At 46.0% G+C, this 144,179-nt stretch overlaps 1 protein-coding gene across 2 annotated transcripts; it reads right to left on the bottom strand.

The window, feature by feature from the left end:
• Window positions 1-3,145: 3,145 nt before the first annotated feature.
• Window positions 3,146-63,402, bottom strand: LOC148501793 (ligand-dependent corepressor-like). Of its 2 annotated transcripts, XM_088449969.1 has the most exons (9): window positions 63,382-63,402; window positions 61,915-62,054; window positions 38,680-38,720; window positions 32,423-32,488; window positions 30,336-30,415; window positions 28,820-28,952; window positions 27,578-27,871; window positions 5,946-6,042; window positions 3,146-4,168 (listed from the first exon to the last, which is right to left on the bottom strand). In XM_088449969.1, the coding sequence occupies exons 1-9, from the start codon at window positions 63,400-63,402 to the stop codon at window positions 3,193-3,195; spliced, it is 1,848 nt and encodes a 615-aa protein (XP_088306095.1). In that variant the 3' UTR covers window positions 3,146-3,192. The 2 variants fall into 2 exon arrangements, with proteins under 2 accessions (XP_088306095.1, XP_088306096.1); XM_088449970.1 differs by lacking the exons at window positions 38,680-38,720; window positions 63,382-63,402 and having other exon boundaries at window positions 5,946-6,039; window positions 61,911-62,008.
• Window positions 63,403-144,179: the final 80,777 nt, after the last annotated feature.

Raw genomic sequence — 144,179 nt, forward strand, 5'->3', positions numbered from 1 at the left:
TTGAGTGGATGGTGCCATAATATGGATTACAACAGTAGTCAAATAGTGGTGTCCACTGTGTACTAACCCTACCTCTGCACAACACAACTGATGGTCTCAAACACATGAAGAAGGCAAGTAATTCCACAGATTGACTCTTGACAAGGCACACCTGTTAATTCAAAACCATTCCAGGAGACTACCTCATGAAGCTGATTGAGAGAATGCCAAGAATGTGAAAAGCTGTCGTCCAAGCAAAAGGGGGCTACTTTAAGGAATCTACAATATAAAACATATTTTGATTTGTTTAACACTTGTTTACAACATAATTCCATATGTGTTCTTTCTTACTTTTGATGTCTTCAGTATTAATCTACTATGTTGAAAATAATTTAAATAAACAAAAACCATTGAATGAGAAGGTGTGTCCAAAGTTTCTGACTGGCAATGTATGTATGTATGTATGTATGTATATATATATATATATATATATATATATAACATCATGTATATATAGAAAAGCAGAACAAGATGATGTTAATGCATTAGAAAAAACCTGAAATTATTTGGAACAGCATAATTTTCTGAGACATCTCTGCAAAGTTAAGAGTTGTACATCTGTGGTTGCAATTCACTTAGGTACTAGCGTTCTGACCATTTCTCCGGCACCACGTGGCCACCAACATTGCAATTTTTTTCTTTGTTACCCCATAGGGGCGTTGTACAAAAATTCTTGGAGATAAAATCAGCTGAATATCCCCAGGAATTAAATACAGGCCTATATGTTGTATGCAGTACTATCTCAATTGTGAACCAAGCTGCGATTCTCAAGTTCTCAAATTGGTAGCCATGATCAATTCAGACTGTAGAGTTTTTACCTATATAAAACCACAAATCACTAACTTGTTGGTCACTTCGACACAGAGTAAAAAACCTGGCCTGTGTGACAACTGAATAAGGCTACTGGTGACAGCCTGTCCATGCAATACACAATTCAGCTGCACTGAAATGCTCATTGGTTTATCACAAGTGTAATATCTGGCCTTGATTTAACAGCAGGGCTTACGACAAACAATTGTTGTTATGCCAGCCAAGTATATGGTTTGTGTCTCTACTTTACAAAGATATCCTGAAAATTGTTTACACACATGCATATGTCAGTATGCACAAAATGTTTGATGCACATAACAAAACACAACTATAAAATCCTACCCTCTTTAATCCAGTGTGAATTCATACCTTAAATGGACAGCAACAGCATTATGCAGAATGTGTGCCTACCCTTTAATGTATTAAAATAATTACACTATTATACACCTAAAAAAAATTCTACACAATATAAAAAAGCTAGCAAAGAATTCATCTACGTTAACACAGCAGTGCAGTGATAGCGGCAAGCTCAGCTGCCTCTCTCTGTCTCTTTTTTTTTTTTGAAACAAGTATAACCTTATTATACAGTTAGCACTGCATACAAAGTGTAAAGCATTTAATGGAGAACAAAAATAGTGTAATTCATTATTTCAAGAGGTTTTACAAATGGTGCAAGTCTTGTTAAAGCAGGTTTGCTGCGAGACCAAACAAGCTTGTTGCGGACTGCCCAACATATATAAAAATGTACAAAAACTGTGTGGTTCGTGGAGTGCTTATAAAAAGAACAGTTACCTGAAGACAGTAGACAATGCTTTTTTTTTTTTTGTATAGTGTCACTCAATGCATTCTACACTATACAATGAGTATAATTGTTATGCAATCACTATTATACAGTATAATCTAATCTAGCAGACCTGCTAGACCCAGGGAGTGTCCCTCATTCCTGAAAACTGAAAAAATTTGTGAGGTTGTACTGTTTAAACAAAGTATGCACCAGATAATAATCACAGTAAAGTGTTAGTGACCCCTGATCTCTGAAACCAACAATGTAATAACCACACAGTTCAGTAACTCACAAATCAAGTAAAATTTACATATATATTTTGTTTTTCTCTATAAATGTGGCATTTCCTTACAGCAGAGTTCTGCTTGTGACTAACTTCTCCTGGACGCACTAGTGCTGTGATAAGGCTACTTCCTCTAAAGTGAACAGAAAAAAAAAAAAACCCTACTGGTTATTCATCACCCAAGTTTAGTGTTGATATATTGAATGTATAGTTTGAAGGTAGTGTGTACGGATTTGCTCCCTGTAACCACAATGGCAGGTAAGAGCCAAACTTGCCAAAACAAAGCAGTGCAGTGTAATGGCAACTAACCACTAACAATACAGAAGTCCATTATCTTTAGTTACATGAAAAGGTTTTGCATGGTCCTTGCTGGAGTGTTATGGGGGATATATACGTAATGTATATATCTCTTCCCCACATCTAACAAAACCAAAATAAACAAAAAACACAAAACTTACAAATGCTTCCAACACTTCTTGCCTTAACAGGGCAAACATTGCCCTGGTCGGGAGATTCTTTGAGTATAGAAATGTAAAGCTCCAGCTTAATACTCTCATTTGTAGGCTATCAACGAACTGCCTCCAGGCCCAGCCCCCCCCCCCACCCCCCAACCTTACCACCACAGCAATGTGTTGTGCTCTTTGCACATTTCCCCTCTGAACTAAAGCCTTTTTCATTTGCAGTCTCCGAAAAAAAGCAACACCTCTGTTACGTGTTTTGTGAGGTACATTCAATTTTTTTCGAGAAGTTATTTTGGCATAAACACTTAAAAAAAAAGAAAAAGAAAAAAAAAAAAATAGACTTGGAGGAATTGAATTGATTAAACTATCTTTAGAAGTTTTTCTCTTTGTCCCTAGACATTGGTTGTATCTACTTAAGTGACTCCTGAAATAGTTTTTTTTTTTTTTTTAAAGTGGACTTGTGTTCAAAGGTTTAAAATATACATAAAGAACACAATACATGTAGGCTTCAAAAGCAACGAGTCCATAGTTACATGTAGAGGTTCTCTTGTTGAGGTAACAATTCTCTATTGAAAATAAAAGCATGCGTAAAGGCCAAACAAAGTATTCAAGGGTTGTGTACTGGGGCGTGAGGAATTTACAGATCTGCCTGATGTTGAGCACACAAATTTCACCTGTATAGAGGTCTGTTAGGAAACTGCCAGAGAGTTTCACAATAAGTTAAAGCAGGTGACAAGTATGCTCGCTCAGAAAGCAGAAGTGCTCGCCCAGTTTGGTTACAACTCGTTTACTAGACTTAGGACTTTACAGCATGCCTATTCATCTTTAGATTCGTTTGCACTTGGCGATGCCGCCACCTCGTCCTGAGCATCCAGTTCACTTTTTACTACAACATCTGGTTCTTCCAACCTCATTAGTTTTAGCTTTTTCTTTGGAGGGTTTTTTAGTGTGCCTAGCCGCTCTTTGACTTTGTACTCCAGTGTGCTGTGAGGAATCCCATAGATGCTTTGCGCTTTGGAGACGCTCATTTTTCCGTTCATGACGACAGCAATCGCTTCCTCCAGTATTTCGCTGTTATACTGTCTGTATCTCCCTCGTTTTTTCCTTGGTTGCTTCGAGCCGTTGTCGCCTTCTTGATCTGAGGTCGAATATGGCTGTCCAGAGGTAGACTGCTCAACATCTGAGCTCCAGGAATCAGCGCTAGTCTCCAGTAAGTTTCTCCGATTTTGCTTTGGAAGGATAGTCCGTAATTTTTTGCTAAGTGCGCTCTCGGTTTGTGAACCCATTACCAAAGAGTTGTAATTGTACAATTCCCCGCTCCGGGATTCCCAAGACAGATCCATGCCGCGGACCTGTGGAATTTTTAAATCAACTGGAGAAGAAAGGCCCATTTCCTTCTTAATTTCATGTTTGTTTTGAATGTTTTTATGAAAAGTATTTGCATTTTCTGTGAGAAAAGGCAGGTCACTGATGTTGCTGAGTGCGCCATTACCCCTATATTTCACACGGCCAAAATTTAGTTCGTAGTGTGGCTTTGCCCAAGAGGCTTCCCTGGATAATATCAAATGCTGTCCTTGATTCTGCAGTCCGGACGAACCATGGCTGGCAGCTGTAGAGATCTTTCTGCTATGCAATTCCTCGCTAATCTGCAAGGAGCGAGCCAATGGCACTTTTAGGGGCGTGGAGTGGCCATATGTTTCCCTGGTTGCATCCAGCAAATTTCTTGGAGGCACCCCATCACCACTGCATGGAAGTCCATCTGGACGGTGCTGGCTGGGTCTCCCAGGTCGCCTAATTGGATGGAAGGAAACTGATGTGAGCAGAACTTGCACAGGAAGGGAGGGATGGGTGAAGGGGCCACTCCTTTATTAGAAGGCCTTGCTTGGGTAACATCACTTTTTGTATTATAATTTTATCTCAGCATCAGTGTCAAGTTTAAAAAGAAAAAGAAAAAAAAAAAAATGAAAAAAAATTCACAGAAAAAGAAAAGAAATATTGTGGGCAACAAAAAATAATATAAAGGTGTCAGTTGGTCTTTGGCTGGGTTCACAAATTCTTGTAGCAAAAAAAAATTATATTATATATAAAAAAAAAAAAAAAAAAAAAGCTTGCGTGACAGTCTTTAATTAGCACCTTAGTAATAAAATAGGACAGTCGTCAATCCCGTTCGGTGTTTTACACAATTTATTAATGTGACGTTACCACTAAACAAGTACAGTAATAAAAGAGTATGCCACTTAGTACATAATGCAACCTACTTTAAAGCTAAACCAAGTCTGCTGCTCACATCATAAATCGAGATGGTAGTGATATAAGAGCCCTTGTTCGTAAACAATGAGGCCCACAATACAGTATACTAAGGGAACGTAAAGCAACATTTTACGAACATAAAAGAAAAAAAATGGCCTTTAAGTCAAAGTAGAAGTCTGCAGCAACTGTGCTTTTGAACTGATAGTTCAAAGTTTACATTTAGGGAAGAATCAGTAATAAAGAGTCAGATATTTTGGTAGAGGATGAATCAGGACATGTCAAAATGAGGCCAGGTTTTTTTTTTGTTTTTTTTAACAGACTTCAGTTACAAAGCGCTCAGACCATTTTTTCCCCTTAAAAGAATAAATTTGACAGGTGACAGAAGGAATGATTTAGATGGTGATTGGTTTATAGATTATTCAGATTATGATTAAATATGTTCAAATGTAAAACTTATACATTTTAAAAGGCCACAACAGTAAAAATAAATAAAAAAAATATAGCTGGACGCATTCAACTACCACTTTAAAACTCAAGTCTAATGCCAGAAAGTGCTGCATTTTTGTGTGAATCCAAAACCTCAGCCAGATTGCCACTGTTTTACTAACTAATGAATATAATGTGCAATTGCCAAATAAACTTTATACAAAACTACCAGGTCTGCAAAATGCACATGTAAAACTGATAAGGGATGACATAACAGTCACAGTAAGCTATAATATAATATGCCAGAACAATATGTTGGATTTATAGCTGTCAAAGTCGCAAATTTAAATAAAATAAATTAAAAATAACAGAAGGAAAAAAGAAAAAAAACCCACACAAAAATAAAACAAACTAAAAAACAATTATGAATAGACATACTATACAAAACCTTGAAACGTAGCTACACAATGAATGAGAGCGTCAACACGGATGCCAGATTCCTATACATCAACCTATATTACTAAAGCATGTGAAGCGCATATATGCTTCCATACGATCACCTTCATTAGAATACTATGAAATGTTCTCTGGACGTAACCTATAAAAACATGTAAGCGTTCAATCTAAATATTCATACAACAGCCCCACCTAAATTGAAGACAATGAATGAGATATATGATAGAGCTAATAGAATATGATTTCATGGACACATTACTACAAATTTGACTTTATTGAAGAATGGCAAGTCATGAATTGTAGTGAACTCATTACTCTAAATAGGGTGGAAGGCATAATCACTTTAGCTGTGAAACAAATCAAGATTTAGCAGATGTAATTAAAAGGGGAAAAAAAAAAAGGCAAAAAAAAAAAAGTAGGTGAGGACAATTCTTACCCATTCCCTATAGAGTTTGAGGTACTTGGAGAAATGCTTGCATGCGTGCTACTGGAACACGGACTCTTCTTAGTGGACAGATCGAGCACTCCATCTGCTGAAGTAAAACAAACCGATAAGCACTACATATGCAAAGATATAATCTATTTTGCACCAGTCATGAAACTCAGACAGCTTTATACTGTATCCCCCAGTTGCCCGCTGCCACCATTTTGGAGTTTGTTCAGGTCATTCCAGCTTCTAAGAATATACTGCCTCTTCTTTAGTGAGAGACTATGGGATCTATTTACTATGCCTTGGATGGAGATAAAGTGAACGGAGATAAATTACCAGCCAACCAGCTTCTAACTGCCATGTCACAGGCTTTGTTTGAAAAATGACAGCTAGAAGCTGGTTGGCTGGTACTTTATCTCCGTCCAAGGCATCATATGGCACTTTGTATACAAATTCAGACTGAGCCGCACATAGATGTACACAATTGATCAGTGTAATCTAGCAGAGTAGTTTGGTCACTTCCAGTTGTTTTATTTATGCAAGTGAGATGCACATTTTTAGATGCTTGGTGAGGACGAGATGCCCGGGATCTGGAGCCAATAGTGGCTGTTTGGTGTGACTGAAGCCACAACGTATGAGGCAGGGCTCGACAAATCACGGGTGCCAGGCCACCATGGCGACTAAGATTTTAGTCCTGGCGACCGGGATTTCCAAGCCCCCACCAGCGTCGCAGGGAAGCCCCTGCCGGGCGCACGCTGAAATGTTACCGGCGGACGCCCGACTCCCTGAAGCGGCAGCCGGAGTTCACTCCTGATCTCCGGCGTATGGCTCCCCCATGGGCATTATGGGAGAGACGTCATGACGTCTCTCCCATAGTTCCGAAGAGCGGCAGACGGCAGCGGATGCAGGATCGTGGCCTAAGGTAAGTATTCTGTTTTTTGTGTGTGTGCACGGCACACTTAGAGGGGGCTTAGTACTGGGGGCACTATTAGTTATACTGTCACACACACCGTGACAGTATAACTTTATTACACACACCTACCCATTCACACATACTTACCTATACAGATGTGTCTGTCCCCTTGTCCAGTAGAATATCCTTAATCAATGGCTCTGCAAAGAAAAAAATCATACTCACCTATATCCTGGTGCTGGTCTCCGCAGTAATCCAGGTACTTGGCAAAACAAAAAAACAGTTCCCACGTGGGCGAGTCACACCACGTGGGAACTGTCAGTAGCTGGAGCCAATCAGCGGCTGCTCTACAGTCAGTGCGGCTGTTAATTGGCTCTCGGGACTGCTAGCTCCATGCATGTTCCGTCAGCTGGCATTCGGGAGCTATCAGTATGTGTGGCAACACATACTGATAGATGTTGCGTGGGTCGTGTAAACTCGTTTTTTTGTTTTGTCAAGTACCTGAATTACTGCGGAGACCAGCGCCAGGATATAGGAGAGTATGAATTTTTCTTTGCAGAGCCATTGATTAAGGATATTCTACTGGACAAGGGGACAGACACATCTGGTATAGGTAAGTATGTGTGAATGGGTAGGTGTGTGTAATAAAGTTATACTGTCACGGTGTGTGTGTTTTGTCTTTTTTTAACTATTTATTTTACAGTGAAGTTACAGGTGCCGCATGGCTGCTGGCACTTGTTGTTCCACAAGTGCAAAATGGCAGGCATGCTGGCACTTGTAGTTCCACTGTAAAACACAATAGTTTTACATTGTTTGGCCCCCCCGTTACCTCCATACCCACCAAACCAGGGGTATGGGGCAGAGCCCCAGGCTTCAGCATAAGCCTGTGGTGCTCGGGACCCTTCTTTGGGGGGTCCCCGACTCCCCTGAGATCACCGGCTTGCGCTGACCGATTTGGGGTGCTAATGCTTTGGACCTGGAGTCCCGGTGATTGGGTCTCCGGGCTGTGGCATTACACCCCAGTCGGTTGGGTCTGGTGCTGGTCTTAAATATAAGGGGATCCCCAAGGTTTTTTCTACACCTATATCTAAAACCAGAACTGGTCCCTGCAGGTGCAGCCTTGGGTTGGTTTCTAAAATACGGTGGAACCCTACACATTTTGTTCCCCATATTTTTAGAAACCACCACTGGCTGGCAAGCCTGGGACTGGTTTGTCTTTTTTTTGTAAATTTTAAACAAAACGGGAATTTTCGGGAAATAATCTAGGGACCACCCCAAAGATGTGTAGACATAAGGGAGGAGAAAGGGTACCCCCATTTTTAACTCCTGAAGGAAGTTGGGGTTTCTAATAGCCGCGAGCAGGTGCATAAATGCGGCTTGGAATAAGGTGATGCAGAAGAGCATTTAAGTTTTTTTTTAGGGCAAAACAACTATGACCATCAAATTTGGGGTACTTGAAAATGGGGTTCAACATATTTTAAACTTGCTAAAGTGACTTAAAAAAATCGTGCAAAATCCACCTGCCGCAAAAACCTGCAATCAAAAAAACAGTCAAGTTCGCTAGTTTTTAAGTTTGTACCCCAATTTTTTTTTTATCGCCCCCTTTTTCAAAGTAAATTTTTGGGGTGTCCTTAAGTTTTTCTAAAACCTCAATTCTGCACTTTTTACCGCCTGCCATTCATAGGTGATACTTTACTGCCTATTACATTGCATTGACTTTCCGCCTAGGCGGAAAGTCTTTGAAATTGAATACAGGGTAAAACCAAAACAGGCGATATTGACGTCATCGGTGGGAAATTACCGCGGATCCGGACTTATCGCCTCAAATTGAATACGGCCCTTAGACAGTAAAGGCCCCAATTACAAAGGCAGCTTAGGGTTTAGTGCCAGTGTCACAGTCATACAAAATCAGAGTAAAATGGCAGAAGGAGAGTTCCAGTACTGTGTTCTTCCCTAAATTTTAAATTAATCTAATCATCTTTTAATCAAAGTTCTATAACCGGCAGTGTCCTGGGCCATGTAATCACGCACACATTTTCAATCTGCTGCTTCAACATGTAAGCGGTGGAAATTTCCACATAGGGCACAGATCTGGTTACCACATGTACAAGTGTCCATGATGTCTTTGCAACAACCTCACACCCCCCCCCCCTCTTTATGTATATGCATGAGGCTGATCCTCTGGATGAAAAATAACTAGGGGAAGTGCAATGCTGCCTGTGCCACACAATGTCCCTACTTCCTCTGCAAACCCTGGACTGAGCGACAAGGCAACTAGGAGGTCTGAGGGACTATATAGTCAGCAACACACACACGCATCAGATCTGATACTTAGGACATTTGGAAGCCAATCACAGAAGCTCTGACTTCTGCCCTAAATTTGATTTTAGTGAGAGAAGCACCACCTTCCAAGGAAACATCAGTTTTCCCCACACAAAGATATAATATGCTGGACAGATTTTCTGAAATATAAATCACAAGGGGGTAAAATTTACTACGCAGCACGTTTTAAAACTGCGGTGTCTTCTGTGGTCCAGGAGACTGCATATTAAGGGGCAATGATATCAAATACAAAACCAGACGTATTTTGTATTCAATATTATTGCCCCATTAAAAGCAGCAAGCAAAACCACAAAAGATGCGGTGGCTTTGAAAAATGCTACACAGTAAATTTAAAGTTCTTCAGAAATGTTTAGCTGAGTAATGCTTTGTTATACAGAATTTACTTGCTAGCTGGAAACTATAAGGGAGAAGGGGGACACTAGAGCCTACATAACACCAGCTTGTTCAAGACTATGGCCCTCATTCAGAGGTGCTTGCACGAAGCGAGCGCTCGTTCTGAATGAGGGCGGTTGCTTCTATTTTTAAGTGCGGCTTCCTGGTCGCTACCTAAGCTGTGGGTTACCACCCACAGCTTAGCGACTGACTAGGGTGATGGTCGTGAAGGTCAAGGCCTTCGGGTCTTGCGACGAGACCCTAAGGTTGGGTCTCGGCAACCGCAAGCCCCAGGGAGCTTCCTGCTCTGATCGAGCAGGAAGCTCCCCACTGACATCACTGATGATGTCAGTGCGGCCGCCCACAAAACGGTAGGCATTCCTCAAGGAACGCCTCAGTTTGTGAAAACACCCCGCCTACAAACGGGCCGAGCTGTCGATCAACATCAACAGCCGGCCCTTTTGTAGTGAACTCTGGAGCGAGAGTTTCGCTCTCTCTCGCTCCGGGGCTTGCGCACGCGCAGTGCGGCCGTTGCATGTGCGCAGGACCAAAACATCGACCCGGTTGCGAGCGCTCAGCGCTTGCGACCGCGTCTGAATGAGGTCCTATATGTATTACAGAAAACCAAGGAACAGAGTTAGCGTTCTCGCTAGGCTGTTTTAGCGGGGCGCAGCGCCCTGCCCTCCAGGAGGAGGGCAAAAAGCGCCCTGCCCTCACAGCCTGCAGGTGCCGTCTTCACCCGCGGGTCGCAGTGTCCCGGGGGTGGAGAAATGTGCGGCGACCCGGTCAACACTGGAGATCTATTCTCCCTATCTGAAGCGCTTGGGGGCTGCCCGGCGTGTCCATAAGTGCCGGGCACGCTCCCAAGAGTGACGAAAAGGGGACGCGTCTTATAGACACGTCCCCTTTTCAATGGCCACGCCCCCTTTTCGGGCGTGCTCACAAAAGGTGCCCTCTCTAGCTCCGGCGCCCTGCCTTCCGCCGGAGCTAGAGTAAACACTAAGAGTAACCCTTTCAGATTGACATTTTTCCCCATATAAGCACATCAAATCTAACACGTTCATTTCAAGTTGCTTTCACTGAGAATAACACATTTTTATAGGCTATATGAGTTCATTTGGTCTTATTTCTTTTCTAGGACAAATTTACTTTCTTTCAGTAGTAAACTACAGTAAAGGAACATTATTCGTCTGAACATGGGACCCTACCTAAATTGTTAGGGGGCGATTCAGTGTTAGCGTGGCTGCAGCTCCTGTTGCACTATTCAATTGCTCCTGCGGAAAGATATTTCTGCATTCACTGTCCTGAGGTGGCAAGCAGAAATCGGCAAAAACTGTGTTTTGGGCACTCAAACGGTAGTTAGGGTGCTCTAATCAGGACTTTAGACTGGTTTAGCTGCTTTACGCGGTGCATTAGACGAGACATGAATGAAAAGTAATGGGCAGCTGTCCCTCCCGATTGGAGCAGCAATTGATTTGCTCCATCAGGCGCCCAAACAAACATTTGTATTCCCCAATTAAAATGACATATGGGGACATTCAATTAGCCACAGGATTTACCGCTTCCGCAAGTGTTACCGGACAACATCGCCTTCGCCAAGTGGACCCAGATTGTTTTATGATCCCACTGGATCTTGGGGTATTAGGGATTCACTCTTACCGCCAGTTAACGACTCTGCCCACTGCGCTGTGGATATGTAACATAGCTGCCACCACAAGTTCCTTCACCGGCACTTGGAACTGCTTATTTCCACCTGGGCTCCTACACTGGCACCTAGAACCTCTTCTCCCAGGCTCCTACGTCGGCACCTGGAACCGCCTCTGCTGCATATGAGTAGACAAGCTACAGCCACATCTCCTGATGTCAACTAGTTCTTCCTGGTCCCTCAACACAGACCAGGCCCTGCACGGTAGCTAGCAGAGGACTTGAGCTTGGAGACACTGAGCTCAATCCAGAACAGCCGGAGAACGAAATAGTATCTGGCGCAATTCTGTTGTCGCAGGATACAGATGCAATCGTCTTAAAGGCAAGATGTTTATTGCTCAGTCTTCAAAAAGACTCCTTTCCTTTGCAAGTGTTTAGGGAGGACAACATACAGATGTTACAGCCGTTGAAACCTTCTAAAGTCAAAAAAGATACACACATACAGAGCACGCAGACTCTTCTTTTATCTTTCTCCAAAACACATCACCAAGGCGGGTGAGGCCGCCTTCTGGCTTTTACCCAATCAAGTTAAGTGCATGCGCCTAGCATGCACAAGGTATGGTCACCTTTAACATTGTCCCTAATGGACAGTGGAGAGTGGATTCTGTTGAGGGGGACTTGGCTACCTCCTTTACCCGAATCTGGGCTCCAGGACAAGGCAGTCAAGATCCCTAGCCAGCAGTCTCCTGGTCACGTAGTGTGAGCTCTATTTAGCTGTCTGTATTGGCCAGCTCCTCATGCACCTCCTCATACCTCTTTCAGGCATGAGGCTGCAAAGGAGGGCAATTTGTTTCTCTGAAAGGGACTGGAGGATCCAGCAGCCGACAGAGCGCTCTCTTTCAGAGAAAGCAAGGCAAGTGCATTTTTACTTTTAAATCATACATTTAAAAATACATTCATGTACATTTTAAATACATCATGATAAAATATATATACAGCAAGCATGTGCCCTGCAACAGGCTTCCACAGACAGCAGCTCAGGACTGCTCTCTTGGCTCAGTGCTGCACACACCTTTGAAAATATATTTCTATAATATTATTTAACACTGTATTTTACATACTTTGTGTCCAGCACTCAGCAGGGGGGGCTTTAACTATTTTACTGCTGACGGTACTGGGAGCTACTCTCTTGACCCCCAGAGCACTTGCAGTAGCCAGGCTCCCCTTCCTGCAGCCTGGGTAACTATCCTAGTACTGGCAGCACTGGGAGCTACTCCCCCAGTCCTCAGCGCTGGTCTCCCCATGCTGCCATCTGAGCACATCCTCTCTGGTGCAGCACACGGGGGTTAAACCTCCACAGCCATAGGATTCACTTTTGATCGAGTGCTCTGTACTGCCCCCTCTCAGTGCCGGGACTACAGGGAGCAGACTCTCCCTGTCCCGCCTCAATGGGGCCACTCTGCCCTTCAGTGCTGCACTGTAGTGCTGGGGCGCTGGGAGCTAGGCTCCTGATCCCCAGCGTGGAGCACTTAGCGGCTCTTTACACCTAGTCCCCTGATGTAGTGCACCAGGGGTTAAACCTCCTGAATTGCCACATTGGGGTACAGGGAGTTGGCGTTCCCTAGATCCGAGCATGAGGCCACATGCAGTACTGGCTGCAGCGGCTCGGTCACCTAGTACCGCCGATGCAGGGGTGGTTAAAACCCACCATTGCCATGGCTGCCGGAGAGAGGGGCCGGGGGAGAGGAGACATATTTAAAATACATTATTAAAACACCAAGCACCTAGCCCCTATCAGTGCTTTTAAAGAAGGCGCCGCACCACAGGTTTAACGCCTTCAGTGCTGTGGCGGCCATTTTCCCCACAAGCTATTAAATTATATTCCGCAGTGAGGCCAGAGGCTGACAGGCGGTGAGTCACAGATTACGGGACTAGTTCCTGAAACAAAGCTATTACCGTTTGCGGAAATCCCTGAGGGTGCACTTATTGCATATTTCTATTTGCACCCTCATGAGGTGCATACAGAAAGCAGAGTTAAGTGCACTCTTGATGCTTACCGCAGACAGTAATTCTATAGCGCCAGGCTCTTAACACGGGAGTTAAAAGCCTGCATTAAGAGCCTGATTCAGTACAGATCGCAACTGCGATTACAATAGCAATTTACGAAAGCAGTCTTACTGCGAAGATAAGCTAGTCCTCTGCAATCGCTAGGCTGTCGCAGCACAACATAACGATGCCCACCTTAACTTACACACACCCAAAATAAATAGCAAGACTGCGAAACCATCTTTAACATCGAGTACCATCGGAGCCTCACACACACTTGCACAAGGTCAGACATTACCCAGGAATTGCTAACCTCATTGCATGCAGTGAAAGCCCAAGCGGCGTAGGGCATCGCAGTGACTAATTTATGTGGTTTCGTTTTGGGGGCTAAGAAAAAAAAAAAAAGTTGGGGAACAAACTTAAAAACTAGCGAAATAGCCTCAGGGGGGAGATTCCCATGTATACGGCAGGTGTTTTCTAGAATGCGGTTGGTTGCGGTAGTTGGTTTTTTGAAGAATTTTAAAAAATAACTTTAGGGACTTATAAATATTCTTGCACCCATTATCATGTACCCCAAATTTAATGGGACTAGTTTGCTTTATTTAAAAAAAAAAAAAAAAAAAGTGCTATTCTTCACCACTTCTTTATAGCCGCATTAAAGCACCTGTCGCGGCCATTTAACAACCCCAAATACTTTTAGCAGTCCAAATCGGGGGTACCCATAGTGATCCCCATGTCAGACCATCTTTTGGGGGGTGACAGGCTGATTTCCCCAAAAGTGACAGGACTTTGATACTTACCTTTCCGCCGGGTCCTGTTTTCGCCGATTCCTAACTGAATACGGGCATAAGCGGGCACGGGTCCGACACTTTATCCCCTGTAAAAACGGCAATGATAGCGAAAAGTCCGACCTCTGACTTTTCGCCGCCAATTGAATATGGCCCTTAATGATAACTATGCTGGTATACTACTGTGGTCTCTATGTGATCTTGCAAAACTCATTTAAAAATCTATTATCAGAGCAGATCTTTTTAGCTAAAACAGCAGATCTGCTATCTAAATCCCGTTATATCCAACATACACACCTGAGAGCTTGTGTGTTGTTTTACCTAAGGGCAACAAAAAGGAAATAATTTGCCTTCAACGCCTCCAAGACAATTTCCAGTTTAAACTCCTGGGGTCGGAGACTAGTTTTTAGAGGATGTACATATGCATATATACCAAAACCATGTTTTAACACCGAAATAAAGACCAAACCTGTGATCTCACTAGTGATTAGTGGTAGAAAACCTGAGCAACTTTCATTATTCCCTACACCACAACTTGCCCATTAAATGGCCCAATTACTATGACTGTGAATAAGTATTAAAATTGGCATAGATTGAATGCAATCTGGTTATGAAGAATTATGCTCCACATATTCCCAATATTACAAATTAGTGCAGTCAAAAAGGTGAAAGTCAATAGCAAAACAACGCACCAAAATTCTCTCTTGGCTTCACCTGTACTAAGTACCGGCGAGGCCCAATTCTAGTGTGGGGTGTGGACGAAAATGTATAGAACAGTTGAGCGTGGGAACACATGCGATAAGGAGAGTTATGGTACAACTTACCCTTGTTAACTCTCTTTCTTCGAAGTCCATAGGGTCCACAGGGGAGACAATAGGGTGTAGGTGGGACCTGGAGGACCAGACACCAACAGCAAAGCTTTTCAATCCCTGTATGCACCGGTCTGAGGGCAACTCAGTTTTGTTAACAAGCCCAAGGCAGGAGCAGGATTGGAGAGAAGGAAGACTAAAGAATCACACTCTCACACAGAGAAGGAAGCAAGTGACCAAGAGAAGAAACCCATAGAAGACAGGTGCGTCAGAGCGGGTGCCCTGTGGACCCTATGGACTTCGAAGAAAGAGTTAACAAGGGTAAGTTTTACCATAACTCACCTTTTCTTCTTCAGGGTTCATAGAGCTCCACAGGGGAGACAATGGGGATGTCCCAAAGCAGTTATTCAAGGGTGGGAACGCTCCTGAGCTGAGATAAGAACCCTACGCACGAAGGAAGCATTCTGAGAGGCAAATGTATCAAAGGCAAAAAAACTAAGAAAGGTGTGGACAGAAGACCACGTGACTGCTTTGCATAGCTGTTCAGCATAGGTGCCACACCAGGCTGCCCACGAGGGACCCACAGAGCGAGTAGAATGAGCAGATACTGTAGCCGGCACAGGAAGGCCAGTCTGCGTGGAAGCCTTTGAGATAGTCATGCGAATCCATCTGGCCAGAGTCTGTTTGTTAGCCATCCCTTCTTGTGGAATCCATATAGGACAAAGAGGGAGTTCGATTTCTTGATGGAAGTAGTATGGTCCACGCAGATCTTCAGAGCACGGACCACATCCAAAGAGGCCTCACCTGTCAAGAGGTCTGGTGATTGAAAGGATGGGACCACAATTTTCTCATTTAGGTGGAAACGAGAAACCACCATGGGAAGGAAGCACGGGCGTGTTCTAAGAACAGCCCTGTCGTGATGAAAGATTAAAAAAGGGGAGCGACACAAAAGCGCCCCTAAATCAGATATCCTACGGGCAGATGCTATAGCCAGAATGAACAGAGGGCCTGATTCAGACCTACTCGCGAGCGGCTGTCCGCCCGCAAGTGGGTCGATGTTCTGGACTGAGCATGCGCACGACGGAGGGAGCTCCGTCGTGCGCATGCGCCAGACGCGACGAGCGAAGGAAAGTCCTTCGCTCGTTGTGTCTGATCAAAGGGGGCGTGCTGTCGATGTTGATTGACAGCACGCCCCCTTTGGTAGGCGTGCCGGGGGCGTGCCTCCCTGACGGGGGCGTTCCCACGGGAACGCCTCCCGTCAGAAGCCGGCCCACTGACATCACTAGTGATGTCAGTGGGAGTGATTTTGGCTCTGATAGAGCCAAAATCACTCCGGAGCTTGCGGTTGAAAACCTCAACCGCAGGCTCCGGCTCGCAGTTTCGATGGTCATGATGGTCAAGACCATCGCGGCCATCAAACTGCACGCTCGTATAGGCTGTGGGTGGTGACCCACAGCTATACGAGCGTCCAGGAGGACGCTCCATTTTCATGGAGGCCGGCCCTCATTCAGAGCGTGCGCTCTGCTCAGAGCGTACGGCTCTGAATGAGGGCCAGAGTCTTCGCAGTGAGCACTTGACATCCACCGATTCCAGGGGTTCGAATGGGAGGTTCCCGAAGTGCGTGGAGCATCACTGACAAATCCTATAGAGCCACAGGAGGGGTAAAGGGATGTTGCATACGTAGAACACCTTGCAGGAAGGTGTTAACATCCAGTAGAGGAGCAATTCTGCACTGGAACCAGATGGACAAAGCAGAGACCTGCACTTTCAGAGATGCTAGGCGGAGGCCTAGATCTAATCCAGCCTGAAGAATGGCAAGTATTCTAGAAACTTTAAAAACTTGAGGGTCATAGTATCTCGGAGCACAGCATTGGAAATACGTATGCCATATTCAGTGATAAATTCTGGCGGAGGCCGGTTTACATGCTCTGAGCATGGTCCGGAAAATCCCATAGCCGTTAGGAGGGACATCTCAAGAGCCAAACCGTTAGACAGATGGGCTAGGTCTGGCTGTAGACATGGACCCTGAGACAACAGGTCTACTCGCAAAGGAAGTTGAAGAGGAACGTCTATGGAGAGACTTTGAAGATCGGAGTACCAATGGCGTCAATGGCGCCAAGCAGGAGCTATCAACAGATCTGTGCCCCCTTCATGCTTGAACTTTCGAAGAACTAGAGGAAACAGGGATATTGGAAGGAAAAGATACGCCAAATGGAAAGTCCACTTCACTGATTATGCGTCCACGAAGGCTGCATCGGGGTCCTTTGTCCTGGCTCCATATACTGGAAGTTTGTGGTTGTGTCTTGAGGCCATGAGATCAACATCCGGTAGACCCCATTTATCCACCAGGAGCTGAAAGACGTCTGGATGTAGAGACCACTTTCCTGCATGCATGTCATGACAGCTGAGGAAAATCACTTCCCAATTGAGAACTCCTGGGATGAATACTGCGGAGATGGGCGGGAGATGGCATTCGGTCCATGTGAGAATGTGGGACACTTCTGCCATTGCTGTCCGACTTAGAGTGCCTCCTTGGTGATTGAGGTAGGCTACTGCCGTGGCGTTGTCAGACTGTACTTGTACTGGCCTGTCCTGAAGAATATCCTGAGCCAGAGTGAGAGCTCTGTAGATGGCTCGAAGTTCCAGGACGTTGATTGGTAACACTGCCTCGACTGGGGTCCAGCGGCCCTGGAAGGAGTGCTGGCCGGTCACTGTGCCCCACCCTTGGAGGCTTTCTTCTGTGGTGAGGAAAGCCCAGTCCGGGATCCAAAAAGAACGACCCTTGAATGGGATGTCCGTAGACGCCAGGCTAGGGACAGGCGAACCTCCAGGGAGAGGCCCATCATCTGTGATCTGAGCAGATGGGGTAGCCCGTTCAACCTGAAGAGGATTAGTGTTGTAGGGAGTTAAACTGAGCAAATGACACATTGATCCCAAGGTCTGCATTGCAGAGTGAATTGACACTTGGCGACTGCGGAGCAGTCTGCGCACACAGTGCTGTATTATGAAGATCTTGTCTGGTGTTCGCAAACTTCTCTGAACCTGTGAGTCCAGGAGGGCTCCCAAATGTACCATTCTCTGAAAAGGTGTCAGGGAAGACTTTTTCCAGTTGATCAGCCAACCGTGTGTTTGTAGAAAGGCAATAGTTTCCTGCAGATGGTGGTGGAGAATCTCTGGGGAGCTGGCCAACAGCAAGAGGTCGTCCAAATATGGGAGTAGTCTGATCCCTTGACGACGAAGAGAGGCCACCATAACTGCCATGATTTTGGTAAAGACCCGAGGGGCCGTTGAGAGGCCAAAGGGCAGAGCCTGAAATTGGTAATGCTGCTGTATTATAGCAAACCGGAGATATTGTTGATGAGAAGGTCTAAAGGTACATGTAAGAGTCTTGAATGTCCAGAGACGCCATAAAATCCCCAGGCTCCATAGCTAGGATAACAGAGCAGAGGATTTCCATACGAAACCTGAGCACCCTGATAAACTTGTTCAGAGGATTTGAGGATAGGCCGATGAGGCCAGTTTGGTTTCTGAACTAAGAAAAGGGTAGAATAATAGCCCTTGCCTCGCTGTGAGGAGGGGACTGGAATTATTACTCCTGAGAGCAGTAAGGACTGAATGGCTTGATTCCGTTGGAGGTCCTGTGCAAAAGAACTGATGGGGAAGGGGGGTCGACTCAGGAAGGATAGGGCATATATCCGTGAAAGACTACGTCTCTTACCCAGCAGTCTGATGTGGTCTAATGCCAAAACTGAAGGCTTGTCCTCTGATTTGGTAGGTGGACATCTAGTAGCCCAGGTCTGTTTGGTCCTAGGCTTGGAGGCCTTAGTTGATGCCTGATGCCTTGGAAAGGACTGACCTTTAGCTTTTCCTTGTAGACGAAAGGACCAAAAGGATGACGTCCGAGGCTTTGCATTATACGCAGAGGGCAGGAACGCAGTCTTAGAAGCTGCCAAGATAGTCACAATTTAATCCTATTCTGGGCCAAACAAGATATTCCCAGAAAAAGGCAGAGACTCCAGAGCCATTTTAGAGTCCGAATCTGCGTTCCAGGAGCGGAGCCAAACAATACGGCGGGCCACTACAGAAGTGGCAGATATCCTGGAGGCTAGGAGAGCTGTTTCACCTAAGAAAGAGGCTGCTTCTCTAATGTGAGATATGTAGGACAGCTGTTCCCTCGAAGCATCAGGGGGCAATGTCTCTTCTAGGACCTCTGCCAAACGCTCAATGGCTCTTGACACCCAGGTCGTAGCTCTAGCAGGACGAGTAATAGCTCCTGTAAGAGAGTATATATAGATTTTTGACAATCTTCTATCCGTAGTTTCCTTCAAGGAGGTTGCTGTATGGATAGGTAAGGTAGCATTCTTGACCAGACGTGTTATGTGGAAATCCACTGCTGGGGGAACTTCCCATTTAGTGCAATCAGTGGCGAGAAGAGGGTATAAGGAACTTAAACGCTTAGGCAGCAGAAATATTTTACTGGGAATATTCCATGCCTCGCTCATGTGATCACATAGCTGGTCAGAGTGAGGAAACTCTGGTAAAACTACCTTTTGTCGTTTAAAAAGTGGCCGTTTTGCCAGCGGGTTCTTTCTCCGATTTGTAGAATAGATTTGACAGCTCTTACCAGTGCAGGTATATTTAATTTAGAAGAGGGCTCCTCGTCTCACTAGAGGGAATCAGATTGAGAGGTCTGCGTCTTCTGCCTCCCCAGATGATACATCAGAATCTGATAGCTGGGTGGACTGGGAAGATAACACAACACACTTAGTAGGTTTACTAGGAAAAGGCCTCTCACTTTGCATCATTTGCTGAAAAGCTGTAGAGGTATCCGCCAAACTCTGTACTGAGGTAGAAAGTACGTCTACCCATGGGGGGAGGCAAAGGATGTGCAGTGAGCACCTGTTGTGGCCATCCCATAGGAGATCCTACCACGGGGACCGCTAGGTGGTGTGCAATTTTTGCCAGCACCTGTGAAAAGGTAGCCGAGGGTTGGTCCTGAGGAGAAGATACCGGGGGCTGATGGGCAAGGGACAGTATAACAAGTTGTACAAAGACCATCCTGAATGAGGTCCTCTGGTGCTAAGGGCCTGATTCAGACCTGCTCGCGAGCGCTGAGTGCTGGCAAGCGGGTCGATGTTGGCCCAGTGCGCATGTGCACGACGGAGGCAGCTCCGTCGTGCGCGAGACCCGGATAGCGACGTTGAGTGACAGCATGCCTCCTTTGGTGGGTGTGCCGGGGGCGTGGCTGTCCAGACGGAGGCGTTCCCATCACAAGTGATTTCAGTAGGAATGCTCTCGGCTCTGATAGAGCCGAAAGCACTCCAGGGCTTGCGGCAAAGAGACCCTACCACAAGGGTCTCGTCGCAAGCCCGATGGTCGCGATGGTCTTGACCATCGCAACCATCTTCCTGGCCGCTCGCTATAGCTGTGGGTGGTCACCCACAGCTATACGAGCGGCCAGGAGGCTACTCTAAAAATGAAGGACGGCCCTGATTCAGAGCGAGCGCTCTGTCAGAGTGTCCGGCTCTGAATCAGGGCCTAAGACAGCTGAGCAGGACTGACAAGACACCAGAGTAGGAGTAGCAGCATCAGCCTTCGTGTTATTCTTTCCTCTGCAAGACACAGCCACAAGAATAATAAAAATATGAGATATGGTAAGAACTTACCCTTGTTATCTCTATTTCTACGAAGTCCATAGGGTTCCACAGGATACCTTGGGGTATAGGTGTGACGTCAGTCGCAGGGCACCAAAGAGTTAAGCTTTCAGCCTCCCAGGATGCACTAGGTCCCCCTCCTATACCCCGCCCCCGGGCCAAGGCACCTCAGTTAGTTACCAAGCCATAGGCCGGAGGAGGAGAAGGAAGAGAGAGAACAAAGATCTGGACACATACAAGAATCACATTCTCACCAGAGGGAGACGGAAAACCGGTGACCAGAGCAAAGCCCATCTGCAGCACAGGTGCGACAGGGCGGGAGTCCTGTGGAACCCTATGGACTTCGTAGAAATAGAGATAACAAGGGTAAGTTCTTACCATATCTCATATTTTCTACTTCAGGGTCCATAGGGTATCCACAGGATACCTTGGGGATGTCCCAAAGCAGTATCCTTTAAGGGTGGGGACGCTCCTGTGCAGAAAGGAGAATCCGCCGCCCGAAGGAAGCATCCTGAGAGGCGAAGGTGTCAAACCTGTAATACCTCACGAAGGTATGGACAGAAGACCACGTAGCAGCCTTGCAGATCTGAACTGCCGAGGCACCACGTCGAGCTGCCCACGAAGGACCCACAGACCTAGTGGAATGAGCCTTCAGAGAAGGAGGGACCGGTAGGCCTTCATGAAGATAAGCTTCAGAAATAGCCATACGGATCCAGGCTGCCAAAGTTTGCTTTGAAGCAGGCCAACCCTTTTTACGGAAGCCAAAGAGGACAAACAAAGCGTCCGACTTCCTAAACGAAGAAGTGCGGTCAACATAAGTCCTTAAGGCCCGCACAACATCCAATGAGGCCTCACCCACGGAAAGACCCGGTCAGTTAAAGGCCGGAACAACTATTTCCTCGTTAATATGAAACTGGGAAATAACTTTGGGAAGAAACTCGGGCCGAGTGCGGAGCACTGCCCTGTTCCCATAAAAAACCAAGAAAGGGGGTCTACAAGAAAGAGCCCCTAACTCAGAAACACGTCTGGCCGAAGCAATAGCCAGAAGGAAAACAGTCTTAGCTGTTAGCCATTTAAGATCCACTGAGCCCAGTGGTTCAAACGGCGGTCCTTGGAGAGCCCTCAGGACCACAGCCAAATCCCAAGGCGCCACAGGTGGAACAAAGGGCGGCTGAATGCGGAGAACACCCTGCATAAAGGTGCGCACATCCGGGATTGTAGCAATCCTACGGTGAAACCAGACAGATAGGGCCGAAACCTGTACCTTCAAAGAAGCAAGGCGAAGCCCATGATCTAGTCCCGCTTGCAGGAAGGCGAGAATCCGAGACAGACGAAACTCCCGCGGTGCATAACCTCTCGGTCGACACCACTGGAAGAACGTATGCCACACGCGATGGTATATCCTCGCGGAAGACGGTTTCCGAGCTCGTAACATGGTACGCACCACAGAGCTGGAAAACCCCCGGGACCTCAGCATGGCCGTCTCAACAGCCACGCCGTCAAAGACAGCCGAGTCAGGTCCGGGTGAAGGCAAGGACCCTGAGACAGAAGGTCCGGTCGTAGCGGCAACCGCAGAGGAATGTCCACGGACAGACCCTGAAGGTCTGAGAACCAGTGCCGTCTGGGCCACGCGGGAGCTATCAACAGGAGCGTCCCTCCTTCCTGTTTGAATTTCCGGATTACCCGTGGAAGAAGGGAGACCGGAGGGAACAGGTATGCGAACCGGAACGTCCACCGGACGGACAGAGCATCCACCAGAGACGCCCCTTTGTCTCTTGTGCGAGACCCGTACACCGGCAACTTGTTGTTGTGCCGGGACGCCATGAGGTCGATTTCTGGAAGACCCCACCTGTCCACCAGTAGTTGAAAAACGTCCGGGTGCAGGGACCATTCCCCCGGATGAACGTCCTGGCGACTTAGAAAGTCCGCCTCCCAATTGAGCACTCCCGGGATGAAGACCGCTGATATGGCCGGAAGATTGCGCTCCGCCCAAACCAGGATCCGAGAGACCTCTACGAGAGCCGCCCGACTGCGAGTTCCTCCTTGCCTGTTTATGTAGGCCACGGTGGTAGCGTTGTCCGACTGGACCTGCACCGGGCGACCCTGGAGAAACCGCTGTGCCTGCTGGAGAGCATTGAAGACCGCACGGAGTTCCAAGATATTTATTGGAAGCTCCGCTTCTGTCGGCGTCCACCTGCCCTGGAACAAGTGTGGACCCGAAACTGCTCCCCAGCCCCGAAGACTGGCGTCCGTTGTCAACAGGACCCAATTTGGAACCCAGAACGGACGTCCCTTGTTGAGGTGGGTCGTCTGTAACCACCACGTAAGGGACAGGCGAACCTCCTGGGTGAGCACAATCGTCTGGGACTTCAGAGACTGAGTCAGCCCGTTCCACTTGGACAGGATCAGGTGCTGCAGAGGTCTGGAGTGAAACTGGGCGTATTCCACCATGTCGAACACCGACACCATGGAGCCCAGTAACCTCATCGCCGAGTGTAAGGACACCCGGCGGCTGTGCAGACAACTGCGCACCCTTGACTGTAAAGCAGAGATCTTGTCCTCCGTCACGAAGATCCTTTGCTGTCCCGAGTCCAATAAGGCTCCAAGATGCAGAATCCTCCGAGACGGGATTAGAGTGGACTTCTGCCAGTTGATTAGCCAGCCGTGCCGTTGCAGCAGTGCAATGGTCAGGTCCAAGTGGCGTAACAGGAGCTCTGGAGATCCTGCCACCAATAACAGGTCGTCCAAATACGGCAACATGCGGACTCCCTGCAGCCGCAGAGAAGCCGCCATGACCGCCATCACCTTGGTGAAAACACGTGGTGCTGTTGCCAGGCCAAAAGGTAACGCCCGAAACTGGAAGTGGTCGCTGCTGATTGCAAACCTGAGGAACTGTTGATGGCGCCAAAGAATAGGGACATGCAGGTAAGCGTCCTGTATGTCCAATGACACCAAGTAGTCCCCAGGTTCCAGCGCCAGAATGATGGACCGTAGGGTCTCCATCCGAAACTTCGGGACCCGCAAAGACTTGTTGAGTGCTTTGAGGTTGAGTATCGGACGATATGACCCATTGGGTTTCTGTACCAAAAATAGATTTGAATAGAAACCCTGGCCCCTCTGGGAGAATGGAACCGCCACTATAACTCCAGCCTGGAGCATAGTGTGCAATACCTTCCGCAGCTCCGTAGCCTTGTTCCGGTCTGATGGGAGACCCGTGGTGAAGAAGCGAGCCGGGGGTCTGTGCCGGAAGGAGAGGGCGTATCCGTGGGAAACCACCTCCAGAACCCAAGTGTCTGTCGTAGTGGTCGACCAACACTGGGCGAACTGTAGCAGGCGGCCTCCCACCCTGGGATCCCCCAAAGGGAGGCCCGGACCGTCAGGCCGCAGGCTTGTCATCTGGCTTGGGGGCCGGACGTCTGGTACTCCATGCCTGCTTCCGGGGCTTGACCGATTTCTTAGGGCCAGCCTGTCGAGGAAACGACTGTGGTTTGGGCCTGCCCTGGGCCCTAGATGACCGAAAGGACGATGGTCCCGAACCAGAAGGAGCAGCGGCCGACGGGAGACAGGCAGATTTGGCTGCCGCCAGCGTGGCCACAATCTTATCCAGATCCGGACCGAAGAGAACTTCTCCGGTAAACGGCAACGCTTCCAGACCTTTCTTGGAATCTGCGTCCGCCTTCCAGGATCGCAGCCACAAGGTGCGACGAGCAGCTACCGCTGCTGAAGAAATTCTAGACACCAGAGTACTAATGTCTAGAGCCGCCTCGTTGATGTAGGTGGCCGAATCACGGAGATTGCCAATCAACTCCGCCTGATCGGCCGGACAGTCGGATTCAAAAGAAGCCTCTAATGAATCCGCCCAGCGCTCCATCGCTCTGGCAACCCAGCAAATGGCCATAGCCGGCCGTGCTGCCCCCCCTGCAAGGGAATAAGCGGACTTCAGGCAGATTTCTACCTTGCGGTCCGTAGCATCCTTAAGGGAGGACATGGATGGCATCGGCAATGTGGCACTACGGACAAGACGGGTCACGTGAGAATCCACCTGTGGAGGGGATTCCCACTTAGCAAAATAATTATCCGCGAACGGATAAGCCACCGCCAGGCGTCTCTGCGGCTGGTATCTTTTGCCAGGTTGTTTCCACGCCTCCTCTAAATGGTCCACCAACTGACCCGAAAGAGGAAAGACTGTGGCATCGCCCTTCACATCTTTGAAAAAGGCATACTTAGATTTAGCCGCTGGGGGAACTTCGTCCTCAATCACCAAGGCTGTGCGGACCGCCCGAATAAGTCCAGGAATATATACTTTGGACTTAGCATCAGCGTCCTTAGTATGGAGAGGTTCCTGATCGTAAGGATCTAGAATCTCCCCATCATCAGACGTCCCTTCGTCATCCTCATAAGGAGCGGACAGAGACGCCACCGGCCTTTTATGAGACCGCATCACAGACTCCCCTTGCAACACATCCGACAAGTGCTGTACAGAACTTGTCAGGGAGTTAACCCACGCTGGCTCCTGAGAACCCGGGAGCGGGGAAATAGGGAGACTGTGGGGTACCACCAATTGTCGTGGGAACCCCTGCATGGGTGACGACACCACAGACTGCTGGGACAAACCCATCGGAGTAAACGCGGGCTGCGGAGCTAACTGGCCCACTAAAGCTGTTAACGCCTGAGCGAAACAAGCCCAGGGCGGCTCCTGTACCGGTGCTGTAACCGTAATAGGCCGCGCCATGGACAAACACTGCCGGCAAAGGCCCTCCGCGCTACCCTCCCCCTCCGCTAACGGTACTTTGCACGTGGTACACTGTAGCCGGAGGGGAAAATCACTTTCAGACATGATGGCACCACGTATGTGACCTCTCTCACCAATTAAGTATTAAATAGGCGAGAGACCACCCTGCAGCACCGCACCGCAAGGGCTTTAGCAGAAAGAACAGGGACAGTAATAAAGCTGACAGTTTAGAGAAGAAAAGATTACAGGCAGCAGCGCTAGCACAGTCACATACAATGCAGAAAAATAACAATTCCTGCACTAACAGCGCTGATCACTCAACTACACAGACACAGGGCCTGGTAGGACACAGCGCTGCATACACAGACCTGACCACAGCGAAGGAGAGGTATGCGGGGGGACCCAGACCACGATGCTTCCGTCCAGCGCTTCCAGCAGCGTTCACCATGCGTTCTGGAGAAGATGGCCGCCGAGGAGCAGAGAGGAGGCTGGCCTGGGGGAGGAGCGCTGCCACAGGACCAGTCGGCAGCATGCAGAGAGGGCTGTGTGCAGCGGGGGAGGCGCCGGCTGTGAGACAGGGAAGGCGCGCTCCCCTGGCATGCATTTAACCCCTGGGACGCCGCAGCGCTACCGCTCTGCTGCGGTCCGCTGTCCCAGGGGGTAGTGGAAGCGCAGGTTGGTCGCCTGGCTCCACGCTGCAGCCAGTCCCCAGGGAGCCCCCTGCCTGGGGACTTAGGACCATGTGATCAGCGGGGACCCACCGCGGGACCCCGCTGCTTACCTCTGTCCCCCTTGAATCCGGCCATGGTCCGGAGCATCTGGGGTCACCGCTAGCTGTGACCCCAGACGCCCACCAGCATCCCCGGATCAGTACCGGCGTTCTGGTACCGGCGGGGTGTAGGGAAGACAGCATGGACGTCAGGACTGACTGTCCATGCTGTTCATCCAGATGTGCAGCCACAGCTGCATGAAGAATAAGCTTCAGGGGCTCTTCTAGCCCCCACTCCAACAGGTGCACCCGACTCCGGCCGGGCACCAAACTAAACTGAGGTGCCTTGGCCCGGGGGCGGGGTATAGGAGGGGGACCTAGTGCATCCTGGGAGGCTGAAAGCTTAACTCTTTGGTGCCCTGCGACTGACGTCACACCTATACCCCAAGGTATCCTGTGGATACCCTATGGACCCTGAAGTAGAAATACACAATCTGACACCGTGCAGTGAGCAACCCAGATGTATGTGTAATATGGCACAGTGTAGTGTGCAACCGCGCTATATAGTATGTGATAGCCCTCCTAAAAATATGGGAGATGTAAGGTACAATGAACCCCCTATACCTTTGTATGCCAAGGTATAATAGAATAAAGGGAAAGGTATAAGCTGGACAGTATAGAGATTAGAGATCAGCACTAGTACAAGTCACATGCGAACGTAGAAAAAAAAACCAATATAGCTGCAGTGGGCACTAAAATCAACTACATAGACCACAGTGGCTGGTAGGATATAGCGCTGTATAACCTGGCCCTTGGGAGAGATATACAGGGAGACTGGACCTGCTTACAGAAAATGGCTGCCGCACGTCTCTGAGGGGCCAGTGGGTGAGGAAGGAGCAGGAAAACCACAGTGGAATGGCGCCCTGAGCTGGGGGAGGGGCTGCAGGGAGAGCACCTTCTCCCCTTGCTGACGTTAACCACCAGGTCCCCTGGTCTTAACGATATGCCCTGCTCCAGTGATCTACATGCCCCGTTGGTCTAGTGGAGTTGTGGGCGAACCAGTGTCCACATCAGCGCCTCCGGTCTGTCTCCTGAGGCAAGACTGCGCAAAGACGTGAGGATCCGCCTTACCTGTCCCCTATATTTCCGGGCTGCAGTCTGGGGTCCGGGGAGCCTGCTAGCTAGTCCCCCTCAGAGCTCTGCCGGGAGTACCTAGCCGAGAGCTGGTGTCACAGCGCTGCAGAGAGACCATGGAGCAGCAGTGCAGACATACAAGGGACTGTCTCGCACTGTGCTTAGTAGTAAAATAACTAGAAATTAAAATAGATAAAAAAAATAAAGCAGCCCCACTGTTAAAACTGGTGATCCAGCTCCTGCCGGAAACCAACCAACTGAGTTGCCCTTGGGCTGTGGGCAGGGTAGAGGGGAAGGACCGGAGCATCCTGGGATTGAAAAGCTTTGCTGTTGGTGTCCGGTCTTCCAGGTCCCACCTACACCCCATTGTCTCCCCTGTGGAGCCCTATGGACCCTGAAGAAGAAATAAACAAATAGCCCCTGCTGATAGGGACGTGAAGCATGCAAAGCGGGAGAGACTTCCCCAGCAAAAAGCAAGTGTCATACTAAAATACCTTGCTCACAGGGTTCTTCTGATTGGGGCTTCTTGACAGTGAGGTCTAGAGGAGAGTCTTGGTCAGCCATCAGAAGTTTGCTAAGGACAGGATTCTGAGTAGTAGCAGGGGGGGGAGAACTTTGTCCAGAGGGTGGTGGTGTCGGCAAGCTTTGGTTCTTTGTGCTGTTGGGCTGGCTGGAGTCCTGAGTTGAGCTATTCTTTGAGGTATATTCAGCAGCAAACTGTCGAATCATTCGCTGCATGATCTCACGAGCAACTAAAGGAATATTGGGATCGGAGATCCTGGGGCTGTCTGGAATGAATTAAAATAAAACAGACAATTACTAGGACACAGCAACATGAATTCACGCATATAATGTTGAACAACTTAAGATACATTACTAATAACATTTGTACAGAAAAATGTGAAACAGGCAAAATTTCATCAAGAGGAAGAACAAGAAGGGGCAATTCAATTATTTTATTGGGCGCCCGACGGAGGAATTCAAATGTTGCTCTGTACGGGTGCTCGTGCCAGACAGCAGCGGGTTTAGACACACATAGAAGGAGTTGAATAGCGTGGGGATGTTGGTCCCGGAGCTATTCAATTCAACACGCTGTTTAGTCTGACACAGTTAATGCCGATTCTCACGGCTTAACATGGGTGTTTACTCATGAGAACCGGCATTCTCCGACTAAAGTGCTGGCCGCGAGGCTGTTAGTGCCGCGCTAAGCCGTAAATCAGCCTCACGGCGAGCACTTTATTAGGAATTCGCCTTGCACCCTCAGTCGCCCTAACAACGCGGGTAATTAAATAGCTCCGGGAGTTACAGAGGTATCGGACCTCACAGCAATTAAAGGTCTTTTTAGTTGTACATTGTACAGTCCTAATTGCAGCTGAAATAGAAAGAGCCAGTCAATATAAATGGTATGCAGATAGAATGGACATGATGTTTAAGGATCACATAAGGAAGAAAAGTTGATGTACCTTTAAAAAAATCTAAACAATTTTACATTTAAGCAACATTGCTGAGAAGCATAATGTGTGTTTAGGAAGCTAAATAGGCTATTTTAGTAAATTACTCCCAATTCATAATGAGGACAGTCAAATTAAGATTTAATTGTACTGTAGTCAATTAGGGCATGGGCTATAATACAGTTGGGAATGGATACACACACACTGCATGACGCAGGCCAGTTACAGAGTAGCGCATGACAAAGCAATAGAATATTAGCACACACATACATAACAATCACCAACCTTTCCTGTAGAAGACTGCATTGAGGAACTCTTCTGCTTGTCTCTCTAGTCGGATTATTTTTGCTTGCTCTTGTTTCAGTATGTTTTCTTGGCCAGATTCAGAGATTGGTTTATGAAAGCCAGCTAAATGCTCCTGGAAAGAACAAAATGACACCGTTTAAATAATCAAAGAAGTATTAATATAAAAAGGGATTTAGTAAGTGTCATAAATAGCAATAGTAAGAGAATGGGGAAGTTCTAAGGAGTCAAGAACCTTCCATAAAAGCACTAGGTCGGTGATTAATATTAATATATTATTAATTGTATATGAAGGTCATTAAACTTCTTGGAGACTTCAATTATACCTAAGAGTTTAAAATACAACTAACAACAGTTTTTTTACCATTGCATCCAGTTTTTCAGAATCCGAAACTACTCAGAACATAGAAGTCACTCACGCTTTATGCAAAACTTTTACAAATATATTTGTGAATGTCACAATTTGTCTCTAAAACTGAATAAACAGAACTTAGGTTTAGAGGCCTTTAGGTCCAAGTCAACAAACATTTAAGCCTTAGGGCCGATTCAATTGTTGGCAGCTCATGTCTAAAGAACCAGGGAGCTATTCAATTGTTTTCGGCAACCAGCCCGGAGGCTGCACCTATTGTGTATTATTGCTTGCACCCTTCCTGAGGTGAGAGCAGATATCTGTGTAAAGCAGGGCTTTGGGGCTGGTTCGCGAGGCCAGACAACCCTTAACCGCAGCGCGTGCTGCACTTGGCATGGGAGAAGCCGCTTAATGCGGCGAATACTGTTCATTTGGCCGTGAGAATGAGGGGCTGGTCCCCACTAACAATTGAATAGCGCTACCAGCAATTAAATTGCCCCGTTAATGTGTTCAGTGAATGTACGATGACTGAAGAGACATCCCCAGTAACATTTCCCTGCCGATGTACATACCATCTAATGTACACTAAACAGGCAGCATCTCTGCCAGAGCCCCTGGGAGAAGTCATTACGATACAGAAAGCCATACATTATCCCTGGCAACCAGCATTTTATATGGAAAAGTGGCAAGTACATTCTGTTGCATGAATATAATCTTCCACACGGCAACACTATTTACATTCTATAAAGGAACAGCTATTTTGCAAAAGGTATTCTCCTTTATTATAAGTTTATAAAGAGCTAATAGACATGCACAAGAGATTTGTATTTTCGACAGAATCTAAACCAAAGTTGGAATAACCCTGTATTCATGGTAAATTTCTCATTTAAAATGATTAATATGCAGGATTTACTTCAGGAGCTACAGCCAAGAGTAGAAGGCTTCCGGGATCAGATGCTCCTCCCAAGCCCATCTACATTGGCTAGTGTAATCCATCTTCTGCACTGTAGAAGCTTGTGAGCTACAATTCACATGAGGCAAAATCCACGTCATGCATATAGTCAAACCGTAGCCATATGGCGTAATGGTGTCTCTGAATAGAAAAGTGAGGGGATAGGTTCATTCACGGAACGTCATGCAGTTTAGTACCTTAACTTTTTCTCGTCTCAAGCAGCAGAAAAGGCAATTTTCATCAAAGGACCAATCACAAACACCTGTAGGTTCACAGTCTGTAAACATTGAAATGAAAATCGGTGTTATAATACAAAGAGGTGCACATCTCCTGCCCCCCCCCCCCCCCCTCATGCTCGCTGACAAACCAAACAATCCATATTACAGGTTTTAGAGCGTGCACTGAAAAGTGTATAAAATGGGAAGCTGCAATACAATGAGTTTTAGAGCACTTCCTGGTCATGTGACTCTTGCATTCCTCTCTGTTCCTCAGCACTCACAAACACTCCCTCATTGCTTTTTTACTATCAAATCCAGTCTCTACTGGGTGTGGAAGTGCTTTAAAAAAAAAGCATGAATTGAAAGTATGCGATCAAGATTTCATCCATCCACAGATTAGAGTGGATTTATTTAAGGGAACAAAAAAAAAAAAGAAATGAGGGTGTGTGCCAACAACAATTAAAACCTTTACTCCAACTTAAGAGTCAAAATATTTAACAAATGCATTACAGTGCTTTGCCCCAGCACTTCCAGCGTTTGCAAAGAGATAAAACGTGTATGCTACTTGTGACACGTACCTACAACACAATTGGGCGGTATTCAGAGCTATTCAATAGTTGCTCCTGTCAGGTGCCGAACAGCAGCTGGAGTCGGCATTTCAGCTCGCACCCCCTGGGGGTGGCGAGCTAAAATGCGCGAAAAGTGACCCAAAAAGGCACTTTTCGAATTTTGCGCCCAGCACTCTGGTCAGGTTTAGCAGTTTCACGCGGCTAACACGACCTCTTTGGGCGGGATCGGCACGATAATCGGAATCAAGTGAATATCGTCCACGATCTCCCGTCACTTTAGACGGGAGTTTGGGTGCGAACAATTGAGTACCGCCCAATTGTTGCTTTGCTTACACAGTGACAGAAACATTCAAATTAACTTACATATTCCACATAACAGATATTCCACATATCATCAAACAAAACCGGCCACAATGGACATTGGGTCATGGGCCTACATACAGTGATTCAGGCATGGAAAGTCACAATAGCCAGTTACCTATACAACTTCCATTGCATGTGAAGCTCTGAGCAAAACACGGAACACTCCAAACTAATCATGTAATGGAATATTTGGCAGCATGTCAGCACCCCCACTAACAAATAGTTAGCGAAGCAACATGAAGATTTTACAAACACAGATGCCATGCATGCACAGATGACGTCTTATTTACCTAGCAGGATAATGGGGTTTGTGAAAACGGAAATTTAAGGAATAACAGACATTGAATCAATTCAATTAACAACAAATCAGTGTGAATCAATGGTGGATTATTGAAAAGGGCTGCAGGAAGGACCGATAGCATCCAAGTAACAACAACATGTGTGCAAGCCCAAGTTTCGTCCTCTCCTGCCATTCACTATCCGTCCTGGGAGCCATCCTTCAGCAAATGCAGAAACAAGGCATCCTCATCACTTGGATCATGACCCAAAGTAATACTCAGCCTGACAACCTGCACACATTTCTGTTCGCAGTCTCCTGAGGTGGCGAGCAGAAACGTGCGATAAGTCCATGGTTTGGGCGCCCTAACACGAACTTTAGATGGGTTCAGCTGTGTTGTGTGGCTGCACCCGATGCTTTTGAGCGTGTCAAAAGTAATGGACACCCGATCAGAGCAACAGCTGAATTGCTCTGACTAGCGCCCATTACTATAGGCACCCCAAAAAAAATTTAATTCCCCCTTAAGTGTTTCTGTATTTGCTGCAGGATTAAAATAAAAATAACACGACAGGTTTATTTGAAGAAAACAGAACTAATAATCCTACAGAGCAATGACAAAAATGAGAGGACACAGAATAGCACATTGTCCATGAGACAGTCCCTTACCATTTAGACATAAGGGACAGTTATAGGGTATACAGGAAGGGGGTACACTACAGCATGCATAAAGCAGATACAGATGGACAGGTCATGTAACCTCTGCTATTCAACAAGAGCAAAAACAGCGTAATGTACACAAAAGCGCACTCAAAGAACAACTTCGTACCTAATGGAATGTGATAAACGAGATAGTATACCTTTAAATAAGCTGAGATCTTTAAGTAATCCTGGTCCAAACAGCCCTTCTAAAATACTCTCAAAACCTAAAATAAAAAGATACATCATTCAATATGTAAACTACAGCAAGAATTATCAAAATGTTTTACATTTTTAAAATGAAAACAGGAATTGAAGTGTGCAATTGTTACTGTATCCCAAATACATAAAGTATGTACAGGAATTAATCCTGGTACAGAGCTAGAATGATTTAGCCCTGGAGTTAATATGAATGTTACCTCAGAAAGTTCGTACACATATTAGATTAGACTGGGTCAGAGTGCCTTCATGTTGACCATGGAGTAGTAATCCCAGCTAGAGCCATTCAGAACCACGGGGGTGTAAAGAACTCGGGATCGGGGGTGTGTGTGTGTGTGTGGGGGGGGGGGGGGGGTGTTATACTGATTTGCTTCAGAACACTTATATCCCCATATTAAATTACACTAACATTTTCCAATGTTGGTGTAACAAAAACAAAAGTGATAACTTTAGAGCACCTCAATCAAAAGGTAGGGGTGTGTGTATGCGTGTGGTGGGGTGGATTAAATTGTTAAAGTGACAGGAGCAAATCAATGGATTGTGCCGATGGGCACGAGCACTGCGGGCAGCTATTATTTATGCTCACGCCCTCCTGAGGTGGCGAGCAGCAATCCACGAAAATGCAGGTTTTTGGTAACCCAAATGCAGTGCGCCCGGTACTTTGCTTTACGCGTCTAAACCCGGGCGCGACATTTCACAAATGAAGAGGCGAGTGGATGAGGGTGTTATGCTACGTTTAGAAGAAAGTGAGATGTTTATAGTTAAAGATTAATTATTAGATTAAATACTGATTTAAGCATTGGACATAGCACCAAAATATATCAGTAAATAGACTACCAACATTTAAAATAACATTGTTACTATGATCCCTATGTCATAACAAGTCAATTTTCAGAGAATTGTTACATAACACCTTCATCCACCAGTCTCTTCAATTGAATGTGGCCCTGTCACTATTGAATATAAGGTACACATTTTGTACATAAGCATTATTTATAACTTTCAATATAATTTTTTTTAAATCATTATACAATAATTGCAATATATTTCTTCTGTATTTTCAAATATGCAATTGGCTTCTGAGCTCACAAGGTATATCATGGGGTTTAGTTTTTTTTCTTCATTTTTACCTTAAAACAGGTTGGGTAAATCTGTGAGCAAAATCTTCGGCATCATTTTAACCAGTGTATTAAAAATAACATATTTAAAAAAAAAAAGCCAAGAAACCAACAGATAAAATAAACCTTATTTCTTTTGAACAGCTCTGTGAATGTTACATGAAGGCAGCACTCCTTGCTTTCTGCACTTTGCTCTAAGGAAATAGCTTTATCGAAAACGAACATCCATTCAAACTCTGCTAAGACCGGGGACCCACAGAACAAATTAAAATATGGATTACAGCCCCAGTCTATCCCATCTACGAGTGAAGGGATAAATATAGCACACGTAGGACCTCATTCAGAGCCGCTCGCAAAACGCAAGCGCTCGCTCTGATTGAGGGCGGCCGCTTCTATGTTCAAAGCCGGCCTCCTGGCCGCTCTCTAGGCTGTGGGTGACCACCCACAGCTTTAGCGAGCGGCCAGGTTGATGGTCAAGACCAACGCGACCATCGGGGCTTGCAACGAGACCCTTGTGGTAGGGTTTCGTCTACTGCAAGCCCCAGTGAGTTTTCGGCTCTATTAGAGCCCGAAGCTCACCACTGACATCACGAGTGGTCAGTGGGGCCGCCCCCAAACGGCAGGAACGCCTCCGTTTGTGTAGCCACCCCCCCGCCCCACCTACAAAACGGGGCGAGCTGTCGATCACCATCGACAGCCGCCCCTTTTGTAGCGAGTCCCGGAGCGAGAGCGTGGCCGCTGCGCGTGCGCAGGGCCTCAACATCAACCCGCTTGCGAGCGGGTCTGAATGAGACCCTTAGGGTTATATTTACTGAAGTGCAGGTTTTTAGACGTGGTGTTGTTGCCCATAGCAACCAGATTCTACTTATCATTTATCTAGCACCTTCTAAGAGATAATAGCTATAATCTGATTGGTTGCTATGGGCAACAACTCCACTTCTAAAAAAACCCGCACTTTCGTAAATATACCCATTAAGCTGGGTACACACTTAACGATTTGTGTACCCAGCGTTGCGTCGGACGACCGCACTGCCAACGGGTCCACATATCGGGAGGTTGGTGCACATTACACAATCCGGTGCCCAACCGCCCGATACGTCAGCACCAGCCGCATCCCGCTGCATGGGATCGGCAGTCACGTTGTCAGATTGAGCTGTGTGTAGGGACGATCTGACTATGCGACTGACAACCAAACGGGAGGGTGCTTGGTCTAAGTAGTGCGTACACACAGGCAGATATTGATGTGTCGGCCCGATCCCCTGAATCGGACGACATTTCGTCTACATAACGTCTAATGTGTACGTAGCTTTAGTGTAAATGTGGGAACAGGAAAGAAGATGATGTGGTTGGTGATTTTGCTACGTAACTTTGGCCCTCATTCAGAGCCACTCGCTAGCGGCAGTACGCTCGTTCCGAGCGATGTTCGCACATCTGCGCATGCGTACGGTTTTTAGTACGCATGCGCGAACCAGTCAGTGCGGCCGAAAATCGTTGGTACGCAATATAGCGAATGCCTGCTATTTTGAGTGACAGAATGAGGCGTATGTGGGTGGTAACAGGGGAAGGTGCTTGAAAACGGGGAGTGGAGATCCGAACGCAGGCGTGCTTAAAGGTCAAAACGGGCGTTTTAAGGGAGTGCATAATTAATACAGCAGCGTCATTGACCACGTCACTTGGTTTTTTTTAACTCAGAACTGCTCGCAAAATAGCGGTTGAAAACACCAACCACAAGAATAGCGAGCAGTTCATACGCTGTACGATGTACTCGATTAATCTAATAAATAGCGGACATGACGTATGGTGCGTGCGGCCAGGGGGCGTTTTTATCAAAAAAACGAGCGTATGTTTTGCTCGCTCGTTCAGACTTAGAGGTGGGAACAGACTGCAATTTGCGAACGGATCATTTGAATAGCCACCCCTTGTTTTTGAACGAACGACCACAAATAGCGAACGGCTCTGAATCAGGCCCTTTGTTCAGTAACTATCAGTGCGTATAAAGCACATCCCTAGGTGGGAATTTAATTGTTTTATCGCGTCCGCATCTCTCTCGTCTAAAGTGAAGGGAGCTATTTGATTGCTTTTGGTTGCCCATCACTCATCACAGATGTTGCACTCAAAATGCAGGGGATTAGCTATATAAAGCGGCTTCTCCCGTCTAAAGTGACAGTTTAGGCGCCCAAAAGTCAGGCGCGCTGCAGTTAAAGAGCCTAAAAAGCCCTAATTATAGGGAATTTCTGCAGGAAATGCGAGCATCCACCTCAGGAGAATATATGCGCATAAATCCGTGATAAGTAAAAACAATTAAATAGCTCCTGTCACTTTAGATGGGCGCTGCGGCCATGATAAAACTTTTGAATCCCTCCCTAGTAGGAGGAATATGTGCTTTATTCAGGATTCACTCATTGGAGAGAATTCGAGTATTAGCTCCCGCGACTGTGACTAATGGGCACCGAAGGAACAATTCTAATGTTGCTCTATTTATGCGCAAATAGCTGCAGGAGCGCACATTTCTGCTTGCACCGTCGTGAGGTGGCGAGCAGAAATGTGCAATACGTCCATGGTTTGGGCACACACCAGGACTTTAGACAGGATTACCCAGTTTGCGCAGCTAAACCCGGTCTAATTGGGTGCAACAATTAACGGCGCCCAAAAACCATAGAATTGCTACTGTACATCAGGTGCCCATTAACTAGCACAAGGAAAAAAAATCTACTGATTTGCCGCCCTTAACGCAGGAATTATATATCGTATTTAAGAGAAAAGTTTTTTAGAAATAGCTTGCCAGATAAGTCTGCAGTTGTATGTACATACAGGGCTATTAAAATTAAAGCATCCCTACTTATTACACTCTGGAGCAAGGTCATAATGAAGAGAACATTGGATAACAGGATCTGAAGAGGATGCCTTAGTCATTTATTGAAGAAAAAATTATTAGATGCAAAGTTTGTCACTAGTTGACAATAAAAATTTGAATAATGCTTCAATCGCTAAGGCAACACTTTATCAAAAGAACGTTGTCATCAGCTGCTACTTTCAGACACCTTGGCCACCCCAATCTCCAGACCTCGCCTAATTAAGGGCCTGATTCAGCAGTGTACGCAAGTGCAACTACGTATGCAGATCAGCCAATTGTTCTGTACTGCGCATGCAGCGCGCGATTACGCAGATAGGAATCCATCGCAGAATGAGTGACAGGCTGTGGGCGTTTGGGTGTTGTGATGGGGGAGTGGTTTGAGAAACGCAGGCGTGCCTGCCCGTTTGAACGCCGTTGCATAGGCGTGCATAAATTAGCCACTGTGATTGCATACGCAGCTTGAGTACTCACTGCGTGCGACGAGACTTGCAATTTCTGCGTCGGGTCAGTGCTGCTGTAATTGTACGGGACAGGATGATGCGCTTCGATGGTACCTCAGGAGACTGCGAGAAGAAATGTCCCCCCCCCCCCACACGCGGCTTTAGGCATCCGAACGGAGCAGCAATTCAATTGCTCCGACGGACGCCCAATCATAAAAGACGCCCAAAACAATTGAACCGCCCCCTACAAGTCTGTTATTCAGACTATTACTGATGAAGAAAAAAAATAACTTCCCCCCCCCCCCCCCTTAATACAGTATAACTTGGTGCAGAAGTGTACCAGCTACTGGATATACTTAGGGCCTGATTCAGTAAGGATCATCATTGTGATTGTAGCTCCTTAATTGCAGGTAGATCCACTGAGAAAATATGCTAATGGTTGCAATCGCAATGTAATCGCAGCCTAAAATAAGGACGCCCACATCTCCTTACACACATCCGTAATACTTATCAAAACCATCGGTAACAGAGTACCATCGGTCCCTCAAGCAGAATTACAGCAGCCCTGGCCTTAACTCTAAGGGCGGTATTCAAGGGCGCTGGGGCTGTGAGCTGAAATGGTGCGCCGGCAGCTGATTGCGCCCGACAGGAGGAACAATTGAATAGCTCCTGTTGGGCACGTACAGGGGCGCAACAATTGAATACCGCCCTAAATTGCTAACCTTGTTGCACGTATTGAATATCCAAGCTGAGTATGGCATCGCAGTGGATAATTTATGCACGCCCCTGTAACGGCATTCAAACACACCGACCATTCCCCCGTCACAACCCCCAAACGGTCACTTCCTGTCAATCACTCTGCGATGGGTCCGCATAGTCACTGCGATCGCAGTCCGATCTTCGTGCACTGCAAAGCAGATGCGTGTGCAGAACGCAACAATCAGCCACCTGCATGCGTAATCGCAGTTGTGAATCAGGCCCTTAGTCAGAAATAAACACTTTCAAATAATTACCTCAATTATATACAGAATTGCCATATATTACAATCACATAGCGGCTTTACTTGCAGTTTAAGGGCCTGATTCAGAGATGTATGTAAACCCGATGGATTACATAAATCTATCCGATTGTGGGGCATCTGCGCAGGACCTGTACTGCGCATGTGCAGAACGGGTCCTGCGTTCACGGTCGCAGCGCTCCCTGAGTCACAGCCTGATTGACAGGCTAGGGCTTTTTGGGAGCGACGTTGGGCTGCGTTCCTGGAAATGGGGGCGTGTCATCCCCGTTACCGGAGAGTGCTGAGGCTTGTGTGTGTTGTAGGACGCAGATTTCCTAGCCGCGGAAGCGGCCAGGAGTCGGCCAGATGGAGAAAGCTTCAACTTACGCAACCAGGGAGCAACAATCGCAACCGGGTGATCCGAGGCAGCATCTATGGAACGCAGGAGGGGTCTATTTCCTACAGACACCTTCTGCTGCATTTGCATATTAGTTGGACGGAAGAGCACAGCCGCTCCTTTGCAGCTGTGCAATAGCATCCACATCGGAATAAGACTATAAATTAGAAGTCTCCTGACACATTTAGTTCCTGCATTGTAACATTTGTGGTAATTCTTTCCTAATTCAAAACATCTCTGGTTGTTGTATTGTAATTCCTATGTTACTTTACTGTGTACATACATTTTCATGGCTGAAATTGGGAATCTTCCAGTCTATTTTTTCTCAACGTTTCTCCATTCTTCCAGTATTGTGGTATGGTCTAATGCACAACACAGAGGAGTTCTACTTACTTAGGGTTATCAAAGTAAATGTGTTTTTATGCAGGACACCACTATAAATAAATAATAATAAAAAACAAACACAAAAATGTAAAAAAAAAAAAGCTAAAACATCTGTCCTTTTTTTTTTTTTTTTTAACTAGCTGACAGGATAGAAAAATAGCCGGCGTTATTGAATGGAATTTGCAGAGTATTGGACCCTACTCTGAAGGGGACCAGAGTGGTCATATGTTGGAGATGTGGGATCTAGCAGCCTCATCTTAGGATGGTTTCTTTTTTTGGACCCTACTCTGAAGGGGACCAGTGTGGTCATATGTTGGAGATGTGGGATCTAGCAGCCTCCTCTTAGGATGGTTTCTTTTTTTGGACCCTACTCTGAAGGGGACCAGTGTGGTCATATGTTGGGGATGTGGGATCTAGCAGCCTCCTCTTAGGATGGTTTCTTTTTTTGGACCCTACTCTGAAGGGGACCAGTGTGGTCATATGTTGGGGATGTGGGATCTAGCAGCCTCCTCTTAGGATGGTTTCTTTTTTTGGACCCTACTCTGAAGGGGACCAGTGTGGTCATATGTTGGGGATGTGGGATCTAGCAGCCTCATCTTAGGATGGTTTCTTTTTTTGGACCCTACTCTGAAGGGGACCAGTGTGGTCATATGTTGGAGATGTGGGACCTAGCAGCCTCATCTTAGGATGGTTTCTTTTTTTGTTTTGTCCTTTTCTTTGAATAGAAATTTGAGTTGGCCTAAAACTTGTTTAGCCTTTAAAACCGGAAAGCATACGGGATACCGGTGGTCAGAATCCCAAGGCCACCATCCCGACAGGGTTAGAATACCAACACTTTGTTGGTTGGTATCCTAACACTCCCGCTCCCCGATGCCTGAATCTAACCTCCCTCTCCCAGCACCCTAAACCTAACCCTCCCCCCTTAGTGCCTAACTCCTAATTTAAGGGGATGGATTTCAATTAAACGCTGATATACCCTGCAGCTAAACTGATCGTGCTACATATAATTGTAGATTACATTTTTCACAGCCTTGTTTTCATAATGTTTTCTAAACCAGGAGCAGGGAACCCTCGGTAGGTGTGACATAAGGTGGCAAGAGAGGAAAACCCACCTTCATCCCTATCAGATGGGAACTTTTTGGAGCACTAGATACTATCTACATTAGAAAACCCCACTGTGGCCTACAAACCCAGCTAAGCCAGGGTCTCTGGTGAGTGAACCCTACCTTCCACATGTTTGCTTATGCTACAATGGTGGGGGCACTCCAGAATTTTTGTTTTGGCACAAAAAAACCCCCCAGAAAAACGTTGCCTACCCCTGATCTAAACACCTATGCAACTTTTCTGTCCTGAAAATAGTTTACATCATTTCCATTTCTGACCTGGTTCCAAGCTGATTGAAAAATATTGAGTCCAGTTTTACCCTCCAGCAGTTCAGGTGTGATGAAAACAAGAAATCATTCAAAATGCAGTTAAAGTTTATTACAGATTTAAACCAACACAAATTATTACCCCCGCCCCCCACTACCCCCCCCCCCCCCCCAACATCTCATCCATTTTAGCAAGGAATTCTCTCCAAGCAACTGAAGCAGAAAAACAACCTTCATTATATTTGCTGAACTGTATACTATGTATATTTTCTTAGAAATGAACAAATAAGTGTACTGTGAGCCATGTAATCCAGAAATATAACATACTTTACACGGGTGCACTGCAAACAGCGCTCATGCACTTTGCATGCCTGAGATTTTTTTTGTTGCTATGCAAACAATGCATGTGGACAATGCATAATCATATGTACAATTTTGAAAGGTTCTAAAACTTGCATCCCACGATGCTGTACAGTAATCATGGTATGTCAGCCAAAACAATCTTACGCCAAAGAATAGCCAATCTACTGCTTATTACATACACACATAGGGGGCAATTCAATGCTGTAAGCCCGACTAAAAGATTTCTTCAGGAGGGTGCGAGCAGAAGTCCGACCAAAGTGCCGGCCGTGAGGCTGTTTTCCGGCTCAGCGCGGCAATAACAGCCTTGCGGTCGGCACTTTAATCGGAGAATGCCGGTTAGCGCGACTAAAAACCCGGCTTTAGTCGCGCTAACCAGCATTAGCAAATGGCTTTAGTCGGACTTAGCGCGCAGAATTGAATAGCTCCGGGAACTCCTTCCCGATGCTATTAACAGTGTGCAGCATTGAATAGCTCCCATAGCGCCCACCACTCCACTAAATAACGGCCTTTACATTTTAAATTGAGGCACTTGAAAAAAATGGTCCCAATTAACAAGGTTGAAAGATATTCATGCAGAGTTATACGGATATACATTCTATTTTTTCACATTTAAAAACCAATTGGCCAAATTAATAATTTGCTCATTATTTTTAAAAGCTTTCTATTTCTCCAGGGTTCATCGTGCATCTCAGAGGCATGCATTCATAATAAGGCTTTTGAGCAGCTTACGGTTGTATTCATTTGGTAGGAATTCAATAGTATTTTGGATGTCCGATGATCGGTTCAATTGTTTTGCCGATCAGGGTGAGTGCCACGGGTGCCTCTTATGTTTTGCTCGCACCCACGCAGAAAAGTCTAGCCTTTGAGCGCCCCAAACTGCATTTTCAGCAGCACACCCAATAGTTTACACAGGTTAAGCCTTTTTACGCATCTCAACCCGGTGCATTTGGGCGCAACAAAAGTAATGGGCGTCCAGTTACTCACACCCGAACGGCACAACAATTGAATATCGATCCATCATTTTAGATGTGAGATCGGGCGCGAGAGGGTGTTCAATTTAATTCCCCCATACAATCTTTATGTGGCCACCAATGGCATGATGACAATAAAGTTTTAAACATCCAACTCTTCGATTGCATCCAAATGAAAACTAGGCCCAACAAGTAAACGTCACGCTGAAACATGCATTAACAAGTAGTTTACTACAATTGCATCTATTGGACACTCAAAGACTGAGCACAGACAGGGTATAATATATTATATAGTATTAATTCTAGTTCGGGCGCTTGGCAGGGCGCCGGACCTTTAAAAGGACACGGTGCGCATGACATCTGTTCACCGCCGCTGAGCGCTGCACCACAATTTTTCCCCCTGTGGGACACTGCGGCCCGCGGGTGGGGATGGGACCAGGCAGGCTGTTTCAGCCGGTCGCCAGCAGGTAGGGCAGGGCACATTTTGCAGTTTTAAAAATCAGACAGGACGCGGTGTCCTACTAAAACAGCCTAGAGGGAAGACTTCTATTAAGCATGCACTGATGTGGGTGATGTGAGCGCTGTGCCCTAGGTCAGCACTCTTATGCCCAAGTCACAAGTACACTGCTACTTGGGGCTACAGAAAATAAAGGGCAAAACATTTTGACACACACCAACACATTTACATAAAATATTTTCCAGCAAGCCTGATCACAATGGGAGGAATTCCATTAGCATTGCGGGGGATGTAACTTCACATCGCGTTCCATTGCTTACGCTTTGATCAGCGCTAACTAGTGCCACGGGCTAGTCGTGGTCTTACCGCATGCTATAACATCGCACCTGGCGCTTAACCCAGTAAATGCAGTCTACCGCAACTAAGCCCCAGGCATTAGCCAAAGTAAAGTGCATCTCCCGGGTTAAGTGCCGGGCACAATGCAGTCAGCTGAATAGCTCCGGGCACTTATCCCGAGGTGCTAACATTTCTGCCCAAAAATAAAAAAGTAGTAGAAGTATAAACGTGTGGCAATTTACTTAAAAAGTTAATCAACACATGAACTAAAGTCATGTGCCTAATACACTGGATAAGGTGTACACACACTATGGGCAAAATGTAATTGTTTGCAGCCCCCTTCTCGCCCGACGGAGCTATTCAATTGTTGCTCCTGTCAGCGCGATCAGCTGCCCGCCGCAAGTGTTTCAGCTCGCACCCAGCCGGGGTGGCGAGCTGAAATGTGCGAAAAGTGACCCAAACAGCACTTTTCACGATCGTGGCCAGCAATTTGTTCGGGTGTAGCCATTTTACATGGTTAAACCCGACCTCTATGGGCGCGATAATTGGCAACAATTCATTAGCGCCCCGCGATCTCCCGTCACTTCAGATGTCGCGTGCACCTATACACACACATACTGCATGACAAATGTATTATTTTTATCATCAACATTTACATATTCTGTTGATCTTTACAATTGTGAACAAAACAGTAAAATAAACAAGACTGGGTAGTAACAGACAGACAAGGAGGTAAGAAGGTCTGGCTCGTAAGCTTACAATCTATAGTCACCTACACACACACTGGATTTCGTGTGTACATTACATACACACAGTGGATGGTGCATGTACCTACAAAAACTACATGATGCTTTTTACTTGACAGTTTCATTTGTCATTCCGGAGAAAACAGTGTGGCAAATCTGGGGACTGGTCATCAGCACCGCAATTCCCAGATCCACCTACGCCAATCCAATCCGCGAGATCAACGTTTAAAACGGCTTAACCACAGGAGCATCAATGACCGACAATTTTTGACAGAGAATCGGGGAAATCCTGCATTTTAAAATTCCCCCGAGGGGTGCGTGCTGAATGCCGGCGCCGGCAACTGATTGCGCCCGACAGGAGCAACAATTGAATAACTCAGTGGGGTGCGTAGGTGGCTGCAAACAATTGAATTCCGCCCATAGTGGGTACACACCTGACGATTTCATGTTCCTATCCTCCAGAATCTGACATATCGTTCAAAATATCGCTAAGTGTAGTGTTCACTCTAGCTCTGGCAGCAGGCTGCAAAAGAGGGCGTGGCCATTGAAAAGGGGGCGTGTCTGTAAGACGCATCCCCTTTTCGTCACTCTTGGGGGCGTGCACAGCACTTACGGACACGCTGGGCAGCCCCTGAGCGCTGTAGACAGGGAGAATAGATGCCGAGCGCATGCACCCGCCGTCTATTCTCAGGCGGTGACCGGGTCACCGCACATATCTCCACCCGCAGGACACTGCGACCCGCGGGTGAAGACGGCACCCGCAGGCTGTGAGGGTAGGGCGCTTTTAGCCCTACAGAAGGAGGGCAGGGCGCCGCGCCCGGCTATAACAGCCTAGCGGGAACGCTATAAGTGTGTACTCAGCTTAACTTTATAAAAATGCACCATGTTTTAATGCATAGGTATTACTTTCTAACAGCATTTATGCCCTAAAGCAGTGTAGTTACCAATTATGTAGCACACTCTTTGGATGCTGCAGGTGACATGGACCTAAACCAAATGATTTGAGCTAGCATGCTCTGCTAGCTGGGCCTGCTAGCCAAAGTGAGACAGTCCTTGGCTACTTACATAGGCTGCACTACTTTGAAGACACCTGTGCACTCCGCTCCCTCTGGCATGTTCCGTCCTCAGCACAGTCTCTGGATGAGGAACAATTTAAGTAGTTTCCTCTCCCATCCCCTGTGTCTGTCCCTTTCTGTATATCGGTAAGTCCCGCAGAGCTGACGAGAACACACAGAAGCAAAACCATGTCTGACACCACATAACTGAACTTAAGGATGCAAGTAAACACCATTTTCTTATTTTAATAATTTTTGCTGAGTACCTCTTGGAAACTTTTGGCCTAAGGGTGCTGTTAAAAAAAAAAAAAAAAAACTACCGAGAGGTGGCGTGATAGGTAACCAGATAAGACATTTACGGGTAATTCTACATGAAGACAACACAATAAAAAAAAAGTCAAAATTTCAATTAAAATTTGGTATAATAAATGCAGCTATGGGTGTAAAGATAACCCCCAAGTCTTAAGCTTATAAAGTACACTGGTTTTAATGTTATATAGGCCTTTAAAGATGCAATATTTAATGAAAAATTTGCTATTACAATTTTTTTTTAAATTGCATTTGCAGCTCACCTAATTGAGCTAGAGAGTTGGGAAAGGTCTAATTTTAACCCTCTTTTTATGGGAGCTCTCGGGCCCACACTCAGAACTCCATATAAGTCGGGAGGTCGTGACGTTGGCGATTTGCAAATCACCCTAACAATAAGATATACCTTTCTGCCATCGCCAAGGAATAAGTGTAGGAAGAAACTCCTCCCACAGTGGTCCTTCAGTTAAAATGAACCCTAGTGTGTAAGTATGTGCGTGTACATGTGGTAGGGAATATAGATTGTAAGATCCACTGGGACAGGGACTGATGGGAATGGACAAATTTTCTATGTAAAGCGCTGTGGATAATGTGTGTACTATTTAAAGAACTGGTAATCAAATATATAACACCGCAGTTTGTTTCAATAAAAAATAAAATTTTTGATTTTCTCAAAGTCAAGTTTTTAAAAAAAAATTAAAAAAAATAAACCCATCTCAAATATTATCCACACTGATGTTAATAAATCTCAAACGTTTTATTTTGGGATCATGATCAGATGAATTTATCTTCACACCCAAGGCATCCATTAATATACCAAGTTTCATTACAATCTGAAAAGGTCAGTTTGAAACCCTGTGTTGATTTGGTGTAGAATAACCCTTAAGGTGCATACACAAGGGACGATGTGCTGTATGAACTATATTGGTGAAAGATTTCCCCCCCAGGGGTGCCTAAACCTAACCCCCCATCAACGCAACCCTAAATTTAAGTCTCCCGAGAGGTTACCTAACCCTAACCTAGTGCCTAACCCGAACCCCCCATTTCCCTAGCCTAACCCTAACCTTCCCCAAGGGGGGAGCTTAACCCTAAGTCCCCCCGGGGGTCCCTAAACCTAGCCCCCCCCCCATCCCTGGGCTAAGTGCATACTTTCCAGGCAGGAGGAAGATTTTTCTGGCGTCCTTCGGCGGTGGGATTAAAATAGGCATCTGTATTTTGTACCTATGTTAAATCCCTTGCCGGGTTGACCCAGTCAGGATTGAGACCGGCAGCCATGCGGCCACCGGTCTCATAACTACATCCCCTTTAAAGATATCTTTCAGTGAAGTCATCCTGCTACATCTCTGAACAGGCAATTCTTGACGATATCGTCAGATTGGCCTGCATGCACGGACAACAAAAGATATAGTTATCGCCCAGCGGGAGAGTGCATCATTGGTCGTTCACTGCATATACACTGAACGATATAACGTTATCGGCCATAAAAATCGTCCCGTGTGTTTGCACCTTTACACGAACGGTAATTGTTTATTTTTTTAGTATATACAAAGTAAAATTCTAAACTTTTATGAATTCCTGAACATTAGTAAATGTATATTAAACGTCACCACATAAAATTAGGAAATGTACTCCCCTATTAAATGTTTTGATATGGACGGGAGGTCGACGGTATGCGGTTTTACACAGACATGTCAACTAGCTTCCCCCTCCCCCCCAAAAAAATATATGAAATCATCCGTTGATATTCACAGTATCAACATTCTGAACCCACACCCAGCATGGCACCTACACGTTTACCACAACACGTGGCCCTACGCCAGGGATCGCACTTATGTGCTACAGCGCGTTTATGTGCTACAGGCAGTGAGGGACGCAGTATACGCTGTGCATAGAGACGGCGTCTCTCATATCTACCTTGCTCTGTCTGTGGGCCTGATTCAGCAAGGATCGCTATTCTGCTAATACACACGCTACGCAGTTGCCAATATCAGCGGGGAAATGTAAATGTGTGCATTCGCATTGCAATCACAGCCTAACACAAGGACGCCCACTTCCCCTTACTCACATCCGTATACTTGGGCAACACAGCAAATTAATCGGTAACATCGGACCCATACGCACGGTTAAGGCAGGTCAGAGCTCACTCAAGAATTGCTTACTTCAGCGCACGTTACGAGGCCTCAGACTGCGTCTGGTATCACAGTGGCTAATTTATGCACGCCCCTGCAACGGCACGCCTGCGGTCGCCCGGTCACCCCCCCATCACCACAAACAGCACTTCCTGTCAATCACTCTGCCATGGGTCCGCGTACCCTCTGCAATTGCTAGTACGCGCACCGCGAAGCATACGCAATGCGAATTAATCGACCGACTGCGTCCGTATTAGCATCTGCGTTCCTTGCTCAATCAGGCCCTGTGTGCACAGCAGCCAACAGCAATCCTGCAGTATCTCTCCATCCAATCACTGCCTGAAGCCTCCCTCACGATGTCTCTCATATCTCAGTGAGGTGAGAGATTGGGGGCAGCAGCATGTCTGTAGGTGCTGGCCACGCCCCCAAGAGCGATGAAAAAGGGGGTGCATCTTAATGATAAGCCCCCTTTCCTTATGACAACGCCTCCTGCCCAGTGCCAGACCTAGAATGAACACTACAAAGGGAAGGGGATTTATGACCGCCGAGAGATGTGGCCGCATCTACCTCTAAATCAGGTCCTTTGTGTTGAACGGTCCAACATTAACATTTGCTTTATATGGAGGCTACACACACCCCCTTGCCCAGAATTCAAATGTTAGTGACAATCTCAGTTCCCAATGAATTGTCCAGGAGGCCTTTATTACAGGCCTGAATCATAAGCACAGGGTTGATAAGTGTTAACGTAAAAAAAAGTACTACATTAGGAGGGGGCATTTCCACATGGTCTCAAAGGGGTAAATTTACTAAGCTGGGAGGTCTATTAAGAAGTGATATTGTCCATAGCAACCAATCAGATTCTACTTCTCATTTATCTAGCACTTCTAGAAGATAATACCTGGTATATGATTGGTTGCTATGGGCAACATCTCTTCTTAATAGAACTCCCATCTTAGTAAATTTACCCTAAAGTCTATTTTCCCAGAGAGTGAACTGGCTGACAGTAGCTTGCAATCAACTGTATATCATTTGTAAATGCAATGCAATATACATGAACAACTAACATCAAGTCAGACCCTGTGGGGTAAATTTACTAAGATGGGAGTTCTATTTAAGAATAGATGTTGCCCATAGCAACCAGATTCCAGGTATTATCTTCTAGAAGGTGCTAGATAAATGAGAAGTAGAATCTGATTGGTTGCTATGGGCAACATCACTTCTTAAATAGAACTCCCATCTTAGTAAATTTACCCCTGTGACTCCGGATGCAGCTCCATAAGCACAAAAGACTGAAAAGCACCATCATATATATCAGCATACACACAGCATGGACTACATGGAAGGAATGACCAGCAATAGGCAACATGCACTAAGGGGGTCATTCAATGGTTTTTATGAGGCCACAGCAACTGTCTCGCCATTCAATTGTTGCTGTTGACACACGCGAATGCAATAGGCACCCATATTTGTGCTTGCCCCCTCCTGACAAGCAGGAATTGCCGAAAAGTCAGAGTTTTGGGCGCCCAAAGGGTAGTTTGGGTGCTCTAACCTGGACTTTAGATGGGTTTAGCTGCTTTACGCGGCTAAACCCGCTGCACTGGATGAGAGATGTGCGAAAAGTAATGGACGACTGCCGGCACAAAACAATGGAATATCACCCTGTCTAAAGTGACGGGAGACCGCTGCATAAAAACAATTGAATTCCCCCTTAAACCTTTGCATCCACTTCTGTTATTTCCCATACTTACTCATGATGAAAACGCAGACTCTCCTGAGAATCACCCACTAACATAACATTTGGGGCAATTCAATTGTGGCCCACGCCCCCTGCTGGGCGTATATGCGAATAGATGCCCGAAGGATGCAATTCAATTGTAGCTCCATTCGGATGCCTAAAGCTGCGGCGACACATTCCTTCTCGCAGCCTGCTGAGGTGTGAGAAGAAACGGTTGTTTGGGCGCCCCAACCTCTTCTTTAGATGGGTTTAGCCGATATGCGCAGCTATACCAGATACTTGTGGGCGCGGTAAACGCTAATGGAAGCCCGAACGGAGAAACAATTGAATTGCTCCGTCGGGTGCTTATTTGCATAGAGATGCCCAGCTTGGGGCGCGCGCCACAATTGAATCGCCCCAAAAGTCACACAAGCCACATACAGAAGGGAAAAAAAAAAAACAGGAGGAGAAAAGGAGAGGCTGCCCCAAAATGAAATGAGGAAACAGAAAAAGGAAAACAGAGCAAGATAAAAAAAAAAAAACATTAAAAAACAGGCAGCACATCTTGTACCTAGTAAATGCTTCTACAATAATCACAATGTTATATTAAAGTGCCATCAATGCTAATATATTTCTGAAATGTTCTTATGCATTTGTTAAAGCTGCTTCTAGTCTTTTATTTATAAACGAAAAAAAAATAAAAAAAAATCAGCCCCCAGAACACTTGTGCTCAAATCTGTTTGACAGTTTTCTGATAACGTTAAGTTCTGCAAAGTTCTTTAAAACATTTTCACCAGTGTCTGTTTTAAGGGGAACAAGTTTTGCACCTGCTCAAATTAATTTTATCTGGAGTCACAAGTGACAAATACATATAAAAAGGATGGATCTGGATAGCAACAAAATGTTGGAGAAAACAAAAATGCATTAAAACATTCCTGACTTTACCTATCATCTGTGAGCACTTGTGGTGCTTTACCACCTGGGGGCGATTCAATTGTTTTTTTTGGGCGGCGGTAATTAATGGGTGCTCGATGTAGCAATTGAACTACGCGGTTAAACCAGTCTAAAGACTTTTTGTGCATTCAGCTTGCCACCTCAGGAGGCTGCGAGCAGAGATGAGGGCGACCGCAGCACTCGCGCCCGATCAAAGCAACAACTGAATTGCTCCATCGGGCACCCATTACTAACAGCCGCGATAAGAACAACTGGATTCCCCCCATAGTGTTTTGGATTTTTTGCAACTATCCCTTAACCCATTTATCCAAGCTCAGATTCTAGTGTGATCATTCCTCAACAACTTAGGCCTAGTAGAAGGGTGTCGTCTTACATCATTGGTGGCCTGGTCAAAACAAACCAAAACTGACATATCAGGTTAAAAAAAACACAATAGACTAGGGGTGAGCGGGTTCGGTTTTACTCGGTTCTTATCGCCACTTTACCGCAAATTTGGCTCGATTTTATTCGCTATCCAAAACACATGTTCGGCGATAGCCAATAAAAAGATCCGGGTAAAACCGAACCCGCTCACCCCTACAATAGACCAATGACAGCAGATTTCCTTCTATACAGGCACCAAATATGGAAGAAGCACTTATATAGTAGTGTAGTACAGATGTGTCCTCTCTATTTCTGTGGAGCTAAAGAGTCCCCTCTCTGCGTACCAGCTCCAGTGCGACTCGATCACGCCAATCAAGTTTTTTACTCAAAATATTAATCTTATTCAATTCAGCGTGCTGTTTTGTCGGAGAATGCCGGTTCTCGCGCCCCTCATGCCTTCAACATGGTGTTTAATCACGAGAAACATCATTCTCCGACTAAACTGCCCGGCGCGATGCTGTTTCTGTGGTGCTAAGGACAGAAAACAGCATTGCGCCTGTAGTTTTGGTCGGATTTTTGCTCGCACCCAAGGAGGGATGCGATAAGAAATCCTTAGTCGGGGTTAACAGCACGCGGAATTGAATAGCTGCAGGAGCTCCTTCCCGGTGCTATTCAATTCGCGTTGAATTGAATCAAGCCCATAGAAGCAACAAAATGACATTGTTATACAGTACACTGGTCATTGGGGTGTGCGGCATTTGTATATCGGAGTGCGACTGAGGCCAGTATTTAATATGTTTCGCACCCGCGATACTTTTTCGCCTGGTTTACTTTTCGCCTACATCGCGTGTTTTGGGTGTGGAAACTTTTCACGCGCGTCCCCGCGATTCCCCATTTCAATATGAAAGTACGCGAAAACGGCACCCGGCGATACTTGAACAGGCGGAAAGTCCTCTTCAAAATGGGGAAATCAGTCTGGCAACTCCCCCCCAAAAGATGCACTGACACGGGGGACAGTGTTCTCCCCAGAAATTTTTTCCAGTCAGGTGGCATCAAGAAGTAGCCGAGTGGAGGCCTTCGCAATTATGCGCCCACCGGAAAAAGGGGTATCTCCCTTACCATTCCAGCCCGACAGGTCTCAGGCTGTTCCCCCACTGGCTCTCAGTCAAAAGTGCCCATTATGCAGTGCCCCCTGTGGTTATCCCCATATGGAGTGCTCCCTGTAATTTTCCCCTTTATACAATGCCCCCTGTAGTTTTCCCCTTTATGCATTGCCCCCTGTAGTTTTGCTTTGCCCTTATGCAGTGCCCCTAGGCTGAAGTAGTGCACCTATGTAGTACCCCCAGACTGGTCCCTTATGTAGTGCCCCCAGGCTTAAATAGTTTCCTTTATGCAGTGCCCCCAGGCTTGTCCCTTATGCAGTGCCCCCAGGCTGGTCCTGGTCCCAGCCCAGAACTTACCTTAACTTGCTCGCCCTCCCACTCCCTCGTTCTGACTGGATCTAACTAGATCCAGCAGGCGCACGGGGCAGGCTCTTCACGTCAACACTGGGAACGCTTGCATATGAAGCGATCGGAGGCTTCCTTAGCCTCCGGTCACTTCAGAGGCCAGCGTTCCACAGCAGGGGTCAGCGGGGGAAAGTGCCGGGCGGTAGGCTATTTCTGCCGGGCGATGCGCCCGCAGAAAACAGCCTGGGGAGAACACTGGGGGATCACTATGGATACCCCCGAATTGGCCTGCTGAAGGTATTTGGTGTTTTTAAATGGAACGGCATTTTGTTTTATTTTCTGGAGAAATTAACTAGTCCCTGCAAATTTTGGGTACCTGCAATATACAAAAAACAACAAAAAAAAAACACCTGAGGCATACTTGAGGACCCCGCTGGAGTCTATTTCGCTAGTTTTTAACTTTGTCCCCCAACTTTTTTTTTTTCGCCCCCGTACTGAAAGTATTTTTTTGGGGTGTTCTTAGGGAGGGGGGGGGGTGGTGGAGAGACACTGTCTGAAGGCTGCACAGGGGGTCCCGCAACGTTGCACCCCAAAACCCCTATTCTGCACTTTTTTCCACATGCTATTCATAAGCGAAACTTTTTCGCCTATTACAATGCATTGACTTTCTGCCTAGGTGGAGAGTCTTTCATATTGAATACGGCGAAACTTTTCCGGCTGGCAAAATGATGTCATCGGCAAAACTTTTTCGCCGATCTCGGCTTTTCGCTTCAAATTGAATAAGGGCCATAGTCTGAATATATGTAAAAAGAGCTCCAAATCGAGCAGCCGCGGCTTCTTCTCACGCAAAGTTCCGTTGTGCTTCATCCATGCGTGTAAAACCAATTCCTGAGCGGTTAAACTCGCAGTTTAGCGTCTCTAGTACACAGAGTTGCTTTTCGCTGCTTCTGCGAATAAGATGCAAAATTTTGCAAGAAAAATAAGGTACACTATTCCTCATGGAGATTCTCAGTGCTCCTGGCGTCTCGCACCGTATGGACATCCAGTAAGTGAGGACACAACTGTATATAAATGGACAAGGGAGGAGGAAAGTAGCAGTAATATCTATAATCACAAAGGATTGTGGTCGACGTTAATGGATATGTATCTCATGTACTTTAGTGCAGTGGAAAAAATTATGGACAGCAATTGTGGGACTTGCTAAAAGTAAATGATGTACAAATGAGGGGGGGTATCAAACCCTCTAAAGCAGAGGAAGTGGAGGTGTTACCCATTATAACCAATCAGATTCTATCTATCATTTATCTAGAACCTTCTATAAAATGAAAGCTAGAATATGATTAGTTGATATGGGTAACACCTCCACTTGTCTCTTTATAAAGGTAAGATAAATCTACCCCAAGCAACAAGTATGGGATGAGGCCTTGCCGGGGAAGATATTTGCATGGCAGAAACCTCGGTGAACGATTACCACTGGTGTATTCATCCTCATACCTTAAGTTTAGGATGCAGCTCTTTAAATATTTATGTTACTACTATGGCGGACATTTATCAGCTGAGTCACTGTTTACTTCACCCAATTTGTTAAGGATTCAATGGCTGACATTCTATAAAGTCGTTGCCTTTTTTTTTTTTTTTAGATATTTTGTGATAACAAATATATAAATATATCTCATTAGGTAAAAGAGCAGCAGATGGAACAATGGCAATTGTCATTATGTGCTCTATTCTTGTGCACATGCTAATGGTTAGTGTTACAAATTTTTGAAAAATATTTCCATAAACATGTTGTATGTCCATTATGCCAGCCAGGGGAAAAAAACAATATTGTAACCTATTACTGTAATCAACTATGATAAATGCCCCTGTATGTTTTAATTTTGAATGCTAGAAATTGAATTACAGGACAATGAACAAATGCAGCAAGCCAGGTAGCCAATGTGCCTAAACCATCGCTGCACCCAGCTTTTGGTAGGCATTTTGCACATTAGTCGCATCTAGGAGCCGGGAAGAGTTTTCGGTTTGGGTATTGCACTCCTGACATTTTGTCCTTCCCGTAGGTAGATGCATATCAAAGGTGCCAATTATAAACAGCTAATTCATAACATGTGATTTCCTTTGATGACTTCACAAAAGAAAAGCCCAAATAAATAAAAAAAAAAAAAAACTTAAAGAAATGGGCTTCATGCAAAGCTTGCAAGTAACAAAATGTGCAGAGAATCCTTGTTTATGCCCAGACTTCCCCATATGTGCATTAAATGACCATCATATGCCTTTTTCACACCATAGTGGCGCGAGGGAAAACTGGTGAAGTTGGCACTATGGTAACTGCTTGGTATGTGTGCAGTTGGACATCATGTAGAATTGAATTTCCCCCATTATATTTTGCTCATCATTTTTAAAAGTCAAAGGACGTTGATCTCTATTGTGGTCCACAATCTGCACAACACATTCTTGGTACATTGTTCCAATAAATTTATGTCAACAGCTCGTATGTACAGCAACTAAAGTAGAGCTTGTGTTTCACAGTGGAATGCATTGTCCACAAGACTGCACCTCCAGATGCAAATATCCTCATTCACTAAAGCTGGGTACACACCTAAAAGATATATCTGCAGATGATGGTTGTTCATACACACTGTACAACCATCATTTGTCATCTGGCTAATGGGGGGCATCCACTAGACGATTTTATCCCTGTCCAACCTCTTAACGATTTTCCCTTGAAATTTGATCTTCCACTCTGAAAGATTTGCAAAAGATCTAACGATAAACTATTGTTGTTTCAATCTGTGATTGGAGAGCTTTCAGCTATAGTGGGCAGATAGTGGTTCATCGTTTGATCGTTCAGCGTGAACGATGTGTAAACGATGTGTAAACGATTTGTAAGCAATCAAGTGAAATTGACCTGCATGTTCAGTCGATGGAGGAGACGATCAAACGACCAGCGGGAGTGCGCATCATACATCGTTAGAAACAATTACTGCACGATTTGCAAACGATGTTCAAACGATTATTGAACGATTATCAAACGATTTTATCATTATCGTTCAACTTTATTGTCTAGTGGATACCCCCCTTAAGGGTCCCGCTGGCCAGGGGGCTTGTCGCACCCCCCTCCCTACCAGCAGCTTCTGCTGCAAGTGTACGGGCGGTCAGCTGTGCAGCACAGCCGACACAATGTGTTTGTGAACGAAGTTGTTCACAAATAGCGTTCCCGCTAGGCAGTTTTAGCGGGGCGCTGCACTGTCCTTCTGGAGGGCAAAAAGCGCCCTGCCCTCACAGCCTGCGGGTGACGTCTTCACCCACGGGTCACAGTGTCCCGTGGGTGGGGAAATGTACGTTGACCCGGTCACCGCCGGTGAATAGACGCTGGGCGCATGAGCCCGGCATCTATTCTCCCTATCAGCAGCGCTTGGGGGCTGCCCGGCGTGTCCATAAGTGCCGGGCACGCCCCCGAGAGTCACGAAAAGATGACGCGTCTTATAGACACTCCCCCTTTTCAATGGCCACGCCCCGTTTTGGGCGTGCACGCGACGGAGCTAGAGTGAACACTACGCAGACATATCGCTGGTACACACTGTCCCGATGCACACAAGATATATTTGGCAATCAATGAATTGGCCAATATATCTGCCAGTGTGTACCCAGCATTACAGTTGCAGACCGCTGGATCCTGTCGCCATCAAGAAGAAAGGAGAGCGGGCAGGCGAGTACACTCTGTAGTTAAGAGCATCTAATTGTCAGCCCTGAAGAGGGTGATTGGCCGCCCAGTGTTTTAGGGTTTATGTTTTGAGTTCCTCATTACTATTTTACAGTAAAAGACACGCTGTAGCAGGTAAATGTAACACTGAACACCTGCCTTTAGTTAATAAGCCAAGCAGACAAAAAACAAAATAAGTAACACCAATAAAACCTGAAGACATGCTATGGAAACATATTCCGCCATGAAATCTAGCTGGACTATAAATGGTAAAGCCAAAAGTTAAAGTATCAATAAACAATAGCGGCTTTTTTTTTTTTTTTTTTAAATATGGGTACATTTCAGATGTCATTATCATGGTCATTCACTAGTGTATTCAAGTCCTCAGCATCTACATCATTTGTCGGTCCCACAATGGCTCATCACGTCCACTGGTATTGCACCCCACAGAGTGTGAAAGAAAACTTGTGACATCTACACTACCATAGCGGACCATTTTGAGTGCATCGCACGGATGCCTGGCAGCACATTACACAACATTGACGCAAACAGTACATCCCATCCACCAGCATGGCAAGTTTTCCCTTGCACAGAACTGAGGGCCTGATTCAGAGCCGGACGCTATTTGCGCTCGCTCGTTCAGAAAAAGGGGCCGGATATTTAAATGGAGCGCTCACTCTTTGCGGTCTGTTGACGCCTCTATGTCTGAACGAGCGAACGAAACATGCGCACGCTATTTTTTTTAAAACGCCCCCTGGCCGCTCGCATCCTACGTCATCTCCGCTATTTATTAGATTAATCGAGTACATCGAAAGGCGTATGAACTGCTCGCAGTGCTTGTGGTTGGATTTTCCTACCGCAATCATGCGAGCATTTCAGGCTAAAAGACAACCAAGTGACGTGGTCGATGACGCTGCTTTGTTAATTATGCACAGCCTTAAAACGCCCGTTTTGACCTTTTGGCACGCCTGCGTTCGGATCGCCACTCCCCGTTTTCAAGCACCTTCCCCTGTTACCACCCACAAACGCCTCATTCTGTCACTCAAATTAGCAGGCATTCGCTATTTTGCGAGCACACAATTTCCGACCGCAATGACTGGTTCGCGCATGCGTATTACAACCCATACGCATGCACAAACATCGCTCGGAGTGAACGAGTGGCCGCTTACGAGCGGCTCTGAATCAGGCCCTGAATTCCCTTCCTAATAGTCATGAAATAGCACATTCTGTAAGGAATACAATACAAAGCGATGGGCACGATGTGTCATTTCCAAACAGCACATCGTGCCTACCAGCATCACCAGTTTTTCCTCGTACCTTATAGCGATGCGAGGGAAAATATGAGATATCGGCAGCATCATAAATGGGAGCTAAGGGCCTGATTCAGCAAGGATCGCAATTGCAAAGCTGCATGCAGGCAGCTTTGCAATCCTTGCAATAATGCAAATGCAGTGGGAGGTGTATTACACCCCCTGCTGCATTTGCGATCCAAGCACTGCAACGGGAGGTCGCAGGCTGGAATTACCATCGCGACAAACGCCGGGCGGCCGGACAGGCGAGTATGCCTCTGCTTACTCAGGCTGGCCAGCTTGTGACCCCAGGACACTGAGTCGACCAATGCAGACCTTGGGCTTGCCACTCCCAGAATACGGGGCGGAGAGGCCCAGTTTCCGGGAACGCCGGCCATCCCCGCACCACTCCTTAAATGCCTCCGTCTGTCAATCAGATGCCTCCGTCTGCGTGCGATTGAGCAGGACCTGTTCTGCACACTCGCAGAATGGGTCCTGCGCACACGCAGATTCCCGTGCACTGCTGAACCAGGCCCTGAGTTAGCAACCGTGTTACTTCCTGCTGCACTGAATGTCCCCCTATAGCTACAAAATCTAACTTTACAATTTCACTACTAAAAGAGATGGCAATTAATGCGGCATGGTTCTATGGAAATGAGGGTTAGATCTATGGTCAAAATGACACCACAGCACAGGTTATAAAAGCACTCAGTCACAAGCATTTGTCCAATAAACTTCAAGCCTGTCAGCTCAAAATGTATTGTACGGATTTTAATAGCTATATGAAACTTAGAAAGTTAAGACTGAAAAATTCATGGAACACTTAAGCAATCATACTACCAACACAATTTCCCTAAAGTTTCAGTGACTGAATGATGTATCATCTCCGGTCGTGCTGCATCCTAATATGGCGGTGGCTGTATTACAATAAAAAGTCATCTACGTTATGGTGCTTGTAATTTATCAAATTTAATTTGCATGTGCCCTTTATCAATGAAGCCACAGGAAAAAAAAATGTGATTCAAACCCCAACACTAATTAACTAAATACCAAATTATACAAAAAGAATGCATATCAGGATACGACATGAACAGGCCTTTAAGTGCGGGTTTTAGCTTTGTAAGAAAATTAAAATCTGGGGGAAAAAAATATGACAAGTGCTGAAAATGGATATTTAAACTGAAAGCAAATATGAGTAGTTTGAGCATTGATTGTCTGGACAGCTTCAGCTTTTCCAATTATTCCCAAAAAGTGCTATAATCTACCACAAAGAGGTCCAAGCAACTGTATTAATCTGGAATCTGCTTGGAGGACGTGTTACATTTCAGGAGTCACACAGCCATGTAAGCCTAATGATACTGAATTTCCATAAAACCAATCATTCAACATCTGAAGATATCAAGCCGACTTCCAAATGATTCACTAATGCAGCTAAGCATTTGGAGGACAAACTACAACCTGCATGTGGGGTTATTTATGCTGAAACAATGATCTGGACCAAGTGGCTCTGATGAATATTAGACTTCAACCCAAATTTGGCTCATGGTAAAATAATTATGTTACCTTGGGGCTCAATTCACAGCTTTTCAACTTGACTCATTCGTAAAAAACAAGCAGAGGCAAATAGTGCATAAACACAACACCGTGATGCCCGCACCTTTGCACATGCGTTTCTTGGAATGCACTAAAATCAGTAACAGGCAACCTGACGCACTTCAAAGGCCACTATAACCTTCAAAAGAGCAGCCCGTTAGCCTTAAGTTAGATACACACTGAAAGACATATCGCCCTTTTGTTTGAACGGGTGATATATCCATAGTGCTTTGCCGGGGTGTGTACAGCGCATATGTCTGTGATCGACGACGTACACAGACATATCCGAAATGCTGTGCAGCACAGCAGATGGACGATATATCTGAAAGATATATCAGTCAACTTCTGGTGTGTATGGGCGTTTTACCAGGCGCCTGTACACATGCTGCGGGGCCCAGCGGTGATTGACAGCTCAACTGGGCGGGCCTAATGAAGCTGTCAAGCCCGGCACATCGGCACAAGTGGAGTGTGTACACCAGGGGTGGACAATAAGCTGCCCTCCAGCTTGTTGAACTACAAATCCCAGCACACATTGCAACATTTTAGCATGGCCAAATAGCAAGACTGTTGCAGGGCATTCTGGGATGTGTAGTTTTAAAACAGCTGGGGGAGGCGCTTATTGCCCACCCCTAATGCATACACTTACCAATTGTCAAATAGGTCGGCCCATCGTCCTAGTGTGTACCCAGCTTTACTCTCAGTAACAAGTAAAAACAATACATTAAAAGGCACATATCTGTAAAAACATTAGCAGGCCTTTTAAACAAGTGTTACAAACAAATATGACAATAAGGCAGGATAGAGCTGAAAGTGGAGGCTCGAAGGGCCGCCTGTGCCCATCACTGAGATAGACAATCAGTACGAAAATACAGACATGAAGGAGTGCCAATGAATACATATTTTGGAGGTGAAAGAGCTTGCAGTCTGAAAAATATTTCCGTGTTGTGTATTTTTTATCTTGCAAATCTTAACATAAGCAAAAATGATCTATCAACAATAGAAGTTAAAAGTATCAAAGCAATAAAATGGGTTACATTTTAACTGAAGAAAAACTTTTTAACACCCCAAAGCATACATACGTACCAGTCATTCCCAAGTTCAATATGCAAAGCTGTACCATAAAAAACAATCAATTTAAGGCCTGTGTCGTGGCCATAAAGATAAAATAGTTGGCGATTCTAAACTTTGAACCCTTTGTTAAAAAGTGTACTTTAACTTACATGTCAAACTAGCAATAAAGCATGCATCTTCTGACCTTCTATTTGGTGCAGAAAGTGCTCTGTGAAGGTTGGAGATAAGATGAAGAGTAAGATTTATAAAAAATTGTTAAAGTAAAATGACATTATTAAATATTTTCCAAAAAGGACTTTATTTCACTCAGTTATTACTGTAGTTCACATCGAAACAGAAGTATTTTAACTGTGCTAAAAAGGTAGGTGACACTTTTTCAGCTGTGAAAGTCATTAAGTAGTTATAGATGAACATGCAGCACAGTACTAGTGTAAAGGAAACAATTCACTTTATCGGACGATCATCCAAATTCAAGTCCTAAATCACTTTTCCCTACTAGAACATGTCTAATTCCTTCGTCTTTTGTCTGATGTGGACTTCAGGTGAAGTGTCACATTAATGATTTTGAAATATTTTTATTTTTTTTTGGACCCCCCTACATTAGAATTCCCAAATTCAAAGAAAATCAGAGCAAGCGGTTACCTTACTTTTGGGGTTATCTTGTAGGTTTACAGTATCTACCAATTTTAAACTACTAGATTAGGAGTAGGTGATGTGCAGCACTCCAGTTGCTGTGGAACTACACAACCCAAATGCCCTGCCACTTTTTTTTAGCATTCCCTAAGCAGCAAAACTGGGGTAGTGCATGCTGACATGTGTAGTTCCACAGCAGCTGGAGTGCTGCACGTTGCCTACCCCTGGGGTGGAGGACAGTAGCACATATAAACTCATGAATTGCCCAAATACTCAAATTTACTTAAATATACCTACAGCAAGGCTAAAAATATTGTTCAATACAACCTTTGTGTTTGTATATTCGCTCATTATCGTATACACTAACATTTTCTACATACACATTTATGTGAATAAACCAGCTGCCAGAAACTCAAATTCTTCTATAGGACTGACATGAAAAGATTACTAAAACATTCAAGGATAATACAGAAAAATAAAGCAACATTTTAAATACAATATAAATACTTTTAGGGCACAATAGATATACATTAACCCAAATCATTGTTGTTTGTTTTTGGCAAATTATTAAGCTATTCCTATGGCTATGAATAGAAACACAATCGCTACAGATATCTCTGGGAAATGTAACCTCTTTCTGACAACGCTGCTCAATGAACGTCATGATACAAAAAAAAAAAAAACACACAAAAAAAAAACAAAAAAAAAACACGTTTTAATAAATCTTCAGTTATCAAAATATTTCCTCAACCTGTTCAGAAACGTATTAGGAATTGAATTATTTCGCTCTTTACCAATCATGTTAAAAGCTCAAGTCTGCTAAAAATGATTTTAAAATTAAAATAAAAATGTGCTCAGTTACTGTTTCAGGCAGGGGACAAAGAAACGTGATCACAGCATGAAATTACATCTGAACGAAAGCACAATTTGCATAATGGGCTTTGCTTAAAAAAAAAAAAAAATTATTATGTCAAAGCGGGGTGATACCTCAAGACCAACCCTGAATGAAATTAACTTTCGCCTAGAAACAGCACCTGCCCATGGCAACTGAATTACACTGACATCCGCTACAGAAACGCTGTCCCCCAAAAAAAAAAAAAACACACTAGTCAAGGTGGAAATTAATTACACAAAAAGCCATTGCACCATAACAATAGCACAAAAAAACAAATTAGTGGGATGGGCTGCAGATGTATGGGTGCTCTAAAAAAAAAACAAAACAAAGCCTAGCAACTTACTTTTCTTTACTGAAGGCTTTTTTGTGTAATTAAATATCTATGAATAATACCCATCATTTCAGGCTTTTAATCTTGCTGATCAGATAGATTCAGGAGAGGGTAGAGGGGAGGGGAACAGGGCCTTAGAGGAAATAAATAAAAATAAAGAGACATACTGTCATAGGGGAGATCTCACTCAGCCCTTGCCCATCCCCCAGCATTTTGCGGCCACCAAAAGCAGATCCCTCTCCGATTCCTCATTGGAGCGGATCCTCGGGGAGTACGGTGATCCTTAATCATGGGGGTGAGGAAGGTTCCACCGGGAAGGGCAGCGGCAGCACCACCAGCAGCAGAGCTAGGCCTCAGGCCCCACACCCCCCCCCCTTCTCCTGAGCCTCACCCCCCTCCCTGCCCACCATTCAAGAAACACACACACACACACACACACACACACACAAAAAGTGTTTGCAGAGAGAAGGGAGGGGGGGGGAGAGGCACTGAGCATCGAGTTTCTTTAATTAAGCAAACAGCAAGAAAAAAAAAAAAATACACACCCAAAAATTTGTCAGAGCTGCAAATTGTATAGAGCCAAAAACAAACACACACATTTAAAAAAAATATAAAAAGTCAGATTAGGGCTGATCTGTGACCCCGGGGCTGTAAATGCAGATTGGCTGCTGGAAGCAATTACCTGGGAAGCTGATAACAGCACTCACCCCCAACCCTGGGCACCCATCACCGCATTATACCAATACAGGGCATCACAGGGGGCAGGGTGACAGGTAACACTGCTGGAGAGCTCCTGCACTTCACGAGGGGGGGAGGGGGGGGGCTAAATTTGGGGTAATTAGAGGGAGGGGGGAGTGTCGGGGGCGCGCACTGAAGGGGTGGGTGTTTCAGCAGCGGCAGCAGGCGCGCCCCCCCCCCACCCCCTCTCTGGCAGCGCGGGCCGAGCGGCGGGAGTCATCCACAGGCACGCCCACCGCCGGGCTCAGGACACTTCATTTAACGCGGGGGGTGGTGGTTGCGTGACTAGAAGAAACGGGCGGGTGCGAGGGAGAGGGGGAAGAGTGGAGAGAACTCCTGCAAACTGCGGTCACACTTCCGCCGCCCATCAACAGCTAGCACCACTCCACGGACACCCGTGACCGGTTTCCTCCCTCCCTCCGCCTGGGGACTGACGCGGGACCGAGCTCGCGCGCGCGCGCACACTCTCTCTCCTGGCGCGCGCGCTCTCTGTGTGTGAAGCGGCCGTTTGGGAACCGGACTGGAGGGAAAGGGGAGGGGGGTCCTCTCTCTCCCCCCCCCCCCCCCCGCTGCACAGCTTAGGGGGTCCTCGCGCCCCTCTCTCCCCCCCATCCTCAGCGGAGTGTCCTCGCACCCCCTCTATCTCTCTCTCTGTGTCAGGTCCCCCCGCGCGCAGAGGCGGCCGGTACATGGCAGCTGAGGTGAGCGCCGGTTCCGGGTCGGGCGCCGCGGAGGGGGGGGGGGGTGTGGATGTACGGGGGGGAGAAGGGCTTACCTACACAGTGAATGAGCTTGTACCGCCACGAGTCAAGTTCCTGGCGAAAGCCGCGCCTCTCGATACAGCATTGCTGGCTCTTACACAGACTCGCCATTTTCTGCTGGCCCCCCTCGCGAGGGCGCGCACCACGGACCCTCCCCCCTCCGCCCATCTCTCTCCTCCTCCTCCACCACTCCGTGCGTGGGGCCCGGCGGCGGCGTGGAGAGAGAGAGAGAGCGCGAGTGGACCACGTGACGTCAGCGCGCACCCAGCACTGTGACAGGGGGAGAGAGAGGGCTGGCGGGGTGCACGTCCTTCCCAGCCTGCTCCCAGGGCCCGGGCGGGTGAGAGGGGGGGTGTAGGTGTAGCCATGGTAATGCTACACAGAAATAGCAGGGGCTGACCGACTGTCACACAGAATGATATTAACACGGGCACACGAGAAGTGTCAGTCAAGCTGGTGGACTACAAGTACCAGCAATGCCCTACCAGCCAGATAGATATCTATATCTCACAAACAACTAGTGTTAGGAAACACAACTTGTGGATCTGCAAATCCCAGTGTAGGGGAGTGAAGTGATGTGCTCAGCAATACAAGATGTCAGGGGTTCTGCTAGCATGCCATGATGCCCAGTGGTGGGACTTGTGTACATATAACTAAAGCACTTCTGGTACAATTGTAAAGTGCTGTGGAACATGCTGGCACTGCATAAATACATGCTAATAATACTGTGCTTCTTATTTTGTCATCTAGTGATCCATGTGTGGATTGTTGTTTTTCTCTCCCTTGATTTGTTCTCAGTTGTGTATTTGTAACCCATTATCTCACTTTAAAATGAACCTACATTCATACCTATTGTTCAGTTCTAGTAAAATTTTCCTTTCTGGCATGCAACTGTCTTTGCCAAGTTTGTCCAGCAGAGTGAAAACAGGTGTGCCCGGAGAAGCTATTCTCCTGTTTTGAAGGTGCAAACTTAGGGCCTGATTCAGTAAGGATCGCAGCGATTACGCATACAGTCTCACTGCAATAGTATGCTAATCCAGTACGATCGCTATGCCGTTGCAGCCAGGGCTGCAACTGGGGGGGGGGAGCGGCTAGAGGTGTGCCGGAATGCAGGGGTTGAAAAAGGGCTGACTCAGCCCTGCACACCCCGGCAGTCTTGTAGTGCATGGTGACTTGGGGGCTGAAGATTCCATACGGACGGCTCCGTCCGCATTGGCTCTGGTGAAAACGGCCATCCAAAAATGGCCGCCGTTGAGAAGGCAGATGCTAGAGGTCCTACTGGACCTCTAAAGTCTGTTAGGCTAACGCAATGCACATATCGTTCCTGGAAGTGCCGGGAATGATGGCGCTGCCGGGAGATGGTGCAGAAAGCTGCATTTCTACATCAGGGTCCATAGGGTATCCACAGGGAATAGGTGATGATATCAGGCACCATAGAGTTAACTTTTCAGCCTCCCAGGATGCACTAGTGTCCCCCTCCTATACCCCGCCCCCGAGCCAAGGCATCTCAGTTTCGTTGGTGCCCGGCTCTGAGTCGGAGCACATGTTTAGAGGGGGGCTAAGAATAGCCTCTGAAGTTTTTTCAAGGCAGCTGTGGCTGCACATCTGGGAGTACAGCATGGACAGTCACTGCTGACGTCCATGCCGTCTCCCCTACACCCCGCCGGTACCAGAACACCGGTACTGATCCGGGGATGCTGGTAAGTATCTGGGGTCACGGCTAGCGGTGACCCCAGATGCTACGGGCCATGGCCGGATTCAAGGGGAACAGGTAAGCAGCAGGGGTCCCGCGGTGGGTCCCTGATGAGAACATGGTCCAAAGTCCCCAGGCAGGGGGCTCCCTGGGGACTGGCTGCAGCGTGGAGCCAGGTACTAACCTGCGCTTCCACTATCCCCCTGGGACAGCGGGCCGCAGCTGAGCGGCAAGTGCTGTGGCGTCCCAGGGGTTAATTGCATGCCAGGGGAGCGCGCCTTCCCTGTATACAGCCGGCGCCTCCCCCGCTGCACACAGCCCTCTCTGCGCTGCCGATTGGTCCTGTGGCAGCACTCCTCCCCCAGGCCGGCCTCCTCTCTGCTCCTCGGTGGCCAACTTTGTATGGTGAACACTGCTGGAAGCTATTGATCGGTGGCATTGCGGTCTGGGTCCCCCAGCATACCTCTCCTCCGTTGGGCTTAAGGTCAGTGTATGCAGCGCTGTGTCCTACCAGACTCGGTGTAGTTGAGAAACAGTGCTGATAGTGCAGGGATTAATTTCTTCTGCATTGTATGCAACTTCTGCTAGCGCTGCTGCCTGTACTTTCACTCTACTGTCAGCCATTTTACTGTCCCTGCTCTTACTCTGCTAAAGCCCTTGATTGCAGGGTGTTTCTCCCACTATACTAACAAGTATCAGTGAGAGGGGTCACATACTTACCATCATGTCTGAGAGTGAATTTCCTCTCCAGCTTATGTGTACTAAGTGCAAGGTACCAATAGCGGAGGGGGAGGTTAACACGGAGGGGCTATGTCGGCAGTGTTATTGGCGTGGCCAATTACTGTCACGGCTCCGGCACAGGAACCTCCCTGGGCTTGTTTCGCTAAGGCGCTTACAACCTTAGTGGGCCAGTTAGCTCCGCCACCTGCTTTTTCCAAGATGGGATTGTCCCAGCAGTCAATGGTGTCGTCACCCATGCAGGGTTTCCCGAGACAACTGATGGTACCCCACAATCTCCCTATTTCCCCTCCCCAGGTTTCACAGGAACCTGCGTGGGTTAACTCACTGATAAATTCAGTACAGCATTTGTCGGACGTGTTACAAGGGGAGTCTGTGTTGCGGCCTGTGGAGTCTGCTCCTTATGAGGGTGACGACGTGATGTCCGATGATGGGGAGATTCTGGATCTATCTGACCAGGAACCTCTCCATACTAAAGAGTCGGACACTAAGTCAAAGGTTTATATTCCTGGCCTTATTCGGGCAGTCCGCACGGCTTTAGTTATTGAGGATGATGATCCTCCGGTGTCCAAGTCCAAATATGCCTTTTTCAAGGATATTATGGGTGACGCCACAGTGTTTCCTCTTTCTGGTCAGTTAGTAGACCATTTAGAGGAGGCATGGAAACACCCCGGAAAACGGTATCAGCCTCAGAGGCGCTTAGTCGTGGCTTATCAGTTTGCTGACAATTATTTTTCTAAGTGGAAATCCCCTCCACAGGTGGATTCTCATGTGACACGCCTAGTCAGAAGTGCCACTTTGCCCATGCCTTCCATGTCCTCTTTGAAGGATGCTACGGACCGCAAGGTGGAAATCTGCCTAAAGTCCATTTATTCCCTTGTGGGGAGGGGCGTCCAGACCGGCTATGGCCGTGTGTTGGGTAGCCAGAGCTATGGAGCGCTGGGCTGATAGTTTGGAGGCGTCTTTGGAATCTGACTGTTCGGCTGAACAGGCCGAGTTGGTGGGCAATCTCCAGGATTTGGCCACTTACATCAATGAAGCGGCCTTGGATATCAGTATCCTCACCTCTAGGATTTCTTCTGCAGCTGGTTGCGATCTTGGAAAGCGGACGCTGATTCCAAAAAGGGGTTAGAAGGTTTGCCTATTAATGGAGAAGTCCTATTTGGTCCGGATCTGGACAAAATTGTCCTATGCTGGCAGCAGCCAAATCTGCATGTCTCCCGTCTGCTGCGGTCCCTTCAAGTTCTGGTACGTCGGCCTTACAGGGCCCAGGATAGGCCTAAAGCAGTCTTTTCCCCGTCAGGCTGGGCCCAAGAAATCGGCCAAGCCCAGGAAACAGGCCTGGAGTACCAGACGTCCGGCCCCTAAGTCAGATGACAAACCTGCGGCCTGACGGTCCGGGCCTCCCTTTGGGGGATCCCAAAGTGGGAGGCTGCCTGCTTCAGTTCGCCCAGTGTTGGTCGATAACTACGACAGACAATTGGGTTCACGAGGTGGTTTCTCACGGGTATGCCCTCTCCTTTCGGCACAGGCCCCCATCCCGGTTCTTCACCACAGGCCTTCCATTAGACCGGAACAAAGCCTTGGAACTGCGGAAGGTTTTGCACACTATGCTCCAGGCTGGAGTTATTGTGCCTGTTCCATTCTCCCAGAGGGGCCAGGGTTTCTATTCTAATCTATTTTTGGTGCAGAAACCCAATGGGTCCTACCATCCGAATCTCAACCTCAAGGCCCTCAACAGGTCCTTGAGGTTGCCGCGGTTTCGGATGGAGACCCTACGGTCCATCATTCTGGCGCTGGAACCTGGGGATTACATGGTGTCATTGGACATCCAGGACACTTACCTGCATGTCCCTATTCTTTTGCGCCATCAGCAGTTCCTCAGGTTTGCAATCCGCAACGATCACTTCCAGTTCCGGGCGCTGCCCTTTGGCCTGGCGACAGCACCACGAGTGTTCACCAAGGTCATGGCGGCTCACCTGCGGATGCAGGGAGTCCTAATGTTACCGTATCTGGACGACCTTCTGTTGTTGGCAGGGTCTCCAGAGCTCCTTCTACGCCATCTGGACCTGACGATTGCAGTGCTGCAACATCACGGCTGGTTGATAAACTGGCAGAAGTCCACCCTGACCCCGTCTCAGAGTATCCTGCACCTCGGGGTCTTGTTGGACTCCAGGCAGCAGCGGATCTTTGTGATGGTGGAAAAGATCTCTGCTTTGCAGTTGAGGGTGCGCAATTGTCTACAGTGTCGCCGAGTGTCTCTGCACTCGGCGATGAGGTTGCTGGGCTCCATGGTGTCAGTATTCGACATGGTGGAATATGCCCAGTTTCACTCCAGACCTCCTGCAGCAATTGATCCTGTCCAAATGGAATGGACTGCCTCAGAGTCTTAAAGTCCCAGACGATGGTGCTCACTCCAAAGGTTCGCCTGTCTCTAGCCTTGTGGTTGCAGATGACCCACCTGAACAAGGGTCGCCCATTTTGGGTGGCGAACTGGGTCCTGTTAACAATGGACGCCAGTCTCCGGGGCTGGGGAGCTGTCACGGGTCCACACTTGTTCCAGGGCAGGTGGACTCAGGCAGAAAAGGAGCTTCCAATAAACATCTTGGAACTCCGCGCGGTTTTCAATGCTCCAGCAGGCACATCAGGTTCTCCAAGGTCACCCTGTGTAGGTCCAGTCGGACAACGCCACTGCCGTGGCCTACATAAATCGACAAGGAGGAACCCGAAGTCGGGCGGCACTCGCAGAGGTGTCCTGGTCTGGGCGGAGCGCAATCTCCCAGCCATATCAGCAGTGTTCATCCCGGGAGTCCCCAACTGGGAAGCGGATTTTATCAGTCGGCAGGATGTACATCTGGGAGAATGGTCTTTGCACCAGGATGTCTTTCTACTTCTGGTGGACAGGTGGGGTCTTCCAGAGATAGACCTCATGGCGGCCCGGCACAACAACAAGTTGCCGGTGTACGGGTCTCGAACAAGAGACGAAAAGGCGTCTCTGGTGGATGCTCTGTCCGTCCAGTGGACGTTCCAGTTTGCCTATCTCTTTCCTCCGTTTTCCCTTCCGCGGGTAATCCGGAAATTCAAACAGGAAGGGGGTACTCTCCTGTTGATAGCTCCCGAGTGGCCCAGGCGGCACTGGTTCTCGGACCTCCAGAGTCTGTCCGTGGACATTCCTCTGCGGTTGCCACTGCGACCGGACCTGCTATCACAGGGTCCTTGTCTTCACCCAGACCTGGCTCGGCTGTCTTTGACGGCGTGGCTGTTGAGTTGGCCATGTTGAGGTCCAGAGGGTTTTCCGACTCTGTGGTGCAAACCATGTTAAGAGCTCGGAAGCCATCCTCTGCAAGAATATACCATTGTGTGTGGCATACGTTCTTCCAGTGGTGTCAAATAGAGGTTATGCCCCTCGGGAGTTCCGCCTCTCTAGAGTGTTGGCTTTCCTACAGGCTGGCCTAGACCATGGGCTTCGCCTTGCTTCCCTGAAAGTGCAGGTGTCTGCCCTGTCAGTCTGGTTCCATCGTAGGATTGCTGCGCTCCCTGATGTGCGCACCTTTATGCAAGGTGTTCTTCGCATTCAGCCACCTTTTGTTCCACCGGTGGCTCCTTGGGATTTGGCTGTGGTCCTCCAGAGCTCTCCAGGGACCGCCGTTTGAACCACTGGGCTCAGTGGACCTTAAATGGCTTACAGCTAAAACAATATTCCTTCTGGCCATTTCTTCTTCGGCCAGATGTGTTTCTGACTTAGGGGCTCTCTCCTGTAGACCCCCTTTTCTGATTTTTCATAGGAACAGGGTGGTGCTGCGCACTCGTCCTGGATTCCTTCCAAAAGTTGTTTCAAGTTTCCACATTGAGGAAATCGTTGTGCCGGCTTTTAACTCACCTGATCTTTCAGTGGGTGAGGCCACTTTGGATGTTGTGCGGGCCTTAAGGATTTATGTTGACCGCACTTCTTCGTTTAGGAAGTCGGATGCCTTGTTTGTCATCTATGGCTTCCGTAAAAGAGATTGGCCTGCTTCAAAGCAAACTTTGGCAGGTTGGATTCTTATGGCTATTTCAGAAGCTTATCTTCATGAAGGCTTTCCAGTTCCATACTCTGAGGGCACATTCCACTAGGTCTGTGGGTCCTTCGTGGGCAGCTCGACGTGGTGCCTCTGCAGTCCAGATCTGCAAGGCTGCCACATGGTCCTCTGTCCATACCTTTGTGAGGTATTACGCTTTTGACACCTTTGCCTCTCCTTCGGACAGCGGATTCTCCCCACCCTTAAAGGATACTGCTTTGGGACATCCCCAAGGTATCCTGTGGATACCCTATGGACCCTGATGTAGAAAATGAGATATGGTAAGAACTTACCTTTGTTATCTCTATTTCTACGAAGTCCATAGGTTCCACAGGACTCCCGCACTGTCGCACCTGTGCTGCATATGGGTTTTACTCTGGTCACCGTTTTTTTCCGTCTCCCTCTGGTGAGAATGTGATTCTTGTGTGTGTGTCCAAATCTTCTCTCTCTTCCTTCTCCTCCTATGGCTTGGTATGTAACTGAGATGCCTTGGCTCGGGGGCGGGGTATAGGAGGGGGACCCTAGTGCATCCTGGGTGGCTGAAAACTTAACTCTATGGTGCCCTATGCCTGACGTCATCACCTATACCCCAAGGAATCCTGTGGAACCCTATGGACTTCGTAGAAATAGAGATAACAAGGTTAAGTTCTTACCATATCTCATATTTTTCTCCTGTGAAACCCCCCTGGCAACGAGTATGAAACCCCCCTGGCAACGAGTATGAAACCCCCCTGGCAACGAGTATGAAACCCCCCTGGCAACGAGTATGAAACCCTCTGGCAATGAGCATGGAACCCCTGGTAACGAGCATAAAACCCCTGACAAAGAGCAGGTAATTTTAAAGTAATTAGAAGCCTTACTGTGGGGCATAAAATGGTGTTGGGCAAATATGTAAGTGGCACTTTGGTAATAGGCATTACAGTGTGTGGCATAATGTGCAATGAGCATTATGGTTTGTGGAATAATGTAAAGTCTATATACCAGGGAAGTCTGACTAGTGCACTGCCTTATGGAGGAACAAGGACAAAATCCAGGTTCCGCAAGAGAGGGATGCATAATTACTGCCTTACATCGGGTGATAGATATCTTAGTTTTGGCCCTGAGTGCTGAATTGGGAAGACTACTTCCTCAGCCGTCACGACATGCATCCCGGGGAATGGTCTCTTCACCAAGAAGTGTTTCAGCTCCTAGTGGACAAGTGGGGCCTTCCAGACGTGGACCTCTTGGCCTCTCGACTAAATCACAAGCTGCCTCAGTACTGGTCCAGAACAAGAGACGCCAGAGCTCTCTTGGTGGACGCTCTGTCAGTCAAGTGGAACTTCCAGTTTGTGTACCTGTTTCTTCCAATCTCCCTCCTTACTCGAGTAATTCGGTTCAAACAAGAGTGAGGCATGGTCCCGCTGGTGGCTCCAGCGTGGCCCCGATGTCCGTGGTACTCAGATCTTCGGAGTCTCTCAATTGAAACTCCGTGGCTGTTGCCTCAATGTCCGGACCTGTTGTCTCAGGGCCCTTGCCTCTCCTAAGATGGTCTCTAAATTCCACATTAATGAGAAAATTATTGTGCCAGCCTTTAACTCCCCAGACCTCTCGGCAGGGGAGGCCTCATTGGATGTGGTACGTGCCCTCAAGATTTATGTGGGTCTTAACAGTTCTTTTCAGAAATCAGACTTTGTACTTTATGGTTTCCACAAGAGAGGATGGCTGGCCAATAAACAAACTTTGGCTAAATGGCTTCGTATGATCTCTGAGGCTTACATTCATGAGGGCCTTCCAGTCCCCCCTTCTGTTACTGCTCATTCTACTCGGACTGTGGGCCCTTTGTGGGCAGCTAGTCGTGGTGCCTTGGCTGTACAGTTTTGTAAGGCGGTCACGTTGTCTTCTATCCAGACCTTTTTGAAGTATTACTCCTTTGATAACTTTCTACAAGATCCATAGGGTCCACAGGGCACCCACCCTGACGCACCTGTGCTTCAGTTGGGCTTCGCTCTGATCACCGGTTTTCCGTCTCCTTCTGTGTGAGAATGTGATTCTATTGTGTTCCAGACTTTCTTCTCTCTTTTATCCTCATCCCGCCTTTAACTTGCTATGTAACTGAGGAGCCTCCGGCCCAGGGGCAGGATATAGAGGGAGACCCGTTGCATCCTGGATGAAGAATTTACTGTGTAAGGTGTCCGGATGACTCTGAATCACCTATACCCCAAGGTCACCCTGTGTACCCTATGGACCTTGTAGAAAAAGAGATAACAAGGGTAAGTTCTTACCATATCTCTACCTTTTGAATGACAACCAGGCTTCTTTTTCCAGTACATTTTAAGTTTCTGAAAATGTTCATCATTCATTACTGATCTTATTTGTGGCCCTATAAATATACCTTCTTTCAGCTTTTGCATCACATAAGGTGTCTACACATGAGACGAATCACAATCCATGCGATGTTGTCAATGATTTCCCTTGATCTCCCCAGAACTCTCAGACATACGATATTGTGCTTAAACTGTGTAATCTGACCAGCGACCTATTATGCGTCCTTAATGATTTCCAGCGCGTCATTTGTACGATTTAACGTTCCGATGCATCGGAATCAGCCAAATCGTGCAAAAAAATTAGTCTAGTGTGTAGGGACCTTTTTTACTTTCGGAAATTAAGATTTCAAATGCATACATGCAGCAGAGTTTTTATCATTTGCTTTTACAAATTGTTCCATCTGTCGTAGTTTAGTATGCAGTGGAGGTAAATACACTTTTTCAGGATCCACTAAAGGAGTATTTAATAAATTTTTCTGCCCAGGAATAAGATTCACGTTTAGTTTTTTTTCTACTGTAGTGAGACTTCCTATCACTGCTGTCCCATTCGCACAAGAAACAGCAGAATTTAGTGTACTCAAGTTGCAAACCAAGCAATAAAGCAATGACCTTCAATTCACCTTAGATATTCCAGTTATATTTTTCATATTGGACCTGTGCTACAGGTATTGATGGGAATTTATTGCTGTTCTGTAGATGCACAGCCTTCAAACTAGGGGTGAGCGGGTTCGGTTTTACTCGGTTCTTATCGCCACTTTACCGCAATTTCGGCTCGATTTCATTCGCTATCCAAAACGCGTATTCGGCGATAGCCAATAAAAAGATCCGAGTAAAACCGAACCCGCTCACCCCTACTTCAAACTAACTTTTGATGAGTCCATGAACATTTGCTACTCATCTGTCCAGTGTTGATGACCAAGAGCCTCCATAACAGAACAAATGTGTATGATAGGCCTTAAAGAACGCTAAAATCTGAAAAAAAGAAAAGTAACTGTCACAGATACACTATGCCTGGTGGAAAAATTCTAATCACATATTTGAATTCAGAATTTAAAACACCACTAGAGTCACTATTCTGATTTTTTTGTGAAATAAATCATGTTGACCACCTGTCAGATGGTCATTTCTCCTGCTTCCACATTGCCGGTGCCTTTCCATCAAACATCTCACATATCCTTAAGGAACCCTGCCTTCACCCTTGACCCTTTTTGAACTACTGCCCCACCTCTTGTCTTCCTTATGTACAAATAAACAGAGGTCTGCTTACGAAAGCTGAGGTGATGATAGGTTTTCCAAAACTGCAGCTGTCATAGCTGATTATTGGCTCTTGTTGCTAAAAGGAATAAGGAAAATTGTTTGGCAGCGCAGGGTTTGTGCACAATATAAACTCTGTACCAGCCTGGTAAATGTAACAATATTTATGCATAATGAAAACATAAAATCACGTGTATATTAAAACTGCTGAGGGTGAACATAGCACTCAGAAATTAGTAATAACTAGATTAATCATATCCTTGTTATACGAATCAGAGAGCATGATGTCCAAAATGCTGACGGGAGCTGCGTTTGTCCACAACCTTTAATGCGATTCTCTGAGTATATATCCGCTTCCTCAGAAACAATGTGTCTATGGGCCTGTTTCAGATGTGGGCAGTATCGCACAGCCACAAGGAATGCAATACTGTCTTAACCAGAATGCAGCAGGAGATCTATAAGAAATAAGCACCTCCTGCCTGCATCTGCAATCTTGCAACGTTCTTAGACGGCCGCGATGGTTGCTGCTTTGGCCAGTCTGCGCTCTGTTTCCAGGAACGCTCTCCCTGGCGCTGACCTAGTATGAGTACAGCATGTCAATCATATAGGCAATCATAGACTGCAGCATGTCAATCATATAGGCGATCCTATAGACGCTGACACTTGAAATGCCGACCGCCGGCTTCCCGACTGTCAAATCCCGGCAAGGTACTAATGACAGCCATCGAAATCCCGATGTCTGTCATTAGACCTACAGTACGCCGGAAGCCCGACACTCAGCATACCGAACGAAGGTAAGCCGGATGCGGACAGCTGCGGCGGGGGGGAGGGTTAGGTTTTAGGGCTCCCGGTGGGGACTTAGGGTTAGGCACCCCCCCCCCCCCGGGAGGGTTAGGTTTAGGCTAGGGGAAGGGGGGGTTAGCGTTAGGCACCCCTAAGGGAGGGGTAGGGTTAAGGTACTTACCATAATCAGCTGTCAGGATCTTCACCCCTGCCAGGCTACAGCTGTCTGGATTTGAACCACCGGCCATAGGGCCGGTGGAATTACATACTGATTCCCTATAGACTGTAGTATGTCAATCATAAAGGCAATTTAAAAATTTGAATTTAAGGCAATTTTTTTATGGTTCATCGAACACAGTCTAAAAGAACGGTTAAGGATTAAAATATAAATAGAAACATTCAGAGCTAGTATCGTGCATGTAAATCCCCAACGATGGATCAGAAGAAAATATATCTTACTACAGTTCATGCCAAAGGAGTACTACAATTCATGAATTTCATAATTTATACATGTTCTAATGCATATAATTTTATCAGAGAATGATCATACTCTTTAAATTGCATAGGACATTATTCACATTGTGAAAAATGACAAATTTAACACCGACTTTAGTTGTTTCTGATACATTATCTGGAATAGTTTAGTTGTTGTTTTTATATAGAGAATTATGTGCCTCTGGCCTTATTTATCAATGATTTTTATCACTCACAACGAGTGATAAAACTCGTTGCGTGTGATAATGGTGCTCCAGCCAGTCACCTGCCAACTGTCATCTGTTTGAAAAATGACAGTTGGGAGCTGATTGGCTGGAACACCATTTATGATACGCAACAAGTTTTATCACTCGTTGTGAGTGATAAGTCATTGATAAATTAAGCTCTATATCAATTGTTACCTGAAATATATCCAAATAAGTAACATAGTATTATTTATAAAAGTTGCATACTTATTTGTTTCTAGAAATACAGGTGTTTCATGTGTTTTTCAGTATGGTATCTATATCTATAAATTTTATATACAGTGGTGTGAAAAGGTTTTTGACTGTTTCCTGATTTCTTCTAGTATTGTAAATTTGTAACACTGAATTGCTTGTTTCAGATCTTCAAACAATGTATATGAATTTAAGGCAAATACACCCTGAGCAAACACAAAATGCAGTTTTTAAATTATCATTTTATTCATAGAAGCAAAAGAGTTATGCAACACCAACTGGCCCTGTGTGAAATAGTAACTGCCCTCTTAGTTAATCATTCACCCAATGTACCAAGTTGCATTGATAATTGGGTTCAATTAGAGTAGACGCAACCAGGCTTTATTACTGCCAGCCCTGTTGAATCTAAACATCACTTAAATAGAATCTCTCCAGTAATGTGAAGCTGAATGAAAGGTCTCAACAAGCAGCAGAGTGTGCCTCGATCAAAAGAAATTCCAGAAGATATGACAGAGAAAGTTATTGAACTGTATCAGTCTGGAAAGAGTTACAATGCCATTTCTTGGGCCCTGGAACTTCAAAAAACCACAGTGAGAACTTTTATCTCCAAATGGAAAAAACTTAGGACAGTTGCGAAACTTCCCAGAAGTTGCAGACCTATCAAAATTCCTCCAACAGCACATCGATAACTCATCCAGGAAGTCACAAAATAACCTAGGTCGAACATCTAAGGAACTGCAGGCCTCATTCACTTGAGTTTGCTCCCCTTCCCTTTCAGAACCCAATTCAAGGTTCTCACGCTCGCTTACAAAGCCCTCACCCAATCCTCTCCCATTTACATATCTGATCTCATCTCCCTTCTGTCTCCTGTCCACCCTTCGTCATTCAACTAATGCACGTCGCCTTTCACAACAACTGATTACTTTCTCCCATTCCCGCCTCCAAGATTTTGCCCGTGTTGCTCCCCACCTTTTGGAACTCTCTTCCTCTCCCCATTAGACTCTACAACCATTCAAACGGGCTCTCAAGACCCACTACTTCATTAAAGCCTTCCAGCTCTCCTCCTAACTTGCTGCTACATCCTAACTCGTCTACCCCATCTGTGTCACACCTGTTTGTCTGCCCCTCCCTTTTAGAATGTAAGCTCTTACGAGCAGGGCCCGCTACCCTCTTGTGCTTCTCCCTGCTTTACTTTCATCTACTTCTTATTCCCCACTAGGGCACCTAACACTTGGTTGCTTATGCTCTGCTGCTTATGTGGGTGTTATGGTCGCTAATTTAGCAATGTATATTATCCATGTCCTGCATTGTATTGTACTGTAAGTCACTGGTCACCTATTTGTTTATGTACTTTGTAAGGCGCTGCAGAACACTTGTGGCACCATATAAATAAATGATAATGATTCCACCATAAGAAAGAGACTGGACAAAAATAATATTCATGGAAGAGTTACAAAGCCAAAACCACTGCTTACCATGAGGAATTCATTGATGACCCCCAAGCCTGTTGGGCTAACCTGCATAGACAGTTTGTTTATTATTTGGAATGAGGGGCCAGATTTAGCACAGAAATTTGTTAATTATTTGAATTATAACATGTATAATTTAAATTTCACCCACACGTTTAGTCACGATAAAGTTGATTTCCTTGATATAACAGTCTCAAAAGAAGACTATAAAATATTTTCTTCAAATTATACAAAACCGGTAGGAGCCAATAATTATTTACACTACAAAAGCGGCCATTATAAGCATTCCCATTTTTTTCCCATTAGATCCAATACTTTAGTTTATACCAACTACATAGTCACCTCCTTAAATCCCAGGTTGAGTCTATTTGCTGTTTAGATATTAACAGTCTACTAGGGATAGCAGTCTAGAGATATACCCATATTCACATGTAGTTAAGAACTACAAACATCTATGTATGTTTATACACACATTTTTATGATTCTCTTGCTATGTATATTCGCATACCTGGATTTATGGATTATCTTCTGTACGTGTGTGTATATAATATATATATATATATACACACAGATACAGGTTGAGCCTCCGATATCCAAAATGCTCGGGGACCAGGGGTATTTTATATGTCGGAATATTCTGTATTTTGGAATATATGTATATCATAATGAAATATCTTGGGAATGGGACCCAAATCTAAACACAGAATGCATTTATGTGTTATATACATCTTATACACAGATATTTTTGCAAATTTAATTAAAATAAAAAACTAAGAAATCACATGTACATAACTATTCACAGCCTTTGCCATGAAGCTCAAAATTGAGCTCAGGTGCATCCTGTTTCCACTGATCATCCTTGAGAGGTTCCTACAGCTTAATTGGAGTCCACCTGTGGTAAATTCAGTTGATTGGACATGATTTTGAAAGACATACACCCATCTATATAAGGTCCCACACTTGACAGTGCATGTCAGAGAACAAACCAAGCATGAAGTCCAAGGAATTGTCTGTAGACCTCCAAGATGGGATAGTCTCAAGGCACAAATATGTGGAAGGGTACAGAAAAATATCTGCTGCTTTGAAGGTCCCAATGAGCACAATGGCCTCCATCATCCATAACTGGAAGAAGTTTGGAACCACCAGGACTCTTCCTAGAGTTGGCCGGCCGTCTAAACTGAGCGATCGGAGGAGGAGGGCCCTAGTCAGGGAGGTGACCAAGAACCCGATGGTCACTCTGTCAGAGCTACAGCATTTCTCTGTGGAGAGAGGAGAACCTTCCAGAAGGACAACCATCTCTGCAGCAATCCACCAATCAGGCCTGTATGGTAGAGTGGCCAGATGGAAGCCACTCCTTAGTAAAAAGCACATGGCAGCCAACCTGGAGTTTGCCAAAATGCATCTGAAGGACTCTCAGACCATGAGAAACAAAATTCTCTGGTCTGAGACAAAGATTTGAACTCTTTGGCGTGAATGCCAGGCATTATGTTTGGAGCAAACCAGGCACCGCTCATCACCAGGCCAATACCATCCCTACAGTGAAGCATGGTGGTGGCAGAATCATACTGTGGAGATGTTTTTCACCGGCAGGAACTGGGACACTAGTCAGGATAGAGGGAAAGATGAATGCAGCAATGTACAGAGCCATCTTTTGATGAAAACCTGCTCCAGAGCGCTCTTGAACTCAGACTGGGGCGACTGTTCATCTTTCAGCAGGACAACGACCCTAAGCACACAGCCAAGATATCAAAGGAGTGGCTTCAGGATAACTCCTGTGTATGTCCTTGAGTGGCCCAGCCAGAGCCCAGACTTGAATCCGATTGAACATCTCTGGAGAGATCTGAAAATGGCTGCGCACCGACTCTTCCCATCCAACCTGATGGAGCCTGAGAGTTGCTGCAAAGAGGAATGGGCGAAACTGCCCCAATATAGGTGTGCCAAGCTTGTGGCATCATATTCAAAAAGACTTGAGGCTGTAATTGCTTCCAAAGGTGCATCAACAAAGTATTGAGCAAAGGTTGTGAATACTTATTTACATGTGATTTCTTAGTTTGTTTGTTTTTTTAATTAAATTTGGAAACTTTTTAAACTTTGTCATTATGGGTTATTGTGTGTAGAATTTTGATGACAAAAATGAATCTATTCCATTTTGGAATAAGGCTGTAACATAACAAAATGTGTAAAAAGTGAAGCGTTGTGAATACTTTCCGGATGCACTGTGTGTATGTATGTGTGTGTGTGTGTATATATATATATATATATATATATATGTGTGTATGTTTATATTTTTATAGTTTTTACTTAATTTTGATATATCCATGTTTGTATATATTTATGTATTTATTTTTCTGAATATAATAGTGTCTATTGTAATTGCTAGATGTCTTCATTTATTTATGCCCTGCATTTATATATGTCAATCTGTGTTTAATGGAGTTATCCTAGACTCCTCCCTCTCCTTTAAACCACACATTCAGCAGCTCTCGCAGTCCTGCCGTTTCCACCTAAAAAATATCTCCAGGATTAGACCCTTCCTCACCCAGGATGCCACTAAAACTCTCATCCACTCACTGGTCATATCTAGATTGGACTACTGTAACCACCTCCTAGCTGGCCTCCCAGTCTCTCACCTCTCTCCACTACAATCTGTTCTCAATGCTGCTGCTCGGCTCATCTTCCTCTCCAGACGTTCTACATCTACTTCCCCTCTCCTACAAGCCCTACACTGGCTTCCCTTCCCCTTCAGATGCCAATTCAAGGTTCTTACACTCGCCTACAAAGCCTCACCAAATCCTCTCCCGCATACATTTCTGACCTTCTCTCCCTTCACACTCCCGCCCGTCCACTTCGCTCAACAAATGCATGCCGCCTCTTGCCAACTGATTACTTCCTCCCACATCCAAGATTTTGCCTGTGCTGCTCCCTACCTTTGGAATGCTCTTCCTCTCCCCATCAGCCTCTCCACCTCTCTACAAATCTTCAAACGGGCTCTCAAGACCCACTACTTCATCAAGCCCTTCCAGCTCTCATCCTAACCCACCGCATGCTCTTTACTCCCTATCTTCCCCTTCTATGTCACGTTTGTCTGTCTACCCCTCCCCTTTAGAATGTAAGCTCTCACGAGCAGGGACCCCCTCCCTCATGTGCTTCTCTTTCCATATTCTTCTACTCTTTACTCCCCATAAGGGCACCTAACACGTGACTGCCAACTCCCGGCTGCTTATAGTGAGTTCTTTAATCGCTAATGCAGCAATGTATATAAATCTTGTCCTGCACTGTAATGTACAGTTACTTGTTTCCTGTTCACCTATTCTATGTACTATGTAAGGCGCTGCGGAACACTTGTGGCGCCATATAAATAAAGGATAATAAGAATAAGAACAGGCTCTGAACAACTTGAGGCACAGCTTCTAATCATTTCACTAATTATGAGGAGGATGAAAGAACATCATTTGCAAACTATTGTCAGCCTTGAAAAAGTTTCTGTGGCTCAGAGACTAAAGGCGTTGACGCTATTACCCGCTGTTCTAACCTACCAGCAGTTTGATACCTGTTTTGCCTGGAGACCATCAGGATATTTTATGCCGCTGCGTCCAGAGAAGAGCGTGAGACGCACGGAGGTGTACTTATTCTCAGCGGCACTGCTAGCTCCAAATTACGCCGCACTATTTCTGCTACACCAGCCGTTTCACTAAATATTGAGCTTAAGACGCATAGAGCTAAACACAGCCGCAGCGGCACCACGAGCCCGGAATTTACTCCGGTGAGCTATTATTCCATCAGCCGCTGGAACTTACTTTCATACAGATGAAATAACAAGTGAGGTCCCGGGACCTCCTATGTGCGCCTGTGAGAAACTTGATTCCCCTGGGACGCCAGCACAGGTACCAGGCTTCATCATACATACAGGTACTATTATCCCAAAATTGCCGCTGCTATTACTAATGAAAAACGGACATTGATGTGGAGATATTTTATATCCAGTGCAAATACATCTAAAAGCACATTTGGAAATAAACACTAGAAGCTATTTAATGCCCATTTCGCAATTGGAGATCCACATGTAGTGCACATTCTAACAACTCATCACTTTCTTTTTTTTTTTCTACTTCAGGGTCCATAGGGTATCCACAGGATACCTTGGGGGTATAGGTGTGACGTCAGTCGCAGGGCACCAAAGAGCCAAGCTTTCAGCCTCCCAGGATGCACCAGGTCCCCCCCCTATACCCCGCCCCCGGGCCAAGGCACCTCAGTTTAGTTTGGTGCCCGGCCGGAGTCGGGTGCACCTGTTGGAGTGGGGGCTAGAAGAGCCCCTGAAGCTTTTTCTTCATGCAGCTGTGGCTGCACATCTGGATGAACAGCATGGACAGTCAGTCCTGACGTCCATGCTGTCTTCCCTACACCCCGCCGGTACTGATCCGGGGATGCTGGTGGGCGTCTGGGGTCACAGCTAGCGGTGACCCCAGATGCTCCGGACCATGGCCGGATTCAAGGGGGACAGAGGTAAGCAGTGGGGTCCCGCGGTGGGTCCCCGCTGATCACATGGTCCTAAGTCCCCAGGCAGGGGGCTCCCTGGGGACTGGCTGCAGCGTGGAGCCAGGCGACCAACCTGCGCTTCCACTACCCCCTGGGACAGCGGACCGCAGCAGAGCGGTAGCGCTGCGGCGTCCCAGGGGTTAAATGCATGCCAGGGGAGCGCGCCTTCCCTGTCTCACAGCCGGCGCCTCCCCCGCTGCACACAGCCCTCTCTGCACTGTGCTGACTGGTCCTGTGTCAGCGCTCCTCCCCCAGGCCAGCTTCTCTCTGCTCCTCGGCGGCCATCTTCTCTGCAACACATGGTGAACGCTGCTGGAAGCCTGGAAAGAAGCATCGTGGTCTGGGTCCCCCCGCATACCTCTCCTCCGCTGTGGCTCAGGTCTGTGTATGCAGCGCTGTGTCCTACCAGGCCCTGTGTCTGTGTAGTTGAGTGATCAGTGCTGTTAGTGCAGGAATTGTTATTTCTCTGCATTGTATGTGACTGTGCTAGCGCTGCTGCCTGTAACTTTATCTTCTCAAAACTGTCAGCTTTATTACTGTCCCTGTTCTTTCTGCTAAAGCCTTTGCAGTGCGGTGCTGCAGGGTGGTCTCTCGCCTATTTAATACTTAATTGGTGAGAGAGGTCACATACGTGGTGCCATCATGTCTGAAAGTGATTTTCCCCTCCGGCTACAGTGTACCACGTGCAAAGTACCGTTAGCGGAGGGGGAGGGTAGCGCGGAGGGCCTTTGCCGACAGTGTTTGTCCATGGCGCGGCCTATTACGGTTACAGCACCGGTACAGGAGCCGCCCTGGGCTTGTTTCGCTCAGGCGTTAACAGCTTTAGTGGGCCAGTTAGCTCCGCAGCCCGCGTTTACTCCGATGGGTTTGTCCCAGCAGTCTGTGGTGTCGTCACCCATGCAGGGGTTCCCACGACACTTGGTGGTACCCCACAGTCTCCCTATTTCCCCGCTCCCGGGTTCTCAGGAGCCAGCGTGGGTTAACTCCCTGACGAGTTCTGTACAGCACTTGTCGGATGTGTTGCAAGGGGAGTCTGTGATGCGGCCTCATAAAAGGCCGGTGGCGTCCCTGTCCGCTCCTTATGAGGATGATGAAGGGACGTCTGATGATGGGGAGATTCTGGATCCTTACGATCAGGAACCTCTCCATACTAAGGACGCTGATGCTAAGTCCAAAGTATATATTCCTGGACTTATTCGGGCGGTCCGCACAGCCTTGGTGATTGAGGACGAAGTTCCCCCAGCGGCTAAGTCTAAGTATGCCTTTTTCAAAGATGTGAAGGGCGATGCCACAGTCTTTCCTCTTTCGGGTCAGTTGGTGGACCATTTAGAGGAGGCGTGGAAACAACCTGGCAAAAGATACCAGCCGCAGAGACGCCTGGCGGTGGCTTATCCGTTCGCGGATAATTATTTTGCTAAGTGGGAATCCCCTCCACAGGTGGATTCTCACGTGACCCGTCTTGTCCGTAGTGCCACATTGCCGATGCCATCCATGTCCTCCCTTAAGGATGCTACGGACCGCAAGGTAGAAATCTGCCTGAAGTCCGCTTATTCCCTTGCGGGGGGCAGCATGGCCGGCTATGGCCATTTGCTGGGTTGCCAGAGCGATGGAGCGCTGGGCGGCTTCATTAGAGGCTTCTTTTGAATCCGACTGTCCGGCCGAACAGGCGGAGTTGATTGGCAATCTCCGTGATTTGGCCACCTACATCAACGAGGCGGCTCTAGACATTAGTACTCTGGTGTCTAGGATTTCTTCAGCAGCGGTAGCTGCTCGTCGCACCTTGTGGCTGCGATCCTGGAAGGCGGACGCAGATTCCAAGAAGGGTCTGGAAGCCTTGCCGTTTACCGGAGAAGTTCTCTTCGGTCCGGATCTGGATAAGATTGTGGCCACGCTGGCGGCAGCCAAATCGGCTTGTCTCCCGTCGGCCGCTTCTCCTTCTGGTTCAGGACCATCGCCCTTTCGGTCTTCTAGGGCCCAGGGCAGGCCCAAACCACAGTCGTTTCCTCGTCGGGCTGGCCCTAGGAAATCGGTCAAGCCCCGGAAGCAGGCATGGAGTACCAGATGTCCGGCCCCCAAGCCAGATGACAAGCCTGCGGCCTGACTGTCCGGGCCTCCCTTTGGGGGATCCCAGGGTGGGAGGCCGCCTGCTGCAGTTCGCCCAGTGTTGGTCGGTCACTACGACAGACACTTGGGTTCTGGAGGTGGTCTCCCACGGGTATGCCCTCTCCTTCCGGCACAGACCCCCGGCTCGATTCTTCACCACGGGTCTACCATCAGACCGGAACAAGGCTACGGAGCTGCGGAAGGTATTGCACACTATGCTCCAGGCTGGAGTTATAGTGCCTGTTCCATTCTCCCAGAGGGGCCAGGGTTTCTATTCAAATCTATTTTTGGTACAGAAACCCAATGGGTCATATCGTCCGATTCTCAACCTCAAAGCACTCAACAAGTCTTTGCGGGTCCCGAAGTTTCGGATGGAGACCCTACGGTCCATCATTCTGGCGCTGGAACCTGGTGACTACATGGTGTCATTGGACATACAGGACGCTTACCTGCATGTCCCTATTCTTTTGCGCCATCAACAGTTCCTCAGGTTTGCAATCCGCAGCGACCACTTCCAGTTTCGGGCGTTACCTTTTGGCCTGGCGACAGCACCACGTGTCTTCACCAAGGTGATGGCGGTCATGGCGGCTTCTCTGCGGCTGCAGGGAGTCCGCATGTTGCCGTACTTGGACGACCTGTTATTGGTGGCGGGATCTCCAGAGCTCCTGTTACGCCACTTAGACCTGACCATTGCCCTGCTGCAACGGCACGGCTGGCTAATCAACTGGCAGAAGTCCACTCTAATCCCGTCTCGGAGGATTCTGCATCTTGGAGCCTTATTGGACTCGGGACAGCAAAAGATCTTCGTGACGGAGGAAAAGATCTCTGCTTTGCAGTCAAGGGTGCGCAGTTGTCTGCACAGCCGCCAGGTGTCTCTACACTCGGCGATGAGGTTACTGGGCTCCGTGGTGTCGGTGTTCGACATGGTGGAATATGCCCAGTTTCACTCCAGACCTCTACAGCACCTGATCCTGTCCAAGTGGAACGGGCTGCCTCAGTCTCTGAAGTCCCAGACAATTGTGTTCACCCCGGAGGTTCGCCTGTCCCTTGCTTGGTGGTTACAGATGACCCACCTCAGCGAGGGACGTCCGTTCTGGATTCCAAATTGGGTCCTGTTGACTACGGACGCCAGTCTTCGGGGCTGGGGATCAGTTTCGGGTCCACATCTGTTCCAGGGCAGGTGGACTCCGACAGAAGCGGAGCTTCCAATCAATATTTTGGAACTCCGTGCGGTCTTCAATGCTCTCCAGCAGGCACATCGGTTTCTCCAGGGTCACCCGGTACAGGTCCAGTCGGACAACGCTACCACCGTGGCCTACATAAACAGGCAAGGAGGAACCCGAAGCCAGGCGGCTCTCGTAGAGGTGTCTCGGATCCTGGTTTGGGCGGAGCGCAATCTTCCGGCCATATCAGCGGTCTTCATCCCGGGAGTGCTCAATTGGGAGGCGGACTTTCTAAGTCGCCAGGACGTTCATCCGGGGGAATGGTCCCTGCACCCGGACGTTTTTCAACTACTGGTGGACAGATGGGGTCTTCCAGAGATCGACCTAATGGCGTCCCGGCACAACAACAAGTTGCCGGTGTACGGGTCTCGCACAAGAGACGAAGGGGCGTCTCTGGTGGATGCTCTGTCCGTCCGGTGGACGTTCCGGTTCGCATATCTGTTCCCTCCGGTATCCCTTCTTCCACGGGTAATCCGGAAATTCAAACAGGAAGGAGGGACGCTCCTGTTGATAGCTCCCGCGTGGCCCAGACGGCACTGGTTCTCAGACCTTCAGGGTCTGTCCGTGGACAGTCCTCTGCGGTTGCCGCTACGACCGGACCTCTTGTCTCAGGGTCCTTGTCGTCACCCGGACCTGACTCGGCTGTCTTTGACGGCCGGCCCCCATCCCGGGGGTTTTCCAGCTCTGTGGTGCGTACCATGTTGCGAGCTCGGAAACCGTCTTCCGCGAGGATATACCATCGCGTGTGGCATACGTTCTTCCAGTGGTGTCGACCGAGAGGTTATGCACCGCGGGAGTTTCGTCTGTCTCGGATTCTCGCCTTCCTGCAAGCGGGACTAGATCATGGGCTTCGCCTTGCTTCTTTGAAGGTACAGGTTTCGACCCTGTCTGTCTGGTTTCACCGTAGGATTGCTACAATCCCGGATGTGCGCACCTTTATGCAAGGTGTTATCCGCATTCAGCCACCCTTTGTTCCACCTGTGGCGCCTTGGGATTTGGCTGTGGTCCTGAGGGCTCTCCAAGGACCGCCGTTTGAACCACTGGGCTCAGTGGATCTTAAATGGCTAACAGCTAAGACTGTTTTCCTTCTGGCTATTGCTTCGGCCAGACGTGTTTCTGAGTTAGGGGCTCTTTCTTGTAGACCCCCTTTCTTGGTTTTTCATGGGAACAGGGCAGTGCTCCGCACTCGGCCCGAGTTTCTTCCCAAAGTTGTTTCCCAGTTTCATATTAACGAGGAAATCGTTGTTCCGGCCTTTAACTCACCGGGTCTTTCCGTGGGTGAGGCCTCTTTGGATGTTGTGCGGGCCTTAAGGACTTGTGTTGACCGCCCTTCTTCGTTTAGGAAGTCGGACGCTTTGTTTGTCCTCTATGGCTTCCGTAAAAAGGGTTGGCCTGCTTCAAAGAAAACTTTGGCAGCCTGGATCCGTATGGCTATTTCTAAAGCTTATCTTCATGAAGGCCTGCCGGTTCCTCCTTCTGTGAAGGCTCATTCCACTAGGTCTGTGGGTCCTTCGTGGGCAGCTCGACGTGGTGCCTCTGCAGTCCAGATCTGCAAGGCTGCTACGTGGTCCTCTGTCCATACCTTCGTGAGGTATTACAGGTTTGACACCTTCGCCTCTCAGGATGCTTCCTTCGGGCGGCGGATTCTCCTTTCAGCACAGGAGCGTCCCCACCCTTAAAGGATACTGCTTTGGGACATCCCCAAGGTATCCTGTGGATACCCTATGGACCCTGAAGTAGAAAATATGAGATATGGTAAGAACTTACCCTTGTTATCTCTATTTCTACGAAGTCCATAGGGTTCCACAGGACTCCCGCCCTGTCGCACCTGTGCTGCAGATGGGCTTTGCTCTGGTCACCGGTTTTCCGTCTCCCTCTGGTGAGAATGTGATTCTTGTATGTGTCCAGATCTTTGTTCTCTCTCTTCCTTCTCCTCCTCCGGCCTATGGCTTGGTAACTAACTGAGGTGCCTTGGCCCGGGGGCGGGGTATAGGGGGGGGACCTGGTGCATCCTGGGAGGCTGAAAGCTTGGCTCTTTGGTGCCCTGCGACTGACGTCACACCTATACCCCCAAGGTATCCTGTGGAACCCTATGGACTTCGTAGAAATAGAGATAACAAGGGTAAGTTCTTACCATATCTCATATTTTTTTACAGCAGAAGACAGTTTTCTATTACCAACTATACTGTATTGTATTTTATTTTCATTTTTTAATATTGTGAACTGCATTATAGTGGTAGTACCTAGTTTTGGTACATTTTTACATATATCTCTATTTCTATCTTATCAGTAAAAGTATTTGCCTTTCAAAAAAATAATTGTTCATGGTTTTTATGTGTAATCCATGTTTTTCACTCATTTTATGTGTAAATATCCATCTATAGCAAGGGACTAAGGAGCTGATTCAGACCCGCTCGCTAGGATGCAATCGCTCGTAGCTGGCCGATAGTTGCAATTTGCGTATGCATCGCAGTGCGCAAACCAGTGCGAATGCTCGGGAATCAATCGCTCGCTGCGCATAGACAGACCAGCAGAGTGAGTAACAGGAGAGGCCGTTTGTGGGTGGTAACAGGGGCAGTCCACTCGAAACGGGGGAGTGGAGGTGCGAACACAGGCGTGACTGAGTGTTTCAATGCCACTTCAGAGGCGTGCATAATTAACAGACAGCGTCATTGTACACGACACTTGGCGGGATTTCACACTGAAGTGATCGCAGTGCTTGCGGCAGGGTATAGTCAACCTCAAGCGCTGCGGTCGCATCCGATGGTGCTCGATGTACCAATGTTTTCATGCACTTCCAGGAGATGACGTGCTAAAGTGGGCGTCTTATGAATGACTGGTGGGCGTCTGCATACACTAAGTGATCGCATGCCAAGACACAGTAGGCGTGCTTATGCCTTGCCGTGCGATCGCCTGCCTTGCTGGGCGTGCGCTGGATTTGCATACGCAGTTTGCGAGCGAATGCATCTAGCGAGCGTGTCTGAATGAGCTCCTAAGTATGTCCTTTCTGGTTTTACAATTCATTAATGTAGATAGAGAACACATTATATTTGACAATTTTACATTTATCTTGACCTATTTACCGTATCATATTTTTTTTAAGGTTTTAATTTTTTACTTTATAGTAGAATATTCACACCCTCATTATACGGATAGCTGCCTGAAACCTTATTTATCTTGTGGAATATTAAATGTATCCAATTAGCTTAATGACAAAATATTATTCAGAGTTTTTGCCCTTCTAAAAATAGCCTTGGTTGTACTAGGAGCATATACATTCAAAATTTGCAACTAGTTTTGAAATATATCACTATTTAGCAAGGATGCGTCCAATCTTGCTTCCCAATTTATTCAAATGTAGCCAATAGGCTTCACATTTACGTAATGGCGTTTCTTTTTTGTTACCCTGCTTACTAAAATGCATCATCCTAAAGCTTTTCTATCACCTACTGTAACATTTTATTAATGGGCCCCAGGGTCTCTGTCAGTTCTGCAATACAAAAGAGTCGAATCAATTCTGCTCACCGCTATAAAATAGCACAATGTCTTGATTACAGCTTGTGTTTGGTCTTCCCGCTCACATCCCCTTCTTGTTTTTCAGTCGGGGGTATGCGAAACCATGAGGAACAAGATTGGTGGGAAAGAAAATTGAGATGTAGCCATTTTAAATATTGATATGTTTTAAACTAGATCCAGTTTTAAATGCACATATTCTTTGCTAGACCCCATGTGATTTTTACAAGGGCTAAATTGTAACTAATGGTTATTTTTTAAGCTGTTTGTGAAAAATTATCCCCCCTTTCCACAGTGGTTTTGTTCAGGACTTGGAGAAGACAGGAGGAGGCCATCGATGAATGTGTTAGTGCAGCTTGTAGAGTCCAATTCTGTATAAAGCATCATCTTGCATCTTTAACATTAAAAGGTGATCATTTCACAGATTTTCCTTTATTTATAGATGCATATTTGATTGTTAAATGGCACGTTATTAAGCAAGATGACAAAGTAAGATATTGGAAGCTTCCTGGAGATTTAATAGGTTCATACTCTAGAAGAAGAACCAAATCTATAATCCGGGGAAGTAGCTGTATGGAGTTATTACTTGGAACTATAAAAAGGTTTTGGAGAACTATGTTCTGATACTTTTACCATAATGTCTAATCTTACATGACAAGAAATGTTGGCCCTATTCATGAATAACCCTGATTTACTCATAAAACAAACTAATAGTAGGTAGAACTGTGTTAATAGATGGGCGCAAATCTGTTAAGGAGGCACTTTAACTCTTGGCAGATGAGAATGCTCAAGAAAAATTAAAGGAGACACTATTTGTAACTAAACATGAAGAGTTGTTAAATGCTGACCTCTGGGAAGGCTCGTTAATTTCACATGATCATAAATATCTATTTAACATTCACCAAAGGTTCCCACATTTTATCACATTCTAGAAATACATAAGTCACTTGTTGACTCACTAGGGCAGTGATTCCGGTATCAAATTTCCAGATTTCCTGGTTTCTATCTGGTTCTCCTTGTTTTTTCATGGTTGAAAAACCCTGTCTAAATTTGCATTTAAAATTCCATGGTACATACATAACAGGAAACATAATAAAACTTCTTAGAGAAGAGGGAAAAAAACCCAAAGCTTAAGAGGTAATTTTACTCGATACCAAAGGAAATTTAGAAAACATCCCTGTAAAAAGGTGGGGGAGAAATGGTATCTCCTCTCCTGATCATTGTCAAATTTCCCTGTAAGCTGGTGAAAAAAACTGTACTTTTAAACTTTGCTAGAAAAGGGGATTTGGGACCAGGGGCGTTTTAAGAGAGGAGGGGGCCCGTGTGCAGACTACGTGCGGACCCCCTCCTCTCTCTGCGGTGCTGTAGAATCCGGCTTAGTTGCAGAATCTACTGCACATGTGTGAGTCTGCAGGAAAATAACGTCCGTTCCGAGTTTGCTGAGGGCAGCAGTACTGCGCATGGGCGAGTCACCGGCAAAATGTCCGCCGCCATTTTCCCAGTGATTTTTGCTGCTCTGCAGCATCGGCCACTTAAAATGTGCTTCCCATTACTGCTTTGGCCAACAACAACAATTGTTGCACTTTCCATTGGCCTTAAGTATCTCAACATGATTTTAGAAAACTTCAAGAAAGCCTTTAACAGTGTTCCAGTCATAGATCGCTAGGACCCTATGCTACTTCTTGTCTTTTTAGTGGTCATCCTGACACAAAGATACGAGGGTGGTTCAATAAATATGGTAGCAAGACCTCTCATTGCGGAAATTTATTCAACTCGTACATATAAGTATAATCAGTAGTCCCATATATCTCTACGCATACTCCCGCGGGTCTTTAACGATATCCCCTGTCGTCTGTACAGGCAGCTCAGTCTGGGGATATCGATAACGATGCCATGCAGCATGGTACCCCCCAGCGTTGTACGTCGTTGCCGGCATCGGCAAGTGTGTATGCACTTGCCGATGCCGCTGCCGATGTCACTCACTGGACACATCGTCCAGTGTGTATGCGCCTTTACTGATTGCACCACCCTCATACAAAATATTCATCTCTATGCCTCACAAAAGTTGTTGGCGGCAGGACAGGATTATAAAATTGGAGAAGAGGCCCAACCTTAAGAGTGGCAACTTCTGTTGGAAAGTTCCATTTATAATACTCGCGGACCACAGAATCTGAATTACCATCAAGAGTGCTAAGAAACGGCTAATCCGCCATGCATGATGGTGATTGTTTTTCGCCCATTTTCGGTTTCCTGTAACATAACCTCTGTACTCAGTATTACAATATCAATACAATGTTAAAGCTGAAATGCAGTCACTGAGATTTTGACATGCTTGACACAGCACCTTTCCACAGTCTTACCATCCTCAATCAAACCAGAGGGGTGAACCAGACTCTGGAACAAGGGCCTTCGTCAATTTTCAACAGGTCTAAAGGACACAGTTATCTGAGTTTCTTTATAATAATTATTTAAACCAATCCAGTAACCTGTCTTTGATAATCAGGGTTTCCATCCAAGTGCTTATCCTGCTTCTTTGATGATCTCCTCAAGCTATTTCAAAACTACACCAAATCCGTCCATGATACTCAATTATATTTATACCTCGATTCTCAAGGCATTTCAGAAGCCCTAACAAACCTACAAAGCTCAAGCACAAAAGGCTCATGAACTTGCATAGATAGCTTGGACCCTGTGCTACCTCTTGTCTCTGTAGTGGTCATCCTGACAAAAAGATACAAAATGTTCATCACAATGCCTCACAGAAGTCATAGATCGCTAGGATCCTATGTTACCTCTTGTCTCTGTAGTCTTACCATCTTCAATCAAACCAGATAGGTGAAACAAACTCTGGAACAGTATCTAAGAACCTTCATCATGCTGTGTCTGACCCTTTGGAATCACAGAATAACTACTGTAAAGTCTCTATTGAAAGTTCCTCATCCAACATTTTACGTATATTCATAGAAACAAGCATGGTACTGTCAGGTTGGCCAAAGCCTCCACCACTTCTTCAAGTTCAAGGGCATCTCAAGTATATAATTGAATTGATCTTGCAAGATCAGAAGCCAGCATCAATATCTCATCAAGTGGACCAGGGATACAATTTGGCTGGAGGATCTTAAAAATCTCCAGCAGATATTCATACACCTTGGCTTAGTGTTTAATGCCTCCTTTCATGTCCATCATTACACCTGGGACAGATTTGTATTAATATGTTTGATGAACAGTCCAGAATTTATTTAGAGAGTTTAAAGAAAGAAGTTGTCCATTAGATTTTATAGAAATGTGTATGCAGCTCAAAGTTTGGTTTGCATAAATCTATTGATCTATGTAATGTTTCTGTGGTCCTGACGACAGGGCGGTAGCTCTGAAACGTTGATCTATTTGCAATACAAATTTTGTTGTACTAGTGACAATGTCCTAGTGCCGTCTTTGTTGGAGCTTGATGTAAAGAAAGGAATATAAAGTTAAAATGTTATCCCTTTGTTACACATTTTAATACAGCAGAAATTTTTTTAGAAGCTAATTTACAGTTTGAAGCATTTGCATTCCAAGCACAGCTGTAAAAAGAAAAAAAAAGTCAATTTACATGTTTATTTTATGTTGCACACACATTCATACATTGCAACTATAAAATACAAATATTTTTGTTTGTTTTTGTTAAAAAACAAACAAAAAAAAAACCTACAAGTAAGTTATCCAAGCACCGTCGCTCATTGCTTGGGATGGTCGTGGCAACCATAGGTGGATGAACAGCATAGGGTTCCCTCCGCAAAATCACAACCAGCACCTGGTTAAAATAAGGTACAGTAGTCTGCTCATACTATAACTTAGCATAAATTCTCATATACAGTATTGGTCCTGTGAAAGTAAAAAGAAAAAAAAGCTCCCCACCTCCCAAATATGTACAGTATATTTTTCGTATAATGACATCATTAATGATTATACAGTCGTCAACAAATACTTTTAATTATGAATTTATTATTGATTACGTATTTTGAAATGCATCCCTTAGGATTTCTTCATATATTTTACCTTGAAGTAATATTGGTCTTACCAATCTATAATTTCTATATATTATACATTATTATACGTTGATTTAGCCGAGGCTGCTTTAGCTAGCAGAAGGAAACATGTCTGGTACTGATGGCACTTACAATGTTACACTGAGACATCCCAATGTTCATTCTCTTATTATCTGGATGGTGATTGTCACTGATGGAATGGCGGCTGTCGGGATGCCTCCTATCACAATACCGACAGCGGCATCCCAATGGTTTGTGTACCGACAGGGTCGGGTAAGTATACTTACCCTCCCCCTTCTCCGCCTAACCGTAACAATCCCTTCTTGTAGCCTAACCCTCCTCACCCTGCACCCTAACCTTCCCCATTAGTTCCTAAACCTGATTCTCCCCCCTTCATGCCTAACCCTTCCCCTTAGTGTCTAAACCTAACCCCCCCAGTGGTGCCTGATCCTAACCCTCCCCCCCTAGGGGTGCCTAATCCTAACCACCCCCCCAAAACCTAACACTAACACCACTAACTGACCTAAACCTAACCCTCCCCCCAGTAGCTAACACTAAGGGAGCCCGGCTTACCTTCGTTTGGGCTGGCCTCCTCCTGGATTCCGGCGTGGGGATTAAGATAGGCGTATTTCAACACCTATCTTAACTCCCTTGTCGGGATTCCAGCGTCGGCCTCTTAACTACATTCCTTCACTGACAATCTAGAGTTATTTAGCTTAACTTAGCACTCTAGGAAATACCCAGAAACAGACCCGAGGACATGGTTCTTTGCATGGATGTTAGTTAGCTTTTTCTCTAAATTAAAGATATCTGCTACTATTGCTAACAATAAATAAAACTGAAATAAAAGAATAAAAAAGGTGCACATGAATTCTCAGTAATTTTAAATACCATCAGCAACCTACAGTAAAGGTGCCTACACACTAGACAATATTTTTCACGATTCGCCCAATTTTGATGAATCTGAAGGTTCTATCGTGCAATAATATGTGCAAATCTTGAGTGTGGACTCAAGATAATGATGCCGATGCGCGTACCCGCGGGTCGTACGTCATATCTTCAGATCTTGCCTACTGCAGGCCAGATTTGCCAATCTAGTACATGACGCACTGGAAATCGTTAAGGAAGCACGATAGATCGTTGGTCAGATTGGACACTTTTGAGCACCTTATCGTGTCCTGGAGTGCCGGGGAGAGTTCAAGGGAAATTGTTCACGATATTGCATCGTGAGCACATCGTCTAATGTGTAGGCACCTTAAGAATACTGCTTCTTGTTTGGCTGATGACCACAATAGAAATAGCATATAATACTAAAGTTGCATGTTTTTAAGATCCCCTTACAAATGAAATAATTAGCACCACCTGTTGATCTCTTAAAATGAGTTAGCCAGTAATAAATTCACTTGTGCAGAACTAGGAGATATGGAAAACATGCACTGTTAGGGGTGCACTAATATAGACCATTAATAAGATTAATTATTAACACTGTATAATAATAACAAAGCACTGCGGAATATGTGTGCGCTTTATAAATAACTGGTAATAAATAAAATAGTAATAATACACTATCCAGTGCATAAGGAGGCCAATGTGTACATATATATTTCCAGGACAGTGCAAGGTCTTTTTCTTGCCCCCCTCCCCCCCAGACTCCCGAACTTGCTCAAATGCTCTGGTATGGAGCCCAGATCTGAAATAAAAACATTCAGCTCATGTAGGATGGCCTTACTTCCACATATGATGGCTTACTGTGAGCGCTGGTCCTGTATATGTCAGAATTATTACATACACTATACTTCTTCATATGCAGGGCCGGCTCCAGGGTTCGGAGCACCCTGTGCCAGCCCTTCAAAGTGCGTCCTCACATCGCAACAAAAAATGGGGGTGTGGCCTAATTACTATAGGCCATGCCCCCTATGTGATGTTATTTGGAGGCGTGCCCGCATGGCACGCCTCCAAATAACATCAGGCTGGGGGGAGCCTCACTAGCTGGGCTTCCCCCAGCTCTCTCCCGTCACTGAATGGATGCCGCGCGCATCATCCATTCAGACTCCAGGGTCCTGGCACTGCTGAACAGCTGCGGCGGTGGGGGTCTCCCTCCTCCCGATTTCACCACCCACGTGCCACTTTGGCCCACGGGTGGAACAGCGAGACAGTATTGTCCCGCTGAAATCAGGATGTTGGGGAGGGGTGCGACCTCAATGGGTGGCGCCCCTGTTCGACTGCACTGGTCGAACACCCTTAGAGCCGGCCCTGTTCATATGACGTATATTATAGCTGGTTAATTGCTAAATATGCCCTCTTCATGGACTGGCCACACTTGCTTTAAATTCAAGCATTTGGAAACCTCCCCCTAGAAATCCTGCATTTACCACTATAATCTGTCTGCTTCCCTGGGAAAGTGGGTAGGTTGGGGGCTTAATGACACAATATGCCTTTCACATCAGGTTGGTACCGCTTCCTGCTGCACAATTCTGTGAATTATGGACTCACACTCCTTAGAACCCCCCCCCTCCTGGTTCTCTCCAACTTCTCCTGGATGGTCCAGGTAAAAAAAAAAAAATGTCAAAAGCCTTTTACAGTTATAGAACTTAGGCCCTCATTCAGAGCCGCACGTTAACAACAGTACGCTCGTTGCGTTCCGATGTTGACTAACCGCGCATGCGTCGGTGTTACACTGCGCATGTGCGTACGGCAGATTGCGAGCTTTTTTTCTCTCGTTCCTAAAATAGCGTACAGGAATTGACATGTCAAATGTGATTGACAGAACAGGGCGTTTTTGGGTGTTGACGGGGGTGGAGATGAAAAAACGCAGGCGTGGCGAGGCGTTTTTGGGGCGTACATACATTAGCAGATGCGAACGTCAAATGTGTTCGGACCGTCTCATACGTCACTGGAACATCCGCTTTCCCTTCAAAATGCTCGCACAGCTTAGGGTCAGGATTACTCGACCACATTGGCGATGGCCTTCTCCTCCGTCCCGGGACTCAACGATGGTGCTGTGATTAATCGCGGCTGGTCAGTAAAGTAATTAGTGTTGGATTGAAAACCGGCTTGGTATGTGTTTGGAAAGCAGTTTATTGGGATAGCACAAAAGCGTACGCAGGTGGAAATCAGAGCTGCTAATGTCATGATTACACAATCAATTAGCGTACATTTTTGGTGTTTTATTTTGGCCACAATTTGTTGGTTATGGCCTATTGTAACAATAATGTCATCATGTTTTAATTAGCTCCCCTTTTTTTTGGTTTACTGTGGAATTTGCATCGCTATGTGATTTTTTAAACGTTCCTTAAAGAGGCCTTTTTTTTTTTTTTAAGAGGGTCAGTTTTTGCCTTTAGGGCCAGGATTAAATGTAACCCATTTGTACAATAATGTCACAATACAATGTCAGTTTTTTGTTTTAAATTTATTGTTTAAACACAAACAAATTGGCCTAATATTTTGTTGCCTTTTTTTTGTGGCAAAGATATTTGTTAAAAAAAAAAAAAAAAGCCATAACTGGTAACATAAACGTAAATACCAAATTAAAAACATTTCACAAGAAAGGAGGGGGAAGTTTTGACCAGAAAGGAATATGAGCCAAGCACAGAAGGAGTGTGGGAAAAGTCGCCATTGCTGTCACCGTTTTCTCGCCCGTTTGGCTGGGTGAGGGTGGGCGCCAGACCGGGTCCGGGATGCCATCGGGCTGGCCTGTCCAGAGGCAGATGTTGTGGCCTCTGGACTAGGCACAGGGCTAGGCACATTTGGAGGATTGGCTGATGTTGTGCCAGAGGTGGAGGATCCGGATGTTCCGGCAGGAAGGGAGGTCGGCTCCACCATGTGCTGGCGAACGAGCTGCTCCAGGGCATCGGCGATGCGGATGTTGGCCCTGGTATTTTCCGCCAGGGCCTGAGCAATGGTCACGTTGGCCGCAGCATTTTGCTCCAGGGCCTCAGCCACCCGTATCAGACTGGCGTCCATCCTCTGCAGAATCTCCGTATGGAAATCCGATTTAAAATTGAGTTCTGTGAGGAGGCCCACTGCCTGCGAGGGGGCACGCCCTGGACTGGCTTCTGCAGGGTCCTCAGCCGGATGTACTGGTTCCTCCCCTGCAGAGCCAGCAGAAATTCTGCGGCCAAGGCTCCCCTCTGGAGCAGACTCATCCGCCTCTGTCTCTGTTAGGAAAAATGCCAAAAGACTCACATTAGAATCTACATATTGGCACAATAGCATTTCAGAGTTGGTCACATCACAAGACTTACCTTGGCCAACATGAGGAGCCGCAAAGTCTGGCATGTCCGTATCCATGTTGGACACGCCAAACACCTCCACAGCCTGCACACACCCCTGTGCCAGCTCTTCTAAGTCTGTCAACTCCAATGACACAGGGGTGGGCCCCCCACCTGTCCCCCTTGCATGCCTAGCCCTGTCGGCAAGTTTTTGCTTGAGACGATATTTGAAGTCTGCCCATCTGTGGACTGTAATTGGAACCATTATCCTTTTTTTTACAATGGGGTTTGTTTATAGGATGGGAAAGTGTTTACTTACCGCCGTTTGACATCCCGGGCTAGACGGACATAATCACCCACCCTATTGACAGCAACGGCGACCTCCTCCCACATTCTCCACTTCTGGCTTTGGCTCATATTCCTGGCTGCCTGGGGCAGGATGTCAACGCACTTCTGGATCAAAACCTCCATCTCCTTGCTTGTGAAATGTGGCTGCCTTTTTTTTTTGGCAGCTTTGGCGGGTTGACTGGGGCCAGCAGTCTCTTCCATGTCATCCTCCTCACCTATTTGGGTAAATATGCAGATTTAGCCACTTCACAACTTGCACAATATTATGTTTTTAAAGAATCATTGAGACAAAATGCATGAAGGCCTTACCGCCGGAATTTTGGCCATTGTTTCCCTGGTCTGAAGCCATGTCTCTGCTTCCAGAATGAAATCAACCAGAAATTAAATGTGATTTCGTGACGTATTTATACATGCGTCCTTAGTTTGCGGCCGCATCATTGATTGTGCGTCCCTATGATTCATCCTTAATTTGTGCGGGAAAATAAACACTATTTATGGCTTGGTGTGTGTGGAGTCGAGGTTGCGTTGTTGGATTGTTGGCGGTTAAGTTGGTTGGATTTGGTTGTTTGCGGTTGGAGGATTTGGCGGTGTTTGTATTTTTTTTGGTTTGCTACAGTTGTTTTGGTTTTCCGTTCGCATTTTTTTGGTTTATTTTTTGCCATCGTTTCCTGATTTGGTAAGTTTTGTGCAGTCTAATTTGTGGCCAATTGGTGTCTACTTCTGGTTTTTTGTTTGATATTTTTTTTTTAACACTAATTTCATCTATTTTAGTTTGTTTTGGCTTTCGGACCCAAAGACCTTTTTGAGGGAAATCTTATATATTCGATTTTGGTAAGTCCATTATTTTTCTGGCATTTGCGAACTAATTAACGCATTTTTGACTGTTGGTGTAGTGACTTGCATTTGCGAACTAATTAACGCATTTTTGACTGTTGGTGTAGTGACTTGCATTTGCGAACTAATTAACGCATTTTTGACTGTTGGTGTAGTGACTTGCATTTGCGAACTAATTAACGCATTTTTGACTGTTGGTGTAGTGACTTGCATTTGCGAAATAATTAACGCATTTTTCGAGGCTTATTCATCATGTAAACCAGTTTTGCTTTTCCCTTTTCCATTTTTGGGGTCCATTTGACCCCTATTTGACGTACGGTGTGCAATGTCGTTTTCATCGATGGCCAAATGTGTGTTTCGCCTATTTTATGTGTTGGCTTGCACCAATTTGACAAACATAAAATCACCCTCTAAATTTTTGATGTCTCATTTTTGGCTTTTTTACAGTTTATACGTATCATGACAATACCCCGGCATGTAAGCAGCTATGGATGGTATCATAAAGCTAAGTTGTTTTATGTTACTTTTGGGGTGGCTCAAAAGCCTTACATTGTAAACTTTGAATTTCAGGTAGATCTGGGGCGAATTGTTCTGGCCCTGCTCCCGGAAGACGACCAACCTCAAACTCGTCCCAGGCGTAGGCATGGTAGGCATGCAAGGCCCCAGATATTTCGAACACGTGTCACCCTTTTTGGAATGCCCGATGATGAGGTTTTAAGACGCTACCGTCTACCTCCCAAAATCATCATAGACACTCTCTCATTAATAGAAAGTGATCTTGAGCGGCAAATTGACAGTCCAACAGCAATACCACCACTGACGCAATTTATGGCGGTGTTACATTTCTGTGCCTCAGGATCGTTTCAAACAACGGTGGGAATAGTGGCGGGCATCTCCCAATCCTCCTTTTCCCGGATCCTGAGGGCAGTGATGGAGGCACTTTTCAAGCACCTCCATCATTTTATTAAAATGCCTTTGGATATGGGTGCCCTTAGTGTGGGCAAGGCCAATTTTTACCAAATAGCTGGCTTCCCACACATCATAGGGGTTGTGGATGGTACTCACATACCACTTCAGCCTCCAGCACGGCTGGAGGCAATATTTAGAAACCGTAAACACTATCACTCCCTGAATGTAATGGTGGTATGTGATGCCTCCCTCCAGATCCTGTCCCTGAATGCTAAATTACCAGGAAGTGCTCATGACTCCTTCGTCATCCGGCAATCAGGGATATGGCAGAAATTAACCAACCTACAAGCTGGTGATGCGTGGCTTCTGGGTAAGTGGAGACCTTTAGTACATAACAATGTTAAGCTTGATACACAGTGTTCCGGATGTTGTCTATTTTTTTTCACAGGAGACAGTGGATACCCTTGCATGTCCTGGCTGCTCACTCCTTATTTGGCTCCCACACCAGGGCCACAAAGTGCGTATAATTCCGCACTTACAGCCACCAGGCAAGTGGTGGAGCGCTGTATCGGCCTTTTAAAAGGCCGATTCAGATGCCTCCACCGCTCTGGTGGCGAGCTCATGTATGTGCCGGATATGGTGTCTAAAATTGTGGTCCTGTGTGGGATATTTCACAACATTGCCATAAGGAGTGGTGTCCCAATGCAGCCAGAGGATGCCTTACCTGAGGATGGCCCCCCCGAGGTTGGTCAGAGGTCAGTATGTGGGGGGGCCATACGCGATGATGTTGTGGCCAGATTTTTTCGGTAAGTTGTAACAAAACTACAGTGTTTATACCTAATGTGTTTGTGTTTGTTTGCGAACATCTAATTTTGTGTTTTTTTTCTCACCATCTTCTGTTTGTTCACATAATCTTTGGCACTCCAACGCTCACTACTTCCTGCTACCCTTACCAAACCTGGATCTGGTCCTTTTGGGCATATATTCTGGAACCCATATCGCAACGCCATGTTTGTGGAATCATGTTGGCATGGTCCTTCGTCAACCAGTTCTTGATTTTTTGTTTTTATTTAATTATTTCTTGGTATGTGTTGTATTTGAATTTATCACTGTGTTCTTTTTTTGGGAGTGACCACTTTGTTTTCTCTGTTATGTTGTGAATAAATGTTTGGAGAGTGAAATGGTCTTCCTTTTTTGGGACGTTAACAGCAAGTGTAACCAGGTTAACACAAGTTACATTTGACTAAGGGGTAATCCAGTACTGACGCCAGTTGAGCTAAACTGAAATATGTTTTCAGCTTCCCAACCCACACCAAAAGGAAGCCTGGCCCAACCTTGGGATTTGTAAGATTGGCCTAAGCAGCTTGCGCACCAACTAGGAACCTGTAAAATGTAGAAATATGTAATTGACACTACACCCAAAAAGGGAAATGACATTGTTACTGTTATGTGTTTCTTGTGTCTGTTTGACATACAAAGACAAAACACAATCTAACTTTTAAAAAAGGGAAATCCTTGCAGGAACAGTCTACTTATGTCAGGCTAAACTATCTTGGTTTTGGATTTAAAAAATGAGCCAGAACATATATTGGTATGAAAAAATTTATTTTGAAAAATTAACAAAAATAAAAAAACTACTGGCGAAGGAGGCCAGACAGCCGGTCGAGGGCCATAAGAATGCCAATTACATGTTGGCGCATCTGGCCAACACAATCCGCCACCTCTTGCCGACGCCTCTGTTCCTCTGTGGGTGAGAAAAGTGTGTGGGTTAATACAACAATAGGGAATCCACATTAAAAAAACAAAAACACAACGAAATCACTCCTAAACCTAAAAAAAAAAAAAAAAAGGGGGTGCTGCCAAAAATACAAGGCCTATGTACAAATTCCCACAGGTGTGATATGTGTATGTTGAAATCACCAGGAAGAGGTAAAGGCAAACTGCGAAATCACCAAAAGTCAAGCCACAAAAACACGAAGAAAGGCACGACACATGATTACATACAAACAGTTTGTGCTTTAAAAAAAAAACGAAATAAAAACATACCGGGAGCCAAAACGGGAGCTCCGGAAATGCCTCCATGATCCTCCTCGGAGGATCCGTCATTCCCCAAAGAATGGGGAGGAGTTATGATGGACTCCGGGGAGGGGGTAATTGGAAGAGGGGTGGGTGGAGGAGAGGGGGAAGTGGGACGGAGGGGAAGGAGGCCCGACATTTCCGGGAGAGGGTCTGGGAAGGATGGGGAGGAGTGGGGAATAGGGGAAAGATTTGGGGTGGAGTGTTGGCTGGGGGTTGGGGATAGTGGCCGGGAACGCCGTCTGGACGGACGGTGACGGCGGAGTCTTGGCTGTCCCCCTAAAATATGTCAAAGAAATTGCGGTTAGTTTATGGACAAATCCGGGGACCAAAACTAAAAAAAAAAAACAACCCAAAAAATAAGCCAAATAGGAGTAGAATGAAAAAATCAGAAATAGAGGGAAAACATGCACACGCAGATATGAGTACAAATAATAAATAGGACAGACAGGAAAACATGCACACGCAGATATGAGTACAAATAATAAATAGGACAGACAGGAAAACATGCACACGCAGATATGAGTACAAATAATAAATAGGACAGACAGGAAAACATGCACACGCAGATATGAGTACAAATAATAAATAGGACAGACAGGAAAACATGCACACGCAGATATGAGTACAAATAATAAATAGGACAGACAGGAAAACATGCACACGCAGATATGAGTACAAATAATAAATAGGACAGACAGGAAAACATGCACACGCAGTTTGCCCCACAAACACAAACATTAAAACCACAATACATAACACTTACTTTCCTCGATCTGCATGCGAAAGCATGCCAGCAAGCGGGGCGTTCGCCGTTGCAGGTCGGACCACCTGCGCTCCAGCTGCCCGATGTTGCGGCGTGAGCCGAAGGACCGCAGGCGGGACCGTGCCTCCGCATACGCGGAGCGCTTCTGCCGGTTGGTGATGGGTGGAGGCTGGCTGGTGATCCGGCGATCCATGACCTCCGTAAGCACCAGCAGCTCGCGCCTGGTGAATGCGGAGGATCTCATGATGGCAATGGTGTTTTTCTTAAAAATCATTTTTGATAAAGTGTGTTAAAATTTTCTGATTGGCTAATGTATTTTGGAAATTAACAGGAGCAATTTTATTGGTTAGTGTATGAGTCATGTGTTCGACAGGGCCAGAAATCTCTGGAGAGTTATGATAGGCTTGATGCAGTGACATGCGTAAGCAAATTTAAATAAAGAAATGAACCCAGGGAAATATGCGGGGATCCACAGCAATAGAACAATTGTTTAATTGTGGTTCACATGTTTTTTGAACAATAAAAGCGAATGTTTCATCCGTACGTATTCTGCGGGTAAACACAAACACGGACAAGAGTAAAGTTTCTTGCATTGTGTTGAAAAAAAACAAACAATTAAGCTAATTGATACATTGATTGGCATGATACGATTGATGGAGGTAGGCAGAATAAAGGAGCAGGTAATCGACATCTGACAAGGCCACTTCCTGTTTAGACTTGTGCGTGCGTTCCTTTCAAGCCATTTCGGGGATGTACGCTCGCTATTTTGTACGCTCGTTAGTTAGAGGAGGGGTCATCTGAGTTTAGGGAGGAATTTTAGATGGGAACGAAAATACGAGCGAGCCATTGAATTTAAATATTTTTGTACGTACGCCTAACGTACGTGCGCCCGCTTGCGAGTGGGTCTGAATCAGGGCCTTAGTCCACTTTAAATGTCACTTAGGGCCATATTCAATTTGAGGCAAAAAGTCCGATAATTTATCGCCAATGACGTAATTTTCACCTATTTCAATTATCCCCGTATACAATTTCAAAGACTTTTCGCCGGTGCGAAAAGTCTTTGTTAAAAAACCGGGAGAACTTTTCATCATGTAATACATGGTGAAAAAAAGTGCAGAATTGGGGTTTAGGGGTGCAGGCTTAAAAAAATAGCCTGCATACCTGGGAATGTCCCCTAAAAGTAATGTGTATCAAAAAAATAAAATCATGACACCCCAAAAAATTAACTTTCATTTTGGGGTGAAAAAAAAAGGGACAAACTTCTAAAATAGCTAAATTGATTCCAGAGGTGTTCCCAAGTATGCGGCAGGCGTTTTCTTCATTGCGGGTGGTAGCGGCAGGTGCATTTTTGAAAAATTTTGAAAAAACACTTTAGGAACTTAAAAATATGCTTGCACCCATTTTCATGTACCCCAAATTTGATGGGCATAGTTATTTTTCCCCAAAAAAATTGCTAAATGCTATTCTTCATCTGTTCTTCACAGGCGCATTTATGCACCTGCCGCAGCTATGTAAAAACCCGACTTCCCTTCAGCAGGCCAAATCGGGGGTACCCATAGTGATCTCCCATGTCAGGACATCTTTAGGGGTGTGCCAGGATGATTTCCCGAAAATTGACAGGACTTTTCGCCTGTTCCAGTTTCGCCGGGTCCTGTTTTCGCGTCCTTACAAATTGAATACAGAGATAAGCGGACGAGCGCAATACTTTTCCGCCTGCAAAACAGGCGAAAAGTCCAGCAGGCGAAAAAGTCCAGACTTTTCGCCTCAAATTGAATACGGGCCTTAGTTGTGTTTCAGTATAATGCGAGAATACTGGATGAGATGTCACCCATATTTATTCATAATTATTTCCAACTTGTGACTTGGGTATGAAAAATCAGGGAGGCCAAGCTCAGTTCAACATGCCAGATACAAGTATTCACAAGGACAAAGTCCCTTTTCTGTGTCTTATTGCTTATGACACAATCGGTAGTGGGTTACTGAGAGCTTCATATGTATTAAAGGTCAGCAATGAATGGCAATGATTTCTCTTTTCTCCCTCTGCATTGTAATGCAGGATATGTCTTTTACATTCCTTCTGAGCACAAGTAGAGCCAGAAGAGGTAGGCAACATGTGTCTCTGCAGCAGTGATGGCATGTGTCATAAGTACTGTATTGGTGTGTCTGAAAGTATTAGTGGCCTTGTGTGTTTTTCCAAACTCTTGTTAAAGTTTTGGATGTTGGCCTCAGTGACCAATAAGACTTGCATCCAGCCTCACAACCTTTAAACATCTGTTTTCCTTGACTAAGGGATTGGCATCGGCCATCGATGGTTAACTATCAGTTTTGCCATCAATGGCAGAGATCCAGTAGTTCTCTGCCATCAATGACAAAGTAGGCAGTGAGGTTTTTTTTCGTTAAAGGGCAAGGGAACTGAGCTTAGCTCCGCCCTCTGGTGTACTGCTCAGTCCCACCCCTTCTGTGATTGACCCAAATCTAAACCCCATACCCGTTTAGTCACGCTTCCCTTTCCCTGATTGGCCAGCTGCCCACAGTACAAATGCCCATCGGTGGGGGAACCATCTAAGGTTTCCCATCTAAGCTTTAATGCCATCGATGCAAAGCACTGATGGCACTATTGATGCTGACCCCTTCGATTGCTATCCCTACCGTGACTCTGCCACCACTTCCTGTTGTATATGCCCACTTCCCTTCCAAAATGTAATCCCTCTCTCCTTTTGTTTTCCCTACGTAATTATGTCATTTGCAATTTGTAATCATGTATATACTGTAGACTAGTTTGTGAATGTCTTCTTCAGGGTCCATAGAGTTCCACAGGGAGACAATGGGGTGTAGGTGGTACTTGGAGGACCAGACAAAAACAGCCAGTGGCGTAACTAGGGTAGGGCGAGCAGGGCACGTGCCCTGGGCACCATGGAAGGCACAGCAGAGGGCATCATACCCCCCCCGGCCGTTGCGCCCGGACCGAAGATTACTTTTCTTGTAATGATCAGGTAACTGTGCCTGCTGGGGATGACTGTAGGGGGAGCTGCAGCAGAAGCACGCAGCCCCTCCCCATTAGTCATTCCCATCCTGAGAGCTGTCTGCGTGACTTCCTTCCCGGCGCTCTCTCAGCTCCGGAGCACCAGGTTTGTCTTCATTTTTTCGCAAGGGGGGGTGGGCATTTGTGTGAATTTGAAAGTGGCTTTTGTATCTTTGTCAGTGTGTTTCTGTATGAGTGTCAGTATGTGTGTATCTGTGTCATTGTGTGTGTATCTGTGTCATTGTGTGTGTACCTGTGTCAGTGTGTGTGTGTATGTCAGTGTGCATGTATCTGTGTCAGTCTGTGTGTTAGTCTGTGTGTATCTGTGTCAGTGTGTGTGTATCAGTGTCATTGTGTGTATCAGTGTGTGTGTATCTGTCAGTGTCTGTGTCATTGTGTGTGTATCTGTGTCAGTGGGTGTATCTTTGTCAGTGTGTATGTATCTGTGATAGTATGCTGAGAGACGGCACGGGGAGGAAGCAATGGTGTGGCTGAGAGACGACATGGGGTGAGGCGACGGTGTGGCTGAGAGACAACAAAGGGGGGGAGGTGATGGTGTGGCTGAGAGACGACATGGGGGGAGGTGATGGTGTGGCAGAGAGACGACATGGGGGGAGGAGATGGTGTGGCTGAGAGATGATACAGGGGGAAGGTAATGGTGTGGCTTAGAGAAGGCGATAGTGTGGCTGAGAGACGACGCAAGTGGGGAGGCAATGGTGTGCTGAGACACAACACGGGGGGAGGCAATGGTGTGCTGAGACAACACGATGGGGAGGTAATGGTGTGCTGAGAGACGATGCAGGGGGGAAACAATGGTTTGACTGAGAGACGATGCAGGGGGAGAGGCGATGGTGTGCTGAGAGACAACGCGGAGGGAGACTATGGTGTGGCTGAGAGACGATGCACGGAGGAGGCGATGGTGTGGCTGAGAGAAGACGCAGGGGGGCTAGGTGATGGTGTGCTGAGGGATGACGCAGTGGGAGTTTGTGTGGCTAAGAGACGCAGGGGGCAGGAAGTTACACAGGGAACGAGTCTGGTTGAATCGCTGTTGTATGATGATGACCTTCTTAATATTCCTACACAAACAGGCATCTTCCGGATGATGTGACCTACACGAATAGTCAATACGTGCTGAAGACGCCATCTTCACAGGGAGGATACATTTATTCAGAAGTTCCACTTTGTGAGAAACTATTGTATAGGTAAGTTGCATATAGAATGCAAAGGAATGTTCCCAGAGTTATGAGAAATGGGTGGCATGTCATGTTGGCACGCCCCATTTTCAGTGGCCACGCCCATTTTTGTGCCGCACGCCTAATGCGCGTAAATATTTTTTTTGCTCTGTGTGTGTGTGTAGGGGGGGGGGCTTCGGCGGCACCATTTTTCAACTTGCTCTGGACTCCAAAGACCCTAGTTACGCCACTGCCAACAGCAAAGCATTTTTTCTATCCCAGGAAGCTCTGGTCCTTCCCCCTATACGCCGCCCAGGAGCTGGATCACCGTTAGCACCTTCTCATCAGTATCTCCAGTTTGCTATCCTACAGCAACATTACCAATTTCAAGCACTGCCTTTAGGGCTTTCTACAGCTCCTCGGGTCTGTGCCAGGATAATGGCAGTTATGGCGGCCTATCTTCATCATCAGGGGATCAGACTGCTCCTGTACTTGCCGATCTTTTGTTCTTAGTAAGCTCCCCAGAGATTCTTCACCGCCAGGTCAACTCCAGGCCCCTACAATACCTGATCCTCTCCAGGTGGAATGGGCTGCCCCATCTGCTCAGATCCCAGACAATGGGCCTCTCTCCGGAGGTTCGTCTGTCCCTATCCTGACTACAGACATTCCACTTAAACAAGGGTTGTCCCTTTTGGATCCCAGACTGGGCACTCCTCACCACAGACGCAAGCCTCCGCAGGTGGCGTGCAGTGACCGGCCAGCACTCCTTCCAAGGATGCTGGACTCCAGCCGAGGCAATCTTACCAATCAACGTCCTGGAACTCCGTTCCTTCTACAAAGTCTTCACTCTGGCTCAGGATATTCTCCAGGGCAGGCCAGTACAAGTACAGTCCGACAACGCAACCACAGTGGCCTACCTCAATCACCAAGGAGGCACTCAAAGTCAGTCAGTGATGGCAGAAGTGTCCCGCATTCTCACATGGGCCAAACACCATCTCCCTGCCATCTCTGCAGTGTTCATCCTGGGAAGCGGATTTCCTCAGCCGTCATGACGTGCATGCAGGGGAGTGGTCTCTACATACAGAAGTCTATCAGCTCCTGGTGGACAAATGGGGTCTACTAGATGTGGGCCTCATAACACAACCACAAGCTTCCAGTGTATGGATCCAGGACAAGGGACCCCGATGCAGCCTTTGTGAATGCATTATCTGTGAGGGGGATCTTTCATTTGGCGTACCTCTTTCCTCCAGTCTCCCTTCTTCGGAAATTCAAGCAAAAAGGGGGCATGGTCCTGTTGGTAGCTCCGGCTTGGCCTAGACGCCATTGGTACTCTGACTTTCAAAGTCTCTCCATAGATGCTCTTCTCCAACTTCCTCTACGAACAGACCTGTTGTCTCAAGGTCCCTTTCTACATCCGGGCCTGGCCCATCTGTCTGTAACGGCTTGACTCTTGAGACATTCTTCCTAAGAGCTAAAGGGTTTTATAGCTCTGTAGTCCAGACCATGCTCAGAGTGCGTAAAGTGACCTCTGCCAGGATTTATCACCTGGTATGGCATACATATTTCTAGTGGTGTGCTACTAGAAACTGTTAGAGATAGATATCTTGGATGTAGGCATTTATTTATGTAGGTTACAAATTAATGATTAGTCGATCTGATTGTATACTATTGTGATTCATAATATTGCACCATTCCTTGGGCTTGTTCTGTTCTGTATTCCAATAGGATAACTTTGGTGACCCTGCAGTAATCATCACACCATGCGGTTATGGAATATCATTAATATAAAGTTCTAATTTTAAATATACTTTATATTTATAATGTTACAGAACTGTATATTGATGTTTAGTCTTATTTTAATCAGCATTTAATTTGTAGTGTATTATAGGTAAATACTGCATCTCTGTTGTAAACATAAATGTAATCTTATTGGTATAATGTTTTAGATCCCTTTTATTTGCAGTTAAGCAATGTAATGTGCTTCCCCTGAAACTCAAACATTTCCCCCTCTCCCCTGATACTGTAAAGCTGCATACACATCTAAAGATTTACTGTCCAACCAGCCAACTAGTTGATTGGGTGGATTGAAAACCTGGTAAGGTATGAAAGCAAATGACAATCAGCAATTTGCTCCCAAATGCCGCAAAATGGACAAAAACTGTTGCTTGAACAAATTGTTAAGATCAAACATTTAACAAACTTGTCTGAACGACAAGTTTCATCTGTTTTCTGGCATTTAGGAGCAAATTGCTGATCATCATTTACTCCCATACGTTACCAGATTTTCATTCCAACCAATCAACTAGTTGGATGGTTGGACAGAAAATCTTTAGGTGTATACCCAGCTTAAGACAAGGGAATTCCAGAATGGGATGGGAATGGGATAGTCTTCAGCGGGGCCCTTTGGTTAATGAAGATACGGCTGCACACACAAAGAAGAAGGAACTGACCTATCCGACGTCGAGTATATACAGATCTCTGCCTGTACCCAATGATTTTTTCCCTAAGGACTATTTGAATGTGAACATTCAGAATTGAAGCCTTGTGTTGTGCCAACCACGCATGCACAGTGTAAGGGGCGGTACTCTTTGTATTTCTTTGTGCAAATAAATCTTTTGGACTTTGGAACTCTAAGTAAGCTGAGCGGACTTCACAATTATTTAACTTTGATAAAACTATGAACCTCAGGTTTTTAGGGTTTTTTGCATCCTTGCCTTTCTTCTTGGGTGAATTACTTATTATTAGTAGTCCTATTGTTTATGAAATTTCCAGGGGGAGGGGGGGGGCTGCAGGATTGGGGGTTGATTATTATAAGTAGTCCTGCTGGGGGCAGTTATAGGGTGTGAGGGTTTTAGTTGCAGGGGGACAGTTACACTGTACAGGGGTGGGAGGTCCAGTCAGGTAGTTAGAGACTGCAGAGGTGGAAGGTGCATGTTGCAGGGGTGGAACCTCTTATTCCTAAATATCAGCACCACCACCAGCCAGGCCCTAACCCCCTCCATTCTCCACTCATCCTCTACCTGTTGCTTCACCATATATCAGACGGGATGCAGTAATGGTACAAATGTGGTCAAACTCCAAAATTGAGCGTTTGGTCGCATTTCTTATATGCACCAAGCCTCGGAATGCGATGCACTCCGGGGCTTGGTTGCAGTGGGCTTCTATCGGGAGAGTGCTGAGAGAGGGATCGAATTGGATACCTCCCAGCACCCCCCGCGGCGCTTGCTGTCATGTTTGGTGTCTGAGAGTTACCTGATTCAGTTGATGAACTGGATTCAGCGGAGAGCGGCATGACAGGAATCACAGATGAGGTAGATAGCTCTATCGCAAGACTTATGTGACAGTGAGAACTGCCTTTGATGATAAATGACAGGAACTTGGAACCAGTAGTAAACTCGGAGGAATCTGACTGGCACCGGCAAGAAGACTTGCTGAGTTGAAAAGGTGAACTTGGAACTTGACTCTGGACTGGAGAGACGTGGATTAAACTGAAGAACTTGGGCTTTGACTCCGGACTGGAGTAACGTGAATTGAACTGAAGAACTTGGGCTTTGACTCCGGACTGGAGTGACGTGGATTGAACTGAAGAACTTGGGCTTTGACTCCGGACTGGAGTGACGTGGATTGGACTGAAGAACTTGGGCTTTGACTCTGGACTGGAGTAATGGGAATTGAACAGAATCCGGATTGGGACCGGAACGGGCAGAATCCGGACTGGAACCGGAATGGGCTTGGAACTTGACTCTGGACTGGAATAATGTGACAATGGCTGAAGGGAAATCAGGTAAGGCTGAGACGAGGGCTAAACAGGCAATCCGGAAATGCTGTGACAAAAGGCTGGAACTCAGGTGCAGGCTGGATTGGGTAATTGGGAATAACAGGTTCACGAAGGATTAGGTAGGTTTGGGAATTTTAGGTTCAGGGAGGGAGTAGGTAGGTGGAAGGAGCAGGAGTTGATCCACAGCAGGAAGCAAGGCAGGGTAACACGGTGCAGGGAGCCAGGGACCAACCAGGAGTAGGGCAAGCAGCAGAGCACAAGACACAGGTCGGGAGCGCAGGAACTCTCTTATAGCTGATGCTGAAACACACGAGTTGCACTGGCCTCGGAACTAGCAGGATTTCTGGATGCTCCAAGTATTGCTGTAAGCAGGACTTCTGGATTTGCAAGGTATTGCTGTAAGCAAGACTTCTGGATTTGCAAGGTATTGCTGTAAGCAAGACTTCTGGATTTGCCAGGTATTGCAGTAAGCAGGACTTCTGGATTTGCCAGGTATTGCTGTAAGCAGGATTTCTGGATTTGCCAGGTATTGCTGTAAGCAGTATTTCCAGATGAACCAGTCTAGGAACCAGCAGGATTTCAGGATGCACTTGTAGACAGATATAGCACAAACTAACGAGATGTTCAGGCCCAGAATGCTATCAGAGGAGGGTGTTTATACCCTGGGTCTGGTAGCAATTGGTGGATATGGACAGGTGGTCTGGTAGTAGCACTCTGGGCCTCATTGAGAGGCGGTCGGAGGATGCAAGCGGTCGCTCAGAAACTGGGCGGCCGCTTGCATCCTGACCGCCCGCCTCTGTTTCGGTCGTTAGGCTGTGGGTTAACACCCACAGCTCTAATGACCGCTCGGGTGATGGTCGCGATGGTCAGAGACCATCGCGACCATCGGGGCTTGCGACGAGACCCTAGGGTAGGGTCTCACTTGTCGTAAGCCCCGGAGAGCTTCTGGCTCTGTCAGAGCCAGAAGCTCTCCACTGACATCACTAGTGATGTCAGTGGGGCATCCCCCAAACGGTAGGCGTTCCCATGGGAACGCCTCCGTTTGGGCTGCCACCCCCCCGGCCCGCTTTCCAAACGGGGCAAGCTGTCAATCAACATCGACAGCTCGCCCCCTTTGGAAAGAGACCCGCTATGACCGGCGCTGTCGGTCATAGCGGGTCTCACGTATGCGCACGAGGGAGCCGGCTCCCTCATGAGAACTGGCAAAACATTGAGGCGGCCGTGCGGTCGTAGACCGTACAGCCACCTCTGAATAAGGTCCTCTGAGTGGTGGAGGGCACAACATGCAGAGGGAGCGATCATCTCTGCAGTACTGAGAGTCAGGACCACACCTGCGATTCCAATCAAGGCTAGCAGTGTTCATAGACAGAGGAGGCCCAGGTGAATAATCACTGTCTAAAGGAATGCATTCCCAGCATGATCAGAGCAGATCTCCCAGGCAAACTACACACACAGGGCTTAATTCAGAGGCGGCCGTACGGTCTACGACCGTACAGCCGCCTCGATGTTTGGCCAGTGCGCATGCGCACGAGAGAACCGGCTCCCTCGTGCGCATGCGTGAGACCCGCTACGACCGACAGCGCCGGTCGTAGCGTGTCTCTTTCCAAAGGGGGCGAGCTGTCGATGTTGATTGACAGCTCGCCCCGTTTGGAAGGCGGGCCGGGCGGGTGGCAGCCCAAACGGAGGCATTCCCATGGGAACGCCTACCGTTTGGGGGAGGCCCTACTGACATCACTAGTGATGAACTGCTTGCAGTGCTTGTGGTAATTTTTTCTTACCGCTATCACTGCGAGCAGTTCAGGCTAAAAGACAACCAAGTGACGTGGTCGATGACGCTCCTTTACTAATTATGCACTCCCATTAAACGCCCTTTTGACCGTTAGGCACGCCTGCGTTCGGATCTCCACTCCCCCATTTTCAAGCACCTTCCCCTGTTACCACCCACAAACGGTACATTCTGTCAATAAAATTAGCAGCCCCTCGCTGTTTTGCAAGCGCTCGATTTCCGACTGCAATGACTGGTTTGCGCATGCGCATTACGACCCATACGCATGTGCAGTTGTGCGAACATCGCTCATAGCGAACGTCCATAGGGTCCACAGGGCACACGTACTGATGCACCTGTCTTCTATGGGTTTCTTCTCTTGGTCACTTTTTCCTTCTCTGTGTGAGAGTGTGATTCCTCAGTGTACCAGTCTTCCTTCTCTCCTATCCTGCTCCTGCCTTGGGCTTGTTAACAAAACTGAGTTACCCTCAGGCTGTGGGCGGGGTAGAGGGGGAAGGACCCGAGCATCCTGGGATAGAAAAAAAGTTTTGCTGTTGGTGTTCGGTCCTCCAAGTGCCACCTACACCCCATTGTCTCCCTGTGGACCCTATGGACTTTGAAGAAAGAGAGTTAACAAGGGTAAGTTTTACCATAATTCTCCTTTTGTTTTATAACAGTCTACTTGGTCACTTTCTACCTATGTAATTTAATTGAATGTTTTACCCCCTTGTACTGCACTAGGGAAGCTTTGTGGTGCCTTTATAAATAGAAAATAAAAATAATAAAAATATATTGCAGCAAACTTGTGAGAATTTCATATTATGTATTTTATGCCAATGTGGAACACAATTGACCTACTTATTTCCACCATTGTACCTTTTGTGTTAGCATAATATTGAATTTGATATGAAAACATCAAAGGACGTGTAACATACCAGCCTGTACTTTTGTATTGATCTGTGAATTGATGTTCTTCAGCCATAAGAGCCATAGGACTGGCACATTTTAGGGCCGATTTAATTACCTGCTGGGCTTATAGAGATTCCGGGTTAAGTGCCCGGAACTATTCAGTTACCCCACATTATAAGCCCGAGGGGGTGCACTTAGCACAGATTTTTCCTCCCAGCTCCTGAAGCTGCGAGGAGAATCCACGTTACGTGCACCCTGTGTGGCTTACCGCATCACTAATTGCATAGTTCAGGGCAATGCTGCAGCTGCGTGCTAAGCCCTTACGGCTAATTCAATTTGCACCTTTGCATTTTTATTTTTTACCTGGACATTTGATCTTTGCATCTTTATCAGTTAAACAAACGATTGCACGATAACGATGTCATTATCGTGCAATCGCTTGCAAATCGCGCATTCATCGTGCATGCATCGGGGATGTTTTGGACGGAAGCGACCCGCGATGCACGTGCCCGCGGGTCGCTTCCGTCATCCGACATCGCCCGTACATGCAGGTCAACCTGACGATCTCATCAGGTTCTGCATGTGCGGGGATAAGGGATGTGCCGGGACTGAACGAGTGAACGTTCAGTCTAGGCACATCACTAGCTATACAAACTACAGCACGATTGCAATGTCGCAATCGTGCTGTCATTTGTATATTGCTTAGTGGATACCCCCCATAACAATGTCTCAGACATCATGGCGTGCTAATAGTCCAGTCTGGAACACAGATAGTCTCATCCTAGCTTTCTGTATCAATTTTATTACCATTGATGAGTAAAGCTCAGACTCCAGGTGATACTGGCTGGCCAGGGTAAGTGAAAAGTTACTGCCATGCTGGCCTGTCCAGGTCCCCTGCGCTTTGCCGGGTTACACATGCTCACTGCACTGGAAGCCTGGACTTTGGATTCCATTTAACGATTTTGTAGAAATAAATAAATTAGTAAAGATTTTTATTTGTCATTGTTCAGCTTTGTCCTTGTTAAATAGTAAAAAAAAAAAAGCATTGGTAAACTATTGCCGGTAATTGCAACCGCTGTGGATACTCAGCAATAGCCACCGCACCTGGCAGCACTTGATAAGTAGCTCTTAAATAATAAGGATCAATAAATAGATACCCTAATATGCATTTCTGTGTTAGTTGGGTCCCTGGTTCTGCAACTTGAAGTTTATCATTGTTTGTAATCCCTGAACTTGGCTTACTGCTGACCATTCAGCCTGATTGTGTTGGCCTTTTATTCTCCCACTGAACCCCACCATCTGAGCTTCAGCATTTTCTATTTAGATAACTTCAGGTTAATTTTTTTGTAGATAGGTCTGTGGCATGACAGTGAAGCATGAAAAAGCAGCCAGTATTTACCCTGCATTCATAAAACATAAATGTATTTTCACCTCTTGCATTGCAACATTGTTTGTCCAGTTGCAGCATTACTTGCTTTTATCCCTTTACTCCCAACTCAGAATCAGCTCCAAAGAAAGAGAGAGATACATAGATAAATAGATATCAGTGGTGAAATGCTTTCCGGTTGAGATGTATCACCTCAGTAGTCTGATTATGTGACTGTCTTACATCATAAACTGCCTTTGTGATATCACTCCGTTTTGACATACAAGTCACTGCTTAGTATAGAACTGTCAGTGATCAGCTCTATCTGATTTCTCACAGTGGGGGGGAATTAAATTCAGTGCGATGTATAATAGCTATCAATACAACGAGCTGTTTGGGCGGGCAAAGGGTTTCTTCTCGCACCCCCCTGGGGATGCGAGGAGAAATGAGACAAAAGTGCCGGGTACGCAGTTGTTTGCTGGCTTAGCGCGGAGCTAACAGCCGCGCGCCCGGCACTTTAGTCATAGAATGCTGGTTACCGTGCCTTAACACCCAGGTTAAGTCGCGAGAACCGGCATTCTCTGATTTACCTGCTTCCCGACAAGGCACACAGCGCATTGAATTGAATAGCAGCGGCTGCTCCTTCCCGCGGCTATTCATCATCGAGCTGAATTGAGTTCCCCCCAGTGTAAGGTAAACTTATTTTAACCTAAATGTTATTTAAAATAAAATGTTAGCTGATAGAGATGATATATAGATTATAAATACATTAAAGAGATATTTAAAGAGAGAGATACATAAGTAGAGAAAGATGAGCTAGAAACAGATGGATAGATAGAGGCATGAATAAAATAGTTAAAAACTAGATTCATACATAGAGAAATAGAGAAAGATAGATAGATTAGAGATAGATTGATAAATCTCAACCTGCCTCCAATTCACCACTGATATTCATCACCTCAGTAGGCCGATCATGTGACTGGCTTACATCATAAACAATATAGAATAAAATAATTGACTGCACTGTCTCAAAGGCTTTGAAACCAACCCTGCAGCCCACCCTTACATAAGATCCCCCTCTATGAATAGAATAAAATGGTGGCTTTTTTAGGGGTGCTGGGTACATGGAATTATGATATAATTACTGACTAAATAATTAAAAATGTGCTGTTTTATTTATAATTATACAATATGGTGCATAAAAAAAAATATTTATTGTAAAGTAAACCTAATGAAGGTTATAACAAACAACATATGTAATTGAGCCTTTCATATAAGGATACTTGTAAAACCCCTTTAAAAGAATGTATCAGCCACAACAGATACTTGATACAATAATATGCAGAGCTGCAATGTTGCGACTCATGTAATGTACTAATGAGACAAAAGTAAAAAAAAAATGTTTTGTGTCTAATGTACAAAAGGTATGAAATGCCATACAGTCACAAATTCTCATATATTGCCTTTAATCCTTCAGGCACATAAACATCACTCTGTGGGTACACTATACCAGATTCTCTAAGCGACCCTTAGTGACCTTAGATGTCTCAATATGGTGAAAAGAAAATGCGCCTTCTGCGTTAATCAACACTCTGGGTCTCATTCAGACCCGGTCGCAAGCGCTGAGCGCTTGCAACTGGGTCGATGTTGAGGCCCTGCGCACGCACAGCGGCCGCACTGCGCATGCGCAAGTCTCAGAGCGAGAGAGAAACTCGCTCCAGAGCTCACTACAAAAGGGGCGGCTGTCGATGTTGATCGACAGCTCGGCCCATTTTGTAGGCGGGGCGGGAGGGTGGTTCACAAACGGAGGCGTTCCTTAAGGACTGCCGTTTTGTGGGCGGCCGCACTGACATCAGCAGTGATGTCAGTGGGGAGCTTCCTGCTCGATCAGAGCAGGAAGCTCCCTGGGGCTTGCAGTTGCAGAGACCCAACCTTAGGGTTTCGTCGCAAGCCCCGATGGTCGGGATGGTCTTGACCCACAGCTTAGCTAGCGACCAGGAGGCCGCACTTAAAAAATCAAGCGGACGCCCACATTCAGAGAGAGCGATCGCTTCTTGCGACCGCCTCTGAATGAGGGCCTCTATCCGTAGAGTTTCTCAGTACCTCTACCAGCTGAACTCCCGCTTGCTGTCTATTCCCAGTGGCATTCTGGTTGTAAATCCCTTTGCGCCGCACCACTATTTAATGCAGTTCCAATGCTCCCGGCAGTATTCTCTACTGTGTGCTGCTTTAGTCCTGCTGCTCCAATTGATTGGCGTCCCCACCGGCAACTACCCTCGGTGGCCTCGCCAAATTTTAAACTACCTCCTGACATGTTAACCCCAGCCGGCACTCACAAAGGATCTATACAGCAGCTGCCGCCTGATCTCCCATGGTGACAGAAACTTTCCAGCTGTAACAAGGAATTTCTGTTCAGCCTCTATCATCTACCATTGGAAGCACGGCAACCGAGATCTGTCCTCGCATGCCACCGAGGGTAGTTGCCCAGCATTAGTGGGCTACATGCAAAAGGAGCCGGTGTTTACCCTGCATTTATACAGTCAGGTGCATAAATATTGGGACATTGACAGAATTTTCAGATTGTGGCCTCTATTCACAACCACAATGTCTTTGAAATGAAACAAACAAGATGTGCTTTAACTGCAGACTTTCAGATTTAATTTGAGGGTAATTACATCCAAATCAGGTGAACGGTGTAGGAATTACAACGGTTTCTATATGTGCCTCCCACTTTTTAAGGGGCCAAAATTAATGGGACTATCAACTCAAAAGCTATTTCATGGACAGGTGTGGGCTATTCCCTCGTTATTTCATTATCAATTAAGCAGGTAAAAGGTCTGGAGTTGAATCTAGGTGTGACATTTGCATTTGGAATCAGTTGCTGTCGACTCTCAATATGAGATCCAAAGAGCTGTCACTATCAGTGAAGCAAGCCATCATTAGGCTGAAAAATCTAAACAAACCCATCAGAGAGATAGCAAAAACATTAGGTGTGGCCAAATCAACTGTTTGGAACATTCTTAAAAAGAAAGAATGCATCGGAGAGCTCAGCAACACCAAAAGACCCGGAAGACCACGGAAAACAACTGTGGTGGATGACAGAAGAATTATTTCCCTGGTGAAGAAAAACCCCTTCACAACAGTTGGCCAAATCAAAAACACTCCAGGAGGTAGGTGTATATGTGTCAGTCATCAATCAAGAGAAGACTTCACAAGAGTGAATATAGAGGGTTCACCACAAGATGTAAACCATTGGTGAGCCTCAAAAACAGGAAGACAAGATTAGAGTTTGCCAAACAACATCTAAACAAGCCACTACAGTTCTGGAACAACATCCTATGGACAGATGAGACAAAGATCAACTTGTACCAGAGTGATGAGAAGAGAAGAGTGTGGAGAAGGAAAGGAACTGCTCATGATCCAAAACATACCACCTCATCAGTGAAGCATGGTGGTGGTAGTGTCATGGCGTGGGCATGTCTGGCTGCCAATGGAACTGGTTCCCTTGTATTTATTGATGATGTGACTGCTGACAAAAGCAGCAGAATGAATTCTGAAGTGTTTCGGGCAATATTATATGCTCATATTCAGTCAAATGCTTCAGAACTCATTGGACGGCGCTTCACAGTGCAGATGGACAATGACCCGAAGCATACTGCAAAAGCAACCAAAGAGTTTTTTAAGGCTAAAAAGTGGAATGTTATGCAATGGCCAAGTCATTCCCCTGACCTGAATCCGATTGAGCATGCATTTCACTTGATGAAGACAAAACGGAAGGGACAATGCCCCAAGAACAAGCAGGAACTGAACACATTTGCAGTAGAGGCCTGGCAGAGCATCACCAGGGATGAAACCCAGCATCTGGTGATGTCTATGCGTTCCAGACTTCAGGCTGTAATTGCCTGCAAAGGATTTGCAACAAAGTATTAAAAAGTGAAAGTTAGATTCAGGATTGTTTAGTTTGTCCCATTACTTTTGGCCCCTTAAAAAGTGGGAGGCACATATAGAAACCGTTGTAATTCCTACACCGTTCACCTGATTTGGATGTAATTACCCTCAAATTAAATCTGAAAGTCTGCAGTTAAAGCACATCTTGTTTGTTTCATTTCAAAGCCATTGTGGTGGTGAATAGAGGCCAAAATATGAAGATTCTGTCAATATCCCAATATTTATGCACCTGACTGTATATAAATATGCCGGTGTTTACACAGTTGAGCAATTATTGGTGATCTGAGCATTCGACTGAGTCGCACTGCGCTTGCACCAAGTTTCATTATAAAGTGATTGACAGGCAGGGACCATTTGTGGGAAGCAATGGTGGGGTGGCGACGAAAACGCAGGCGTGTCGCAGGCTGTGATCCTGTACGCAGTAAAAATGGCTTTGACCTCACAGTTATGGCGAACATCCTGCACTGCATAATCATAGGAATTCTTGGGGTTACTTAGAAGTCCAATAATCGACTGATCTGCGTTCAATATTGGGTTTTTGTATGTAGTTGCTTAGATTTGCAGTGGGATTCTCACTACAAGTGCAGGCATCTGCGACATTTGAATGTTTTCGCACATCTGCTGCATACAAATTTGCAGCAGCATTTGTGTACATCTCTGAATCAGGCCCATAGATAGATATCACTGGTGAAATACAGGCAGGTTGAAATGTTTCACCTCAGTAGGTTTATCATGTGACTGGTTCACATTATATACAGCCTTTTTGATGTCACTCAGTTTTGGTATAAATGTCACTGCTTGGTAAAGAAGAAGTGTCACTTATTAGCTGTATCTGGTAATAGAATGCATCTCACAGTGAAAGATAAGCTTATTTTAAACTAAATGCTATATAAAAATAATATTACAGGTACAGTACATAGATAATCAGAGGTGAAATGCATGCAGGTTGAGTTTCATCATCTTGGTAGTCTGATTGTGTCATTGGCAAACATCATAAACAGCCTTTGTGATGTCACTCAGCTGTAGTATCCAGAACAGAACAAAATCCAGAACACTGATGGCTACGTGAGTGACTGTGGGCCCAAGGATGTATGATGAATTGCATAAACCTGGTGAAATGGATAGTGTTAATTTAAGATACTAGAAAATAGTAGAGTTCACAATATATATTTAATGCACAGTCATGCCTGTGGTAAAACATCTTGCATTAGTGGCTTCATATGCTACAGAACAGACATATTGGCCATCTGTGCAGGCTTTTTTCTGTGACCATGGACAATTTTTATTTACTGTGACAACAGCGCATAGTTTGCAAAACTTAAATATTTGATTTAAAGTAGTCTTCTATCATATATGAATGAACCTTATTGACATTATCTAGTTGTTACATAACTTAGATAATAAAGAAACACCAGAGCTGTCTTTATATGTAACTGCTTTGGGGCTCATTTACAGTTGGACGTAAGTCAACTTTTAGACGGAGCAGTGCACGCCCACTCCACCGCCATGTGCATAAGTGTTGCATTTACAGTCTCCCGGAATTGCTTTCCAAACATACGCAAGTACTGTATGATTTCATGGCCCCTACTTAGCAGTGACATTTTTTTCAGTTTCTTCAAATGATTTTTTTTATGTCTCTTTGTGTTCACGGATTAGCTATTGCTAAGGCATTGTTATCCTTTTGAGGCTTAAAAGGAGATTTATATGTAGTGAAACCATGGCCCGTATTCAATTAGAGGCAAAAAGTTGGAAAAGTTTCGCCTGTCCGACTTTCCGCCTCCTCTCCTTTTCTCCATATTCAATTCCTAAACAGGCGAAAACGGAAAGCAGCGAATGCGGAACAGGCGGAAAGTACTGTCAGAATTGGGGAAATCAGTCTGTACCCCAAAAAAAGATGCACTTACATAGGGAATCAATGTAGATGTGTACTAATAGGCCTAATAAAAGTGTTTGGGGTTACTTAAGAAGAATGGCATAAAGCAGTATTTTTTGGTGAAAATAAGTAGTCCAGTCTAATTTGGGCTACTTGAAAATGGGTGCTAGCATATTTTTATGTCTGTAAAGTGAACTTTTAAAAATTTTAAAAACCACCCTCATACATGTACCTGCAATCTCAAAAACACTTGGCCCCTCCTTACAGCACCCCAAGAAATCTATTTAGCTAGTTTTTATAGTTTGCCCCCCACTTTTTACTTTTTCGCCCCCAAAACTAAAGTACTTTTTTGGGATGTTCTGAGGTAATATTTTTGTTGTTGTTGTTGATTTTGCCCTTTGGGGGGCTGTCCCACAGGTTCTGAGTCATTTTCTCATGTTTCCACCCCAAAATAACGATTTTGCACTTTTTTTCTCCTGCTATTCATTGGAGATACTTTTCCGCCTATCACAATGCATTGGCTTTCCGCTTACGCAAAATCGTCCTGGAACTGAATATGGAGATACTTTGAAAACAGCCGGAAAGTCCACGGAAACTTTTCTCCAAATGGCACTTTTCGCCTCTAATTGAATCCGGCCCCATATTGGAAGAAATAACCCCATTGTCATACTAGATGCATAGCACTTAAATAACCTGCCGGATTCAATTAGAGACCATGTAGTCTGCCCAGTTGTATGTTTTTAATAAAATGTATTTTAGATCTAAGTCGTAAAAAATAACGATATGATTGTTTTGGACCCAGTGTCGGATTTCACACTAGGCACGTGAGGCATGTGCCTAGGGGTACCACTAGCTGGGGATGACACAGATGTATTCAAATATGGATAGTATATCACCTTTGTCCCTTCTCAGAAATTACTAGTAAGTTTTATTATGCTGTCTATGCAACATTTAAGTAGCTACATTTTCTATTTGTGTTTTTTGGGTCTTATTTATTTTTGAAGATAGGGCTTCCAGAACTCTTCAGAATACTATACAGTAACAATACATAACCCCCTGCAGCCATTAATATCTCTTCATATACAACTCGTTCCACTGAGTTTTCCCACTGTATGAGTATATTACTTGCAGGTTTCAGAGACGGATGGTGACAGTGGCGTAAGTTCATCCCAGACATAGGGACGCCCACTGCTGGGGTTAGGCACTAAAGGAGTAGGGTTAGGTTTAGGGTGCGTGGGGGGGTAGGTTTAGGCACTAGGGGAGGTTAGATTTAGGCAGCGGGGAGGGAGGGTTATGGTTAGGGTAGGGTAGGAAGAGAGGGAGGATTAGGATACAGGTGTTGTTATCCTAACCCTGTGGGGATGCTGCCATCGGGATTATGACCACAGGGATCCCAAGAGCCGACGTTCCCTACCCAACCCCACTGCAGTGCTCCTGACATGCAGAGAGCTTTCACGCCGCACAAGAGATCGCAATGACTAATTTATGCACGCCCATGAAACGGCGTTTAAACGGTCAGACACGCCTGTGTTCTTCCAACCACCCCCCGTTGCCACCACCAAACACTATCTGTTTGTCACTCACTGTGCGAATGGTTCCTCTGTAAGAAACATAGTCGCAAATCAATCGCTGCTCACACGCAGAGCAGTGTTTGTACATGCGCATTAGCAAACAATCGCTCATTCTGCATTGCGTCCATCGCAGGCCCATAACCTGACACTGGAACCTCATTAAATCTTACATTCTGCTTTTGGATTTTTTGGCCGTATTCAATTAGTGATGATCACCACTTAATATGGCAGCCCAGCAATGCAGATTTTCCTGCACACTATGCAAAGTTGGAGGGCGTGAAGTGCCGGAGCAACGGACAGAAGTCCGGCACCATATCGACACTGTTTTTAATACACCCTCCCAAACTGTTTGGCTTGGCTAAGGGAATTGTACCCCTAAAGCTTTAAGGTGAAGTTACTAGTAATTTGTTGTTTTCCCCAAAAAATTTAATTTGAGTCACTTAAACATGTGATTGTTATTGAGAGAGTTATTGAGAGAGGCAAGTAATCTAGTTATCTACAGTCTTATCAAAAGGGAAGCAATCGGGAAGCCGACTGCCTAAATACCGGCAGCCGGCTTCCCGTCTGTCATATCCCGGCAAGGGTGAAATGCCGGGCGTCTAGATGTAGACGGCCGCATTTCCCCGACGCCGGGAGACCGGCGCCCGGCTTCCCGATCGTAGTGATGCCGGGCGCCGTGAGCGGACAGCCACGGGGGGGAGGGTTAGGTTTAGGGATCCCGGGGGGGACTTAGGGTTAGGCACCCCCCCGGGAGGGTTAGGGTTAGCCTAGGGGGAGGGAGGGTTAGGGTTAGGCACCCCCCCAGGGGACTTAGGTTTAGGCAGCGGGGAAGGGGGTGGTTAAGGTTAGGCACTTAGAGGGGGGATTAGGGTTAGGCACTTGAGGGGGAAGTTAGGGTTAGGCACCCCTAAGGAGGGTTAGGGTTAGGGGGGTTAGGTTAGATTAGCAGATACTCACCTATCCACGATCGGGATTTCCAGCGCTGTCGGGCTTCCGCTGCTTCTAACTCTGCTCTTGTCGGGCTGCCGCTGACGGGAATCGAACCGCCGGCCATGCTTTTCTGTGTTTTATGCTATTTGATCTGCTGTATGTATATACCAGAGGTTCCCAAATGCGGTCCTCAATGGACCCCAACATTATAGGTTTTACAGATATCCATGGTTGAGCAGAGCAGTGAGTCTGACATCAGTGGCATTTGAAGGAACAGTAAGGGATACAATCTAGAAAGAGGTGACTGAATATAGGTTAATAATAGAGAGACAAGGCTGGTCATTCCAAACGTATTGGTTGATCAAGTTCTCTGAGAAAGTATGGTGCATATAGAAAATACCTTGTCGCGATCCTCACCTTTTGTCACATTATACCTAGAAAAATAACATAAATTCAATAAAAAATGTTCCAGCTTTATTTACACACTAGCGACCCACCCCGGCTTCGCACAGGAGCAATTTTGAATTTACGACAAAAGTATTTTTTAACCGAGGTAGACGATATTGGTCGTTTTTCCTCCTGACGTCAACACAAAAAGATTTAGGGGTCTAGTTACTAAGCAGTGTTAGGAGACAGAGTGATAAGTAATAAGTCAGTGATAAGGTGCCAGCCAATCAGCTCCCAGCTGTCATTTTTCAAACACAGCCTGTGAGATGACAGTTGGGAGCTGATTGGCTGGCACCTTATCACTTTCTTATCACTTTTCACTCTATCTCATAACACTGCTTCGTAACTAGACCCCTTAGTTTTGATGTGGCTCGCAAACAGGCCACGTAAAATTGTCCGCGAGAAAACAGTCTCCACTTAGGTCAGCCCCAGCCACGTTAAGCGTCTGTCCCTGAGCTTTATTTATTGTCATGCCTAAGTAGACTCTTACCGGGAATCGGACTCTTTTGCAATTAAAGAATCGTTTTTCACATAAATAAAATAGGAACGGGAAAAAATAATAATTTTGTATCAGTAAACAGGGCTAATTTTTTTTCTAGAGAAACCAGATAATATGTATCAATCTCTACATGGTGTAAAATAAATTCCATTGTGGTATATCATTAATGGCTTAGGCAGAAAAATTGTAGATTTTCTTGGGCATGATATCTCTCCTATCCCAAAATAAAGCCCAGATACATTCACTTAATAATCTAGTATTGACCAGTTTCTGTTGCGCACGCCAAAGGCACGCAAAACGAAAAAGATTAAAGGGACGTGGTCTCGTGAGAAAAGCCGTACACATACCTAGAACATATTCACATATGTATATAACTATGCAACTACATATCTACACAAATGTATAAATAATGACTCTATATCTGATATGTATACACACACATAGACAATAATCTAACAGTCTGTTATAGGTTTCTTATGGCCACCGGGAACGAGGGGGGCAAGTATAGATTACAAGAGCCCAGGAGTGCAGTAAAGGCATTAGGGACAGGGTTCATACGGAACCACATTCAATTGGGGCAGAGTACTCCAGTTTGACAGCACAACTCGGTTTTTGATATGAACTGTCAGCCTTCACTCTACTGCTGTGCCAGCTTCCTGTACATCTTACAGCTCTCCAGGCTGGTAGAAGCCAGCGTGGGGGTGAGTATACCCTGCTGAAAATTCACTCTCCCAAAAGGCACTAACTATGTCACCCCCAGTAATCGCGCTGAGCAAAAAAAATTGTGGGACCCAGGTACCCCCTCACTTTAACAAATTGGGATCCCACTACACTGTTTCTGGGTCCCATCACATATTAAGGGGGTTAGGGCTGGCATCAGTTGGGACAGTGCTGGGGTAGGTAGCAGCTGGGCTAAAGGGGGTTAAGGTCAAGCAGCAGTTGGGGTAAAGCTGGAGGTAAAGGCAGGAATAAGTTGGATTAGAGCTTGGGTTAGAGGGGAGTAAGGGCACGCAGAGCTGGCAGTAGGGAGGGGGTAAGTCCAGACAGCAGTTGCGACATTGCTGGGTGTAGATGGCAGTATTTGTGCAGTATGTATGTCTGCAGTGGATCTGAGGTCTACTAGGGCACTTTCCACTCCCACCCCCTGACAGGGCCCCTGTAACTGACCTTCACAGTGCTCCTAAACCCAGGAGCTGCAGTTCCCTACACCCCCCACAGAAACACACAAACACCTCCCTCTCTGTCACGCTCACACCCAGGTCTTGTACTTACCAAGAGCTGCCTCTTTCTCAGTGCCAGAGTAGTGTGCGCCATCCCGGTGACAGCAGGCGTTACACCCTCATAGTAGCAGCAGTGCTGCCCTCCCCTTCGGAGCCCAGAGGAGCGGTGGAAGCATAGGAGAGAGAGGCAGGAGCAGTCTGCAGGTTCGGGGATAATTGGGAGCCCCGTCTCCATCATGGCAGTGGCCATACTCAGAGATCCGTGAGGAGACAGGCGAGCTAGCCCGGCGGCGTCACAACGGTCACATGACCAGGAGGCAGAGGTCTCAGGCGGCCATTGGATAAGGAGATGCTGTCAGCCTCAGTAATTGGTAGGGGAGGCGGGGACTGGAGACGCTGAAGATGTTATTGACCGGCTTCAACATACCCTCCCCCCCTGCCGCCCGCTATTGGCCCAAAGCACCCTGCACCCACCGAACCTCGGCAAACGCCACAAACACCCCCTATCCTCCACCGCAGCCATAAAGGCTGTCCTCACGCTAAAATCAATGGCAGCAGGCACACCTCACCTACTATTATCTCAGCTCAGAGGAGTCTGTCATTGTCCGGTGAGGGCACCCATTGGGACCAAGTGAGTAACTCACTGTCCGTGACTGCCGCGGCACCCTCTTCAGTCTGGCGCTCTACAGAGTATAGGTTGGGCCGGCCCTGCCTAGGATGGCATTCCATCCTGTGATTTCTACATGTTATCAGGGGTGGAATCAGAACAAAATGATAAGGGGGGCACCACGATATGGGAATGTGTGGGATGGGGGAATTTTTCGCGATAAATTGGACGATATGTATAATATCGTTCATCGTGTTCAATATCGTCCAGTGTGCATGCAAGATATCGTTAACAATGTCTTTCATTGCCCATACTTGCAGGGGATGAGGGAGGGTGCCTTCACTGAACGATATTGTTAACGATATTCAGTGTGTATGCTCAATGTCGTTAACGACATTTAACCCGGCAGTGCAGGGGAAACACTTAACGATGTCGCTCATGGAGCATATCATTTAGTGTGTATGAGCCTTTAGACACACGAGTTCCTGGAGAAGTGGGTGTGACCTCGTAGCAAGGGGCGTGACCTCACAGGGAATGCCATACCCACAAGCCACGTCCTCATTTTCATCTCGCTGAGGGCATGGAATACATACAATAACCAAGCCAAAATAATTGATCGCCCCCCTCCTCCATATTGCTCTGATCACCCCCTCCATCCATATCGCTGTGATCCCCCCCTCACTGCATATCGATCTGATTGCCCCCTCCCTCCATATCGCTCAGCTTGCCCCCTCCATTGTTATCTCATTGCCCTTGCATATCACCCTAACTGACCCCTTCATTGCTGTCTCATCTAGTCCTCACTGCATATATCCCTGATTGCCCTCCACCGCTGTCTCTCATTACCCCCTCCACTGCTCGCTCTCACTGCCTTTTCCTTCCATATAACATTGAACCCCTCACTAATTGACTCCATCACTGCCTCTCTAACAGCACCCACTGTCCACCTGAGAGCACTCCCTGACTCCCTCACAGCACTCACTGTCCACCTCAGAGCACTCACTGACTCCCTCACAGCACTCACTGTTCCTTTCATTGTCCACCACACAGAACTCCCTCCTGCTATCCACCACACAGCACTCCCCCCTGCTATCTACCACACAGCACTCCCCCCTTCACTGCCACCTCACAGCACCCCCTTGGGTCATCCAATGTCCAGCTCAATTCATCGCACTCCCCACTCACTTGCACCCTGTGTGAGACATTTTTGACTACCCCTTCCAACTATATCCATAATTAATACCAATACTATTTTTAATATTAAAAAAAACACACACACTTTGGCTCACACAGGGAAAAAAAACAAACAAACACATTCCCCCTCACAGGAAAAAATAAAACACATTTGCCCCCATAGGAAAAAAAAAATTGGCCCCCACAGGAAAAAAAATAATACACCCAAGTCCACTCACAGACGACTGACCTGACCTGTCAGTAACAGAAGCCATGGGCCAGCCAGGCCCCTTTCTGTGTCTCTAACCCCAGCAGCCCCCATTCTGTATCCCCAGCAGCTCCCCTTCTCTGTCTCCAGCCCCAGCAGCCCCTCTTCTCTGTCCCCAGCAGCCCCCACACTTACTTTGTTGCTGCTTATGGGCCACTTCACACGAAGCGGCTCCTCTCTGCTGCGTGGCGTCACGACGTCACACGTCCAGGTCTTAAAAGGAAAACTTTATTGAAAGGCCCTGCCAGGCAGCGGCAATCATAGTAGCTGCATGGCCCTGGTAAGGACAGCAGCCTCATCCTGGTGGTGGCTGTGCAGCTGCAATAAAGGTAAAAAAAAAGTGTGTGTGTCAGTCTGTTTCTCCGTTTATGCATGACCAGACCATGGTGGTGTAGTTTGACCAGGTGATTAGGTTTTTGGCTATGCTTTAAGTTTGTTAGGTCCTTCCAAGTAGGAAGGACCTAACAAACTTAAAGCATAACCAAAAACCTAATCACCTAGTCAAACTATGGTGCCTTCCACATGGTGCCTTCCAAGTAGGCCGTGGAGTCTCTGATTTGAAATTTTGGTTAAGCAAGTTCGCTCAGGATGTCTTCTAATGCCTAAACCTGCACTCATCTGAAGGCACAGGCTTATATGTAACAGTGTAGGGCAGCCAGAGCTCCAACGGAAGAGCAGTGAGTCAGAGGATCAACTGTCACACTGCACCTGCACTGACAGTTACTCATTTCCTCCAACTGTCACACTGCACCTGCACTGACAGTTACTCATTTCCTCCAACTGTCACACTGCACCTGCACTGACAGTTACTCATTTCCTCCAAGCACATTTCATATGCCATGGTCTGCAATGTAAAAAATGAAGGCTGCAGATGTACTTCAAGGTCCATTCTTCAACCCAGGCAACGCCGGGTCTGCCAGCTACTATATAATACACCTGATCCCCTATGTTTTTCAAAAGGTAAAGCCTCTAGTCTTCTTTCCCAACATTTACTTACACATGTTAACTATACAATATTAGCAATATTAGCATTATGACAAGGATTGTAATATCCCATTTAATCAACCTCCCCATTCAGAAAGCCAATTAATGGGATTCAACCAACTTAACCACTCTGGTCTCTCTGCATGAGCCTCCCTAAAATCTTGTTCCATTTAAAACACATACGTAAATTCCAAAAACGCTCTGAGTGCTGTACAGTATCGTATGGAATTATTAGTAATTTTGTGAACAAAACATTTTTTTTTATATAGTGTTATAATTTCATAGAGTCCCAGACAATGCTTATGGGAAAGGTTTTATTGTGCCTCTGTGGTGTTTCCAGGGCTATGATATAACCTATATAATAATTCCTATGTATATGTGCCACTTTCATCTTTCCTTTATTTCAAGATAGTGTTTGGTAGTATTCCATAATTTGTATGTACAACATTAATTTGTGTTTATTCATTTCTATATCTTAAGCTGCATACACACACAACGATTTTGTTACCAACGATTTTCTGTCAGATTATCTGTCAGATTTTTTAAAGTGTAATGAACGATTTTTTTGAACTACAAACCATTTTTGCATATTCCCTTAATGAAAATCGTTGAGTTGACAAGTCTGACTGAACTACAAACTACAAACATGAACGATAATCGTTCATCGTTTGACTCATAAAGTGAACGTTTTTTTTCAAATGATTATCGTTAAACGTTATCGTTTAACGATAATCGTTCAAAAAATCGTTGTGTGCGTATGCAGCTTTAGAGCTCACTATTACAGTATTATTCCGTACTTCCCAATCCTGCATTCGGTGATCTATTCAACTGTTACTTGTTTGATACATTTGTAGTAGTAACTACAGATGTGTCCAGTTACATCGTTGTTGATCGTGCTACAAACATGTACATGCATCGCGCCATGCGATTATCCTCAGCTGCTGACGCTACAGTACGTCATGGCGCACACTTCGATCACACCATGCAATCCTATGGGGTGCAAATGCAAACAAAGCGTGCATAACCATTTGTGGGCACGCGACCCTCGCAATTCGTGGCGCGATTTTCAGCGCAAGCGGTAAAGATGTAGCTGCCCATATCTGTACTTGTTGTTTCCTTTTTCGGTTGAGTCTGTTCATTAATGTTGCTTCCTTAATGTCAATAAAGAATTCCAAGAGACTGAAAGTGTAATTGATACTGGCCCAAACGGTGGGTGCAGAGCCGTAACTAGACATTTTGGTGCCCTGTGCTAGAAAGAGCACTAAAGCCCCCCCCCCATACTTCAAACGGGGACAGCAAATGGGGGCGTGGTCACAGTAGTACCAATTCAAATTACACTACACAGTAGTGCACCCTTATTCACATTACATTGCACAGCAGTATCCCATATATACGTTATACCACACAGTAGTGCCCCTTATTTGTGTTACGTCACATAGTAGAGCCCCTTATTTGCGTTGTGTCACACAGTAGAGGCCCTTATTAATGTTACATCACAGAGTAGTACTCCTTATTTACATTACGCCACACAGTAGTACCCCTTATTCTAGTTATATCACACAGTAGAGCCCCTTATTCACATTACGCCACACAGTAGTACCCCTTATTCACGTGCTACCAGGACAGTAATTATAGGGTTATAGTGCAGCGAGGACATACATTAGAAAATGTTTAAATGAGAACAACACTGCAAAGACCACTTATTCCATATTTAAGACATTACTGGGACTCCAGTGAGTACCAGTAAAGGACTTTTAAGTGACATAAAAAATAGTTTCAAGCATTTCTCTTTTGTTATGGTCAGGTAAGTGTCGGTGTAGATGCAGTTCATATTGCAGAAAGGGAATGTGTGTGTGTGCCTGGTGGAGAATAGGTGCATTTGTCAAAAATATGCACCATGCTGGCCCATTGTTTTTTAGTGTGTAAATGATCTCCAGGTGGAAGGTGTGGGCAGGAAATACTGTAGGGCTGCTGTGGGGCCATGATCGGCGAGTGGGCCAAGTTTGGGCATGGAGATCCTGAAGGTGCTGCTGTCCAGGGGAGGGGGGTTCAATCATGAGGGGTGGGGTATAGTGTGGGAATGTAGATACTAAAGTTGCTGCTGTTCAGGGGGGTAGGTTGGGGGTGATACTGAAGGTGCTGCTGTGCTGTTCGAGAGGGGGTGTGGGGGTATGGAGAAATAATTACCTGCGCTGCTGAAGTTGCTAGTGTCCTCCTCTTTTGTCCCGCTCACACTCCTCCAATCCATGCCGGTCATCGGTCAGCCATTGCCCTGCCCACCCCCACCGCTATTGGCCTCTGCCCCAATTCCCCTCTGCTGTCATTGGCCCAGGGATCTGGCTGGGAGGCAGAGCTCCGGACTGCATGTAAGAAGCCGGGCGCACCGCAAGTGACATACAGGCACCTGGCAAATAGAGATTGTGTTGAAGGCCGGTTCTGTCCCACCCAGGGCATCCTGCGCTCTGTGCGGTGGCACCGGCCGCACCACCCTAGTTACGACCCTGGGTGGGTGTAATTGTGATTGTGGAAGCTAAGGGAGTGAAATCCCTTTCTCTCTACCCAGTTTTTTATTCTGGATGAGAGATACCAGAATATAATATAACTCATTTGGGTTATGTGATAGTATTTACAGAGCACCGACATGCAGAGGCCTCCAGAAATTGTGAATTTAGCCATGATAAGGTTTTTTAAGCTAGTACATTTTATCATCTCAAAAATAATTCTTAAAACATTATGACCACCCCAAAACGCCCGCCAATAGACGGGATGTGGTCAATATCCTGACCGAGGGGATTCCGGCGCTCAGAATGCCGGCGCTGGCATCCCGACACTTGTGAGAATCCTGGCACCGGCATCCCGAAGGTAAGTAGCGAGGTTGGGGGGAGGGTTAGTGTTAGGCACTATGGGGAAGGTTAGGATTAGGCACTAAGGGAAGAGGGTTTGGTTTAGGCACTAGGGTGGAGGTTATGGTTAGGCACCGGGGAGGGATGGTTAGGGGTAGGGAAAGGGGGAGGGTTAGAATACTGACAACAAGTGTCTGTATTCTAACCCTGTCATGGTGACGGCGTCGGGATTTTGACTGCCGGCATCCCATATCCATCCCCAACAGACAGGTCAATCTGTTATATCCAGTTAGTGTCAGTCTGGTCCGGAACCTGCACAGTCGCCGATTTCTTTCATTATGCTGAAATACGCAAGGTCCCACATGTGTCTGACTGATGATTCGGGCCCATAATGAGCTAAATTAAGCAGAAGACTGATATAGAGAGTTAATCTGCCATGTACAGAGCCAGAAGTGATTCTTTGTTTCACCTCGGTGAGGTTAAATTGTCAGATCACTTTGGGGATCTTTTTTTTCCTTGCCCTGAATTAATCGGGTAGGGTAGTTTGTCTATGTTCACAAAGTCAACATTTATTGTGTCGATATGAAAATGTCAACATGTTGTAATGTTGACATCAGCCATTCTGACTGCACACCGAATCGGCACATCTGGACTTCATAATGGTTCAAACTTGATGGACTTATTTCAAACTCGCTTTGTAACGAGGTGTTGCAGATAGCAATAAGTACATTGAAAGCTTGGTCGTTACTAGTCATATTCAGTGGGGCCAGTTCAATTAGTTGCATAGGCGACGAGTCGCTGCTGTGACGGTGTGGAGACGCTGCCAACGTCACCGCAACTCACCCCCTTCGTGGCCCGATCTCACCTCGGATTTGTGGATTTTTGTACCCAGGCCTGCAGGGGTGCAAACAAAAATCTGTGAGTCCGGCAGTACCAGAAGTGCATATAGCCGCACTTAATATGCGTATCCACTAGGCGATTAAAATGAGCGAATGAACGATAACGACATTGTTATCGTTTAATCGCTCATTAATCGTTCACAAATCGTGCATTAAAATGTCGAAAACGATCAGCAATGCGCTCTGCCGCTGGTCGTTTTCAACATCAATCATCGTCTGAACATGCTGGTCAATCTGCCGATAACGACAGATTGTGCATATTCGGGGATAAGGGAGGGTGTCTGCACTGAACGACATATTGTTCAGTGTAGGCGCTACAGGTTGAGGAGCGACTGTACGATTACAATGTTGTAATCGTACTGTAGTTCCTCTATTGGCAAGTGGATACACACCTTTACTCGTGGATGTGACTAAGGACCTCATTCAGACCCACTCGCAAGCGCTGAGCGCTCGCAAGCGGGTCGATGTTTAGGCCCTGCGCACACGCAGCGGCCGCAATGCGCATGCGCAAGCCCCGGAGCGAGAGAGAAATTCTCTCGCTCCGGAGCTCACTACAAAAAGGGGCGGCTGTCGATGTTGATCGACAGCTCGCCCCGTTTTGTAGGCGTGGCGGGGGGGGTGGTTTCACAAACGGAGGCGTTCCTTAAGGAAAGCCTGCTGATGTCAGTGGGGGGCTTCCTGCTCGATCAGAGCAGGAAGCTCCCTGGGGCTTGCGGTTGCCGAGCCCCAACCTTAGGGTCTCGTCGCAAGCCTCGATGGTATCGATGGTCTTGACCATGGCGACCATCAACCTGGTCGGACGCACTTCAAAATACAAGCGGCCGCCCACATTCAGAACGAGCGCTCGCATTTTGCGAGCGCCTCTGAATGAGGGCCTAAGTCGCTTCTAATTGAATTGGGCCCGGTGTACATAGCACGGCATCAAATGTTTTGCCGTTACATAAAAATAAATATTCGGAAATACATTTAATGTCAAATCGTCGTTTGTCAGATAAATGTTTGTGCTTTTTTTAAATAGCCCTCACAGTGCAACATGGAAGGTGTGATTCCATGGCACAGGATTGGGGGACATATATCAAGATGTGGAAAATGTATTTCAATCTCAGGTTTACATTATGATCAAATATATGACCCTGATACCCATTTGTGGAAGGTGAACATCATGAAGTGGCTATTGTAAGGCTGGGTATACAGTATGAAAGGTGAGCATGTGCACCATATAACCTCTGCCCAATGATCTTTGTTGTTTTGGTTTTTTATTATTCTGCAAGGTTCTTCACATTTATGAATTAGTACATTAGTGTTTCCATTTGTACCATTTAGTCTCAATGATGCTTTTACTTTGCATTGACCAGATTTACATTTCCACATATCATAATTTATCTGTCTTGTATTTAGAAATGCATTTATTGTATAGAAGATAAGCGGAGACACCTATCACCTTGGTTTATTTTTGTGTTCTAAAAGCTTTTGCTATTTCACCTTGGAACATTCTCTTTTCCATTTAAAATATTACTCATGTATCAAGATAATGCAACATTTAACGCTGCTAATTAGAGGGTGTTTTAAATCACTTAAATCTTGATAAAGCAAAGGCATTGTCCTTTATTCTTGCATGTATTTTCAAATATCTGTATTCAACTGTGTATTGAGCATTGAAAATTATTCATATCGCCCGAACCACTCTATTTTATTTTATATAAGCAGCCTTGAGTAATAATGTACACTTTCAGACATGCTGCACCCCAGTGCAATTTAAATAACTTTGCCCATGTAGATGCTACACGTACAGTCATGCGTGTCTGCTTCTGCACAACCACTTGGTAATAATTGCTCTGTTTTTTACTCATATCTCTTTCCCCAATGTCCAGAGTCCGACCCGGGTAAGTGAGCTCGGTTTCAACCCATAGCACAGCTGCTCAGACCCCTTTAACACTGTACTTTGGACCCAGTTTATTCCTGGGTTGTCCCCATTCCCACTGCACCTGTGTCTGCCTTGCATGTCACTCCCCTGAGGCGTACCTCTGCATCCACAGCCAAGCAGCGGCTTGTAACCTTAACCTGTGTCCATCAACTAGGGTCCACTCTTCCAGACTGCAGCTTACCCAGGTCGATCCGGGACACACAACCTGGGTTGACCCTTTAACACCAAGCCAGGACCCAGGTTGTCCCGGAAATATCCTGGGTCAGAAGCTTGGTTTGAAAGAGGTATAATAAATTCTGTACCCCGACATGAACAGTACATTTTTTAAAAGGAGTTCTGCAGCTGCAGAGAGAGTGGAACAAATACATGAGGACATTGGAAAAATCAAGTTCCCCTTTATTTGTAACTTTTCAGCCACACTTCCACCAGTTTGACCACTGATTCTCTTACGGAACAAGTCTCCTTCAGTCTGTGCTTCTGTAGACGTGTTAAATTCTGAAGTCACTCTGGATTCCTATGAATTCTTTTGTTACTGTTTTCCTGAACAAGTTAAGCCTATTGAGCAGAAGTGTTATGTTCTTCCTCATTCATTCATTCAACCTTGGCTATTGATCAGCACAAGCCTCATTGTGGGGGCCTCTGGTGATGGTGAAACCTGGACTACATGACCAACTGTTTCTAATAAACTTGAAATGGGTGATAACTAATAACAAACTAAACAAATGAGAAACGCGTCACCCCCAGAGAGAATAATAATAGTTATGCAAAGCAAATGAGCTACTAGAAGGCTTCATTGTAGCTAGTAGCACAGCCTATTATAATATTATCATTTATTTATACGGTGCCACAAGTGTTCCTTACAAAGTACATAAACAAATAAGTGAACAAGAAACCAATGACTTACAGTACAATACATACAATGCAGGACAAGGATAAGGTTTATACACATTGCTGCATAAGCAATCATAAAACTCAAAATAAGCAGCTGGGCTTAAGTAACGAAGTGTTAGGTGCCCTTGAGGGGAGTAAGGAGTAGATGAAAATATAAGTCAAGAGATGCACATGAGGGAAGAGGACCCAGTTCATGAGAGCTTACAGTCTGAAAGGGATCCCTGTACACCTCCTCTTCTCCATGTAGGAATCCATGTCTTCCAAAAACAAAAAAATGCAAAGTCCCGATCCATGGACATAAGTACCGTCCTATAAGGACGGTACTTCCCAAATGACAGCTTACCGCTGCATTTCACTTAGAAATGCATGGGCTGAGCGTTCATTGGCCTCTCTAAGTCAATGAACGGTTACCACCATTGACTTCAATGGTGAAAACCGCTAGGTAATATTTAAACCCCTTTTCCATCAAAATCCAAGGTCTGACCCGGCTTGGAACCGTGTTCCAAATCCCGGGTCAGAATATCCCAGGTCAGCGCCATTCACACTGCACACAGGTGCTGTGCTGGCACTTGGACATAATGTCATCACCAAGCTCCGTAAACTCCAGATCTCCCCTGAACGCCAGACCAGAGCAGACCGGCGAGCAGGGGAGGGCGTCCATTCTGGGGGGTGTCATTTGGGAGGTTGTCTGTGACAGCTGTCACCAGGGAGGGAGAGATAACAGCCTCTCCATATGAAGTGGGGATGGGGTAAAAACCAGAACGGTCCGAGGGTCTGTAATCTCTCTCTCCCTGGTAACAGCTGTCACAGACAGCCTCCGAATACCAGCCAATTACCATGCAGTAAACGGGTCCTGGGTTGGAAGACCCGAGTTACCCGTTTTCACTGCTTGAGACCCGGGAAGAAATGCCAGGTCAATCGACCTGGGATTTTTTCATAGGAGCCTTTTCCACTGAGCTGACACAACAGTAAACCGGGTATTTTTGCCAGTGGAAAAGGGTCATAAGTAACTTAGCAGTTCTCACTTCATCATTGAAGTCAGTGGTGGGAATCGTTTATTGGCTGTGGCATTACAGTGCTGATTTTGGAAAATACAGGGAACCCCCACATCTTTTGTTCCCAATATTTCCAAAACCAGGACTGGCTCACTGAGCCCAGTGCTGGTTATGCAAAATATGGGGGACCCCTATGTCTTTTGTCCCCTCGTATATTCACAACCAGGACCAGCTCAGAAAAGCCTGGTGCTGGTTGTGCTTTTAGGGGGGGACCCCACATCATTTTTTTATTTTTATTTTAACACTTTACAACCTTTTTACACACAGAAGCATGTACGGATCTCACTGATCTGTGCATGCATCTGTGTAATTCACACCTGCTCATGCTAAAAATTCCAGCATGAAACAGGTCTATTAGTTTGGGGATCTGAAGTTTGATGTTGAGTTCGATTTGGTGTTCGATTTGGACATGGGTATGCAAAATCGATCAACAAATCTCTATTCGAAATCAATTTCAATTTAGAAACAGCTTCCAAAATCGAATTTTAGTAAATGTGGAATTTTGACAGGGATTTCTACATTCAATTTGATTCAATTTCAGGTGAGCTAAATCAAACATAAAATCAAACATAAAATCAAAATTCAAAATCAAACTTTAATAATCAAACTTTACCATTTAGCTGCAGACATCCAGATACTAACAATATCCTGGCTGCTGATCCACAATCTTTCGCTCCCCTACCCGCATGGTAGGTCCTCAGTCTAATGTCATTCCACTTTTGGCAGGCCAACAAAGAGGCAGGATCCACGGAGGCTTCCATGCTCCAGTGCTCAACACGATCCAACGATCAGTCCTACAGGAGCTGTCACCTCTAGTAAGAACAGTCCCAACAAAACAAAATGATGGGGTAATGTCTATTTTTATTTTTTCTTGGCCTGGATTCCATGGTGGTGTGTCTTTAGCAGAGCTATCCCTGTATAACTCATGGGCCCAGGATTGATGCCTGCACTCCCAGCCTACCCTCACCCTAGTGCATAACCCTAATACTTAGAGGTAAATTTACTAAAGTGAGAGTTTTTAGAAGAGATGTTGCCCATAGCAACCAATCAGAGTCTACTTAACATTTAACTAGCACCTTCTAGAAGATAATAGCTAGAATCTGATTGGTTGCTATGGGCAACAGCTCTTCTAAAACTCACTTCTAAAAACTCTCACTTTAGTAAATTTACCCCTTACTGTCAGGATGTCAGCGGTCAGGATTCTGGAGCCAGCGGTCAGGATTCTGGAGCCAGGATCCTGACTGCTGTTGTGATTCTGACCATTGGGATGCCGACTACATCCCATCCCCAACAATTTCACAAGAGACCCTTACTCTAGTCTTATTAGTAAGAATATTGTGCAATGGAGCCTGCCAAGCAATTTTGTCAATAACATTAACCGTGATGGGATGTTAATTACCTGCATATTATGTTAGTTACAAAGGATATCTTATAGAAGGACGACCAAGATTGTTATGTGTCCTCTAGTTTTCCTTCTGCAATTATTAAAGTAGACATTGAAATCCAAATGCACATTTGTTTACACTGGTGGGTGTGAATGCTGGAAACAAAATAGGTCTATATGTGTATGAGTCTTATTATGTACAGAATGTTTAGATACTGGAAAATTACAACAACTCGCTGGAAAATGCAGGCCACTTATGTGACTCTTTTTGTTGCAATGTAAATTAATGTATTCTGAATATCTGCAAGGCGATCCATTCACTTTTGTGTTGTTTCACTCCTCCTAATGTGGAGCTACAGATGTATTTAAATTGAAGGTCAAAGGGATTTATCAGCACTTGCAAAAAAAAAAGGTTATTCTCTGCTCAACACCAGAATCCACTTGCAATTTTCCAGCCCTATGAAATATACTTGCATTGTGTTATGTATTGTATTGAAAAAAAAAAAAATAGAAGATAATTAAGAAAAACAGGTACAATTGTGAACATGACATTTTTTTTTTTAATAAATATATATAGTTCGAAATGTTTGAAAACCCAAATAAAACCATATTTGAAAAAAATAAATAAATATATATAGTTCAGGCGCTAATCAAAAAATGTATGCGAGCAAAACTTATTTTCCACTTGTTTTGGAGGGTATGCAGTTAGGAAGCCGACGGTCGAAATGCCGACCGCCGGCTTCCCGACTGTGCAATCCCGACAGGGGACTAATGATAGACGTCGAAATCCCGACGCCTATCATTATCCCTACGCCGGGAGCACGACGCCCAGCTTACCGAACAAAGGTAAGCTGGACGGCACGCGGACAGCCGCGAGGGAGGAGCGTTAGGTTAGGGGCTCCCGGGGGGGAACTTAGGGTTAGGCACCCCCGGGAGGGTTAGGGTTAGTCTAGGGGAAGGGGGGGTTATGGTTAGGCACCCCCCCAGGAGGGTTAGGTTTAGGGTGCAGGGACGGGGGGGTTAGGGTTAGGGGGGGGAGAGGGTTAATTATACTTACCTTAATCTTCACTGCTGCCGGTCTTCCGGCGTCGGGATTTGAACCGCCGGACATAGGTTTTGGAGTGATTATATATATATACGTATTAAGTGTACATAGATATGTGAAACCATGAATATAAGGCTGCAGTCACCCAATGTCAGTTTGTGTTAACTCACCTGAAAACTACAGGTGAATAACAAAACGCCAATTAACTAATAAAATATCACCATGGCAGAGATAACGCCACTCAAGATACGTTTAAAAATGAAGAACATGTAATAACACAATCACAATAAATATACTTATACAAAGATCCATAAACAGAGTGACTAATGCTGGGTACACACGGGCAGATATATTGACGATCTATTGATCGGCCAATGTATCTTGTGTGCATCAGCCAGTGTGTACCAGCGATACAGGGGCGTATCTATAATGGGTGCAGGGTGTGCAGAACACATGGGCCCCTGGGTCCAGGAAGGCCCACACCACACACCCTGCACCCATACTTCCAAATACTTACCACTCCGAAGTCCCATGTCGGCGGGAGAGGCGCTACACAGAACGCCTAGAATATGGTCGCAGGGGCAACTTTCCCAGCATTGTGCGCTTGCGCAGTAGGAAAAATCGCCAGGAAAATGGCTGCCGCGCCATTTTCCAGGTGTACTGCGCATACGCAGTAGACTCCGAGCACAGTCCAGTGACCGGAGTCTACTAAATGTGTCAGTACGCCGCGGCTGCCGGAGAGAGAGGAGGGGTGAACACGGGCTCCCTCCTCTCTAAATACGCCCCTGCAGCGATATGTCTGTGAACGACATCGTTCTGCAGATATATTGGGGGCATTGCGCTGTATGTATGAGCGGTCAGCCGCCTATCTGTTCTCTTGCAGCGGAGGCCGCGTAGAGAGGGGTGCGACGCCCCACGGGCCAGAAGCCAGATGATGGTTGTTCAGTGTGTATGACCATCATCTGCAGATCTATCTGTAAGGTGTGTACCCAGCTTTATATAAGTCTCAATGATAAATTCTATTAAACTAATAATATGTTACTTCAATGCAATATAGAATTCTGCACTGCGAAAACTGTTCATATAATATGATATATTCCCCAGTCTATGGCTTTTAATGGTAATTGTAGCAGGTCCTGCTATGGGTTGGGTACGGGCTGCAGACGCTCAGATCCCGGTGGTCAGTATCCTGATGCCGGCATACCGACATGGTTAGGATTCTGACACCTGTCGGTCAGTATCCTAACCCTCCCCCCTACCCCTGACCCTCCCTCCCCAGCACCCTAAACCTATCCTTCCTCCTAGTGCCTAACCCCTAACCCTTTCCCTAACCCTAATAGTATCGGCACCCCGACTGTCGGTATTACAACCGCATCCCCCTGCTATATTGATATCATAAAGCAAAGTTCCACTCACTTACACAGGGAGATCTCGTTTGCCATGAGGAGTCAGGAATGTGAAAATGAGATATTCCTTAGACGTTAAGTAGTTGATATTTACAGAATAATGGTCCTGTTATCCCTTTAATAGTGCTGGAGTCCAAAAGTTCCTCTTTTTTCTCCGTTTTACCAACTGTGAATATAACATTTAGGCCCTGATTCAGACCCACTCGCGAGCGGCTGTCCGCTCGCAAGTGGGTCGATGTTCTGCACTGAGCATGCGCACGACGGAGGGAGCTCCGTCGTGCGCATGCGCCAGACGCGACGAGCGAAGTAAAGTCCTTCGCTCGTTGTGTCTGATCAAAGGCGGCGTGCTGTCGATGTTGATTGACAGCACGCCCCCTTTGGTGGGCGTGCCGGGGGCGTGCCTCCCTGACGGGGGCGTTCCCACGGGAATGCCTCCCGTCAGAAGCCGGCCCACTGACATCACTAGTGATGTCAGTGGGAGTGATTTTGGCTCTGATAGAGCCGAAATCACTCCGGAGCTTGCGGTTGAAAACCTCAACCGCAGGCTCCGGCTCGCAGTTTCGATGGTCATGACCATCGCGGCCATCAAAATGCACGCTCGTATAGGCTGTGGGTGGTGACCCACAGCTATACGAGCGTCCAGGAGGACGCTCCATTTTTATTGAGGGCGGCCCTCATTCAGAGCGTGCGCTCTGCTCAGAGCGTACGGCTCTGAATGAGGGCCTTAGTTCCAGCGACAAAGTACCAGAGCAGCATTGTCCCAGGTCAATTAACGGGGGTACAAGCTGGACTAGAGATGCATATAAGCAGAAAGTCCTCCATAGCCGCAATGCGTATGGAGGGTGTAATGCTACAGTATTAGCAGGTCCTACGAATAATCGCTGTGACAGTCAGAATTGAAAATGGTGCCAAACAGGGGTCCACTGACGCATTTCGCCCCTATTTAGGGGGCTTTATGAATGAGTTTTACATACACAATGGTGGCCAAAAAGTCTTCCATCACTAGCACGACATGCTTTTTATGTACTGTAGATAGTAAGATGAGGCAGCATGTATTAAGTCATGTGCACATGTTATGTATCGTTGTTTAAGGAATTTAGCTACAGTATTCGCTGAACAGGTCCTGTGCATGCACAGACCTAAACCTAAACCGTTGGAGATATATGCTGTCCTGTTAACGTACATCTCTGAATCAGGTCCTTAGAGATTGCAGCAGCCATTAGCTTGTTGCTCACCAGGACCCAATGGATCTACAGTTAGCGGCCGCTGATTGGCTGCCGGCTCCGGACAGTTCACACGTGGGCAGAGCAGTCAGGAGCCGGTTAGCGGTGCATGTGGTCACACACATACATCGCTAATGTGAGTGTATGGTTCGGGTGCCGGTTTGTTTTTTTGCCAAGACACGGGGATGCTACGGAGCCCAACGTATTAGATCTTTTTTCACATGTACTCCCATTGGATCTCTACTTGGAGAAGTGGACCGATCGTCGGGCAGCAGGTAAGTATGTGATAAAGTTATACTTTCTATGGCGTGTGTGTGTTGTGGTTATTTAACTATTTTTTTTACAGTGGGAGTACGGGTTCCCGCCACATTGCTGACACTTGTAGTTCCACAAGTGCCAAACAGCAGGCATGCTGGCACCTGTAGTTCCATGGTAAAAAAAAACAATAGTTTCTTACTATTTACATTACTATTACCCCCAGACCCGCAGCCCAGAGGTGCAGGGAAGAGCCCCGGGCTTCAGACTAAGCTTGTGGTGCTCGGGAGAGGGGGGACCCCTTTATTGGGAGGGGTCCCCACCTCCCCGGAGATCCCAGTCTTGGGCTGACCGGCTTGGGGTAATAATGCTTTGGCTGGGGTGACCTGGTGATAGGGTCCCCCTGACTGTGGCATTACACCCCGGCGGATTTGAGTCTGGTTCAGGTTTTAAAAATAGGGGGACCCCTATGCATTTTTTCCCCCCTATTTTTAAAACCAGGACAGGCTCAGCAGCCGAGTGCTGGTTCCTAAAATACAGGGTAACCCTACTAATTTTTTCCCCCGTATTTGTAGGAACCAGGACTGGCTGAGCAGTCCGGGGCTGGTTAGGCATTTTTGGGGGGGACCCTACGTAATTTTTTTAAAATATTAACCTTTTTTTTACAGGTACAACACACAAGCAGCCTTCACATATCTCACTGATATGTGCAGGCTGCTTGTTTGGGAGAGTTTGGCAGAGAGAAAACACTGCAAACTCGGGTGAGTAATCTCTATCTAAACGTGCTACTCGCGGGAGAAATATCGATCATTTTCACCATCGGCCAATTTACTCTCAGCTAAACTCTCTTCTTAGTAAGTCTGTGAGTTTCAGAAGCCTCAAATCACCAGAGTTTCGGCGATGCAAATCGAACTGAAAAAGAAAACTCGATCAGACAAGATTCTTAGTAAATTTACTCCTAGTATACTATTAGCAAACAAAGGGAGCGATCGCAATTGCCGCTACGTACATAGATTCGAGCGATTGTTAGGCATTAGGCATGCATATGCACCGCACTGCGCGTGTGCGAAGATCGCATTGCGATCACGTACACACATAGGAACCCATCGCAGAGTGAGTGACAAGCTGTGAGCATTTGGGTGTGGTGACAGGGAAGTGGTTGCAGAAACGCAGGCGTACCTGTGCGTTTCAACGCCATTGCATGGGCGTGCATAAATTAGCCACTGCGATTGCATACTCAGCTTGTGTACTCACTGCGTGCAACGAGACTCGCAATTTCTGATACGGGTCAGACCTGCTGTAGTTGTGTATGACGGGCCGAGTCTGCTTCAATGCTACCGATGTATACGCAGGACTGCGAGGTATTACAGATGTGAGAAAGCAGCAGTGGGCGTCTATGCTGGCTGAGCTGTGGCAGACATTAGCATATTTTCGCAGCCGCATTGCGTGTGTTTATGCAGCTGCGATCGCAATTGTGAATCAGACCCTGAGACACAAAATTGAAGAAAAAGTAGCACAATGGAGGAAGTACATAAAAGTACATAACCTATTGTAGGTTAAACAGGCAAAAGACAAATCCAATAAGAGTGCACCCTGCGTTGTTATACTTACTCTGCAACTTTATACCAGTTCCTTTGTGACAGAAACACTATTTCTAAGTACCTAGGCGCTGATTCAGCAGTGCACGAAAGGCACATGCAGGGCCAGATTAACAATAGGACAGATGAAGCTGCAGCTCCAGGCTCCCCATCAAAATAGGCCCAATGCTTCTGCTATGCTGCTGTAGACAGGAATTTTTTTTTTCCTTCCACAGCAGCCTACTGGTGGGTGTCAGTCCTGCTGGCTGATGCTGCTAATAATAATTGGTATGCTATATACATTATATATATATATATATATATATATATATATATATACGCACACCCGGTGGACCTTATATAATTATTGTTTCCATTTCCAACTCACCACTCCAATAACACACAGTGGGCCTGATTCAGAGCAACTCGTAAGCGGCCGCTCGTTCGCTCCGAGCGATGTTCGCACATCTGCGTATGGGTCGTAATGCGCATGCGCCAACCAGTCATTGCTGTCGGAAATCGTGTGTTCGCAAAATTGCCTGCTAATTTGAGTGACAGGATGAGGGGTTTGTGGGTGGTAACAGGGGAAGGTGCTTGAAAACGGGGAGTGGAGATCCGAACACAGGCGTGCCAAACGGTCAAAACGGGCGTTTTAAGGGTGTGCATAATTAACAAAGCAGCGTCATCGACCACGTCACTTGGTTTGTCTCTTAGCCTGAACTGTTCGCATGATTGCGGTAGAAAAATTCTACCACAAGCACTGCGAGCAGTTCAGACGCCTTTCGATGTACTCGATTAATCTAATAAATAGCAGAGATGACGTATGACGCGAACGGCCAGGGGGCGTTTTTACAAAATAGCGAGCGCATATTTCGTTCGCTCGCTCAGACTCAGGCATCAACAGACCGCAAAGAGCGAGCGCTCTATTTAAATATCCGGCCCCTTTTTCTGAACGAGCGAGCACAAATAGTGTCCGGCTCTGAATCAGGCCCAGTAATCCTTCACCTCTGTAATAATGCATGGGGGCTCACTGCTATAGTAAGACATTGCCCTACCTCACCTCTGTAGTAACACATTATCCCCGCTCACCTCTGTAGTAACACATTTCCCTCCCTTGCCCGTGTTGTAGCACATTCAACATTTCTCTCCCTCACCTGTGTAGAAATACAATCCCTCCCTCACACCTGTAATAACACATTACCCACACACCAGTAGTAACATATTCCCCTCCCTCGCCTCTGGAGTAACAAATTGCCCCCACTCACCCCTGCTTGCCTTGTGTTTGTATTTTTTGTGAAGTCGTTTTTTGTAAAGTAGTTTTTTGTAAAGTAGATTTTGTGAAGTAGGGCTTATTTACTTTACAGCAGGAGAGCACCGGATGCTATAATTATTTATTTGTCAGCTTTTTTCACTATTTATATATTCTTTTTTTTTTTTAGCGATGTGCGGGTTCGGTTTTACTCGGATATGTTTTGATCTCAAAAACTCCATTTTATTGGCTATCAGCTATAATGTGTTTTGGCTAGCCAATAAAATAAATCCAACTAATCCGAGCTTGCGATAATTTTGGCAAAAAGAACCGAATAAATCTGAGTAAAACCGAACCCGCACATCACTAATTTTTGGTATATTTACTTTGTTTGAGCAACTGGTGTTAGCCTATTTGTAGAAATGCAACACAGGGAAATACAGAAGCTGATGGAATACTTAATCGCATAAGCTTGGTTCACGGAGAGACTTGTATGGATTCAGAAACTGATGCAGAGAATATCTTATTTAAAACAAAAATTGTCTGCATCCTGTGAACATCAGGACAATTTTCAACCAAAAAGACGAGAAATTCGACAACCACTACCACGGAGTGGTAGAATGAATGTTCCGACTATCGGACGATTTAATATACCGTTCTGTAAAAAGTCGTTCTCAATACTAAACTAGTGTTTGCATGACTTAATGTTACTTGTAATCAAAGAAGAGCCATTAAAACTAAAACTGAAAGTTTTGAACTCAGTCATAAACCTACCATGCCATTCCCAATTAGAAAAATATTGCAAGGAAATCATTAATTACAAAAAGAGAAATTTGGACAAGGTAAATTCACACTACAAACATCACCAAGTTTACCCCTGGTTAACAGGTGCTTCCCATTTTGATCCCTTTCAATGGAGGATTGATTACTGCAAATTAAGTGGAAAATTACGGATCAAAGAATTTTTGGAATCCACAGAAATCACAACTAGGTCAGACACCAGCGATACTAGTAACTTATCCGCTACACTGTTGAAACGTTCAAAGTTTGATCCCAATTCAGCGACTGCTTCCATCAAAACATTCACTAGGATGATAGATTCCCAGGTTCAAGAAGCAGTTGCCTTCTTCACACAATAACATGAATAAAGCTGAATGGCAGGCACTGAGCTCACTAAGTAAATGAACCAATATTACCATCAGGCCAGCCGATAAAGGCGGAGGGATCCTAGTACAAGATTTGAGCGATTACTAAAATTTTATCCCAATTGTGTGACGGAGATGGGTATAGAAAACTTCCATGTGACACCACTACTGAGTTTAAAAAAAACAAAACTGGATGAACATCTAGCAAATGCTATGGAAAATGGTAAAATATCTATGACATTAAGATATACACTTATCACAGCCTTCCCTATAAGGTCCTTCTGTATACGATCCCTAAGGTCCCTAAGGAATGACAGTGCCCCCCGGGTAGACCGATTATATTGACTAGGAGTTCACTGTATCAACCTTTGTCCATTTTTCTGGATCACTATTTACAATCATATGTCCAGACAAGATCGACCTTTTTAAAGGACACATCTACCTTACTTGTAAAGTTACAACAAATCAATGAAATTCCTTCTCAGTGCATACTTTGTACTATTGACATTAAGAACCTCATTCTGCGGGGTTACAAGCAGTGAGATGACTTATTGATGGGTGTCCCCTATATAAAGTTCCATCTGTAGAGCTGTTTATGGCACTGTTGGAACTCACTCTCACACTAAACGTTTTTATGTTTAATGGTAACTATTACCTCTGACTTCAAGGTTGTACAATGGGGTCCAACATGGCCCCATCATTCGCAAACAACTACAAGTTCTTTGTTGAAGAGGAGTTATTTTTTCAACGTCTCTCTTTTTCTCAGAATGTGTTATTATACACAAGGTACATAGACGACATACTCCTCCTGTGGACTGGCCTCGGCTCTCACAGTAAAATCATTGATTGAGGATCATAATTGCAGAGACCATCTGATGAAATTCACTTATACCACAAACCGTCATATAATCCACTACCTAGATATTTTGATCACGATGGGAGTCTGTGATGTTATGACGCTGTATTGCTGCATGGAAAGCCAAACGTCGACTTCTTGGTCTGGTATGACCTATGCACAGTAAATAAGCTATTCTGAAATTAACTGTTATTGGAGAGTGCCCTACTTCCTGAAAGTGGAATTGACTGTATATGTATATATATATATATATATATATATATAAATCGGTGTTCTTTCTGGTGAGAGGGTCTTTTCTAGATATTCACATAAAATATTTTAGGTGAGAACTTGGCACCTAAAATTATATTCATCTGATAAATAAAACAAGGTATGCAATGTCTTATGATTATTCTATATTGAAACAATACTTCCCTAGAGAGGCTTTTTTTTCCATGGTGATCCTTCTTGGAAACTTCCTCTGTACGTCCTTCAGGACGGAGAGAATTCAATGTACATGTAAAAAAATATATAGAAAAGCGAAGAAGAAAAATCTCCCAATCATGTGATACAGTATAACACACAAAAAATAGGTAAATGTTATCCTTAAAATTGATCAACTCAATATAAAGTAGCATAGGAGTGCAAACTATACCAGAAGTCCAAGTTTCAGACGCATGTAGATATTAATCTTGTAGATCAAGGTCTCTGGACATACCCTGATCCCAACGTGGTTACTGGAATCAATGCAAGACTCCACCTTACAGCTCCTTTCCACAGCCAGACATTCATTGCACCACATGGGGCTTTGCCAATTGAGTGATCCATTGACAAAGCCCCATGTGGTGAAACGTATGTCTGGCTGCAGTCAGTAACACGGCACATAGCAGCAGCTGAGCTCCACTCCACACAGCCTTGAGGAAGAGCCAGAGCTCAAAATGCATTGGCGGTGGAAAGGAGCTGTATTGTGGAGTTTTGCATTGATTCCAGTGAACACGTTTACAGATGCTGCATTGGGGTATGTTCGGAGACCTTGATCCACAAGATTAACATCTACATACATCTGAAACTTGGGGGTCTATTTACTAAGCAGTGTTAGGAGATAGAGTGAAAAGTGATAAGGTGCCAGCCAATCAGCTCCCAACTGTCATTTTTCAAACACAGCCTGGGAGCTGATTGGCTGGCAACTTATCACCTTCTTATCACTTTTCACTCTGTCTTCCAACACTGCTTAGTAAATAGACCC

This window comes from Taudactylus pleione, unplaced genomic scaffold, assembly GCF_031769625.1.
Source record: "Taudactylus pleione unplaced genomic scaffold, aTauple2 ptg000502l, whole genome shotgun sequence".
NCBI classification, from domain to species: Eukaryota; Metazoa; Chordata; class Amphibia; order Anura; family Myobatrachidae; genus Taudactylus; species Taudactylus pleione.

Bases quoted from the DNA above. Each gene is read 5' to 3' on its own strand.
- LOC148501793 (XM_088449969.1), bottom strand. From the start codon at position 63,402: ATGCCTTGGCTCGGGGGCGGG. The intron at 28,953-30,335 runs GTACTAAACTGC...TGTTCTTTCCAG, and splicing joins TGAGACGAGAAAAAGTTAAG to GAGCATTTAGCTGGCTTTCA. The intron at 4,169-5,945 runs GTAAGAATTGTC...CCATCCAATTAG, and splicing joins TCAAACTCTATAGGGAATGG to GCGACCTGGGAGACCCAGCC.